At 34.9% G+C, this 144,179-nt stretch overlaps 1 protein-coding gene across 1 annotated transcript; it reads left to right on the top strand.

Annotated features, from left to right (window-relative positions):
* Positions 1 to 29,527: 29,527 nt before the first annotated feature.
* Positions 29,528 to 87,047, top strand: LOC149544486 (peroxisomal nicotinamide adenine dinucleotide carrier-like). The gene is made up of 11 exons (XM_089795146.1): positions 29,528 to 30,407; positions 50,385 to 50,501; positions 50,773 to 50,847; positions 75,948 to 76,078; positions 76,218 to 76,272; positions 76,414 to 76,557; positions 85,846 to 85,914; positions 86,035 to 86,142; positions 86,246 to 86,314; positions 86,409 to 86,463; positions 86,600 to 87,047. Exons 1-11 carry the CDS (start codon positions 30,327 to 30,329, stop codon positions 86,776 to 86,778), a joined length of 1,083 nt encoding a protein of 360 aa, XP_089651272.1. The 5' UTR covers positions 29,528 to 30,326; the 3' UTR covers positions 86,779 to 87,047.
* Positions 87,048 to 144,179: the final 57,132 nt, after the last annotated feature.

Raw genomic sequence — 144,179 nt, 5'->3', positions numbered from 1 at the left:
GAAACATAAATAAAAAATAAAATTTACACAATTTCTAAAACGTGAATATGAATTATTAAATTCTTTAGTTCAAACATAAATTTTATCTATTTTAAATTATGATTACAACATGTATTTATATTCTCTATCTTCATGTCTAGTTATTTCCATGTATGTAGATGAGGTTAATGTGTTGTTAATTGGTGTTTAGTTATTTCCATATCTTCATTTTTTTTTAAGTTTGAATTTTTTTATTTTATTTTGAATTATTTTTTTATAAAAAGATTAAATTTTTCTTTCTTAATAATTTAATTATATAATACATTTATTAATAAATATATAGCTATATAGTTAACTTTATGTTGTACTATTTTACTAATTTTAAGCTAAGTATTGGATGTGAACAATTTTTTTTGAAATATTAAAAACTAAATTTAGAATACTGAAAAAAATTAAATGGTAACTAATAAAAAGTCTTAATGAAAAAATTTTAATTTACGACATCTATAAAAATTAAATAAAACATAAATCTTTTTATATAAAATATTGTTAAATTTTTATTTATTTATTGGATACTTTATTTCATCGTGTTTATTGTAATAGGAAAATTGTATAAAATTTTAATGTTATTATAATATTAACACATACAATTAATATAAAGATAAAGCAAATTAAATACTTTATTTATTGGTAAATGACCAAAGCCTTTATATTATATTAGATCAATAAATAAGAAGTTACAAATTACTTCCTTCAAACGGACACTGGTAGGAAAGAACGGGGAAATAAAACCTCCAGTCTTGCCTGGGATCAAAGTCCTATATTATACATATATAAAAGGGGCATACCCTAGTATGTATGAAGCTCTAATAATCATGTTTGTACATGATGTTAAGACAATTTATTACATAGAGAGTACTAGTGAAAAGGAAAATTGAGTGCTAGAGAAGGCAAGGTTCCAACAAAGGCATCAATAGTCCAGCCATAATGAAATGCTCTACCAAGCATCTACATGACAAAAAAACAACTAATTTCCAATAAGGGATTAGATAAATAAAACCTCCAGTCTTGCCTGGGACCGAAGTCCTATATTGTACAAATATAAAAGGGGCATACCCCAGTATGTATGTTTATTGCATTAAAATGTAATATATGGAATAAACGCTAAGCAACTAACATCTATTCCTACATGATCATGCAAACCTAAAAATATGCAAGATGAACATGTAACTAAGAATGACATAAAATAACAAATATATTAAACTATTGAAAATAACACCAAAGCAAACCTCACAAAATCACCAGGTGGAGATGATTTCACATTATGGGATGTGGTTGCTCACAATTCTTGCAGCATAACAATGAGGTAGATGGTAGATTATGAAATGAGGAGAGGGCTCTCCTTTTATAGGAAAAGAGATGCAATAGACGGCTGAGATTCAATGCAAGATGAAGGGCTAGGATCTCTCAGGATCGATGAGGTGGAAGTGAAGTAGACTCCAAGTGGATTAGGGTTTTTGACCATTCAAAGGGGGAAAGATGCTCACACATGTGTGAGAAACCTTTGATGTGATGGGTTAATGACAGGTGAAAGAGAGTTGGAGGATCAAGGTTTCTCACACATGTGTGAGACACCTTTGATTCACATGTGAAGGGGGACAAATGTGTAAGTGTGTAAGTCACATGTCACATGTGACTAGGGTTTGCTAATCCTTTGATTAAGATTGTACAAATGATTAGTGATGTGATTATATGAAGAACTAGGATTAATTAGTGGATAAGTGGATTGACCTAGGTTAGAAGGATGGGTTAGGTTAGGAAAGTGAGGTTGGGTGAGGGTTAAAGTTAGGAGCCATGTGCTCAAATAGGATTAAATGTAATATTTAATTCCAAGTGGGATTAGGAAAGGGATTAATTAAGTAAATGAAGTACATAATTAAAGGGAATGGGTTAGGATTTAAATAAACCCTAGTTTATTTAAATCAAGGAACGACTAGGATTTAAACAAACCTTAGTTTATTTAAATTAAGGAAAGGTGAACATAATTAAATAAATGTAAAATTTATTTAATTAAAGGTAGGGTAATTAAATAAATAATAAATATCTATTTAATTGGCTAGGAATTGGTATTTGGACAATTTTAGGTGTCTATAGTATGAAGCTCTAATAATCATGTTAAGACAATTTATTACATAGAGAGTACTAGTGAAAAGGAAAACTGGGTGCTAGAGAAGGCAAGGTTCCAACAAAGGCATCGATAGTCCAGCCATGATGAAATGCTCTACCAAGCATTTGCATGACCAAAAAACAACTAACTTCCAATAGGGGATTAGATACCAATATCCATGTGAAAAGGGAAAAGAGGAAAGGATAAGTACCAAACAACAAACTGTTAAACTCTTCATAACAAAGCTATTAAGAAGTGATTCCAATTCATTCCTAGTTTTAGTTAACCACACCTCAAAATACATATTCAAAGTTAAAGCAATAAGTATTAATAGTTAAATTCTAAACATTCACTCTATAAAATGCTAGGCATTTATCGTAAGTATACTAAACATTGATAAGTAATAAGTATCCTAAGCTATTCTGAGATTTATTAGAAGATTTTTATGTTATACTTTTAAATGTTTTATACTTAGGATGTATTTGGTATTTAGAATCCCCACTAAGCTTAACTGAAGAACCATCTTGGTAAAATTAACTCAATTAAAAGGCTAAGATACTCATTATACCATTTTCTAATTATCATATAATGTGACTATGAAAGGAGAAATACTAAACTTTCAAAAAATACTATTTTCCAACTAGAAATCATTCATATAGCCAAATTGACGACTACTGTGCTTAATGCAAAATGAAGCCCAGACTTAAACTAGAGAGATGAAGGGGAAGGAAAGAACATTAATCTCTGGTCTGCATTCAAAACACAAGCATACAAACCCAGGTTTATATATAGTTCCTCACAACTATAGAGCATCTTATTACTTTAACTTGGCCTCCTTTATGATTAATTGCTGAGAAAAAACCATAGAACTAGAATGTCAATGCTCCTCAATAATAACTAAACCATTTGTTCATTAATAAAACCATTTGTACATTTATTTACCATTTGTTCTTTAAACCATATGTATTATCCATAATCATAGGATCCTAGCTCATACCCCAAATGCCTGAATATGTAATTACATTCACGCCAAATTTAGGCTACCTTTACACTAGCCATATATCCTTATACTATATTAGCTATACTTATAAGGAGCCCAGATACAATAGAGGTTGTATCTAAGTGGGGAAATAAAAGGAAATACCAAAAAGAGCCTCTCCTAGGGCCATAGCTAATTCTATACTGTTAATTTGATAAAATTAAACTTGAACCTAAAAGGATTGTCATAAACATAGCAAGCCAAAAACCTGGGTCACCACAAGGCTTTTTTAACGTTGAGCCTCCTCTTCTGTCTTCTAGCAAACCATGACTATGTCCTTAGCTCTGTCTGCATCATCTGTTATTGACCTTGGTGGAAACTCTGCTAGACTTCATAAGATTTGGTAGTGTGAATTCCAATCTACCCAGATCATCAAAATTGGTATTCAACTCGACATTGGCTTTAAACACTCGAAGAAAGTTGATCAACCAGTCCTTGTTAGGGTCTTCATGAACTCCTCTTCATCTCAGCAAGAAATTAATACTGACCTCCATTTTTGGCCATGCATTGAAGAATTTTATATTATCTCTAATGCACATAAATAACCTCCTAGCAACATTGACAAGTTGAAGCTCCTATGGTTCATATGCCATGCAGACCTTAGGGAGTGGGATACACAGTTTCTCATCCATACTCATGACTACATTTTCCAGACCCACAATCTAGGTGATGTCAACGATGCTATAGCATAACCTAACTATTTCCCCTTTCTCGACATTAGCCCTAGCCAGGCAACCTATAAATGAGCTTATGATAGAGCTATTGGTTTTTCTGGTATAAACACAATTAAATGCCCTCTCCCCAATAGCCCAAGTGATAACAAGCCTAGTAAGATCATCTACTGGATTTAGGATCCTATTCCACCTCTACTATTTCACAGACCCTCTAAATGCCATTGTCCTCACTTCCAAAGCATGAAAGAGGGCAATTGAAGACTCCATGCTAACAAAGTAACTATAGGGATTGCAAAGTAAGAAGAACCATTATTAGTTTTAGGAATTTGTGTCGTAAATAACAGATGGTGACATTCAGGGTGTTAAGCATTGATTACTTTCAGCTCACATGCATGAAGTAAATTATTAAAGGACACTAAAAGGATTAAACCTAATATTTAATGATTATTTCCTAGATATCTCATGAATATAAATAGAGCTTCTCGCTATGGATGTATTTCTAATAATTGCTTCTTATAATGATGCTAGATTGATTCTCTAAATTGTCATTTACTCTAATCCTAAGTATTTAAATTGTCTTAATTTTAACCTGCTATGTGTATAAAGTCTTCTCCCTCCATTCCTTGATTCACCAACTTATCAACATCTAAATTACCTTCGCGATAAATGTAGTGCCTGCCCCTAGTTTACATTTTGCTATTATTGTCAAACTCTTTTAGGCCAATTTATGCTTGATGATTAGTACCATCATCTTTCAGATTATCAGATATTGTTTCACACTTGGTTGATTTTATGCTGAGACTACTTGGTACTATTTACATCATGTATGTATGATTATACCTTGATGATGATTATTACAGTGATTTCAATTATTTGATGATGATTAGTTAGATGGATTATTATGCGTGTTTTCTTATGGATAGTTACCCCATACTACATGTGTATGGTGTGCGTGTATGTTTTCTTTATGTATGACAATTCTAATGGGGTCAAGGAAGGGAGTCGTAGTCACCTGCTAGTCGGGATCTACACAATGCACCACTTCCTGCCATTGCTTGTTTACTTTAGAATATTGTGTTTGTACATGCATGGATTTTTATGTAGATTGCAGGTACCAGGTATTGACTTCCCTGAATTGCCAGGATGAGCGTACCTTATCACATTATCTCAATGGTAAGAGAGAGGAGATAAATTCTTGAGTCCAAATCTTAACCTGTAAACCCATTTGTCCAAGAAAATTAGGACAAGTATCTAAGGTGATTACCTTCCAAATGCGTCGTATGATGTAAGTTCATGATTATAACCCTTTAGTTTGATCTTGTATATGGTATTTTATGATGGGTTTTCGTATTTTCGTCCGATAGGTCTTTGGTGATTTTTCTATTAATTAAGTCTAATTAAAGGATTAATTAATGATTTAATTTAATGAAAAGTTATTATGTTAATGTCGATATTTAATTATATTTAATTAACTGAGAAATTAAATAAATAAAAAGAATTAAATTTAAAGATAAAATTATAAGTTTAATTTTAGAATGTGATAATATTATTTAATTTAATAATAATATATTTAGGAGTCCATTTTTAAATAAATGCTAAATATCATTATTACTTAAGTTAATAAATATTTTATCAATTAACGTTTTGAAAATAAATTAAAAAGTGAAAAAAGATATTAATTTATTAAAGAGTTTTAATATTGCATTAAGTATGCATAAGATTAAAATTTAATAAATTAATTAAAAAGAGAAGTCAATTGAATTTAAATAAAGATATTTAATATTGCAATAAGTGTACATGAAAACATAAAATAAAAGATAATAAAGAGTAAAGAGTGTGGTCAAGGAGTTTTCTTCAATTAATCGCACAGTCAATGCCCCGAATTTAGGAGAGAACTCCTTATCAACAATTAAGGGTTCATTTTCGAAGGATTGCGAATTTGGGAGAAGAATTTTTGGAAGAGAGAAGGTTTTGAGAGGAGATATTTCTCTCACAAATCTTTTTGTGCGTTGCATTGTTAGCATCAGAATCTAGGTAGATTCTTGTGATTAATTCACACAGTTAAATACGTTATTTCTATTCTTGTCTTCTTCGTGTCTAGGAAATGGTTATCTAAATAATTCTTTGTGACGAGTGTTTCAATATTGTGAGTTTCTGGTATGCATGTTAATTCTTCTGTATACGTAATGATTGAAATATCTTTGAATCCTCGTCCAGTAATTTTGGCAAGTTAGATTTAAACTAGGAAGGGTTTTGAAATTTAAAAAGAAAAATTTAAAGAAAAAATTCGACTGGTTGGTTGTATTTTCCCTATCAGATTAATGCTAGAACCATATATATATATATATATAACCAAGGAAGTTATTTGCTTTCTTTAAAATTTATATATTTATAAAACAAATTTATCATAACCAATTTTTAAAAAATATATATAATAAAATATTGAAGGGGAGGCCGGGCCACCAAACCCCCAGCTCCCTCCTTAACTTTTATGGCAGCATTTAACGTGTTGCGTTGACCGCAGTAAGGACTACGACAACAGTAGCAGTACTTATTGCTACTACAGCCACAGGCCCACTATGGTCAACAGCCTGTTTAAAGGAGCCGCATGGCTATTAAAAAGCCAATAGGCTTTCCAAATATACGTTGTTCTTTGTTTTATTAAATAATGTATTATTATTATTTAATAATAATTATTAATAAGTTTTTTATATTAATTTTATTATTATTTAATAATGTTTATTAATAAATTTTAATTATTAATTTAATTACTAAATGAATTTAATTAATAAGTAATAATAAGTATTAATATTTAATAATTAATAAGAAATTTAGTGGAATCTTAAATTTATTTAATTATTATTAATAAATTTGATTTTAATGAAATTGTAAATTATTTTATTTAAAATCAATGAATATTATTTTAATATTTTAAATAAATCATTTCCCTTAAGTCATTTGGAACAATGAACTTGAAATTGAATTAGGGTAACTATGCATGTTATTCAAATATAAGAATGGGGTAAATTGTAAATCGTAGGTACTTAAAACGTACATTGAAACGAAAACTGAAACCTTACATTTAAATCAACAATATGTTTTCAAAATCAAACCAAACTATGAAACCTACACTTTGTTATATGTATGTTGTCTATGTTTTGGGTTTGGGTTGACTAGAGTGTTGACCAATTTTAGGACGTCTACCAGAGGCTTGAAAGTTTTGTGATTGTGATATTATGCTAAATTGTTCTTGATGTTTTTAAACTCAACCATGGTAATGTGTTGGTATGCTCTTTGATGAGTTTGATTATATTGTTGGTTATTTCTTTCAATGTCATTGTGGGATAGTGAGATGAATGCTATGATACATTTGACTTAACCATTTTGAGTCTTCAATCAATATTTTTGGGATACTTTCTAGTTGCTCGTAGAGAACTGACGGGTTATTGTTATTTATCTTTTGATACTTTCCAGTCACTTGTTTAGGACTGAGGTGATTTTATATGATTATTTGATTTGTGATTTCATGAGCTTAGGGTAGGTTATCTATATGTAATGTTGGGAAGTGGCTTGCAATAGAGGTCAGGGCCCTAAGTGGCTATCAAAGTAACCCATTGTAAGTTGTTTAATAAGTGGAAACACTACACTAAATGAGAGTAAAATGAACCTAATAAGAGTCTTCGTATGTTCTCACCCATGCCTCGAGTGCTAGTATAGACTAGGATGGGAGTAGAGAGAACGCTTGGTTGCGACAATGCATCATTAGTATGACTTGTCAGTACAAGAGGATACTAGTGCCGCATAGGATCATTAGGGGATCAGGGTCTTGAGAGACTGCCAGGGTAACTCTAGCATTGATTCGTGCGATGAAACTTTCTTGCTTATATAGTAGATTCCCTACGTGTCTTTGTATGCCTTTGGGTCTAGATGTCAATTTATCTTGGAACCTTTGAGTTAGATTACTTTTAGGGTTTCCTAGAATTAGAGAGTACTTTTGATATTTGGATTGATATCATGTTTGGGATTTGAGACTATCTCCTTAGCGCGGTGGGAGTGGGCTTTTTTGGGTTACCACGCGGTCAGGTGGTAGTGCTTTTTACTCTTACCATTGAGATTCGTCCATTGATACTGTGGCTGAAGTTTCTTGTTTGCTTTTCCTTTCAATCTATCTTTGGGCATTATGATGGATGATTTTATTTATTGTATTGTACTTTGTTTCATGGATCCGAGAGGGATGATGTAATCTATTTTTATAATTGTATATTCTTTTAGCCTTTCATCCCCTGTGACATGTACAGTGGATGATTGTGCATTCCAAATTTTATTGCTAAGTGGCATTCAGAACAAATGTATATTATTTAAATGAACTTGGACTTATAATTATTCTTTCATGTGGATGTGGTATTTTATTAAACTTAGTATTAATTAAATTTAAATGTGACTCAATGTCTTGGGATCCTTAAGGAATGTAATCTGTTATGTTTGCTTATGTATGATTGTATGTTATTGCTTTCGTTACGTTATGATTGATGTGTATGTTATTCTTTCTTTAAAAAAAATATTTGGCAAACTTAGTAAAACTTTAGGTTAATTCTTTTGGATCCCTTGGCGGGGCATTAGAATAAATATGTTGAATTATAATCTCCTCAAATTGATCTATAAGGCTTAGTACACTTTCCACTTTAGAATTTAAAATTCAATTTGGTATCTGTCGTTTTTTGACTGCATTTAAGATAATTTGTGAGTCTCCTTCAATGAATAATTTTGTAATCTTCATCTTTATACTTAATTTTAAACCTTCTTTTAATGCTTCTAGTTCAACTATGTTATTAGTTACAATGCCTAATGGTTTAGCTCATTTTAATAGCTAATCTTCGTTTTCTAATTTTACTATGCATCCCAATCCTACTTTTCCTCATATTCCCATCCCATTCTAAGAATGTCCCTTCGATTTTAGATGTATTCCTAAGATGACAATTCATAACTTCTGTGATGGCTGCCTCAACTTTGTTAAGAAATGATGTCTTGCTAAACTCTATATTTTGAAATATTCATCTTTTTCTTTCCTTCCATATTTCCCACATTATGATTGCCGGTGTGAGATTCCATAATTTATCATATATGTTAGCCTTATTCTTAATAGGCCACCTCCTAAGAAATCCCTGAATATCCTGGGGGAGAGGAGATGTCCAATTTAGCTTATTCTTAACCCAATACTAGCAATGAGCAAAGAAGCACTCAAATAAAATATGCTCCATATTTTTAGAATTATTTTTGCATAGACTACATCTAGACGATCTTTCAAATCCCATTTTAGTGAATCTATCAGCTGTTAGAATCCTATTTTGGATTGGGGCCTAGAGGAAGATACCTACCTTAGGTAGGCAAGCTAATTAATTATAAGATTTTATCCAAGCTTAACTTTGTATATTCCATCTTTAGATGCTCCCCATATGAGTTTATCTTCTCGATTATTATGGATCATCAGTCTTTCCTTGAGGATATTTTCAAGGATAGTTTTATCTATTATTAGTATATTTACATTATCCAAAGATTTCCATGCCCAAGTCTTTGTCTCATCAATCCTTACCACGGTTTTGGCATCTGAAACCTTGGGTCCTCATAGGTTAATTAAGTCATTAATGTTGTTGCTAGATATTCCTGAGTTAATGATCGAAAACTGACCATCCCATGGATCTTCCTAGAATAATGCCTCGTGTCCTCTACCTAAATCCCAATTTAGATATTGGTTGACCAAAGGCCTGTACTTCATCATAAAATTCCAATTTTCTGAACCACCTGGTGGATTTCTAATTCTAAAAAGAGAGGAAGGATCTAGTGGATTTAGATATTTGTTATAAAGAATTTTTGCCCATTTCTTATCTTTTTCCTTGTACAGATGCCATACTAATTTTGCTCCTAATGCCTCATTTTGCTAGCTGAGATTTTTTATGCCCAAACCACCTTGATTCTTTGGTCGGCATGTCTTATCCCATTTTATTAGTGCTTGTTTCTTTTTCTCTTTTGTTCCACTCTAGAAAAAAATTCTAAGTTTCCCTTCCATTTTTTTATTAATAGTAGCAGGTAGAGGAAGACAAGACACTGGATAAGTGTGGATAGCTAACATAATGGATTTAATTTTAGTTACTCTCCCTGCTTTAGTCAACCATTTTCCTCTCCAAGACTCTGTTTGTTTTTTGATTCTTTCTAGGATGTTGTCCCATCCTTTTTTGTTCGTAACCCCCTTTTCTAAGTATTTTCCTGAGTATTTACATGGAAAGTTACTCCTTTTATATCCCATTTGATTGCATATATAGTATTCCATGTCCCTTATAATAGTAGTGGTTTAAATTAAACCTCGCCTCGTATATCTGCGTTCACCTGCCCTATTATTCTATGAGCTATGGGTGGCCCTACTATCTATAGGCCTTACCCTCGGGCGGGCACAAATGGCTATGGATTTGTATCTGCATCTCCCACCCCACCACACCCCCCCCCCCCCAAATCCCCCAATCAAAATAATGGGTTACCCATTAGAATAGTAGGGGGCAGAAAAAATAATATTGGGGAGGGGGGGGGGGGCATGGTGAATAGTAGGCGCACTTTGCAGGCACGTGTCTCTTTTTGGGGCTTCCTGTGGCATAGTACAGGCCATTAAATGCGTCAAATGTATGTGAGTGGAATACTACATGCACTTTTCAAGCCCTCCACTTTTTCTTAGATCACTAAATTTGCTTTTTCACAATGTGTTTTTGTCATTTGCATTAGAAAAACACACATAACATATCTCCTACATGTTTGTCTTACCATGTAACAAGGCACAAGTTTTATCTAATATATGGCAAGGCACAATTTTCATCTGGTAGATGGTATAGAACATTCTTTTCTCCATTCACTCATTGTGTGGTTAGTTTTTATATTGTGCTAATGATTTTATTGAAAGATATGGGGCTATGTTGATGCTAGATATAACACATTTCAAAACTCCTTTTGTCTAAGTTTCATAATCTTCTTTTTTCTATTTTTTGCTATTGCACATCTTATTTTCTTAAAGTGCCTTTGACATATTCAATGAAAACTCTACCCTATTGTGATGCTGACATTTTTCATTAGTAAGTTTTTTATCTTGCATTATCGTTATTTTGTAGATAAGTTTTCTTTTAACCATTTTGGGAAAGATTGTATATAATGTCTATCTATTTTCTAAGTGGGTTCACTAAATGTCTTTTGTCATGCAGGATATGCATTTTTAGGTAAAAGTGTTAAGACTTGAGAGAGATTACTACCCGACTTGGATGCCACTAAATGTCTAGTCGTTTCCCTTACCTCTCACTCAAACCATGAATATCTTGTCTAATCTAATATAATTTAGTGTGCATATTTGATTAGATCATGTTCTATCTTCCAAAATCCTTATGCGTTACACTTAGAAAGGATAAAAATATATTTATAGTTATGTTATTTCTAGTGATGTGTCCTATGTTGACTTGTCTAGATTGATATGTCATGTTTTTTAGTTGCATTAGAATTATAAACTATACATGAAGCAATGTAAAGAAAATTAGTACAAACTTTTGCAACAGTACAAACCCTGTTGGGCTATATTTCTTCTAATGGAATTGTTGGCATTCACAATTCATATTGTGTCACTCCCAATGAATCATCCAACTAGGTATTGCTTTTGAAAATAATTTCCATGATGTTATCTTCAATTTTTATATAGGAATTAGGCTTGTAGATTATATTGGCGATATTCAATGTATATGCCATACATTCAGCTTCCATATTTTTCAAGTATGTCCACTAAACCATTGCAACTCTTCTTCTTTGACATGCTATGCATTAACAATGAATAAATCTATGAAATGGCCAATTTTCTTTGTCTATGATTGGTATTTACTATTTTGTCTATCAGATCTCTTGTGGTGTCTATGCTTCCATAGTCATGTGCATTATCTACCCATGCTTTTCAACTATAGTATCTGACATAATTATCCCATTTATATTGTGTTTTCATGAATGTTCAAATTTTGTTAACAAAAATCCGTTTCATCTTCACATATGTAAAATACATTTACTTTTCTAGGATAGTATATATGATTTTTTTCTATCAATTGCATTCTTTTGACGTGCTAAAGAGGAAGGCTTTTGAGTCACACTCATTTCATCTCTTAGGCATGCTATTTAGATTAGGTTGAGCTCAATGTTGGATCCCTATAAAGTAATTTTAGGGAAACTAATTAGCTGGGATGAGAAAATGCATATTTCTTTGGATTGTACAAGCAGAAGTTGTTGTAGTTACCTGTAATGTATGAATATGGTCATTCTTATATGAATACAAAGGTATTGTAGTTACAGAGGGTACTTAATCTTCATTATTGGTAGTAATTTATAGGCATTTTTTTTGTATTAGCAGTTCTTTGTACAAGTAATGATATGCAATACATCACTTCCAATGTGATGAAATCGTGATATCAAGTAAGCTGAGGATTTTTCGTGATACCTTTTAACTTTAACTATGCTAGTGTTGTTGAAATTTGGTTGTGCATTTTTCAAATAGAACACATGATTCATGGACTAGGAATATGCCAAAAATAGTATAGTATGCAAACTATGGATATAATGATGTGATTCTCTTCTTTTTGGCTAGTATGGAAGAAGTTATATAGTAGAATATGATTTTTAGCAGAGGGTTCAACATTACAAGTTGTCTTGGTGCACAAACATGAGAGGCTATTTTGATAATGTTTGAGTACATAGTAAAAGAAAATGCTTTCTTCTACAACTTTTCTTTGACATTGAATAACATATACCATGCTGACACCAACCAACTATTTTTATTAACATTTCAATTATGTTTGCAGTATGGACTTCTTTTCAATCCTATGATAAGTTACGTGTTGATTTGAGGAGATTAACAACTAGATTAAGGAAAACCCTAGCGATGATAAGACCAACCATGATCATATTTATCTTATATTATTAGTAGTGAAGGATCTATTTCATGCATGTATAGATTTATCCAAATTTTGATCTCCCAATGTTCTTCTCTTTTCATTAAAGAGCTTCAGTTTTGATTTTCACATTTTCTAGTTGGCAAGATAGATCAATTACAATTAATACTTTCAAGATCAATAATGTTGAATTCAAGCCATCAAATACGTAGGTGAACTTTCAAGTAGATTATCGTTACGGTTTGAGAGTGTTCATACTAAGCCTCAACTTGAAACATTGAAAACATAGAAATTGATTGCTCTTAGAATGGAGAGTATCGTCTAGCTTCTACATCAAACTGACTATGATGAAAGTTGTGTCTGTGACTATGCATTTGGTTTCAACTATCATTCTTTCCTTAGGTATTCTAATTTTGTAACATTCATTCTTAGTAAAAAATATTTACACTTTATCATTATTCATTTTGTTCCCCTAACTTCAAGGTGTATGTTGTGCGAAGGGTGATATTATTCTATTGCTATAAATCTTCATGTAGGTTTGTGCAGTTGCAAATAGGTACATTGTTCATTACTCCCCCCTTTGGAAACTTTAATCACTCGAAAAAAATAATAATTTGTTTTCAATGGAAGCAAGCTTCAAGATCAAATATGTATTGACCTTTGCACTCTGACATTCTTACATATTTATAGATTACATACCCCATTATTGAAATAGATCACTATGAAAAACTTAATCCTCAAAAAGCTCACCAAATTGCCATGTAAAAAATGCGGATTCCAAAATTGAATCAAAGTCAATAAATAATAGGCTTCTCCCCCATTCTTTCATATTTCTTGTGTTTCACTATAAAATAATAGAAAGAATTCAAGTCAGATTCACTCAATCAAAAGCTTGATAATGTTTTGATTTTGTACCATGATTGTGTCTAAGAAAAATGTAAGCGTGCCTTTGAAATACAACTTTAACTTTTCAAAATTATAAGAAGGTGAAATATTTTGTGAAATATTCTATCGTGTTTCCATTAGAAAATGGAAATAGTTATAAACTTTTTAGACTTTAAGAATTAGAAGAGTTGTGGCAACACAATAAGTATTTTGATTTCACATTTGAAGAATATTAATAGAGCTTATCCAGAAAGATTGCAAGAAAATGTATTTGCTTCCAAGGTCAACAACATGTCTCCAATATTTAAAATTAGTTGTCATTGCACTTAATCTTAACAGTTCCTATAAATAGCTAAGCATCTTGTCTTGTTCTTAAAGTTCCCTAATACTGCTATAAGTTTAGATTTAACAGATTATGATATGTTATCTTCACTTCCCACTAATTTTTGATAATTTAATAGCTTTAAGAAATATAAATCTTGACCTGTGCCAAAAGGTTGACCTATTGCCTAATTTGTTTTCACAAATTAAAAAGTCTAATAATTATAAATATGAAGTGTTGAAGTTGATGATAGATCAATCCCACAACTCCCAATAATCACTACATGCAAACACCTGTCACAAAAAGAGAGAAGCAAAACTATGGAGACTGGAATTCATAGATCCATAGAGGACACATTATTGATGAGAAAAAAGATAAATTTCTATTAATAAAAAGGTGTTTTTATTTACAAAGAGATTGATCCTTATAAAGGAGATCAAAACCCTAAAAGGCCTAACCTAGGTTGCATGATAATAATTAATAAAATAATTAATTATTATATGCCTAAAGTTTAGCTTAAGTAAAATAGAGTTAATAAGAAAACACCTCGTTACTCTAACACCCCAACTTAAGATAAACTTAGGGAGTAGCTAAAAACCTAGAAACTACTACTAAAAGTAAATTTGGGTCTCGACAATAAGGCCTCATGAGGTACCCAAACACAACCTCTATAAAGAGGAGAAATAGAAAAAACCACATGGAAAAAACCCTATTCTAAGAAGAGATGGAAATAATGTTGAAAGAATTAGTGAAGGACTACATATGCCTCCAAACTAGAGAATGAACTCCAAAAGATAGGAACAAAGAAGATGATCATGAAGAACACCATTGAAGCATGTAGAAGCTTCAAATCTCTGTTGAAAAGTAATTGCTGATCTGAAGAACCTCCATTGAAATAGAACTTGACTAGGTAGAGAAAACTATAATCTCCATGAGTGTCATTAGAAGACACTACTCAAATCAGGAAGCACACAAAGACAAACAACTAAACTTGAAGATACAGATGAAATGAAACACCAAATCCTAAAGAGTTGATCAATTGTATATGGAAGGCTACATCCAAAGTAGGAACAAAAAGAAAAATGTCTATATGGTAAATGCTCCATCTCACTGAAACACATAGGTACCCAACCACTACATCCGCCTAGTACATAAGAACAAATAATGAATACATAGCTCACTCCATCAAACCAAGAAAGCATAAGAACCAAGAGAAGAACCTACCCTAATGTAGACAAGGGTGAGGTGACAAACAACTAGAAAAGTGGGCCAATAGAACTATATATCAAGGAACAATGATCAAGATGCATAAAAGAATACATATCTATGTACTGAGGTTGTGAATCTTAGACATGTCATGAGGCTAATGTTACATAAGGGAAAAATTACTGGACAAAAGGAGATGGCAAAAAAAGGAAAAACATTAACCCCCCACAACACTTCAATTAGAGTAGCACATGTACAATACGGCACAAGATATGATGAATCCCAAGAATATACTAATCTATATGAGTGTCCTCAAATGACAATTCTTGAATCAAAAGGTAAAACAAGGCAAATAACTACAACTAAAATACATAAGGAAATACGACACTTTATCTTAGTATGTTTGCAAGAATGCATACAAATGGTGTCTACAAAGACCAAAAGAGACATCAAGTTGATAAATAGATAATACAACCCATGTTGAATTATCTAAGGTAATGAAATTGATCCCCAAACCTAAAATAACCAAGATATCCACCAGAATGCAAAAATGTACAAAATCAAATAGAATGTGCATGGATTAGAATATGGAAAAACAACCACCATCACTGGAAAGAGTACATAAATATCTTTCCAACAATATAAAGAATTCCCAAATCGAAGATCAAATGCTCAAGATATGTCTCCGAGAGTGTAAAATAGAACTCCTAACTTTGACAACAAAAAAGCCATTAAAAAAACATCAAAATTAAAAATCACATATATTATCATGATGGGTTCGAAACCAACTTTCCCACAATATCTCGTTTGTGAACAATGGAGTTCAGATGAGCAAGATATGGCAAAAAAACCACAAATAAGTCCAAATTGAGCCAACATAGCTTGCAACATATGCTGATGCAATATTCTCATCAGCAGCCAAATTTGACGGTCAAACAGTCATCGAGGCAAAAAAAAAAAAGATAGAAAATTATCCTTTGCTTGGAAAAAATCCATGTCCATTGGGAAAAAAAGTCAGCATTGGAAAAAAATTTGGTGGCAAAACATTCCACATCTGCCAAAAAAAAACACATGGCAATAGCAAAAAACTATTGTTTGAAAAAACTCCAAAAAACTACCAATGAGGCACAAATCGTCGGTGGGAAAATGAAATCACTGGTGAAGTGGTATACATCCAAACCATCAATGGGGCCGATCTATGTGACAATGTGGAGAACATAGCCTAAGGCATCTTTCCACGTGGCTCACATGTGCAAATGTGGATGACGCAATGAGGACATAAGAACATTAAAAACACTGAACAAAAGAGCCCATGCAAAGGTTGAGATGAGGGTTTACCTCTATTAGTGTCTAGAAATAGTGGCACTTGTTAGAGATAAAAGGTTTTCCAGGTAATGCGCAGGCCAAAATTTGTTGTCCATGCAAGCGAGTAGGCACAAATTGCATTGGGGGCCAAAATAACTGGTGGTTGGGTGCTAAGAAATGGTAGGTCGTCGCATTAGAAATGGGTTTGACAAAGAGCTCTTGCAATTTACAATGTTGATTTTGGGGAATAAAAATTGTTCAAGCAAAAACATGTGAATCCCATAAAAATACATCCTCCAAGCTAAATTTGACACAATATGGACATAAGGCCCCGCAATTGGTGTGCAGGTGTAGATGGGCCACTCGGGTGGTAACAAAAAATTGCTACTTGGTGGTGTGAATAGAAAGGCATATAATAGAGAAGGATTGACAAGAAAAAGTTTACCTCTGCCAAGCATGTCTGACATATATTTTGAGTAGGCCTGTGCGTCCTTCCAAGTAGTATGAACCTTGGCATGTACTTTTCAATAAAGTGCTCTAAAAAGAAAAAAAATACTTCTAACATTTTTTTTGTTAAAAATGAAGGATTTGAACAATATGCAATACAAATCCACAAAATCCAAAGAACACCTACATGCAAGAACCTATCACAGAGAAGAAAAACCAAAGAAGAGGTAAGGGTTTTGCTTTGAAAATATGAGAACTATATTATTAGACTAAAAAGATAAGATATAATTACAAAAGATCAATCCTTATAGAAGGAGATCGAAAACCTAAAAAGGAAACCCTAAAAGGTAAATGAAATTTAATAATTACTAATTAATTATTAAATGGAAATACAAGGTGCATAAAGTGAAATCTTAAGAAGGGAGTAAAGCTAATTTAATAAATGAAATGAAATTAACCTTTTACTCTAACATCTCCCCTTAAGATGAACAACAATGCAACTACAAATAATGTAGAAAAAGTAGGGAAACTACAATGCAATGCTGAAAGAAAACTTGGGTCTCAACAACAAGGCCTAATGAGATACCCAATCATAATCAGATCTTATGAAATAGAGAAATAGAGAAAACTTAGCAGGAAAAACCCTACTCCAAAAAGAGATAGAAAAGGAAGCACAAATGAAACATCTCAAGAGAATCTCTCAAGACCATAAGTACAATAAAAGCCCCCATGATAGAAGCTTGAGACTCCATAGCCCCCTAGAATGACATAAATCCTGTGTTAATGAACATACCAATTTGGCTCCAATATGAAGGAAACAAAGGCAATGGAAGAGGATGACAAAAACTATGTATGTAAGGTGTAGCTAGAAGTCCTAGCTAATGCTTAAAGGAGAAAGCATGAGAATCCTAAAATAGATTCTCTAATGGAGGTGGGATAATAGGTGTGTTGAAACTATCATCTAAGAGGAGATGTGTGTCTTCTAATATATCCTCAACAACTGCAGTAGGTGGCTCGATGACTAGAGCTGCAATAGTAGGCAATGTTGAAGAGTAATCATGTGTAAGAGATGAAATCTGAATAGGAGGTGGAGGTGTAGAAGTCACAACACTGGTCTCAAGAACAACACATAAGTTCAAGTAGCCAGACTTCACCTCAGTTGTCTCTTGTGAAGAAGGAGAGTAAGTCTCTGATAATGGAGATGGTGGACCAAAATTTGAGAAGGAATATAGGCAAGAAGCATGATCAATAGTTCTTGTAGAAACAATATTATCTGTTTCACTATCTCTGATGTGCACTGAATCTTGTGCAAAATCAATTGTCTTCCCTGTCCCATTGCGTGTAATCTAATAAATAGAGAGAAGGTTAGAGGAAAAAGATGGAACACAAAGTACATCATGAAATGCACCATAATCAATGTAAATAGAACATTTACCACATACAATCATATCAGTGTTGTTCCCCATCAAAATGTGTCGAGTAGGAAAAGCCTCAAAAGAAGAGAACAAATCCTAAGAAGATTCCATATGGTGTGAAGCACCTAAATCTAGTAACCATCTAGAAGAATGTGGAGTAGTAGTTGCACATTGTGCATGATCGTTTCCTATATCTTTACCATCTAACTGAAATGATGACGATGAAGATGATCTGTGAGAAGTAGAAGGAATATCAATGTTGCTCTTCCAAAGGAGAGCAGTCAAATCTGAAACCTATTTGGCATGGCCATCTAATTTTTTCTCATAGCAATGTGTCTCATCATGATTAGGCTTATTACAATAAGCACACTTCAATCTTTCTAGATTTTTTTTACCCCCATTAGGAGGAGGTGACCTTGATGAACTCTGAGTGCTAGAATCAATTTGAGATCCTATAGAATGAGAATTTTGTGTCTTCTCCATCATCCTTGAAGATGACTAAGCTACTAATGCATAAGTCTATGAGCTTGTGAGAAAATCCAGCTAAGAGAGCTTAGCTTTCTCTTGAGTCAAATGATCATAAAAAACCTCAAAGGATGGCATGATAAATCTATTACCCAAAGCATCTTTGGTGGAATAGAAGGTAGAAGGAAAAATCTAAAAGTTTCCACAAAGCTTCAAAAAAATTAGGTAAATGCACTTAATATTAGTCTTGGTCTTCCTATAACCTTGCAATAAGATCTATGTTGATTGAAATTCATCAAGAAGTCCTCCATGGAAGGAAAAGAGTTTGGTACAAGAGAGGTAAGCTCTACCTCAATCTAAAGTGCCCTGAACTCATTTACTATACCAAACAAGCCTTCACGCTTGGTCCACATAGCTAGAGGGGTATTGCACCCATCAAGATAGAACTATAGACTATCGGATACATATAAAGCAATCAATCCTATTGAATCATCCATCTTGTTCCTATATTGCATGACCTCAAAAGGCCTTTGTAAATTTGGCCGTACTACATCTAAACAAGACCATAACCCTTTTGATTGGAGAAGCCATGTCATCAAGGTCTTCCATGTGTGATAGTTATGAGGAGTTAGAAGTTATAGACAAGAAGAAGTCTTGACCACTGTTTTAGAAGGTGTTGGATTATTTTTGAAAAAAGTTTTAGTTTACTAATGTAAATAATAGAAACAACAATACAAAACATCCCCCACAATGCAAAAAACCAAACCTCAATTGCTAGTAGGAATGCGTAAACAAGAAGAGAGAGAAAAAAAAGATTTAGTTTAAGAATCACATGTACCTTTTAGAAATAATGATGGAAATAATAGAGAATCTAGATAGGGCTTGAGAAGAGTTGTGCGACACTTCTTTCAGATTGAAAAATGGAGCTAAAACAAGCAAGTTATGCCCCCTGAAAGATAGAAAGCATTATCTAACTTCAAGCAGAAAATTAGGACCAAATGCCTTAGGATCCGTGCCAAAATAAATTGATTTTCATGCAAAAGTATCTCGATTTGTGTACCAAAAAAATATTGATTTGTGTACTGAAAAATCTTGATTTGTGTACCAAAAAATCTCATTTTGCATACCAAAAATCTTGATTTGCATGCCCAAAAGCTCGATCTTCAAATTAAAAAAATTGATTTGCATGCTAAAAATCAGAAAATTTCTATCTCGAGAAACATGTCAAATCTAGAAGCAATATTATTTTGCCTTAGATTCCAACTATGTTCAAATTGGACAAATTTTATATGAATTTGGGGGGTTTTGATGCCTTCTGAATCCAACTGTAAGGTCTGTTTGGCCTCAAAGTGCTCCAAAAATTAGAGACCCCCCTATTTTCCCATAAAATACTAGAAAAATGCTAGATCTGTTCTATCAGCCCCTATTCTTCATTTTCTCCAAATATTGAACAAGCAACAACCAATTTGGCTTTGATACCATGAAGGATTTGAACATTATGCAATACAAATCCATAAAACTCAAAGAACACCTACATGCAAGAACCTATCACAAAGAAGAAAAAACAAAGAAGAGGCAAGGGTTTTACTTTGAAAATATGAGAGCTATATTATCAGACTGAAAAGATAAGATATAATTACAAAAGATCAATCCTTGTAGAAGGATATTGAAAACCTAAAAGGGAAACCCTGAAAGGTAAATGACATTTAATAATTACTAATTAATTATTAAATGAAAATGCAAGGTGCATAAAGTGAAATCTTAAGAAGGAAATAAAGGTAATTTAATAAATGAAATTTAATTAACCTTTTACTCTAACAAAAAAAACCATGCAATTTTAAATAAATAAATAAATACTGTGTTCTTTTTGGTTTAAAAAACATTGATATTTTTTTTGGAAAAAACACCACTGCTTCTAGGTGATTTGTTTTTGCCTTATATTTCAACAACGTCCAAATGGGACAAATTTTATATAGAAATGAGGGTTTTTGGACACTCTGAGCTCAACCGTGATATCCGTTTGGGCTCAAAGTGATCTGAAGTAAAGCTCCTCCTCCCTAATCGAATAAAAAAACCTCTATAAAAACTAGATCTAAAAAATAACTTGAAAACTCTCATGAAGAGAATAGGGGTATGAAAGTCTACAGCTCTGATACCATGTTGAAGTTGATGAATGATCAACCCCATAGCTCCCAAGAATCACTGCATGCAAAGACCTGTTGCAAAAAGAAAGAAGCAAAACTATGGAGGTTGGATTTCATAGATCAGTAGAGGAGACATTCTTGATGAGCAAAAAGATAAATTGTTATTAATCAAAAAGTATTGTTATTTACAAAGAGATCAATCCTTATAAAGGAGATCAAAACCCTAAAAGGTCTAACCTAGTATTAAGCACTCATTTTGCATGATGCTTAATGACAGAAATCCTTTCGAATTTCTCTCTTAAAAAGTTGATCAATGACCAACTCCAAGGTTTCGAATGGTTGTTTTTCAATCAGCTAAGTAACTTAGTTGAAGATATATGTGAATGTTCACAAGGAGGCCTTTGCTAGTACCATACCAACCAATGTACACAACTCTACTGAAATATAACCACAAAGGAGGATACATTTTTGTATTTTCTATTTTATGATGAATGCAATTTATCAATGCAACTATATGAATTCCTATTTTAACAGTGTTTAAAAAGAAAATAACAAAGATAGAGTGATGAGAGATTTGAAGAAAATTATTGAAAGAGAAATTCCTTATAGACACAAGCCAAAGTAGCAACATGTCTGCAAATAAAATTATCAAAAGGATCTAATAGGAAACCAATGAAATTAGGAGAAACACTTCCTCAAATCCATTGATGTAATTGTCAATGGGAACTTTGAATAATAACCGAAATATGTTTCACATTTCATCAAATCATGAGGCCACAGAAAGTGCACTCACATGAGACAAAATGCTATGCAAGAACAATAATTATCTTTTCTCCAATTTGTCACAACAACAAAATTTGTTAACGCAAGGAAAACACCAAAACTATAAGATCACATAATCATAACAACATAATAAAACCATTAGCTCCATTATTATTCATGAACATGCATTCACAAAAATAACACACTGCCACAAGATTTACTATGCTCATAATGAGAGCACCAATAACATATATTATTGCATTAAAATAACGACTTGGAGTACATATTACATCCATGTATTTAAAAGAATTCCTCTCCTCCCTCTGTGTTAGGAATGAGAGCTCTTTTAATACAACTCATGCTAAAAAACTAATAAAATAAAGCTATTTATTGACAAACTGACTCTCTAAATGGTGCTAAGTAGGTCTCTACCCTTGTTTATATCAATTAATGGGTGCATGAGCCTTTACATGACTTAAAACAATAAGAAGAAGAAGATAAGAAGATAGAAGCCATAAAATTATTTGGGAGTCACTAACAACTCTAAAAATGGAAGCTCAACCTTCTCTAGGTGTTTGTGAGAGTTGAATAGCTGTCAAAATGCATTTTTGATGCATGAAATGCTCAAAAATAGCAACTGGCAGTTAATTGTCGGCGCACTACTTCAAAAATTATCGATGCATCTTTGAAAAGCACACCTAGGTGAAGCACACTTTCAAAAAGTGCACCTTGGTGAGGCACACCTTCAAAAAGTGCACCTTGGTGATAGGACCCAAAAATCCAAAAAATATTCTAAGTGTCAAAACTTGATTTCCAACATCTGGGTTTTCTTCCCCTTTATACCAAATGATGTATGGATGCTTGATTTTGAATTTCTCTATTATTTCTACCACTTCTCTAGCCTTTGTTAAATCTAATGAATCATACTTATTTCTAACTACTTTTCAGTAGTTGCTCACTTTTATTCTTGTATCTACAAAATCCTCAAGCTTATAATCTAGTTCTAACAATGCTTCTTCAGTTTTAAATGCTTGTCTAACATCATCTTTTGACAAAGAATTTTCAAATGTATATCTGAATTATTGAACTATAGTTTGCACTAAGGAAAGCTTGGTCTTCGACTCATCTTCAAAAATATCAAGGCTAGCGATGTTGTAGTATTTATCCGCTTCCAAAAATTACTCTTGAGCCTTATTCTTAATCTGTTGAATAACTGCATGTAACCCTTCTATGAATTTATTCCTTGAAGATATCTTTTCTATCCAATCATCTAATTTATCTAACTCCACTACTGAGTATATCTCTATCAGCATCCGATACCTTTGCCCTTTTATAGATTTGAGTGCTTGCAAATCATTGGCCTAGGTACACACTTCATTCATCAGCCCAAAATCTTGGTTTATAATAGTAACGAATTTGTTGAAATTGGTCTGGATGTTGTGCAAAAGGTTTGAAATTTTCCTGTATTATTTGCACTCGCCTTTCCTCAAAACAATGATGCCATTTTTACCATGCATTCAAAAATGAATCCATTTGTGGTCATGCCTACTTCCTTTCTAATGTAGCTCCAAGAGTGATCTCAATATTAGCCAAGTCTATCAACCCCACTACCTCATTTAGGTATCCCCTCAATAGCTCATTTTAATTCTGCAACATTATAAGCTCTGACTCATCCTTATCCAAGTGTGAAAATACTTGTTTGAGTCTCGTGGTAATCAAGACCTTTGAAATATCCACCGTAGGCTTTCCCAATATGACCTTCTGTTAGGATTAACCACAAACAAAAATAATAATTACATGCAAATATAGCTAATATTAGAAAATAATAAATTGCACAGAAGAGAACACAAGACACCAAGATTTAACATGGTTCACCCAATCCCTAGGCTTCATCCACCAAACAATGAGTACAATATTATTACGATCCAATTCTTACAACCTGATTACAATCCAGAATCCCTTATAGATCAATACCGTCACAAGAAGCAATTTTCACATCATACCATACAAAATCCCTAACCCCAAGCCTTTTTAATACAAGATTTTTTTCTGCTTTAGGGTTATAACTAATTACAATACGTCAGCATAAAATTATCGATAAAATAGGGCCCCAAAAAAATTGAATTATGAAGTATTTCACCACAAACTAACACCTTCATCTGATAATCCTTAGGAGTCGATTTTTTGGTGTTGGCATGGCCAAGTGGAATGGTGATGTGTGTCAGAAGGTCCTGATCTTGATTCTTCATTATGAAGGCAAGTATTCTAGCATCACCCTTAGGTGGCTCAGGTTTCTAGATCGCCTTTATTAATTCTATCATTCCCTCCTCTTCCATCAATTCCATTTGCCTCTCTTGTCTGAACATAACCTCCTTCTTCAACCATGATGATGTTGTCCCCATTGGTGACATGTATTGTGCTAAAGAATTTGATTCTACAATAGGCTCCTTTCCCTTATCACTCCTCTCCATAGTCTTCTCATGTCAAGGAAGATCTTCATAGAGAGCTTCTCTGTCATGTTGGGCTAAGGACCTAGCCTCTATATCTTGAGGAACTTGTTGCCTTTCTTCTGCTATCTATCCTTCCTCGGATACTTCATTGGCATGCAACTACACATATCCTCCTTTCTTTGCATTTTGACTCTTTGGTTCCGCTTCAATCATCAAAGGAGGTGGAGCCACTGATCCTTGATCCACTACCATAGTTGTGTTATGTGTTGGTGGAGGAGGAATGCCCAGAGGTCCTTGAGGCAGAGGAGGTAATTGATTCCAATCCTCTCCTAATGGCTCATTTCTGGGAGTGTCTCCTATTTTCTCCCCTACTATCTTAGTGCCTATAGGAATAAAATCAAAATTTGAGAAGTAAAAAATGTCTGCTCCCTCACCCTCCATTTTTGCAATCCATTTCTATTACTCATCTTTGGAGGTCTCAACCTAGATGGGCTCCCTAGAGATAGATGGAGGTGTCTAAGTTGAGCTTCTGCTCCTCTCTTCTTTGGCCGCAGTAGTCGAGTGAGTCCTTTTATTTAAAGGAACAAACTCAATTTATTTCCCTTCCTCCTCATCTTCTACCTCAACAATAGTTTTTGGCACCTGTGGTGAGGGAGAGCTCTTCTTCTTTAGTCGTCGCCTTTTCACACCTACCACTGTCATCTCTATTCGGGCTCTTTTGGGTACCAATGGGGAGGCTTCTTCTGCTGAGGCTCAGGGTGGTGGAACTTCTTCCTACTTTGGTTGCACCTGTTCATGCTCATGTGGAGCTTGCTCTAGCTCTTGTTGAGCTCCTTCTTCCTGAGCAACCAATTTTGCTTGAGCTTGTCACTTGCTCTCTTGTCCTAGGGGCTCCTTTTTTCTTCTTACACTTGTCCTTTTTTTCCTCAAAGTACTTAATCTCTCTCTGGCCTCACTAGTGATTTGGCAAGGTAGGTTGATATTGTAACCTTCGTTCCTTTTCCTTTCTTTGTTTTAGTTGTGTCTTGAAGAGGTAGGTCTTGAGGAATTGGATCCATCTGAAAAGGCTTCCTGATCCATTCTCTGGTTAGCTCGACTACATGTTAGCCCCGGTGATTGATATCATCATTTTCTTCATGCCTAATTTTGACATTCATAATGGGCCTTTCATAAATCTTGTCCCAATTGTACAAGGGATCTAGTATCTCAGGAACATCCTTGTCCCATTCTTTGAGCTTAATATCCATATTCAACACTTCCTCTATGAGCTGTAGACTCATCCTACAATAGTCCCCAATATAGATATCATAGTCATCCACTGCATTTATCTAGTGGTCGTCAAGGGCTTCTTTAGGTACAAATTTCTTCCCCACTAGGTGCTGCATCATAATGATGTTGTATAAATATGGGCGAGGTGCCTGATAATCTTCGAGAGGATATTGTTCCCATTTTGAATTGAATGTAGCAATATCTTGCTTTTTCTTCACCTTGAAGGCTCCAATAGTGATTGGCTACACCCACAATCTTTTTATGTTATTTCCTCACTCTGTCATATGTAGAGGCAAGTTATCAATCCATCTCTAGTAATATCAACCTATCTGATGGATATCGTAGGAGCTTCTTTGAGCACAAGAGAACACCAATTACCTAGAGATAGGTGAAGGTCTTAAATTGTATATCATATACTCCTACCTGCGTTATTTGAGCTACAACCTCTACTGACATTCTCTTTGCATAACCCCCCTTGATGAACTTGATGATGATGAATATGAAACCATCATTGACCACCCTATATTCCACATTTTGTAGTGGGAGCTTCTTCTTTACTAGCTGTGGATATACTACATAGGGCCAAGAATTTACATCCTACATGCTTCCCTTCCTATATAATCCCAAATAATTCGTAGTTCTTGTTGTTAAGAGATACACCATATATGAAGTCATATCAAAATGGGGGTCACTCTTCACTGAGATCAATTGCTCATCTAGATTATCAATGAGAATTGTGGCCCAATCAATAGGCATCTTGACTGTTCTAATGGTTTCAATGAAATGTACCGTCCATGTCTCCAAGTGACTCGTTGTGGGAAGACCCATGGCTCTAATCAAGAGAACTATTGAGTAGCCAATATCATCGATCATATATCCACGTGTCATATCCACCTTTACCACTCTTCGATCCAAGGGTGTCTTGTTAGCAAGGTACTTTTATTGTACCATGTCCTTGGCCTTTACTTCATTTTCCCTATACCACCTATCTGTACCTTCATAAGAGATCTGAAGATATTGATATGTCTGTGGAAGGTGGAAGACCTTTTTGATGTTTTGTGGCCTAAGAATTAGGACTATCTCTCCTGTTACACTCTTGATGACCTTCTCCTTAGGTACATAATGTTGGGCCAATGTCATGATCAACTTAGATGATTGAATTGATGTTGGGTGAGAAGCAACATTCACTAATCCACTTTGTATCATAGGCGACATCATAGATGACCTCTCTTTAGGTTTGTTGCATAGGGTGAGGAAGACGTTCCAGTCAATTTGGTGTCTTGGATCTTAGTGTGCTTATCCTAGAATTGGGACTTCTTCAGTGCTCCCTGGCATTTGAAAGCTATGGGATTTGGTGCTATCTTTGCCACTATGGAGGATGATGATGATGCCATTGTACCTGCACAAAAGAAAGAAATGTCAGTATCCTGATGTTAGAAAACTATAATGACTCTTAGACGAGACCCAAATTGATGAGAAGTTGAGCAAAAATAGACAAAAAAAATCAAAAACCCTAAAGAGCCTAATATGCACACTGGCGCACTTGCACAAGGTGCACAAGTACACTTTGATTTTGCACTTAGAAAAAAATATGCACACTTGTGTACATGTACATTTGTGCAACTGCACACATGCAGATTTGTCCTTATCTTTAAAGGAGGGGGTTGGCGATTTGTTTCGCGCATTGGAACACCTATTGAGGGTGTGCAAATGCGCATGTGCACATCCTTAGTACTTTATGTTTGCCTTTTGTGGAGGTGCAGATGTGTAGAGGAGCGTAGTAGCATAGTCGACAGGGTTGCGAAGGTGCGGCAACAATAGATGAGTATATGACAAGTGAAAAGGAAGGGGAGGGGGGTAGGGTTTATATAGGCCCCAGGTTGGCCTTATTCCACACTTCTATGGGTGCATACATGCACAAGTGCGTATCCTCATAGAGAGGTGAGTACACATGCGCAAGTGTGCATGTGCACACTTTATGCACTTAGAAGCCTGAATTTGATTTCTAGGTTGCATGATAATAATTAATAAAAGAATTGATTATTATATGCATAAAGTTTAACTTGAGTAAAATAGAATTAATAAGAAAACACCTTATTAATCTAACATGAAGAAATATGAATTGTCGAGGATATTATGCGTGCACGCACGCACGCACGCACGCATGCACGCGCCCACACACACACACACACACACACACACACACACACACACAGACACACACAGACACACACACACACACACACACACACACACACACACATAGTTAAAGGTGTTGCATGGTACATTTAAAAGTTCTAATGTTTTCATTATGTAAAATTTAACCTTTACTACTGCTAGATTTTGAATTTCTACTTTTCTAATATTTTTTAGGGCATACATTAGCTACAATGTAGCAACCATTAGAGAGAATCATATCACATATAAAGAGGTAGTGTCATTCCATCTTCCTATTGATTTCATTATGAATATGAAGACTTGCCACCTGAAAAAAGAAGAAGAAGAGATGATAGTTGAGTCTAAATTATTTTTTGTATGGATCTGTCTGTATCTGTTAAGATTCAATGCCACTTCCAAAAGAAAGCCTTCAGAGAAAACAAAAGGCAACTTCCCTCCACATCTACAGGGCCAAATTATCACATTGGGTCTCACCATTATCTTGATTTAGATGTGAATTCATTCTCATCTTTGCTTCAAATAACATTGATGCAAAGCTTGAATTGAGTATCAGGTCTCAGTATGATCTTCGTCAATTATAATATTTCTACCAATCCATGCTCTCTTAGAAAAAATAAATTTGCATATCCTCTTTTAATGCTATTTATTCCTCTCTTCCTACATTAAGGCAGGGACTCAAGCTCTATGAAGCCATTGTTTTATTAAGATTTTTATTTGTAATGGTAATAAGGCCATTATTTTGTTCTCTTTCTATTTATAATAGTTCAAAGTGTATTAATCACATATTAGGTAGTCTTTACAAATTCTTTTTTGACATTAACTCCATTGAGGCTTTTTTAATCTTGCCATTTTTTAATTTGTAAAATTCATTTTACTTTTCTTTTAATACCTTTTTATTATATTTTTTTTTTATACACACAAAATAATAAAATATTAATGACTCTTAATATATTGCTAGAGTTAGTGATTTAAATAAATTTTAAGAATCAAAATTTGAAGTGCAAAATTTCAATACCATACAAATCAAGTGCCACTTAGTGGCTTCTACTTGTGGTAATTAATTATTGAAAAGTTATAACATAAGTATTATCTAATCTTTATATTAATTAAAATTATGGGAAATAATCATCACAATTGTTAATTATTCTTTAAAATTAAGATATAATGGATTATTTATTATTGTAATATTTTTTAATAGTAATTAATTATTTAAAAAATTATACTTAGAAAAATATTTAATTAAAACTTTAATTATAAAATAAACAAGTGCCACATAGTGACCAGTATAATTTTTAAACTATTTTTTATTTAAATCGATTTTACTAAAAAATATTATCATATGTTTTATTTAGAAAAAAGATATATTTGATAAGAAAATTTATAATAAATAAATATGAATATATTCAATATAATAATTTAAAAAATATGTTTCTAAAAATAAATAATTTTTTTAATTTGAATTTTTTTAAAAATGTGACTTTATAAAATTTATGATCATTTTGAAATGAAAAAATTAAGTATTATAATTGATAAAAATTAATTATCAAAATTAACTAAATGAGCACTCCCCTCTAACCTAGGAAAAGACCCACACGGCACACTCTATGAAATGTTAATAATTATAAGCCCCAACTTAAAAACGCCCACAATATTTACTTTCATAAATGGTGTTTTTATTTGACCTCCCGAAAAGGAAAAAACAGGCAGATGACGAGGTACTCTTGGTAAAAAGCATCTGAGCATGCGTTGTTCAATAGAGTGGGCAAAGCAATAAAAAAAACCACCTAATGATATAACGTTTAAATAGACACGTCATGCTTCTAAATCTGACTAAATTACAAAAGCAAAACTAAGGAGGCTTTTGTTATGTCAGGTAAATGCCATAAAACAATATATTCTGCCGTGGATATTCCTTTCTTCCTTTCCCTCCCAATTCTTACGCTTTTTTATTATTATATTTGATATATTTTACATAAAAAAATTCCGTTGTTGCTTAGTATTTTAGCATTCAAAGACAATCTGCTCAGAGAAGTTCAGGGATTCAAATCAAATTTTCTCCTAAGACGGATTACTGATGAACGAAAAGTTTATTTAACAGGAGACACATAATTTTACATCAAACTTATGATGATCACTGGTGATTTCTGTCTGAATTCTGTTTGAGTAGGTGATCTGATGTTTTCCGCTACTCTTTATCAAAGGTTTTTGTCACAATCTCGATCACAAGTTCTCGTACATTGTTTCTTCTCGTATCTGGTGTTCCTGGTAGTACCCGATACTTATTTCTCAGTGATTTAGCGGGAACAGGGATTTGGCCGAAGGCTTGGGCTGATCGAGATTCATTTCATCATGGTCCCTGTTGTTTGATATAGTGAATTGAGTGGGTCAGTTAGTCGATGGAATTTTAGAGTCATTATACTGCGATCGCTTACGGGTCAACTCATAGGGTGCGTTTGATCGGCAATCACCGACGCGCTGGTGTCAGTCGACGGAAAAGTTGAAATTTCTGGCAATTGGCGCGTATCAATTGGCACTCGGATAGGCAGTTTGCCATGCAATGCATAGCCGTAGGCGATCTTGAAATAGTAAAATTCAGAAGGGTCGGAGTAACGAATTCCGGAAAAGATTACCTTCAGAATTCTCGTATGTTCTGGTAGTTGACAGAATGTCTGAGGCATTAATTAATGGCTTGTCTGGCGCTGCAGGAGGGATTGTGGCGCAGTTGATCACATATCCTTTGCAAACGGTAAGTCACTTCTACTTATTTCATTTTATTTTCCATCCGTTGCCATTTTCATTTTTCGGTTTTGAGGAATAATATTTTTTCTCCAATGAGGGCCATAGTAAAGATCCGTTGAGGCCATAAAATTATTAAAGGTTGTATCAATGAGAGCATTAGCAGCAGAATAACATCTAATAGTATTACAAATTAAAATTCTTCAGACTAAATTACACAGGAAAGGAGAAACCTGAAGGATGCATTCTCAACTATACAGTTTGGGAGAAAGTATATAAAGGTAACATAAAATCCAAAATTGTGTTCCATCAGTCCTTCGAGAGACAAAGAAATCAAATACTATCCATTCAGCAATCCCGTGCAGATTTATATCGCTTTACATGGAATTCATCAACCTTGGTACAGGGGCCAGCAAGCCCTTCCATTTACTTGGTGAAGGTGCCCTGAAGTGTCTCATGGCTCACGTGGTGTGTGTCTGCTATATCACACTGAAAAATGTTGGGAATATACCGCCATGTCGAGGTTTCAAAACTGCCATTCCATGTTTAATGATTGCAGGCGACTAGTCCTAGCTCTCTCCTTTTTGGGTAGATTGTAAGAGCAATTATCTTCTTCGTTGATTTAACCCTGTCCATCAAAACCTGAACAGTAAGTTCACTTCATTCCTGCCATCGATTGTTACACTTAGGACCCTTATGTGTTAAATTTTTATCTTTCTTATTACACTTCAACTATCATAGCCTAGTTGGTAGATGATATTGCAGTGTGTGGGTTTATTGCACATGCATTTCCTGAGGTGGTAATATTATAAATTTTTTAGTTTAACTTCAAATTATATATATGGATCTGTCCCAGGTGGGTTGTGCCTTAAAAGCCACTTTTTGTGATGCTTATATATTGATATCATCTAAAAGAGAATATCAACTTGGAATCATGTTCTTTATTGGAGTTATACTTTCAAGGAGGTTGTCCCCTTGAAGATAGCTGTTGTTCTATATTCATGAATACAATCATATTTCAAGCTATTTTCCAAGCACTGTTCCATTTTGTGTTTGATAATATCTTGTAGATGGGTTTCTGGCAAAAGGTAGTGGAGCACTTTCCAGGCCTGCATTTTGCAGCAAGAAAATTCTAGTGACTTTTTACAACTGTATGTTGTATGCTTTCACCTCAACCTTATGGGATCTTAGTGATTAGAAAATGGTGGCATAGTAGTACTACACATTTTTTTCTTCTAACAGTGATCTGGGTTTGAAACCCTATGTCCAAAGTTCTAAAATATTGTAGAGAGCTATCATTCTTGGCTGAGCACATTTCTACATGTGAAGTGAGACTGGAGATGCCTCACAATACCTAGGCTTCATATAGCGTATGTGCATGGACTTGAAGTTCCATATACTTTTGGGTAGACCCTTTATGTTTAGAAGAATCTTCACCTTAGGAAGCTATGAATCATCTCAAATGGTTAGCTTTAATTCGTTGCTCTCTTTGTATTTCGGAGATGGGACAGCATGGCTACAAAATGGGCAAATCATTTTGTAGTTAGACCTTTGAAATATCCTCCTTCAACATCAGTTATGAATACATTGGAACATATTTGGTCATATATTGATAGATCTGAGCAGATTCACACAAGTTTGTACATTGATATAGTGGGTTAATGTGTTACAACATCAAGAACAGAAGTATAATGCCAACTTGGTCTCAAGTGTTCGTCTTATACAGTAAACCAGTTTTTGATTTCTGGGGCAAAAATCTCACATGCCAGGAGGAATTTGACAGTTCTGGCACATTTATTTCAAATTATTTTCAACAATTTACATTTTTCCCAAATTGATGCTCTCTTCATGTTGATCAATTTGGTATGATATTCCTATAATCCTTTGATAGCCTCTAGTGAAGTATATGGCTGGTGTTTGCAAAATGCAAGATCCTCAAGATCTTGCTTTGGAAAGGTGGGATGAGAAAAACAAACACATACATTTAACACAGTTCCATTGTAGTTCAGGACTTGTCCAAGTTAGATGAAATTGATGATCTTGACAACTGATTAATTGGTTTTATTGCTAATATGCCTTCATGAGCTATCATTTGCAACATAGTGGACAGTCATTTATAGGACAAAGCTCTAACACCGGACAAATTACTCCTCCAAACCAGCAAAAATCTTGGTAGGGTCAAAGTATGCTTGAATTGGACTTCATACTTTTTATGGCGATGATACTACAAGTTGGTTGTACAGAGAAGATAAGTATTTTTGCAGTCAATCACATTCTTAGGACCCAAAAGTTCCTCATAGCTTCATTGAGCCTAGAGCATGACGCTGTTCAATGGTATCAATGATAGGGAAAAACATATGGGTCATCCCATGGATTCAATTTTGTGAGTGCCTACTTGCTTGAGTTGGCTTGACTGAGTACAAGGGATTTTATAGGGGTATTGACTAAATTATGAAAAACTCATTCTGTCTGTGACTGCATATGTAATCTGAAAATTTGGTAAATTAAACAAGTGGGCTCGATGATAATTTCTTCAAAAGTTTAGTGGCCTGGAAGAAAATATCCGTGTAGATTTAAAACCATCATATTGATGGAAGCCCTTGGATTGCCTAAATAAGTTGAGGATAAATTAGTTGCTCAACTCCATCCTTGTAAATCTTTGCAATTCAGCAATCAATAGACATTTTTATTAACTTTGCTTCAAGGCAACAACCCAACACCAAGTTTGGGCACTTTGATTACCATCCATCAAGTGCCTAAGTCATGAGGAATTGGTCACTTCCTGAATAAATGGATTGTGCTACAGTTTAGATTAGAAATATCAGTATGTCTTGGGTTAGAAATGTGTGAAAAAAAAAAAACTCTTTATCTCTTATATGTTGAGGTATTTTCATTGTCTGACATATTGGACACTATAGAAGACAGTGCTACTGAGGAATAATTCAAAGACACAGGTCCACTTGATGATTCAAACTTGAAATTTTTGTGCATGCTTTAGCTTGAATGATCACACTCGAAACAATGAAGGTGATGGGCTACTTTAAATGGTATTTCTTAACCATATTCATTGATTTTGGCAACACACATTGACCCTCAGTTAGCCATATAGGCAACTTGTTATGTGCATCCTTGCAACAACTTTGAGGTGATGATAGCAAATGGAGGCACATTGGTTTGTAAATATATGTTGCAATAAGGGTGTAGTGGAGGATTACACTCAACAATCTTTGCAAACACCCCAAGGACATGACAACCATACCCACCCAAATTATTAGTTCAGATTGACAGGGAAGTTAGTTAAAACGGATCTAAGGAGTTGTTGCTGAACTTTGTTGTGCAAATGACAATAATGACCGACTTAATTGAATCTTCATACTTGCAAATATTTCCTGAAAAACATTCACAAAAGTTTGTATCACATAAAGGGGTTTTATCTTATTGCTTACAAGATTGTGCCCTCCAGTTAATTCTACGAAGTTGGCAACTAAACATTTGCTCATTATCAGTATCTATGCAGAAAATTGAAATTGAGAAGATGATCCAAGAATTGCTTGATGTTAGGGTCATTTGGCTAAGTGCTAGCCCTTATTCCTCCATGGTGCTCTTGGTTTGTGAAAACGATGGCCCATTGTGATTGTGTGGATTTTTGTTAGCTTAATAAAATTGCTCTATCAAGGACTCTTCTTCTAACCTTGTCATTGCTGTTGTCGATAAAATGTATAGTGTAGCCGACGGGTAGAGTAGTATCTGAATGGGTGCATGATGCTTGAGTCACTCCTTTGGAAAGGTATATGTACATGTCCAAGATGGACTTTGGAATCATCATTGTAATCATTGTGATCATTGTAGTCATTGTATCCGATTGTAGTCATTAAGTGCATATATGAATAAAGTATCTATTCTGCGTTGAATCGTGTTATACATGTGTTGAACTTCTTACCCTATATGGTAAACATTTGGCGCTGTTGCCAAACGGACCTGGAACGAAGGAATGATATGAAGATTAATGCCGAATTTGCTTAACAAGGATATGAACAAGGTGAAAGATAAGGATAAACTACGTACAACACAAGAAATTTTAATTTTAGCACAGTAGGTAGAGATTTGAGCAAATTGCCGAGGGGCACTGAAGGGGTGAAGAGGCACAGATAGAGGGAGTGCACTCACCTAGTAGGCTGAGGAGTGCTGAGGAATTGCTAGAGGAGACTCGACAACGCTTAAATTTGGTGGAGAAAACAAGGGAGGAGTTCCTTAACCTGTATATGCCGAGGGGAGAGTGTCCGAATGGAAGGGAAGCAACTTGCACGGCTCAGAGTGCCGAGGGAGCACAAGCATGGAGTGATCTCTTCGTTCCTGATACACTAGACGAATGGATATAGGTGGAGAATAGAACATCACTTGAAGACCTTTCACTAGACAACGCGGTTGTTGGAAACAAGAATGTTATATAGAATAGCGCGAGAGTGTAGAACAGCGCGGGAGCTTAGAACAACACGGGAGCATGGAAGCTTAGAATAGCGCGGGTATACAAGTACCTCAGAATCAAAGGAAGCTTAAATTTGGTGGAGAAAACAAGGGAGGAGTTCCTTAACCTGTATATGCCGAGGGGAGAGTGTCCGAATGGAAGGGAAGCAACTTGCACGGCTCAGAGTGCCGAGGGAGCACAAGCATGGAGTGATCTCTTCGTTCCTGATACACTAGACGAATGGATATAGGTGGAGAATAGAACATCACTTGAAGACCTTTCACTAGACAACGCGGTTGTTGGAAACAAGAATGTTATATAGAATAGCGCGAGAGTGTAGAACAGCGCGGGAGCTTAGAACAACACGGGAGCATGGAAGCTTAGAATAGCGCGGGTATACAAGTACCTCAGAATCAAAGGAAAGTAATGATGGCAGGTCCAAAAGAAAAATTACCCAAGTTTCATGGTGATGGTACAAAGACCCTATCCGACATTGTAAAACTTGTGAAACCATATGGACGGAAAATGGCGTGAGGAATGAAGATGATTGGGTTAGATAGTTCCTAGAGACCTTGTGGGGTGTGGCGATAGATTGGTTTTCCAATACCAGTCCTCAAAAACTCAATACATGGGAGAATGTTAAAAAAAAATTTATAGCAGAATTCAGATTGCTTCGAGATGACAATGAAATAGTGGCCGAGATATATAGTACTAAACAAGGAAAGAATGAAACAGTCCGGGCCTATGCTAGACGACTGAAAGAACTGGTTGGAAAGTGGAAAGTCAACCAATGGATGGTTTGAGAAAATGGTGGTTTGTGGAGGGGCTATGGCCGGCTCTGAAAAAGAAGATGAAGATTGTACCACCATCGTCGTACACCGACATGTATACTCGTGCAATGGATTTAGAAAGTGAACAAAAGACAAGTAAGAAGAAAAAGCATAAATCCTCTGATTCAAATGATTCATCCTCGGAAAGTAGCAGTAGTGATGAAGAATCAAACAAGAAGGTGAAAGCATTGCAGAAAGACATGCTTCAGATGATGAAAGAGTTCAAGAATTTGAAAAAGAATCTAGACGCAGTGAAGGGAGAACTGTGGTGCACAGACTGCAAAGAGGATGGCCATACAAAGGGTTCATGCCCGAAGAAGCAGTTTTGTGACATATGCTAGGTAGCGGGGCATTCCCTGAAGGAGTACCCATTTAACATGAAAGCAAAAGCACACGAGCAGGTGTTACTAACGCAAGAAGCATCCAACAATAGCAATGATGCAGCTTCGGGTGGATATCGCAATAATAATAGATGTGGAAGGGGTGGAAACAATAACAATAACAACGGAGGTCGAAGTAGAATATAGTACGATACGAGCGGACGATTGATGATACAGTGCCGAGCATGCAATCTTTGGGGTCACTTTGCGAGGGACTGTACTACAAAGGAGACGCCACAACTACTGTGCAGATGGTGTGGTCCAGGGGACCATGAGAATTCAAAATATCCAAAGCAAGGCGTAAATCTATTAAGTATTGAAACATGTGATGAGAAGGTATTGCCGATCACACGGGAATAGGCGAGGAAAGCAAAATACCCAAATGCGGAAGAAGAGAGGTTACAAAAAGCCTGAACAGAGGTAGAAAAGCAAATGAAAGTAGAGAAGTCACAAGTAAAGGACACTGTCGAAATATCAAAAAAAAACTTGGCGGAACAAAACATGGTAAAATAGATAATGCAAATAGAAGTGCCGATTAAACTAAATGACCTTTTGCTCACGATGCCACAGTTGCGTTCAGCTATTATAAATATGACATCATCCCCGAGAGTGACGAAGGAAGCAAAAGATAATAAGGAAACAATGGCGGCAGCAACAGACCCAATGTTGTTGGCACTTACGACAAGTAGACACCCGATAGTGGTGGAGATGGGCATTCTGGGTACTGTGCTGACAGATACAATAGTAGATGGAGGATCAGGGGTGAACGTGTTGTCAGAAGATATTTTGAAAAAGCTTGGACAACCAACACTATGGCCACCTACTTTCCAGTTACTCAAAGCAGATCAGCATGGGATAAAGCCGTTGGGAACTTTGATGGCACAGCCAGTAAGAATTGGGGCACAACCCTTTTTATTGGATTTTGTGGTCGTCCCACTGAAGAGAAGAGGGTATGACGCCATCCTGGGACGGGGGTGGTTGGTACAAGCCAAGGTAAAGCATGATTGGAAAAGGAACACCTTGTCCATGGAGAAAGGAGGTAGGAGATTTATAATTGATTTGTATACACAAATGGTAGGAGAAGAAGCAACGTCGTCGGACTCAGAAGGCGAAGGCGAGAGTGACGATGAAGGGAAAAAGAGGATGGAACTAGATGAAGACGGGGTGTTGAGATTAGAAGACGGGGTGTTGAGATTAGAAGAAGGGTCAATTGATGATGACCTAGATTCGGTAAACGGATTGCTACACTAGCAAATGGAAGATTACGAGGTTTTTCCAAGCTGCAACGTTTTCAGCATCGAGGAAGAAAAAGCAAGCAATGAGTTCCCGAAGGAGTACAGTGAATTGAAGGAGGGAGAAGCGCAGGTGGATGAAACACCGGCCCATACGTTTAGTAAAGATAAACGATGAAGTATGAAGAGCCTACGGTGAAAACAATAAACTTGGGTGATGAGGAAAATCCAAAGAACATTCTTGTAGGAGATGATTGGAACCTAGTGTTGAACGCGGCAGCATTCAGAATATTCATGCAGTACGAAGATGTTTTTGCTTGGACGTATAAGGACTTAAAAGGAGTACCGCTAGAGCTATGTGTCCATCAGATACCATTAATCGAAGGTGCGGTACTTGTGCAGAAGTGGCTGTACCGAATGAATAAGAACTATGCAGTGTGGGCCGTGGAAGTTGCACAAAACAGGTGGAAGGTATGGCATCAAAAGCGTTTAAAATTAAATAACTTTCAACTTGGCTAGTTAGTATTGAAGTATAACGGACGGAATGAAATTAGACTTGGGAAGTTCAAAGTTAAATGGGTCGGACCATACAAAATATGGGAAGTGGGATATAATGGGGCAATTAAGCTAGGGACACTGGACGGAAGAGAAATAACAGATGTAGTAAATGGATCGAAGTTAAAAGTATACCATGAAAGAAATGATCCCCCGCCGACAAACAACTGAGGAAGAAATAATGATAGTGAATAATTTATATATGTAAATAATTTATAATAAGTAATAAAATATTGAAGTTGAACATAGTTTTATAAGTACGGAATAATAAACTATAGTTTTAAAGTGTGAAGTAACAAAGCGATAAAACATGAAGGAACGCAACCTGTCGTACAACCTTAAAAGGAGGTAATATGCAAACAAATTCATAATTGGAAGAAGTTAAAGACCGTACGACCTTGTGGCTCAGAAAACATAAGAGAAAGCTGTACGGCTAGAGGCACAACATAGAAGAAGGTGATAATGTGAAGCCTGTACGACCAACAGCAGGAAGAGGAATTAAGATTGTACGGCCAGGTAAAATCACTAGTCATAAAATATCTCGTATGCCAAAGAAGATAGGAGGAAATAATGAATTGAGGACCGTACTGAAGACCAATACATTTTGAGAAGAAACCGTATGGCTAAGTACAGAGACAGTGTGAAGGAGACCATACAGTCAGCAGGGAATAGGCTGTGTAAGTTGCCGTATGGCCAGTGGATAGTAGAGCAATTCCTAGAGATAGTGAAATCTCCATACGGCTAGAGGAAGGCATAAGGAAGTGGAATTGAAGACCGTACAGCCAGTCAACCATCTAAAGGAAGACCGTACGGACAAAGAACAACAAAAACTATAGACCGTATAGTGACACCGTATGACCAGTAGAGCAGCATACCGAAAATACAATTCATAAGTGTTGGAACCTGTATAAAGCCGTACAGATGGAGGTATTTAAAACATGTGGAAAGACAATTGTATGGAGAAGATAAAAGACCGTATGTTAGTAGCTAAGTAGAAAGTAGAAGCCGAATGACAATTAAAGAACCAAGGAGGGCCGTATGACGTACGGTAGGAGAGTGCAAAGCTATAAAACTTGAGAACCGTATGGATGCAGTACTTTGAGACAAGAAGAAAAGGAGTAAGAGTCGTGTAGCAGTAGAGCAAGACAAATTTAGGGTGAAAGATTCGTACGGACAGGAGAAGAAATTTGTATCAGGTGAATGATGCAGAGGATGTAGCCGTGCAGCAAAAAGAAATAGAGGAAGGAGCAAAAAAAAAAAAAAAAAAAAACGACAAATAAAAAATGTTTAGAATGAATAACGCATGATGCCAAAGGGAAGGGAAAGACATAAGCAGTAGTAAAACATTAGTGGTTGCCAGAAGAGTGTGGGCTTAGAAGAAAATCACAGAAATAGTGTGTTCCATGTAGTTTTGTGTGGGTTTGAGAGTACTAATTTGGTCTTGGCGGCAGGGGCGCTGTCCCTCGATCCCATTCTGTATCGCAACAGTATTGTGTTAGTAGAGGCTACAAATGCAACGTATTTTGGAGACCAGTTGGTGGAGGCACGTGGTGAATGTGAAAGTGGTGTGACAGAAACAGATTTATCTTGTTGTAGTTAGTTAGTTAATTTATTCCATTTTGTTAATCTCTCTTAGATATTTTGTAATTGTCGTCCGGAGACGACTCTTTCTTTTGGGGGGATGATGTTGTCAGTAAAATGTATAGTGTAGCCGACGAGTAGAGTAGTATCCGAACGGGCGCGTGACACTTGACTCACCCTTTCGAAAAGGTATATGTACACATCTGAGATGGACTTTGGAATCATCATTGTAATCATTGTGATCATTGTAGTCATTGTATTCGATTGTAATCATTAAGTGCATATATGAATAAAATATCTGTTCTGCGTTGAATTGTGTTATACATGTGTTGAACTTCTTACCCTGTACGGTAAACAATTGTTGAATTGCTAGATGAGTTGCATGAGTGTATTTTTTTTTCAAGCTTTTATCCCTTTGTACAAGATTGGAATTGAGAAGATGATTCAAGAATTGCTTGACGTTTGGTTCATTTGGCTAAGTGCTAGCTCTTGTTCCTCAATGTTTCTCTTGATGTGTGTAGAAGATGGTTCATTGCCCGTGTTCCATAACCTTTTCATTTACGAGTGTAATGTCCCCATTTTTAGCAAGTTCTTCAATTGGCTTGGTCAGTTCATCATCGCAACCCTCGTGAGCTGACAGTGGGATTTGAGGATCTCGATTGTGGAGTTATTAGGTTTTATAGTGACCTATGGCGAGTTTAAACTCTGTAGTGAGGGACTTACTATATATAGTAAGTCAACAGTTGGTTCCAATGAGCTTAGTTGAGTTAGAGGACTTGAGTGATGCTCTCAGTTTTCATTTCGGGCTTTTGGTTTGGGCTCCAAGAATCTTGGAGGGAGCGTCCATTTTTAGTAAGTGATCCCGTCAAGTCCATAATTTGTTCTTCTTCATCAAGATCACTCCTGTGTTGTCAGATCTCGATTCTGATGCTTCTTTAGTCATTTTCGCAAGACGGGTGAATTATAATTATTATTCAACTAAGTATGTTGAGGTTGCTAATTTTGTTGGTATTGTTTGTTGGCCACCTTAGTGTCATAGCTCATTGGAACTGGGTTGAAAACTTTTAAATCTGGGAACAAGAAACAATGGCCTCGCATGTAAAAATTTCATGACATGGTTGACAAGGTCGTTTTTGGGAGCCAAAAAAATAATAATAAATTATATTATATGACATGTTATCAAATGATGTTGTGTTGAGGAAGCTTCTTAAGTGAAGTTGCATCTGAGAAACTTTGTGCTGATGGGGGTTACAAATATATGAGCTCATTTTGATGGAAAAGCATCGAAATATCTATTTGCTTGTTGCTTGTGAAGAGTATGGAAAGACTTAAGCTTCATTAGAAGAGATTGATAGAGAGACAGTCGGATCTAGTGACAATTGATAGGGCAGCGAGGTATATGGTTTCCACTTTTAGTAGACCGACATCGAGGATGCAAGGAAGAAGGCTTGAGTTCTCTCCGATTGGCATTTAGGAGGCAAATGTACCTGTGTTTAGCACGACACCCATGAGGCCTATCCGTATGGACTTTCCAGATAGAGTCATGTGAATGTGTTAGTGCCATTGGTGGACAGCAACACCGAGCTTCAACAGGTTGAGGATTCTAGAGTTGTTGCTGTGGTTGATTCAGTTGTTACCTCTGATTGTTTAGACTCTCTCGAGGGGATTGTCATTGGAGATTTATATGTCAGTTGTTGTAGTGTTGCTCCAAAGCTGGAGGCAACTGCTTCCTCAAGTTGGACCGATGCATGTATGGACCCACCCTGCTATTATGTTGGTGATTTGGGTCTTACAGTGGAGTCAGTGGGTGTTGGATCATGCTCTAGCATTATTGATTCACAACTTGTCATTGAGTCATGTATACAAAGTCAGGAAATGGCAGTTAAGTATCTGTTAGGATCTTTGGATACAAAGAGTATGGACACCTCTAATGATTTTTTGGATGATGCTATGAGCTGCACTAGGTATGATATTCCTACTGGGTATGATATCTCTTGCTAGATATTAGGTCATGACTTTGAGGGGGTTTTGGATGGGTCCCAGGTATAGGATTTATAGGGACTTTCTGTTGAGAGGGAAGTAGAGTCATGCGAAGAGTGCGATACTGCGTAGGCTTCTGCTTCTTCAGTGGAGGTGTCAGTTGAGGTACCGAGTAGTGCAAGGATGGTAGCACACATGCGGTGAGCGATCTTGTGGAGAGCAACTCTGATTCAATTTTCTATCATTGTGCAGTTACTGAGACAAAGAGCTTGTATAGGAGTCAGGGGTTATAGAGGCATCATGTGGCCAGTCAGCTGAAGGTGTGTGATGGTGACATCTCCTCAACTTTTGAACACTATGATGCGATTCATTAGATATTAGCCACTTATGGTTGGGGTGCTCCTATGTCAGATGAGCATGGTGATAGTAGTATTTCCCTAGTGGAGGTTCATGTGCTTCGAGAGACTGTCAGGATCTTGAAGTATAATTGTTCGCAATTAGTTGTGGACATGGATTACCTTCTTGAGTGGGGAGCACCTGTTATGAGACATTGTTAGGGAAAGAGGAGGAGGTGGTTGAGCTCACCCATGAGCTAGAGGTGACTATGGACTCACTATAGAATACCCAGTTGGATTTCCACGAGTCACAGTTACAGTTGGATGAGGTGACCTTGGAGTTGGAGCATGTTCTGTCCGCACTAGCCATAGATCTAGTTCAGCTTCAGATAGTGGTGGTTGGTGGTGAGTTTGCTTTCACGGTTGGGGATGAGGGACTTGATGACGTGATAGTCACATTCGTTCAACATATTTGTGCAGTAGGTACAGAGGAGGTGAGAGCATTAGTGGAGATGAGCTCTCATGATGATTTGCTTCCTTCTGCTGGAAGTAAATCTATTGTATATCTTACAACTGGTAGCATTGGACAGTTGACAACGCCATGTTTTCAAATGGATCAGCTGTGAATCATGGGGGAGCAGGTTGGTGCCTCCACATATAATTTATATTACACTGAGTTGTTCATGGAGTATTTACTTGAAGGTTTGGATTTGTGGGAAGATTCATACCATAGTTATGGTACTCGGACTTGCCTCTAACTTGGAAAGTCAAAATCTGACTTGGACTCGGACTCAGCTAGGACTTGGTAAGGACTCAGAAAATCGAAAAACCCATGAAATTCAAAGATTTTTAAGGATTTAATGATTTTTTCATGCATCAAATAGTCAATTAACATCAAATACACAATAATTGAGATAAATAGAAGCTACTTAATAGTGTTAACACTCATATACAATTTTGCATAGATCACGTAAGTATAACAGTGAATTTCTGAAGGAAAAAAACTGAATAACATAATATAAAGTTGGAGATTTAAGATTTAAGATTCAATCCTTAATAAATTCCTGACATACCACAACATCATTTTCATAATTAATATACATTGAAAAAAAAACACCTTCCAAAAATCTCATCTTTTTAAATTTAAAAAAAAAATTTAAAATTAATTAATTTTTTTTTGGGAGAGTCCTCGGCTCGGGACTCGGTGAGACCACGTGGACTCAGCCGAGTCAGAGTCTAGAGGCCATTTGCCTCGAAAAGGCTGCCTCAGCCTCGGACTCGCAAAGTCCCGGAACACTGATTCATACAGAGTATTTGTGGGTACACTCATTCGGGGCTCTCGTGGTATACATCGATTGCTGAGGAAGATTGTAGAGACCTTGGCTACAATGCTTCTTAACATGGATTTTGAGGTTGGGTTTGTTGAGAGGGTTGCTAGTCGTTCAGAGTTAGAGATTGGAGTTGTCTCTTCACTCCCAATTTGATAATGATGAGCCCCTGATAGAGACTAAGAATTTTTATTGACATTACACTGTGAGGAGTGCTTATCACTTCTCTTTCGACCCACAGGTAGAGGATTTGGTTTCAGGTCGGTGTGGGTTAGCTCCAGTTTCATACCATCAATTGTGGGATGGGTTAGCATCATCTTCTGTAGATGTGATCGACAATTGCAAGTTAGACCACTTGTAGTATCAACACACTCGAGACAACTTAGTAGAGGTTGGAGTTAGTCGTAGTGTTTTAGGTATCTATGGTTGTTACCAACTTGATAGTGCACTTGGGTGTGAGTGTTAGTTTGATGGGGACTCAGGTGTTGACAGAGTCGGTGTTTTAGTTGGGTTGAGTTTTGATGAGTTGTTTCCTCCTGCAACACCTAGAGTTGGTTTTTAGATGATTCTGTCATTGATATCAGTTATTTAGGCGTTGGTGCTACAGGAGTTGCTTGTACACAGTAGGGATAGTACACAGTTCTACCCTTGGGATCTAGGTGGATTGTGATGTTCATTTTGTTTTGGGATTGCTTGGGGGCAAGCAATCTTAGGGAGGGAGGACTGTAGTGTTCTTATTTTTAGCAGGTTCTTGCAGTTGGCTTGGTCAGTTCATCATTGCGACCCTCATGAGCTGATAGTGGGATTTGAGGTTCTCAGTTGCAGAGTTATTAGGCTTTCCAATGACCTATGGTGAGTTTTGACTTTGTTTTGAGAGACATACTATTTTATATTAAGCTAGCAATCGGTTCCAATGAGCTCAATTGAGTTAGACGAGTTGAGTGATGCTCTTAGTTTTCATTTCAAGCTTCTAGTTTGGGCTCCAAGAATCTTTGAGGGAGCGTCTGTTTTTAGTAAGTCACCCCGTTAAGTCCATTCATCGTTTTTCCTCACTAGGATTACTCCTCTATTGTTAGGTTTCAATTTTGATCCTTCTTCAATCATTTTCGCAAGACAAGTGAATTATTATTGTTATTCAACTAAATGTGCTGAGGTTGTTTTTGTTGGTATTGTTTGTTCGCCACCTTAGTGTTAGAGCTCATTGGAATCAGGTTGAAAAGTTTTAAATTTTGGGCACAAGAAACAATGGCCTTGCGTGTAAGAATTTCATGATATGGTTGAAAAGGTCATTTTTGGGAGCCAAAAAGAAATTAATAAATTATATTATATGACATGTTATAAAATGATATGTTGAGGAAGCTTTTTAAGTAAAGTTGCATTCGGGAAACTTTTTGCCAATGGGGGTTATGAATATGAGTTCATTTTGATGGAAAATAGCGAAATATCTATTTGCTTGTTGCCTATGATGAGTTTCTAAGTTTCTTGATTTCTAAACCCTTTTTGAGGTACAAGGGTCTGATTTTCTGAGAGGTGTATTGCATCTCCTGCTGAGGTATAGTATATTTGAATAAGAGTTTGATAGCCTTGAATTTGGTGAGTCTCCTATATGTTCTTTACTGTTGCTAAGGAGACGTTGTTTGGCTGCAAGGGATTGCGAGTTTTAATTACCAATATACTTGCAAATCTGAAGAAATTCGATCTGCAGTTCTGAAGGTTATTATTAATATTACTGGGCATAATTGGGCTGCTGTTTCCTTACTGGGAAGTGATTTGAGATTGTTAGAGGCTTGCCTTTGCATCCTTGAGGCCTGCGTTTACTTTTTTGAATGCTTGTGGTCATCACATTAGAGGCCTGCAAGTACTTGTTTGTGGCCTGCGATTGACTGTGAGAAGCCTGTGATCATCCAATTGGGGTCTGCGATCAATATTGTGTGCTTGTGAACCTGATTTGTGTTGGAAACTTGGTCAACGCTCTCCTCGGGATTCGTGACAAGGGCTTAATTGCCTCCTGTCTACTATAAGTTGAGTGGTTGTATTGGGCATTGACAGATCGGTCTCTTGGTGCAATGTTAACCCCACTCCAACAATTTTGAGACTAACATTTGGAATACTGGTTGTCAATGCTTGTTTGTGGTCTAAGCAACAGCTGCATTTTGCTAAAAGGTGGTGAACATTTGCTACAAGGCTTCCATCTAGGCTTGGGAGATTTGCCTTTGGATGTGAACAGGTTCCAATATTATGTAATTTGTTTATTTTGGCAGCCTGGGTTTGGTCATTTTAAATTTGCAAGTAAATTGTTAATTTCACTAGTGGTGTGAGTAAATACATTTTACTTAAGTACTCTGCATATTGTAGAATTTACCTATTCTTTTAGTATTATTGGCATTACCATTAAATTATCTAAGTCACGTTTAGCTCTATCAAATTCAGAAACACATATATTGAAAGACTGCAAGGAAAGAGTATTATAAATTTTCGAGGAACCTTACCATCATTCAGTTTAGAGGTGGCTTGCCAAGTGTTTGACGAAATGTCAAATAACTGATTTATAAGGAAATTGATGTTTGTCGGAGTTGCAACCAATCTAGGTTATTACAATGAGCTATTAGATGAATCTTCTCCAAGCTAAATTAACGACTTTGCTAACATTAAATGACAAATTCTCTTATAGGATGATCATATCTCTAAAGCAACTTTTAGCACTTGTGTAGTTTTTGAGTCAAACTCATTGACCCTTGTTTCATGAGTAGCGGTTTACACAAACCCATCTCTTATGACAATGAATGAAACACTTAACACACATTGGATCTAGGTGATGCTAACAAAGGTGAAGCATCGGGACTTCCCAGGAGGTCATGCATCCTAGTAGTACTCCAGCTCGAGTGCGCTTAGCTACAGGAGGAAGCCCACTCTACTTGCAACCCCATTTGCAAAACCTTCACCAAGTGTTGTGCCTTATGAACCATTCATTAGAAAGCCCCTTAAGCTCATCAGTTGATAAGTAGGAAATATTTTCCACTACATATCAACTTGCTGCCGATTGACTTGCTGTGGAAAATAACTCCTACTTATCAACCTTTTGCACACACGAGGATGGTTATGAATTTTTGATGATGTTAATTGGCCTTACAAATGCATCATCAACCTTTAGATGTTTGATGAATTAAATTGTTTTGCTATTGCTTTGGAAATTTATGTAGGTCTTATTTGAGGACATTTTCGTCTACAACAAGATGCGGGGAAAACATTTTGATGACTTGGAACATCTTGCAAATACTATTAATTAGTTCTTTGCAAAAGGCTCTAGTGTTCTCATGGTACAATGGAGGGAGTGGAGTATCCCAACCATATCGTCTTAGTCAAGGTTGATTCCAAGGAAATTGAGAACATGCAAAATTGGCCCAAACTGTAGATCTTAAAAGTCTTTTAGAGTTTTTAGGTCTCAGTTATATCTGTGAGTTTGGTCAAATCTATGGTAAAATTAAAGCTATTCTAATGAAAATGTTAGTAAAAACTGCATTCCTGGGGTTTTCAATGTCCTTGTGCGTCGCAAACTTGCCATTTTACAACAACAATACTTGCCTTGCTAGATGTTGCAAAATCATGTAATGGAAATTGATGCCTTGGAGGTTGGGAGTTTCGCAATATTAATGAAAGAAGGTAGACCTTGATCATTCACTAGCAAGGTATGCGTGGGTATAAAATTGGTAAAATTTACCAATGAGAAGGAAATGTTAGCAGTTCTTCATGTTGTGAATCATAGGTGACTGTATTATTAGAGTGACATTTCTACATCGAGAGAGACTGTTATAGCCTTAAGTATTTCTTGGAACATTTAGTCCATTTTCCAGAATGAAATGGTCACCAAATTATTAAACTATGATAATGAAATTATTTACAAAAGTTGAAGGAGAATATGGTGTCTGCCCTATCTTAGAAATTTGACAACTAGGGACATTATGTTCTTAATCTTTTATCAACTTTAAATTTGTTTCAGGATGCTCAATGACAGTGGCAATAGGATGCACATGTTCAACAACTTATTCACCAACTAATAACTGATCCCATAACTGACATTAGCTACATATTGAATAGCCAATGTATGTTACAAAGGGTGAATTATAATTTTTGTGAATTTTGATCTTTGGGATAAATTGATACCATATTTTCTATTTGAGCTTTTCTCAAAGAAGGTTTCCTCCTTGAATATATACATCATTGAAGCTATTTTCCAAGCATCAGTTTCTCTTTTGCACAAAAATGTTCCAGTTAGGTGATAATTTGTAGGTAAGTTTATATCATCCGTTCTGCTTTGCGCCATACTTCACAAAAATCCCAGTTTTGTAAATAAGGAAAATCCATGATTAGTAACAATATTAGCATGCATATAAATAGTAAATTTGGATTCAACTTTAGAAGCAATACTAGCAGGGTTTGGGTGACCAGGGAAAAGCTTGTGTATTTGCATCAGTTCTGGATCATCCTCTTAAGCCATCTGACTTCTTTTTCTTGTCTCTACGAGCTTCAGTTTTATCTCCCAAGAATTAATAAGTTCCACTGGAGACAAACTTAGTTGCATTGGCCTTTGTTTATACTGTGGCAGCTTTGGTGAAGTCTTTGTTCCTAGTTTGGATTGTCATATCGGCTGAGAAGTACTGCCATTTAATGCCATCTGATTCAAATTCAATATCAGTCTCAGCAATAACCTTGCCTTTCTTTCATTTGCTTAAGAAATAAGCTCTGGGTCATATTAAAGCTTCCGTCTCCCCTCCTATTCCTTCATTTTCTTGTCAGCAGAGGAACTTGTTCTTTAGCAACCAGAGGATGACTTGCCATTGTAATAGTTTAGTTTTGGCCAGGGTATAGTAAAGTAAAATGCAGAAAGTGAAAGCAAGACCAGAAACATTTAAAGAGTCAAGGGAAATGTGTTCAAACTCAGGAAGCTAAAACGATCATCTGTAGAACTGAGATGTTTTCAGCATTCAGTGGAGAATGAGGCACAACTCAAAGCTGAGATGGGGAAAATCAGATATGCAGTCAAATGAAAGGCCCTAGTAAAAATGACGTATAAGGGAACGTGAGTGGCAAAATAATCAGCAATTGCCCTTTACCTTTCCTGTTGCTAGGGTAAAATAATTTACATAGAGACTTTAAACGTGAAATTGCATAAGCGGCAATTAATTAAATTTCTTCCTATATATTACCACTTTCCTTATGGATCAATTCTCTTTAAGCAGTTTTAGAATACAGGAATATAACGATGATGATCCTCATTGGCACTTTTCTATCTGGCATGTTGGAAATTGGTTAGTCTAAATGATCTGCCGCAGCACTATGCTCGCATGTGGAACGGGAAACTTTGAAATTCAGAAATGAACTTCCAGGGGAAATGCATATTTCCTTAACCCATCCTTGAAGGTGTTGATTGTTTGGGGAGAGATGGAAGCCCCATTTTGTAAAGGACACTAGGAACATGGAGTTGGTTTCCACCTAAGCATGATGTGGGATGTTAGGAATTAGCTCACCATAGACATTTGTGGATCCTAATAGCTTAGACGATGTCATTGGAGTAATTATAGAATCCAATCAAACATTGCATTATCATATGACCATTTATGATCCTGAGAACAACCCTCACCCTATTAGGACTTGAATTGCTTTTGAAGTCCCATTGAAGTTCAATGTCACTCATCTCTGCTCAGGTGGGGACTAGTTACTTCCATTTTGTAAGAAAGAAAAGTTATGTGGAATCGCTTCCTATGCTAACCTTGAGAGGACGATTATGCAAATTTCAACTTAACTATTAATAAGTTTTCAAGAGACAACTAAGAGCATAAATGAAACAATAATGTACGCATAACACGATCATTATCATGGAGAAACCCTTAGGGAGGAAAACCTCACATTGTAAGACTTTCATAATGTATTATCAAATCAATAGGAGATTACTACACACTTGCAATGCAATTCCTTACAAGAGTATCACCTCAACTCAAGCTTGGAGGAACTTTACAAGCATCCTTTTAGCACTTGGTCTTGCAAACAAAGCTCAATGCTTAAACTCTTCCCCAAGCCCTTCTTTTATGGGCTTCCCACAACCTGGAAACCACTTGTGGTTTTACAATACCATGTGCAAAACCTCCTTGAAACGTGTTTCACAGCCTTGACTTGTGTTGCCCAAGATCGGCATGACCAGGTTAAAAATAGTCTCTCACGTCCAAAGTCTTATCCCCAATTTTTTACCTGTACAGTTGTCATAAACTGTGTCATATAATCTCTAAAAAGGGACCTCCTATATTGTACTATGGGCAGGGCATCTTTTGACAGCTAATTTTGGCTTTTCCAAGGCACTGACATGTAGATAACTGCCAACTATATTTTTGGAATCATCTAGAAAATATTGCAAGGTTGAGACGCATGTTTCTCGACACATTTCTGCTTAGTTGGGCGCTAGTTACCTTCTAAATTGACGTTTTAGAAAAGTTAAAACCCCATGTCGGGAAGATTGTAACTCTAATTACACCAATGTTTAAATTTTATATTCTTATTTTATTTTTTGCAAATTAATTTGTTTTGTGGCTAGTTATTTTGGTAAGTCTTATGCAATTTTACATCACATATTCTACAAATGTGCCTCATATCCTTAATGTCACAACCTTCAGTGGGCTTATGGCTGATCTTATCTCTGTGGTATGGATTTGAACTGGTTCACCTTCTTAGGAACGTGCCTCATTACATACTATAATTCATGGATCAAGTTGAGTTTTTCTTATATTTGACAATTAGCATCTATGTTTTGAATACCCATTACACTGGTTTGTATAAGGTGGTCCATAGTTTGCAAACCCGGACTCGGAGAGTACTCGGCAAGCCCAAAAATTTTAACTTGGTGAAAACCCGGAGAAAACTCAACAAAAGCTTGGCAACATAGAAAGAACTAAATATTAAAATCCCTTAAAGAAACATATTTTATTTGTAAAAATCAATAACAAAATGCATTAAATTAGAAATTGACATCTTGAAAGAGAAAATGCATGGTTTTGTAGCAAAAACAGCATGTGAATTACACATTCTAACCAACATTTTGCTTGCATCGACATTTTTGCCCCTAAATTTTTGTGTCTATAAAAATGCAAGAGTTAAACTTGAGGCTACTTGCCCAACAAAAAAAATGGAGAGCACTCGGCAACTTGGGGAGTACTTGGAGAGTTTGCAAACTATGTGGTGGTCCATATTTTAATTTCATATTCTTATTATTACATTCTTTTCTCTAAATTACGTACTCTGCAATTGATGATCAGGTCAATACAAGACAGCATACTGAGAGGAAACTGAAAAAAGCTTCAGCTGAAGATTTACAGAATATATCTGAAAAGAAGCTGCAACAGCACAATGGAACCCTGCATCAAATGTGCCAGGTTATGATCCCTCTTTAATCTTGTTTCTAGAGCTCATATTGCTAGAAATAATGAATGGATAAAAAAATATTTATTCGGCATTTTTTTTTGGTTAGACGTATCAGGGTGCAAGTGAATATGTAATGGAGTGACCTTTATATTATTTATGTTCTTGAGCATTATGTGATATGCATAATAGTTAAACTAGAAACTATTGTATGTTTCATATTGGAGAAATGTGGTCACTTGACACAACATTTGAGTGTTGGTTCATCCATAATATCTTGTGCAGGTTATTAGGGATGAAGGTTGGTATAGATTGTATGGTGGGCTTATGCCTTCTTTGGTGGGTACAGCAGCATCTCAGGTACTTGAAAATCTTCTCTGCAAATTTTAATTGGTTAAATGTTTAAAGTAGATGTGAAGAACAAGAAATATGGACTTGATTTCTACGGGCGCTGCAGCAAACTTATTTATGGTGGTGACTTGTTTAGTTCCATTAATCTACACAGTATGGTATTCGTCTATATGTGGGCCGCCATGGTATTGCACAGGTTATCGTTGCTACACAAAGGAAGCTGGTTTTTATTTCTCCTTTGTGGTTGGTGACAGAGGATGTAGTAGAAACATTTCCTAGCGATCCATCTCTTGCAGGGAAGTAGTGGAGAGGGGGAAGCCCTTTCCGTATCTAGCAGAGGGCTCTTGGCATTTGTCTTCTCGTTGTCCCTTGTGCTTGATGGAGGACTTCAGGCCATATCATGTAATCAATCACCTGAAGCTCAAACAAATGAATTTTATTTCCGCAGCTAATTTAAATCAACTCAACAAAGAATTAGTGATATATAAATTATGTTGGATTATTACTTTGTACCTGGTGCACAAGGTGTTGAAACCCAAAACTTGGGTGCACTACAACATAAGAACCAAAGCAATTAATCATTAAACATAAAAGCAGAAAACAGAAAATTAAAACATATTTTAAAATATAAAATTTTAAAATTGTGAGGTTGTCATATTTTTTTTTGATTCATAATTGGAGTTGAAATAAATTAGTGTATAATCTCATTTTGTAATATAATGAAGAATCAATGTATCTTACATTTTATCGGCCTCAAAGCCATATCCAAAGATTCCACTGAAGACATTTTTCTTACTATTAACCATTTCAAGCGGAAACATGCTAGATTATAATCTTATTACATAACTTAGTAGAAAATCAATATATGCCACACAGTTATGTGCAGCATATGAGTACTTCGAAAAGCCTAGAAGCAGCATAAAAGTGCTCATGAAATGTGAGATGAGGAAATGATACCAACAACAATTAAAATATGATTTGCAAACTTGAACAGGGATTACATGGTATGCAGGCATCCTGGTATCATGAAATGTAGCAAGACTATGGTAATTTTCAAATTTGAAATCCTGTAATTGCAAATGCAAAATTTGAAGGCACCAAGCTAAGCACAGCATGGACTATCATTCTAGATAATTAAGGCTAGAACAGTGGTTAACTTCTATCCCTGGTACATTAGATACATGAAGTAATAATAGAGATGGCAGTGTGTGCAATGTCCCCAGTTTACCAGTATTGATGTTTCCCTCTAGATTACTGTACTATTGAGTAGGGTTCAGACATATCTTTGTAACTTTGTGAGAATTCCTGCAAGCAAGTTAGGAAAATACTACAATCATGATTTATAAGTAAACATATACATTCATTGGAAATAAATATATACTTATTAGATTTGCAGGATTCTTAAATCAGTTTTGAGATGTCACAACACTGAATAAGGTAAGGTATAATAATTTGGATAGGTGCCCAAGTGACCACCAACCTCAGGCCCAAGGTAGATGTACCATCCTGGTTGGCCTCATGTGGCCCCTTGCCATACAAATGAGGTGGCGTACCCAGCATGGTGTCCTATCATCATTTTCCTCACTTCTATTGCTTCTACCTTGCCCCCAATGATTCAACATTTGAAGATATTGGTCTACTATGGTAAAGAATTAAAGATGTATGCAGCAGGATGCTCGGAAAGTCCATCTTCCTAAGTCTAAAGGCAGTCCCCTTGTCCTTCTTTGGCCCCGTGGGACTCCTTAATCCAACATGAGGTGGCGTGCTTAGAGGATGACCTCATCACCATTTGTTAAGCATGGGTCTAATTTATCTATTCCTAGGCATATATCCTAAATTGCCGATTCGGAAGCGGATGTGGGATGTGGGAATTTTGTTTTGGATGCAAGATGCATTTGGAAACGTCTATATATATATATGCAAAAAATTTAAGAAACTTAATAAGTACGAGAACTTAGAGTTATAAACTTAGAAATATACAAACATACATCATTTGATAGTATAGGATGATACTTCACCATTGATTAAGATTCAAGATATTTCATATGTCAATTAAATAGTTCAAACTTTAGATTAAAACTTCATAGGCACAAATCTTCACATTGAAATTTACTGAAGTTCTAGACTCCAAACTACAAAATAAGAAACATAGCTCATGATTCAATGTTCACTAATCAGAATCATAGGGCCGTTTTAGGGTTTGCACAAAAAAATATACATTAAAATTTACAAATAAGCACGTCTTTTTGGATTTTAAGTGAAAAAAACATTTTTTTCCCCTTTCATTTGGCTTTAGCTAGTGTATGCACCTAGAAGCGTTGGGGTGCCCTGTGGGTGCCACCTGCATGCCACCCATAGGCACCTCGAACGAATGCCTAAAACAGGCATCTGTTTGCATTCGGGTGCTTGTGGGTGGCATGCGGGTACAGGCATCTGTCCGCACCTCGGTGCGTGTGGGTGGCATCCACAGGGCACCCATTTGCCTCTAGGTATTTGTGCGCATCCGCATTGGCATCCACTGCTCATGCACAAGTGTCAGTATCTGAGCTTATATCATATATTTGACCTGTTCATTTATAATGATGTACTACATAAATAACCATTATATGTTTAGTAATGTTAGTCTAGAAGATAATGCTATGTATACTAATATATGCTTATACTAGAATCACATATACAATTATATATATATATATATATATATATATATATATATATATATATATATATATATATATATATATATATATATAAACTACTCCCTCTTGAGTTGTTGATAATCTATAGTGATATCCCTGTATTTGCTATGATACTTCCTTTTTGGCTGTTTGATATTCCACAATCATTCCATGTCCATTTTCATTGACTCTGTCTTCCCTATATGTTATTTCTTCTATCGTTTGGCTGAGTCGTGTCTCTTCAACCATAACGAGACAATCACACCTTTTCATATTAATCAATTAATAATTATTTATAATATCCACTATTTTCTCTTATTCTCTAATCTCGTCATATTATTGTTGTCACATATTAACAACTGAGTCATCGATCATGGTATTTCTATCCACCACATTGTTGGTGTCACAGACACATGATTGTCTATAAAATATTTTGTTTATACTTCATTTAGATGCCATTGATTCTTGTTCATACTTCCTTATTCATTGATCAAGTGAATCGCTGGAAGTGATAGGGGAAGGCATACTGCGATCTGTATAATATAGGGTTATGACACTGCACACCAGATATAGGAATAAAATATATCTTTATTCGCTCATGATTTCATTACAGAGAAGAAGACTATAGATGGTTAGCCAAGGATTACTATTCATTCAACTATACACTACTACCTTCCTTGGCAATACACAACATGTTTTAAGGACCTGATGATTGACAAGAGAGACACAACCATTAACCAACACACACTTCCAACTACCCGAGTGACAACCAATGGACAATTAATACATTGATGACAATTAATTACATTGACGGAGACCCACTTTTATCAACCATAACAATAGGTATTGTACACCAACTACATTATCCCCCATGAAAGAAAAAGTCCTTTGGACGACAAGTATGCATAAGGTAATTTATGAGAAGACTATTGGCAAAAGTATGGACATTGACTTGTACTTGGCAAACTCAACCTTGTACTGTACTTAAAAAATCAAATGTGGATCTTGTGGGCAATGTCCCCAACGGAGTCAAGGGGCAACACCCTTGTAATGTCCCCATTTTTAGTTGGTTCTTGCAGTTGGCCAAGTCAGTTCACCATAGCGATCCTCATGAGCTGACAAGGCGTTTTGGGGGTCTCAGTTATGAATTTACTATTTTTAGTAAGTGTATTTTTAGTAGTTGCTATTCTTGGTAGTGCAGTGGGTGTTTTGTCAGTTGGTCGTCACCTGCAGTTGATCAGGCTAATAATTGCATGAGCTCTTATTTATTTATTATTCATTGAGTTGTATTATTATAATAATGTTTATATTATAATAATAATGACTTTAAGTGATATTTCTAAAAAGCAAGTTGGTAAGTTTCTAATGTTGAGTTATTTTGAAAAACTTCCACGATTTTCCAAGTGAAGTTTTATGGAAACTTCTGCCAACGAGAGCTTATAAATGAGGGCCCATTTCATTGGGAAAAGCACTCTTGAAGATATATTTTCTTTTGTTGCCTTTGTGGCTTTTTCTGAGTTTGATATTTTGTGGCCCTTGCTGAAGTATAAGGGTTGTAAATTTTGAGAATTGCATTTGCAATTTAGCTGCTGAGGTATAGTTAAGTTTGCTCAACTTCTCTACTGTTCATCACTATAGCTGAGAAGTATTTTTATTCCACTGCTGGAGTATAGTGGATTTGTTATTTATTAGGAGCTTAATGCTGGAGATTGTCTGAAAATTGTGGGATCCATTGGAATTGTTATACCAATCAGTGTTTGCATTATTAGAGTTTGACCTGGGCATTTGTGATTCGTGATTATTACCTGGGAAGGCAGTGTTTGGATGTTACAAGCACTAGTCATCATTCCAAAGCCTGAGGCATAAATTAGTTGCTGGACATCACTGCTACAGGACCCACATTTCATTTCTAGAGGTCAGATTTCTATTTCCAGGGACTGTGGATTAGTTATAGGGCTGCGTCTGCATATGGGGAGGATTTAGAGGCCTTTACTAAGGTCTGCGATCAAGATTTAGGGCCCAAAATCCACTGTTATGAGCCTGCAGTTATCTAATAAATTGGCATGTCTGCAATTATAATTGTCAATCAAGCTGAAAATTCTGATACAACCAGCATTGGGCAATTGGGTGTACAAACAGGCACTCATTTGGAGCTGTCAGGTTCCTCTATTTTATCTTTTTAATTTGCAAACTGTAGTTATTTGGCTTGATCAATAAAGTATGACAAATCAAGTTGAGATGGAAGTGACGGGTCATATTCAATTTTAAACTATTGGTTTTAATTAGTGCAAAATTTGAGAATTACAGTAGTCCTGTTAATAATCAGTTTTCTCCAGTGCATTTATTCATCATAGTTGTCAAGGCAGGATTGTTCATACTACATCTTTAATTGGGCAAGATCTATTTGCAATGTGATCAAGACTTTGGCATTATATAAATTATATAGTATCATTAGCTTGCCTGCGAAGTGTTCGTTAAAATGACAACCTTCTGAATGGTTAAGGAAATTGATGTTGATAAAATTAATTTGGTTAAGCCATAACTAGACCGGGGTTATTCCAGTGGTATCAAAGCGGTTTCTTGCTAGCTTGTAGGAATTGGGCTCGGTTTTTATTTTGTTCGGTGTTGACTTCGAAGATTTTTAGATTCGATTCCTAGAGTGATCAACACTTTAATTTCTCCAGCTATGGACACCGACAGACATAATACTGACAATTCTAGAAGTCGGTAGAGTAATGAGGAAGTTAGCATAAAAATGAATGCCTTGCCGGAGAGTATGGAGAAACTTAAGCTTCATCAACAGAGGCTGGTAGAGAGTTTGGCGGATCCAGCGACAGCTGAGAGAGCAACGAGGTATATGGTTTCTGCCTTTAGGAGGCCGACATCGAGGTTGCAGGGAAGGAAGCTTGAGTTTTCCCTGACAGGTGTCCATGATGCTGATGTTCCTTCATTTAGTACAACACCTGCTAGTCTTATCTGCAGTATTGATGATGGACTAGTTACATAGGGACATGTGGATGTTCCCGTGTTGGATAGCAGTATTGAACTTCAGTAGGTTGAGGCTCCCAAAGTAGTCACTATCGTTAGTTTAGAGGCAGTTGATGATGTAGTTGTCACTGACTTGTTAGACTCACTGGAGGAGGGAGTTGTTATTGGCGACTTATATGTCAGCTACTGTAGTGTTGCTCAAGTACAGGAGGTAGTTGCTTCCTTAGATGAGTCCTAGGATCGATGTTTTCATGATCTTACGTTTGAGGTGGAAGTTGAGACATGCGAGGAGTTTGATATTGCGAGGGCTTCCATTTCTTTGAATGAGGATTTGCACAAGGATGATGGCACACGTATGAGTGATCTTGTGGTGGGCGGTTCTGATTCAGTTTCCTATCACAGTGCAATTAGTGAGACAAAGAGATTGCATAGGAGTTAGGGGTTACAAAGACATCATGTGACCAGTCAATTGAAGGTGAGTGATAGTGACATTTCTTCAGCTCTTGGGCATCATGATGTTGTTCGTCAGATGATAGCTACATTTGGTTGGGGTGCTCCTATGTCTGATGAGCGCGGTGATAGTACTCTTTCTCTAGTAGAGGTTCATGCACTTTGAGAGGCTGTCAGGATCTTAAAGCATAATTACTCGCAGCTAGTTGCTGATTGGGATTACCGTCTGGAGTGGGGTAGCACCTGTCATGAGACATTGTTAGAGAAAGAGGAGGAGGTGGTGGAGCTCACCCAAGAGCTTGAGGTGACTGTGGACTCTCTTCAGTGTACTCAATGGGCCTTCAAGAGTCACAGTCACGATTGGATGAGGTGATCGTGGAGTTGGAGCATGTTCGGACCACACTAGCCCCAGATCCAGTGCAATTGCATATTGATTTTTGAGTTTGACTCAAAAATCACACAGTTAAATCCTGATAGCAATATCACAATTTGACTAGCTATGGAAATTATCTCCTACTTACCATATTGTGGTTGCTGGTGTGTTTGCTTCTACGGTTGGGGATGATGGACATGACGATGTGGCCAACACATCTGTCCAGGATATGGGTCCAATAGGTACGGATGATATGAGAGTATCAAGGGAATCAAACTCTCATGCTGATTTGCTTCCTTGTACTAGAAGCGAATATATTTCTTCATCTCATACAACTGATAGCATTGGATAGTTGGCAATGCCACATTTTCAGAGGGATGAGCTGTGGGTCGCAGGGGAGCAGGTGGATGCTTCCACATATAATTTCTACTGCATAGAATCCTTCATGGAGTATCTATTCGAGAGTTTGGATGTGAGGGAGGATTCATATAGAGTATTTGAGGGTACTCTCATTCGAGGCTCTCATGCTATGCAGAGGTTGGTGGGAAAGATTGTAGAGACTCTGTCTGCTATGCTTCCCCAAAGGGATTTTAAGGCTGGGTTTGCTGAGAGGGTTGCCTAGGATCTTGCCCGACCAATAGTTTGAAGTCAGAGATTAGAGCCATCTCCTGATTCCCAGTTTGATGATGATGAGCCCTTGACAGAGATTGAGAGTTTTTATCAGCATTACATTGTGAGGAGTGCTCATCATTTTTCTTTTGACCACAGGTAGAGGACTTGGTTTCATGTCGGTGTCGGTTGGCTCTAGTTAAATGCCATCCATTAAGGGACGGGTTAGCACCATTTTTTGCAGATGGGATTGACAGCCGCTTGCAATATCTACATAGCTCGAACATTTTGGCAGAGGTTGGAGTTGGTGTTAGTGATTCAGGTACCTGTAATTGTTACCATCTCCACAATGCAGTTGGGTGTGATTATCAGTTTGATGGGAACTTAGGTGTGGACAGAGTTGGTATTTCAGTTGTGTTGAGTTTTGATGGGTTTTTGCCTTCATCAGCACCTCGAGTCAATTTTCAAATGATTCTGATGTTGATGTCTGTTATTTGGGTGTTGGTGCTATAGGAATTGCTTGTACATAGCTCTACCTTTGGGATCCAGGTGGATTGTGTGTTCATTTTGCTCTGAGATTGCTTGGGGACAAGCAATCTTAGGTAGGGAGGACTGCAATATCCCCATTTTTAATAGGTTCCTGCAGTTGGCCAAGTTAGTTCACCATAGCAACCCTCGTGAGTTGACAAGGCGTTTTGGGGATCTCAGTTAGGGATTTACTATTTTAGTAAGTCTATTTTTAGTAGTTGCCATTCTTGGCAGTGCAGTGGGTGGCTTGGTAGTTGGTTGTCACCTGACTCACCTGCAGTTGATCAGGCTAATAATTGCACGAGCTCTTATTTAATTATTATTCATTGAGTTGCATTATTATAATAATGTTTATATTATTATAATAATGACTTTAAGTGATTATCTAAAAAGCAAGTTGGAAAGTTTCTAGTATTGAGTTCTTGTGGGAAACTTCCACGATTTCTAAAGTGGAGTTTTCTGGAAATTTTTGCCAACGAGAGCTTATAAATGAGAGCTCATTTCATTGGGAAAAGCACGCTTGAAGATATATTTTCTTTTGTTGCTTTTGTGGCTTTTTTTGAGTCTGATATTTTGTGGCCCTTGCTGAACTATAAGGGTTGTAAATTTTGAGAATTGCATTTGCAATTTAGCTGCTGAGGCATAGTTAAGTTTGCCCAACTTCTCTATTGTTCATCACTGTAGCTGAGAAGTATTTTTATTCCACTGCTGGAGTATACTGGATTTGTTATTTACTAGGAATTCGTCCTACTGTTGTTGCTATGGCTAAGGAGGAGCTTAATTCTGGAGATTGTCTGAAAATGGTGGGATCCATTGGAATTGTTATACCAATCAGTGTTTGCATTATTAGAGTTTGACCTGGGCATTTGTGACTGCTGATTATTACCCGGGAAGGCAGCGTTTGGATGTTACAAGCACCAGTCATCGTTCCAAAGGCTGAGGCATAAATTAGTTGCTGGACGTCACTGCTACAGGACCCACGTTTCATTTCTAGAGATCAGATTTCTATTTCCAGGGACTGCAGATTATTTACAGGGCTGCGTCTGCATATTAGGAGGATTTAGAGGCCTTTACTAAGGTCTGCGATCAAGATTTAGGGCCCAAAATTCACTGTTATGAGCCTGCAGTTATCTAATAAATTGGCATGTCTGCAATTATAATTGTCAATCAAGCTGAAAATTCTGATACAACCAGTGTTGGGCCATTGGGTGTACAAACAGGCACTCATCTGGAGCTGTCAGGTTCCTCTATTTTATGTTTTAATTTGCAAACTGTAGTTATTTGGCTTGATCAATAAAGTATGACAAATCCAGTTGAGATGGAAGTGACGGGTCATATTCAATTATAAACTATTGGTTTTAATTAATACAGAATTTCAGAATTACAGTAGTCCTGTTAATAATCAGTTTTCTCCAGTGCATTCATTCATCATAGTTGTCAAGGCGGGATTTTCATACTACATCTTTAATTGGGCAAGATCTATTTGCAATGTGATCAAGACTTTGGCATTATATAAATTATATAGTATCAATTAGCTTGCCTGCCAAGTTTTCATTAAAATGACAACCTTATGAATGGGTAAGGAAATGGATGTTGATAAAATTAATTCAGTTAAGCCATAACCAGACCGGGGTTATTATAGGGTGGTCTAAGAGTAATGCACAATGCTCCTTGTGGGGGCGAGGGGTAGCGCCCCTTGCGACGTTTGGAGGCAATGCCCCTAGCAAGGTTGAGAGGTTGTGCCTTTCAAGAGATCCTGGGACCTCCAAGACAAAATTAACACCTTCAGAACCATACAAAACTCCATGTTGCACATCATTGTTTTGTGACTTTTTACGGTGACAAGTAATATGTTGAAGAAGCTAGAAAATACAGATTTCATATAGTGCCACACTGCCGCCAAGCAATTCACATAGTGTACCACACTATATTGTTTGATGTGAAGCTCCCAACACCATGTTTAAAAACCAAATTTGTCCCTATACTGCTTGATGTGAAGCTCTCAAACATCGTTCATGAAAATCAAACTTGTCCTCTATACCTCGTACAATAAAGCTGATGGATATGAAGCTAAGGGATTTCATACATCGTATGAGAAGAACAATACTAGTGCAAATTTAGGCCTTAATATAGTTTGGGCATTGACATAATACTCCATACTACATGATCAATATGCAAATCTGCACAACAAAAGTTGCTCGTACGTCATGTGTAACTAGTAATGTATGATTTGCAAAAGAAAATGGGTAGAAAAGCTTTGATTTTGAATGATATGCTTCTAGGTGGGAATCTGGTGTACAATGATGTTCTCGTTTGTGTGCTACAATAGGAAAGATCAATGATTGAACTCGTATGGCACTATCTTGAACCATAACACTATCAACAACCTTTAGGAAAGATCGATGATTGAACTAGTATGGCACTAGTAGTAATTGACTTTTGCCGAGCAGTGGTGAGCCTTCTCAATGATAGTCTAAAGTGTCAAGACATGGTCCATAGTTTGAAAATTAGTACAAAAACCCGCGTGCCCCTTAGCTTGGTAGTGTCAACAATTAAGCTCACTAGATAGTATATTGTTCAACACAGTGGCATAGAGTTTGGAAAACGTGTGCCCAACCATGATGGTCTTGTAGTTGTTGAGGTCCAAAACCGATCCAGTCTCATGGATTGGATAAATAATGTCGTGTCCAAGAATTAGGAAAGGCAGTACAAACCACTCTGTTAAAGAGTGTAGTGAGAAGGGTGCCCATGATGTTAATACCAAGCTTGAAGAGCTCCACTTGGAACCCTTCCTCATTCTTTGTCTTGCTACCGTTCATGTATCTTACTGCCTTGTTGATATTGGAGAATGTAAGGAGGTGACAATGTGGTGGGGGGGGTGAGGTGGAGGGTGGGTTAGCTGGGGATCTCATAGAGAGAGGAAGTGTGGGAAATTAGGGAGTTGTGGTCCAGAGTGGGGGGGGGGGGGGGGAGGCGAGGAAAAAAGGTACGCTAGAAGAGTTTCAGAGACTGCAGAAGAGAGGCATTGAGGGATCTACATTGCATCGTGATGAACATTTGCTTTTATGGCGAAGAAGACTGCGGTAGTCGGTTTTCAACTGGATAAGTGTAGGGGAGATGGTGGAGATTGCCAAGTGAACCAAGTTGTGAAAGGATTTGTAGTACTTGTGAAATTGCTAATTCACAGGGCAAGTATTCCTACATGTGATTGCGGAAAAGGGAGGAAGTATGGTGGGGGATGCAGAGGAGGGCGACTGTCCGCAATGTGGTAGCCAGTGAATCAAACATGGAGGGAGCATCTCCAGAATCGAACGAATCTGAGGGGAGGAGCTTTCTGAGGTGATGGACGAAGAGGTGGTGATTGCTCTCGGCAAAGTAAAAGGAGGTGTGGGTGGAGGGGGCTAACTCAGGGAGGGGGTGAGGGGCGGGTGGAAGGAGGGAGGAGAGCCTGAAGGAGAGGTTGAGGAGGGCGTGATTAGCTAGAGGAAGGTGAGAGATGGTGAAGTGATGGATGGAGGGGATGAGGGAAGCAAAGGAAAGAGCGTAGTCAACCACACTCACATAGATGGTGAAGTGATGGATGGAGGGGATGAAGGAAGCAAAGGAAAGAGCGTAGTCAATCACACTTACACTATTGTAGTGAGGCCAAGAGGTGAAAAGACCATAACTAAGAAAGCATGAGAGATCGTTTAGGATCACTAGGTCATAAGTCTCACAAAACTGTAGCAGATGGCGGTCATATCTAGTGATGAGACCTTGGGAATTCTTTAAAAATAAATGCAAGCCTAGTGTATCTGGATCCAACTTCGTCTTACAAACCGAGTTGGACCCCCTATCATGGAGGGGCATCTAGTGGTCCCTGGTTTTGTTGATGTCAGTTTTGTACCACTACATAACATATAGGAATTGAATACTTGATATGGAATATCAAACACTCAACCCTCTTTTGAAAAGTAAATACTCATGAAGAACATGAGAAAAACTCCAAGGTTCCTTACACCTGTGGATACTAACTCAGTTATATTAATGTGATTTGTTGGTTAATCACGTAGGCGGGCTTATATTGTTCATTTAAGGATGTCGAACTCTCGTTGTGATGGTGATGATATCTAGCTTCGCAATGTATTCTTGCGCCAAATGATGTTGATGGTGATGATGATGAAGGGTATGGCTGCCAATGATGCTTCTCCTTTTCTAACTTTCTTCTTAAATGAACTCCAACTACTAAACTACTTGCTGCTTTACCTCTTCTCCTATGAATGGAAAGATTAACAAATGAACGGGGATCAAATCTGATGAAAACTTACCAGCCGCTCTACCTCCATAGATGCAACGATTCAAGGGAAAAAGACTAGATTACCACACAAGGCTTCCTAACCAGCCGCTAGGATGCTAGTGGCTCACTTTATAGATCCCTATCAAAAATCGACTAATATCACCATACAACTATCCATCTACTCTTACTCTTAACAACTTTCTTGAAATAAAATATACTTTGACAACTTCAATGAAATTTAACTCTAACTATTGGAAGAAACAATGCAATAACACCAAGTGTTCTTAATCACCATGCAAGACACAACAATGATAAAGAAGCAATTTTGGTATTATCTAAGCAACAATTTTCTTCAACCCTTTACGAATGAGAGCAAATGGCCTTATATAGAGGCCAAAATTACAACCAACGGTAGAGATTAAGAGGCAAAATTAACGATCCATATTAGATCCCAGAAACCCTAATTAGGGTTGCCACCCCATCGGCCAATGAGAAGATGCCACCTCATCAATGGACCAATGAAAAAAAAGGAAAAGTGGCAACCGATAAGAAGGCACCAAAACGGTAGCTAATCAGAATTAGACACCTATCCTACCCAAGAAGAAGGAGAATTTGCCACTTGGGCTTACATCAAATGATCCTCTAATATAATTCTACCCTTTTCTTTCATCTTTTTAGCCAAGGCAATGAACTTGGCTAGCCTAGCATTGACTTTCTTCATGGGAGGGCAAGGCATGTGCTTCATCTCGAGCTCAACCGAATTCATCATGTTGCTCGCTGCTTGCAGTGTCTTCTAATGATCCTTCTCATACTCTCGCATATCCAATAAAAGCATTGAGAGAGGCAAGGGTGCCCAAATGCTTCTTCTTGATGGCAACCTTCCCCAACTCATCCAATCTTGATCCAAATTCTGTCTCAATGACGTTCTCCTCTTTGGTATCTTCAAAATCAAGTGCAGTCCCAACATTGCTCATAATGGTTGAAATGGAAGTGTCAACGCTTGGGCTGTGTTGTGCAATCTCATTCTGTATCTCTTCAAGTATCCTCAATCTGATAGTCAAGGCATCAAACCAAGACTCCACCGCACTCATCCCTCCTTCATCTACCAACTTGGTTCTCTCCAAATATCTCTCTAAATAGCTCAATAAATGACTATAGCCTGGGAATGGCTAAGTCCTTGATTGGAAGGAAATTCTTCCACTCCCCTTCAAATGTTCTAAATTTGTCTCTAATAGCCACTAGTGAATTGAATGTTGAGATAAAGAAAGGCAAGAAATTTCTTCCATCTTGAATTATAACATTGGTCCAATCTTTGACTTCGCGTAGCTGAGCCGATATCTCTTCTATGTTGCTCCTGCTATCTTGCAGAAGGGCTGCCTGGTGCAACTGTTGGATAGGCTGGCAATCTCTCCAATACTTGTTCTCGGCCTCCAACTTTACAATCCTCTCATTTGCCTTCCTCAATCTTTCTCTAATTGAAACCATGCCTTCCTGGATCTCCTCACACTCCATCTCATCTGTGATTCTTCCCAAGTTATGCTCTACTATTTCATACTCCTGGGCTACAGTCTCATCCACTGCCTTGCTAACCTTTGGTATAACAATCTGAACTTTTCGGTGACCCTCATCATTGCCCCGGATTACCTTTGCCACTGTTTTTGCAATTTGTTTCTGTTTCTCGCTATCTTACTAACCCTGGAATATCTTCAACTATTTGGATAGTCACCACCTCGCCTCTTGGCATAAGTATTTGCCTTAACCATAGTGGTTCAGTGCATCTCCCCAAATTTGGATTCGGTTCGACTAACAAAGCATCACCAACGGCCTCGGGCGCTTGGCTTATTTCCTCAATATCAATTGGCCTATCCTCTTTTTCACTAGTGACTGTCACATCATCTCCATGTTGGTTCTCCGAGAGGGGAGAGTACTTGGTACTGTCACTGTGACCACTTGATTTTGAATCAGAGCTCACCTCTACCGCGACCCCTTGTCCACTTTTATTATCCCCTTGGCTTTTAGCCTCAATTATGCTCTCCCTAGACGGTGCTGCATTCCATCTCTTTGTTGGAGGTTCCCGATGTTCTTTACTTTTCTCAACCTCCAAATTTCTCTTCTTGCCCTTAACTACTCTTGGTTGCTGGCTATTGCCTTCACCTTTTTGTTCGACTAACTCCACTAGACCTTTCTCCGGTTTCATCTTCTCATAAGTAAGGCGTACCTTGTGACTTTGTAATTGCCTTAATTTCTCATTGTACCATGACTCAGTGTGTAGATCAACTGTCATTGTAACTGCCTCTAAGGAAGGATCCTGATGATCATCCCAATCCATTGGACCCAACTCTGTTCCATCCACTATATCATAATCTTCTCTTAGCACATTTTCATCATCTTCCAGCTGATCAGGAATATCAAGGCGTCTCCATCTGATTGCCCTCATCATGTCCATTGACAATCTTGAGAAAGCTAGCTTTCTCACATGAAAGTCATCCTATGCATTGGCCTAAAAATCTTATATAGGAGGAATATGTTTGAATGTGTTTTTGCGAGATGCGTTGATAAGACCATTAGGATCGAATCTTTGTCTTGCTCTATACCATCCTAGATGATACTGTTCTAACTCTTTCTCCGCAGCTGCAAAGGCGACAGGATTGGGGCAAGTATCATTGCCTATTCCAAATGAGAAGGTAATCCTTGTCTCATCCTTAAGTTTCATCATCTTGTCATAATGCTCAAGTTTCCTAGCCAACTCCATCAAAACTATCTTGTCGGGTGGGTACCTTGGAAGTCTCTTGGGACAAACTATACTTCTTGCTACTCTAATATATGTAAATTGCGGAAATTGGGTGAACCAACTCCCATACTTCCTAACTTTTAATTCTACTTTCGTTGAGAGCCTTCTAGTAGGTGTCCCTTGTAATATCCTTACTGTCTTCATGGCAAAGGCGTCATAAAACATCTTATAATTTTTGGTGTTGTGCAAATGAAGTTGTGGATAGTACTCATGCACCAAACATTGCCCCAACCCATTGCCAATCACTCCTAAGGCCTTAAGTCCAGGATTTTCATATAGTCTCGCAATTAGATAGAAAAGATAGGATCCCATATAGAATTGCTTTTGATTTTGCATTGTCCTAAGTTGCAACTCTAGATTTTCACTTATGATTCTAGCCCAATCAAATTTTCTCTTTTTATTTTCAATTTCATCAATAAAGTGGTTCATCTAGTTCTCGAATTGCATACCTTGAGCCACGCCCATGATTCAGCTGAGAAGCACAATTAGATTGCTGTACTCTGGTGTGAAAACTGACTTGGTGAGCTTTGACGACTTGGTGACTCCCTTATTGCCTTCATGTAACCAATTTTGCTTTAGATGAATGAAGTAGGCCTCCTGGTTACTGTGAAAGAACATGGTTGTTTGATCCATCGTTACCACCGTCATGCCTTTATACTGGGGAATATTGAATACCTCTTCAACTACTTGTCCGTTGATGTTAGCCAACACTTTCTTCCCTTTATCAAAAATGATGGACTTTGTCACAATATCAAATCGGGATGCACATTCCATTACCAATTCTGGGTAAGGCAAGGGAGGACGGAAAGCCGCCATGTTTACAATTCCGCTCTTGTAGATCTTCTTTGCCATGGGGGATTGTCCTTCCTTCAATCTATCCTTCAACTGTACCATGTTCATTGTGCCGATATTGGTATCATTTATTCGCGTCACTTTCGAGAAGAAGATGGTCTTAGGCATCATGTCTTCCTTGTCTTCTTTGGTATTCGTTTCCTTTGGGTTCTTGCTTGCACTAACATCTACCATCCTAAACATTTATTTCTGCCCCTTTGTTCTAAATGATATGGACTACACTTATCAATCTCCAAACTTCTTTCTATCAATGAAATCTAGCTTATTTCCGCCTCTCCAAATTCTATCTCTACACTTATCAATCTCCAAACTTCTATCCTAGGGATGAGACTACCACTTATTTTTGCCTCTTTGTTACCTTAGGATGGACTACACGTATCAATCTCCAAACTTCAATCCTAGGGTGGTCTAGCTTATTTCTGTCTCCAAGTGTCTTATCATGAAATCTACACTTATATCTACCAACTTCAGCCTATCAATGGAAATGATGAAGCGGTGGATGAATAGTGCAAGAAGAAGATAAGGGAAATGAACCAAACAAGAACAAGGAATAAAATCCGCCTTTAAAACCAATCTTCACCTCTAAAAATGAATGAGAATGTTACCTTAAATCTGCCTTTACCAATAATCGGGTCTCTTCAAGTTCAGATCAGATCTCGAAAATTTCAATCCTCCTTCAAAATATAATGCCCTAGCAAATGAATTGCTTGCAAAATCTGCTCATGCCACCGAATTTTGATCTTGCCAAAATCGGTCAAAATGAAGGAAATCGCAGCCCTAGGGCAGAAAAATCTGCTCTAAATCAGAATTTCGGTTCTCCAAATTCACCCACAATTGCCAAAATTCATACCTTAAATCACTTTGCCTCTTCACCAAATAAAATCGCCATAGCTGAAGAAGAAACCATTGCCCTAGGAGGAAAAATCAGACCTCAAAATCACTGCCAATCTTGCAAAAATCAGGCTTTCCCTCCCAAATTCGACCTAGGACAGAAATCACCCAACTTGCAAAAATTGGATCTGCTTCTCCAAAAATCACCTTAGCTGGAAATTCGCCTCTTTAGAAGAAAATCGCTCAATCTTGCAAGAGGAGGTGGAAAGAATGAATGAGGAAATAAGAGGGGGGAAGCCCCCTTCTTATACCAAACTTTTACCTCCTTGAATAGGGCCGACCTTCTTAGAGGGAAACAAAATTTAAGTTTGTCCCCCAATTAATGGCCTAGATTTAAATGAAACATTAAATTGACTTAGCCCCATAGTGAAATTGGCCCATTTAATTGCTAGTTTGATACGAATTTGCAAAATAGAAACAAGGTAAGCCTAGGAGATGTCAACATTTTCATTTAACAATGATTTGGTAATTAAAATATCATTAAAATTAAATCTAGCAAGCTAAAATTGATTTTCAATTCCAAATTACCAATTTCCTTTAACCTTTCTAAAATCTTCTAGGCAAAATTTCATCCAAATTAATGCGATTTTGCATTTCAATTCAATTTCAAATTTTTAACAAAATAAATCCTTTTCCTGGTAGTCAAAATTCAAACTCCAATTTCAATTTCACTATAAAAAATTTCCTTATCACCAAAAAAATTCAAGATTTTCCAAAACGACTAAATCTAACAAATTCATTTTGAAAATGCTCAAGCTTATACAATTATTTCAAATCTTCAAAAAATCCATTTAAGTCCAAAATTGCAAATTTATCCTGCTAGATATCGTTTTAACCATCGAAAAAAGTTGTTGAATTATGTTTGGCCTAAGGACAAAATTACATGTTTCGGAAGATTATGTTTTGCATTGGGTGAAAACAAATCAAATGAAACCCCTGGCACAAAGGCGTCCAAGGTGTAAAATTGTAAATTAAAAAAAAACCTCTGGACAACTCCAAATTCGCTAAGGCAACCAAACAAATTCCCAACAATCTGTGAAAATTGCCAAGGCTTGCCCAAAAACGGGGGTCAAAAAATTTTGGGGTGATGACGTGAAAATGTCACAACAGGTCTGTGCATTGAAGTCTCTTAGAATTATGATGTCGCCCAAGGCAGAAAATTTGGTGATGTGCCCATGGAGGTGCTTGAAAGGATTGTCAATGTTGGAATTCTGAATTGCATAGTATGAGAAATCCAATGGGGAATAACACATCACGATGAAGATGTCTCTAAAATGTGATGTCACTCGACTAATGCAGATCCACATGAACTTGGCTGAAATGTCAGAGTGGGCCACCAAGACTGTGCTGAAAATGTTGTCCTTGACCAAATAAGTAACTCCACGAGATCCCTTGATCCTGTTGGATCATCTAACCTCATCCCTGAATGTAGACAACCACTGATAATTGGAGACACCCAGAAGAAGACAAACAAGGCTCTCACGTGTCTCTGTAACAAGAAGAATATCGACAAACCCTAGCGTATCCTGAAAGAGACTTGCCATTCCAACATTGGACGAGCAAGGAACTAGAGTGAAGTTCCATTACATTCAACTGCCTTTGTGACCGTCATTTGGCCTTGGTATCTGACCTCGATTCCCACCCAGGAGGAGGGGAATTCCAAATAACAGCTATGAGGTTCTTGATAGCGACCCACTTCCCGTTGCACCTAGCCTCAACTACTAGTCCCCAGGAATGTCTCAACTCTGTCACCTATGATCTAGTGAGATCCTTGTCAAGAAAGATCTTAGTGAGAAGAGGAAAGAGCTTCCTCCTCTCCCTACGAACCCACAAACGGTCAACAAGTGTGAGAAACCTGAGATTGAGAGTTCTATCTTGTCCAAGCTAGGCCATGTGGAGTGTAATATTTGTAATACTTAGTTGATCACTGAGAAAAGAGGAACTTGTAGTGAAAGGATCCATAGAGGAGGGAGGAAGGACCCAAACCCAAAGGTTGAGTTCCCAAGCTCGCCTAACACGCTTACTAGCCAAATTGGCTTGGACAAGCTCCTCAACCCCCAAAAGTGGACCCAAACTGGAGTTGCTGCAAATACAGGCCCAAGATTTTAATTGCTACTTGGTTTCGGATTTAAGAGAGGATTGTTTGCTAACTAAATCGGACTGCTGATCTTGAAGCTCTTGAACTTGTGCCTTGCCGACATCAATCAGCTGTCTAAGGTCGGTAGAGGCACTGTCAAGAGTAGAGGAGAGGTCCACAACCTGTAACTTTGATACTATTATTAAGTGGAACTTAAAAATTTTAAATACTATTATTAACGAACCAAAAGAAAAGAAATGTTCAATCCTGTACTATTGACTCACACAATCAACCTATATCCATTGGTTTGTCATTTCACACAAAGCTTGTTAATGCAGGCAATTTTCAGCAATTGTGCAAGTGAGCTTCTCTGGATTGGATATACTTCATAGTCCTAAAATGATTTTTCTAGGTTTTGACTTGTGAAAAATATGAAAATAGAAGGATATTTACCTCTTCAATAGTGAGCATTGTCATCCTTGGCCATTCCATAATTCACAGATTCAGTAAGTACTTGCCAAAATTTTTCTCCCCTGAGTTTTTCTAACTTTAACTCATTTAGTTTTTTTTGGGTGATTTTTTGATAGAACTAACCAAACAATAGAGTTTGATGGCTCAACTTGCACCACGCCAGCAACTCCTCGAAAATACAAAATAAATAACATAGATCGACCACTCAGAAAATGTTCTTTGGCTTTATAGGCATTGTTTTTTGCTTTCCAATGTTGTATGGAATTGGTGTGTGCTGCCTCTAGACCCGACTGGGGGTGCTATCCCTAGACCCCTTGCAAGGGGCATTGCCTCTGACCTTGTTATCACAAATAGGCATGCTGTCTTCATTTGCCAAAGAGGTTGGCACAAAAATTTATTAAATGTTTGAACGGGTCAGGGGAAAATAAGACATGATATATTTGTTTAAATGCATGCCCTCAAGCAAATCTTAAATGGATTTATTTCTAGTTGATTAGGGGTCTGATGAGATATTCATTAGCCATCACTATAAAGCTGCTCTATAGACACAATCAAGTCATCACAGCACCTCTCCATGATCAATTCTTTTTCATGTCTTAATTCAACTGCCCCATAGAACTTTAAAGTTTTGAAGCTACCACTCTCCAGTTTCGTAAATGAATTTTAGCCATTTCCATCTAATCCTAAACTCTCCATTTCTACAATTTGTATGAGATTATTCATGTCACCATCTATCCTATTCCATGCATCTTGTTTTTGCCACTGCAATGAACCTTGAAGCACTAGAATCTTAAACATTGTTATAAATCAGCTCCAGGGTAGAACTAAAAGTTAGCTGAATGTATAATCCTTTAAAGTGCCTAGTTTATGATAGGGAACACATTGGAAAATAACAAAGAATCAACATGAAAAGAAGATTCACTCCCGTTACCAGTTCTTCCCAAGCCATTCCTTTGCAATATGAAGAACTTGCCCATGCCTCATAAGCGATGCCTCAGGCTTATCCTTTGGCTGTGTTTTCCCTTAAAAATCTCTTATTAGAATTTAATCTTAATGAAAAAGATAATAAACCACCCAAAACTTCTCTAAATCAGCTTTGTAGCCGTTCACACCAGGCATCACTCTGCATCCTTTATCTTGCAATCTTGCTCCAACGTGGGTATTGTAACACTAAACATCCCCCCACTCCCCTTATTTGGGGCTGTATTTAAAACCTGTTAATTTCCACCCCAAATCATCTCTCCCTGCCCTTGTGACCTGCTTATGGCTTTTGTTGTTGTTTCAATTCATGTACCTTTACCAACTGCCATCACACCAAACTATGGCTTGTTTAAAAACCCTTTCACACACACAGCTGAACCTGCAACGAAGGTTGATCCAAATGTTTTTGCTATCCTTAGAGAAATTATTAGATTCATCTGCAATTAGAGCCACTACCTGTGTGGAGCTCATACACACAACCCATTTATGGAAATGAGCTAGCTTTCCCTCATCCATATTGTGAAAAAGCAATAGAAGGGGATGCATTGGATGGACAACTACATTGATTCACTCAAATATTAATCATGGATAGCAATGAATATACTCACTTAGCAATCGACTCCTTGTTGCCAGAAAATGCATGGTACTAGATGGTAGAGATTATCCAAGACTGGGCTGAATTCTCAGCTCTACAAAATGTCATAATAAATGAGGAGAGAACTCAAACGTGGGAGGTTTGCATGGACCTAATTGGGAAGCAGCGTCTGGTTGGCCTTCCATGAAAGTTATTCAAGTAGAAGATGAATATTTCAGGGAAGAAATATTTGCTCTGAACTTTGCATATTGCTAATCACAAACTCTATGATGTTATCCGCAACTACCAAACAGAAGAATTGTAGTAATTATCTGTGGTGTCTCTACAACTTCTTTTGCAACTTGGCCAGTAGAATTAGAGTGAAATAGGCATCTTCAGCTGATTTAAGGTTGACAAGATTAAAAATCAGCCTCTTAGAAAATTCTCTTCAGTAGGAATTTCCTTTTATTAAAAAAAAGAGATGCAAAGATGTATCTTATGTTTCCATGCTTGTTGCAAGGGTGAGTTATGGAAGAATTGATGTTGGCTTTTCGATATTTCCATGCCCATGTTTGAGGATGTCATATAGGTTAGAACCCTCAACAATGGGACTAGTGAGGCCTCTTGCCTCCCACCATTGATTTTTCAATTTATTATTGATATGGAAGGCCATTGTTGGCATGTCTTGTCCTATGGAGGTTGGGCCAGTCTTATAAGGTGTCATCTGGACTCAAGTTTGATATATATTCACTATGGCATTGACCACTCTCTTGTCCTCATTGAAGAGGAGAGATGGAAGGTTGGTTCAGAGACATGTTTTTGTGAAGTGCCTCTATATGCCTGCATGTGAACTTTGGCACAACTGATTGTTTTCTTGTTGACATATGTGTTGGAATGCATTAGCTTTGAGTTGGAGTGCTTTGGTTCTTGTGGCACATCTTGATGTTTGTACCAGAGTGGAGTATATGCACCTTGTTTAGGTCATTTAATTGATTATTGAGGATGTGGGGGCATTTATGATATTCACAGTGAGAGCTTAAAGTTTGGAGAACCAAGCCAATAAGTAATGCGAAGGATGCAGAGGAGACAACTCATGCACCAACAGTGTGCGTATTGCATTGCACTATGGGCTATGGCACTTGAAATAAACATAGAAACAAAAAGATTTCCGTGATTGCATTTTTCAGACTTCTGGTGTAATATCCCGTAGCCGGCTATATCCTTAACAAACACCAATTTACTTAGCTAATTAAGAGTTTGACATTTCGTCAAACATTTGGCAGACAAACTGTTAACACTCTAAAAAATATTAGTCACCATATCAGAAGATGCACAACTACTCACGAATTATAGTTGTTTTTGGCCCATCATATTTTGCCAAAATAAATACCAAACCACAGTATGCAGTTCTGAAATAATGATCAGCTTGTGATCAAAACTATTCTTGCAAATATTATGCCATGGAATAAGATTCACAAGAGTTGAGCAAAAACCAAATTGTAACAATAACAAGTTTCTCAAATATCATCACATTGTTTACTGCACAATAAGCAATTATTATTTAATTCAGATTGTGAACCTGATAATGATCTCACGATGGGTGTCCAGCTACACTATCAATTGCAGCCTCCAAAGCATATGTACGTTCCTAGATGAATTCACTGACTTTTCTCACCAAAATATCGAATGGTAGCTATGGCATAGTTGAAAAACTCGGTTTCACTGAAATCTCGGCTAGCTCAAAATTTTAGAAAATCTCGGAATCACCAAAAACTCGGCAAAAAAATCAGCAATAAATCGGTACTTTTATCAAACATTTGAAAATATATAATTTTTACAGATATTTATTAATAAATAATTATGAAGACTATAAATAAATATATTTGTTCTCTATAATGAATTTATAATTTATAAACACTATAAACTTATAAATGCCATTAATAAACAATGCATATGCATATTAGCATTAAGAATAAATATAAAGTATTATAATTTATTAGATATACAGTTACTAATTTATACTAATTTATATCTCTCTATAATGAATTTATAAATTATTAATATACAATATTATGTATTAATATATAGTATTATATCTCTATATTATACAGTATTATAAATTTACAAAACCAGTTAAAACAAGTTAAAAATTGTATATTATAAACTTATCTATAAACTCATGATCATCAATTCATAACTTATATAAATTTACAACTCATAGCTCTATAAAAATATATATAGTGATGTTAACAGGAGCATAATAGTGATGCCTGTATGAGGAGATTTGACTACCATGCATTGACTTTCCAAGTTATTCATTGGGGATGAAATTTGGAATACTTAGACAAATTCACATTAAATTTCCAAATATGTTTTCTGTAACCTATTCAAGAGCAAAACCATTATGTGTATCCTACAATCAACAATCCATGTGATGGCATCTTTGAGGCATATAATCAAAATAGTTCCTACGTCTGAATCTGTGCTTCTATGTTTTCTTAGCAGTCTGAATTTGTGTGCCTTAATAGTCCTCAGTAATTGTACCTTTCCTCAGCAGCCATCGCAGCCCTTTTATTAGCTGTCGCAGCCTACGGGAAAATAAAAAAACTGTAAACATTATTGTTTTTCAAGTTGACTTAATTTGCAGTTTTTTGACCCAAAAATCATAAAAAATGTGATTTTTTCATCCCAAATGCAGTACAATTTTTTCAAAATATCATCAGCAATTTATTTGGCGATTATATCGGTTAGTAGTTTTGCTCGTAATATCTTGTGATATTAGCGATATATCACAGTTTTTTTAAAGTATGAGCTATGGTATTGAAATTGCAGACCTTCACGATTAATCACAGGCCTAAATAATGGCCATTTGCAGCTAACTGGCCCTGCAAAATGAAACACATGACTTCTATTTCAGATCGCAGTTTCTCCCAACTTCAACATAGGCTTCCTAGATGCCCAAGTATTAGAAATGCAGACCCTGCTAGCTGATCCCAGACCTTATAAAATGTTCACCAGTGTAGAAATATGTTGAGGCTGCTACAGGAAGAATGAACTGGCAGCCCCAAACAAAGTGCAGAAAACCTCAGCAGTGAATTCAAATACCTCTCAACCACAAACCCTCGCCAACATTCAGATAAGTTCTACAAATGCCAATCTCCAAAGATACAAAATGGACAGTAAGAGATATGCAACAACACAATTGCTAACCCTCAGCTAGATGCACAATAATTTCAGTATAATTAACAAGATTATTCTTCTCCCTAGATACAAAAGATACAGTAGGAGAATGTTGGTCAATTGTATACTTCAGCACAATAGCCATGAACTTCTCAGACTTAACCCTTATATATCAGCAAGGGTATATAATTCAAAACTCAGGAAAAAATCACAAAGGCACAAAAAGAAGATATATACTCAAGCGTGCTTTTTCCAATGCAATGAGCTCTCATTTATAATCTTCCGTTGGCCAAAGTTTCTTAAATAACTCCACTTCAAAAATTGTGGAAGTTTCCAAAAGAACTCAACACTAAAAACTTTCCAACACGCTTTTTAGAAATATCTTTTAATGTCATTATTATAATAATATAAACATTATTATAATAATGCAACTCAATGATTAATAAATAAATAAGAGCTCATGCAATTATTACTTTATTAACTGCAGGTGACGACCAACTGCTGAAGTCACTCACTGCACTGCCAAAAATAGACCTACTAAAAATAGTAAATCTACAGCTGGGACCCCCAAAACACCCTGTTAGCTCATGAGGGTCACTATGATGAGCTAACTCCATCAACCTCGTAGACCTGCCAAAAATGGGGACATTACATCTGGAAGTTGAATATTACTTCTAGGGGTTGGAGCATCTTGCTGTGTTTGATGATTCAAAGAGTTAGTTTCTATACACTTACAGTTTAGTTCTGGTTTGAGGAGTGTCCAATGGACCAAACATGACATTGGACATTGTCCAATGGATCATAATCTACACCAATTTCCTTCATAAAAATGATTTGATTCTTGTTGCATGTGTTCCCTTATTATGAAGCATATACATTTCTTGCTTCTTGTGGAATGGGTTCATGAGAGGAAAATCATTCTTGATTATGGCTTGTTGTGTTGCACTTGTATTGGAACTTCTTGATTCTTGGTTTGACACTCTACATTGAGTATGGTAGTTTCAGAGCTGCTGGAGCATTGCTCGATCCTCACACTTCTTGGATTACATATGTGACACTTATTTTTCTTTATGGGAATACTATGTTGTTTTTATCTTTGCATCCATAGGTTATCTATTATGACATGCTAGACGGCTACTGGTACTGTCACATTGAAGCTTCAAAATATAGATGTGCGATATTCAGCAAGTTATAATACAATTTCCTCTTTCTATTCCCATATATTTAGTGTAAACAGTCAATGAAATGATCTTTACAACAGATTGATATAGTAAGTCTTTATTCAAAGTCAAATGTAGGGATTGGCATTTTCTTGAGCTTGGATTGGATGAATTCGTGGACAGTCAATTATGTGTGATGTTTAACATGTATTAGTTGTATTATCATGCAGGGCATCTACTATTATTTTTATCAGATCTTTAGAAGCAAGGCAGAGAAAATTGCTCTTGACCGAAGAAAAAATGGCAGAGGTGATGGATCAGTTGGAATGCTTTCTTCTCTTCTTGTTGCAGCATTTTCTGGGTGTGTATTTCAGTTCGTATAGCTAATAGGATATGGTGCCCAAAACGTGTATTTTAAATTTTTGATCATAATTTTTATTGTCGTGACAGGTTTAAATGTGGAAAAAACAATAGATTTATTATACTGTTTTACTTTACAGGTGTTTGAATGTATTGTTTACAAATCCAATATGGGTGGTTGTCACACGCATGCAGGTAGGGAACAGGAATTTGTTCTGTTTTAATCTGTTATTTTCTTAAATTTTAATTGATCTCATAACATATGCTTATTTTTAATGGTCAAAATGCCAAACAAATTTGTCCTTTCATTGGTTTGTGGATTTGTAATCCTTACAGACACATTCAAAAGTACAAAAGAGACATTTGCGTGCAAAGGATGAGAATTCTACACAACTGATTACCGAGCTTCCAGCAACTTCTACAACTGATATATTTGTCCCACAGTTGACAGAAGTTCATCATTTTGGAACAGCACATGCGGTATAATTCATCTTTTACATTTAGCAATTGTATAATGATTTAAGTAGATAAAGTGAGGTTAACATGTACCATCTCCCATTTCTTGGTTGTCTTGTAGACAGACTAACCATTGTCAACTTATAGTTAGCTTTCAGGATGATGTTATAAAATTCTTTACTGAATTGTCATTTTATTTGTTTTTACCCTTAAGGTGTATAGGCTAGATTTAATAGTTGGCTAGATTCACTATAGATCCAAATATCCCAAAGATACGTTTAAAATATTTTAGTTTAACTGATTTTTATGGTTGGAGCTAAGTTGCTAGTATGGGATGGGGTTTGCAGTTGGCTAATGTATTTTTTTCCAGGTTTGGTATGACTATATATGACCCATAATTAATCAAAAACAAAGGAAAAGAAGGATTTAACACACGGTAAATAGTGATAAAGATAATTGATAACGGATTGTCAGATGTGAAATCAAAACAAATTATAATCAATAATCTTCATCTTTCACTTCCTTGAGAACATCAAAGCCATCATTAGTTTGAGTCACAAGCAACTAGACTGCCACTCCAAGTAATCAACTACTATGTAGAAGCCCCTTCATCCTCCAAAGAAACTATCTCAAGCTGTGCAGTAGATGCATCCAAGTCAGGATATTCAGGGGTTACATTTTAATTTTCTTTTTTACATCTTTGTTGTTGTGTAATGTCCCCATTTTTGACCAGCATCAGAGTTTTTGAGACTATCCTATTATTGTGAGCCTCGTAGGCTAATTATTGTGAATAGAGGGTCTTTTGAGGCAGTGGCTTGGCTTGGGAGGTCTTGTCTTCTTCACAATTTAGTAAGCTACAAGTTGGTCTTCGTTTGTCTCAGATTGGACTTCATTTGGGCTTGGCTTTGTGTAGTTACTATTTATGGTAAATCAGGTGTTGATTGAGATGGACCCTTTCTATTTTTGGAAAGTGCATTTGGTCACATGGAGAAATAATAGGTGTAACTCCTATTTCAGACGACATATTTAAATGATGAGTATTTTGGAAGTTATTATATTTTTAGTGCCCAAATTATTAAAAAAATATTAAATGACTTATTATAAAGTTATAATTTAACTTTATAATTTCACTTAAGTTGAGGGTTGAGTCATCATTGAAGGGGGCCATTTATTTAATTGATTATATGCCTAGCCAAGTATTAAATGATACTAAAAGAGTTGTGTAGGAAAGTTTCAAGCGCTGAGTTCTTTGGGGAAACTTTTGCAGTTCTGAAGTTGAGTTGTTTTGAGAAACTTTTGTCAACAACGGATTATAAATATAAGCTCATTTCATTGGAAAAAACACGCTTGAACGTTTATTTGCTTTTGTTGTATTTGTGGCTTTTTCTGAGGTTTCGAATTTAGTTGCCCTTGCTGAAGTATAAGGGTTTGGAGCTGAGTAGTGCTTGTTAATTCACAGCTGAGGTATTGTGAATTAGTTTTCTGAGAATTGTTTGAATCACTGCTGAAGTATAGTGATTGGGTTACTTATTTGAATCTCCTTTTGTCATTATCTGTTGCTGGGAGCCATTATTGTTTAAGTGTTGATTATCACCTGCATAAGAGGAATTCGACTTGCAAATTCGTTGGGCTCTGGTATTACTAAAGTATTTGCATTTAGAGGAAATTGTCCTTACTAAGGCATATCTGAGAATTTATTGGAGTGGTCTGTTTGGAGACTGATATTCATTACAAATACCTGCATTTTCTGGATTGGGAATTTCCTTGGTGTTTAGGAGAGCTGCCACCACTGGATAGGGCAGCGTTTGGCATCACAGTTGGCTGCCTTCAACGCCTGTAGCAGCGTTTTGATCCAAACTTGTGATCACAAGGAAGTGTGCAATCATTGTTTGGGGTGCCTGCAATCATAGTAAGGGGATCCGTGTCTACCTATATTTAGCCTGTGATTGCCTGTGAAGGCCCTGCAAATAGTAATAAGAGCCTGCAAACTGTAAAAAGAACCTGCATTTTATGTTGGAAGGCCTGCGATCTTCACAGATGGGGCCTGCAATATAAATCTAGAGGCCTATGTTAGAGTTAGAGAATCTGATTTGATCTGAAGTAAGCTGTCAAGCCAAGGGAAACTTCATTGTGCAACCAGGTTCTTATTTAATAAAAATAATTTTCAGTTCTTCCTTTGCAAATTTGATTGCACAGTTGGCACTTGATCTCAATGTATTTATGTTTAGCATTTAGTTTCAGCATTTACATTTGAATGCATTTAATCATTTATATCAAAAAACACAAAGTGCAAATACATTGCAAAACATCATTGTGTGCCAAGTGTTTGACGAAATGTCAAACAATTGAAAAAGTAAACAATTGGTGTCGTTGAGGTGATCAACCGGACAGGATTATTACATGTTGACTTGCTTATTTGACAGTATATGCGAGTTGGAATGCACATAGACCAACTATTCTACTTTTTGTTTTAGCATACTAGTTGCATTTAGCGAAATAAATAAAGGGTTATGTACTCCAGTTCTGCTTTGTCAAAAGACGAATTTGTTACTTGTTGAAATCGGTGACAAAGTCAATACAATATGTGTAATTATAAAATATAGTAAATACTCGCAAACTAATAGTAAGAATAATAGAATATCAAACAGTAAAAATATTCTTATCTATGATTGAACCTTGATTTCAGGAGCTTGCGAGTACATAAAAACTTGCTCTTTGAGCCAATTGAGGTATGACCCTGTTTGAGTGTTTCCTAGCACTTCCCTTGATGTTTGCTAAGATAGTGATTCATCAACATTATGAAATTTTCAATCTCATCCACAACAATAGCCCCCATATTTGGATATGGGATTTTTTTTCGAAATTTGAGCCTAATGCCAATCAACTTTTATGTCACTATGCGGTGCCACTGTTTTTGGCAAGTAAAGAATCTTCATGTGGTAATATGTGGGAGACAATGCAAGGGTATGGTCATCTTGTTCCAACAATCAACAATGGTTATTTTCAATGGTATAGTTGTCTTGTTCCAAGAATCAACAATCAGTCTTTGCACCCTTTTGGAAAATGCTTCTGTTGGATATTTCCCCTTGGTTGCTACTATGTGCTATATTTTTCAATTGTGGAGTTCATGCCATGATATATTTCTCTTAAACATGGCTGAGCTATTTTAGCAAACTCAATCACTCTCATAATGGGCTTGGTGAAACTTAAGATATAATCCACACAAGCCCCGTGTCCATTATTTAGGATTAGTGATTTAACCCTTTGAGGTCTCTTAATTTGAGGATTAGTGATTTGACCCTTTGAGCTCTCTTAATTTGACTATCTCCACACACCCCAAAGGTTGCTAATTACCATGGTGCTAAATTCTTTTCACACCACTGTGAGTTTTCTGGTGATGATTTTGTGGTGTAAATTTAGTCCCAACAACCTAATATTATGTCAAAAGGAATATGTTAAAATTTTAAAAAGTAGATGATGTCGTATAGTTAATTTTTATTCTAAATCAGAGGTAAATTTTAAAAAAATGGAGTTTTCACAAACTTTCCTTAAACATGGAGAAGATCCTGAATATGGCTCATGACATATAATGGTTTCTCAGAAACATACGAATCTCCTAGTCCTTGTTGTCTATTTCTTTTACACTTTTTTGTGCGAATCTGCCTACACCAATTCAAGGGCGTGGATGATGCATGCTGTTAAAAAATCTGCACTTGTATGTTTCCTTGACTACTAAGCATAAGAACTAGGAATCTTGTGAAATGTTCAATCATGTCTTTGCAATCTTTCACCACTCAAAAGACTCTTCTTTTGCTCATGAAAACAAAAAAATAAGCTTGGACAAATTAGAATGAAAGATAGGTTTTTTTTGGTTTTGTTTTTGTGTTATGTTTTAAACTTTTAAGCAATGCATTTAATTTTTAGGTTATTCAATTTTTTGAGTTAAAGGGTTTTTGATTTTAAAAAGTTCTCTATCTTATTTTAATAAGTTGGTTTTCTGCAGCTTTTGTCTGCAGATACCTGAGGGTAGTTCACCCAGGGTGCTTATTATGCCTTGTTCTAGGATTTTCTTATTTTCACTTTAAATAAATTAGCTCACAATAGGGTTCGCCAACATTATTTTATTCTTATACTATAATTTTGGCATATGCTTCAAATTTCAAATTTCTAATATTATTTGTAAATCTAATCTTATTTTTGAATATCTGCTGTAATTTTTCTTATAATTTACAGCTCCTTCCTTTGTGCAAATGTCTTAAAATTTCTTGCTAAAGTTATGGTGAATTGATGGTGTTGTTATGCTATGCAAAGGAGATGAAAGCTTCTTATATAGATTTACAAAGACATTATTTCTAAAAGAAACAATCATGAATTAAAGATGAAAATAGAAACTACCTAATAAGCTAAAGACTAACTAAGATGACCATTAAAGAAACATTATAATATTCTATTGCCCTCCCTCAATGGTTATCGTCTAACTATTGACTTTTGGTTACAAATTTTGCAAGACATTCTGCTATTGTTGAGACCCTCCTTTAATCCACAGAATGTCGATGACCAAGAGTAGCCAAAATCCATCTAGAAAAGAATAGAGAAGGATCTCCCTTTCTTCAGAATGCTTTGCGGCAAGAGCCAAGAGCCTGCCACTGACTTTGCCACTTAGATGAGTTTGACACTAACCCTCCCAAAATCAACAGAACATCTGACCAGAAATCATCACAAAAATATCGAACTTGACAGGAGACAAACGTTGAGAACAACTGGCACGATTTTGAAGAAAAATTAGCACTCTTGAAACTTTGTAGATGAGTATGATGCCCCAAAACAGATTGCAAAAAACCATGATTTTCTAGGAGAAAAATAAAAAAAACTAGATACGATTTTTGATGTGAATAATCAATCAAAACTAGATAACAAAATACGAGACATGGATCAACATACAAAGCATTGTGTTTGAGGAAAAGACAATAAAACCCAATAGATAATTTTTGAGGAAAAAATTATAAACCCAATAAATAATTTTTGAAAAAAAAACCATAAACCCAAAAGAGAATTTTAAAGGAAAAAAATATGAAAACTCATAAAAAAATTTCTAAGGGGAGAAATTATGGAAACTTTGCATTGGTACGTGTGTTCCAAATGCAATATCCTCATATATATATATTGAGAATAGGCCATGAATAGACATGTCTCTTCATTAGTCAAATAGTTAATAATAATAATAAATTCAATCTCATATATATATATATATATATATCATTTTTTTTTTCTCATATAACAATGACCTTATATCTTAATATAAAGAACACATATAAATTATATCTCATATATAAATATAGGTTTATCCGACTGAAGCTATCAAACATCAACACACATCCAATATCAAGAGTATTGCACCAAGTACTCAAAAGGTTTTGATATCATATCTGATATCAAGACTATTGGCCTCCCAGAATATCAATGATATTCACCAAGTATTCAAAAGGTTTTGATATCACATGTGATATCAAGAGTATTGGCCCCCCAAAATGTTGAGTTGCAAGACATTCACCATATACTCAATTTGTTTGATCTCATAATACAAGTTATTGTAAGAATGTCACCTTACAATAGTTTTTGCAAATACAAGTGACATCATTTGGAAGTTGTCACTTCCTCATGATGTACACATGGGGTAGGCCTATTAGAATCATAGTCACGTGCATGGACTTTTGAACTCTCTCTGGATATCAATCATTTGAGCTCCTCATCCAATGCCTGCTTCTGATGGAATTTTAGACTCCCTCTTTTTCCTGCAAGAACATTCTTGGAGGAAAAGATCAAGACAAATAGCTCGTTTAATGCTAATAAGAATATTAACATTAGTTAAGATATTAGTAATTCAATACATACTTATTACTAACAATAACATAAATAACTCTTTATTTTATATTTTCAATAATTGAAATAAGATAACATAATACATCTTACCTTTCATACTCTCATAATGAATCTCTTTTTGTATATATATATATATATATATATATATATATAAAACTTTATATCGGGAAACGTACCTTGATTATACCTTTCGATACTTACATGTATGTTAGTGACTTCTTAATATCATTTACTTCCCACTGAGTTAGCGGTGAGACCCAAGTACATGCCACGCGATCGAGTAGAGGAAGGATCTTCTATAATTCTGTTGCCTGTAATGTATTTTGTCCAAAGCCGCTACTTGGATGGGTCTATTACCTCTTTGCTACCTTTGATGGTCTTATACATATTCAAATTGTACAGTTCCATGCTTTGCCAAGTGGGATGCTCTTTAATAACTTCCTCATCACTGAAATGACTTGTTTCTTTGTCTACATTTAACTTGGAAACAAGCTTTGTTGAGCCACTTGCAAAATATTTTCAAAGCATTCAGGCAAGAAAAGTAACCAAACAATAAAAAATCATCGAAATTCCGTAGACCTTTCCTCTTGACCATAATATTTCTGCATTTTGTATGCCCAAATATGGATCAGGACTGTCTTCTAAAATGGAAGTGTTAAATCCAAAAGCATTCTTCTTGCTTTAGATGAGACCCCACATCTTTTCTGTTATCAGTCAAGTAAAAGACCAACATCATCAAGCAGATAATTGACATTGTAGACTCTTAAACTTACTAGGCAAATTTCTCAACTCTTCTATTCTATATTGATAGAAGTCTGCATACTAAAATTGAATGCTAATATGTCAACCATTAATGTCAGATTTGATGTGATAAGTTTCCAAATTCGTATTTTTACTCAATTTGAAGTAGGCCTTCATAATGTCATCAAGGATATGTTTTAAATGGTTGCTCAAAATATTGAGCAATCAAATCCAATCCAATCCAGAGACGAAAACATCAATCTCATTAACTGTGAAATGATTAAAATCTAATGTCCTTATTTCAAAAGGGCATCCAAAATAAATTATATTCACATCATCACTAGTTTAAATAAAAAATGTTTCCAACGATACATTGAACATGTGTTATCATCTAATTTTTTATAAATTGCTGTAGTCGGATACAAACATGCATCACAATCTCTACTTGTTTACTGTTTTTTTAGATCTTCTATATTAATGACTAGGTGGTATACACAGATTACATATTGTCGCTAAAATGATGTGAGATACCTCTCGTCAAATTATGTATTGTCACTGTATATTTTCAAACCCTTTTCGGTGATCTGTTTTCAGTTTCATAGTCTCATTTCCATTTATAGGGATATTGACTCTTTCGAAGATTTACATCGCAGAGTCCAATGTTTGTTCATATCTTTTATCCAAAGTAATGAGTCTCGAAACTCGACTTTGACTCAGCAAGGACAATTCGACTTGTGACTCGGCTCAGACTTGGTGAGCCAGAGTCGATAAATAGAAATACCTTATAGAAATATAAAATATTTGATGACTTGGCAGGTCAAGGTCACCGGTCATTTTGACCTAGTAGGGGTAACCCGACTTGCCGACCCGGGTGACTTGTGACGAGTCTTGTTATTGTGCTTTTATCACAGACATGAAATCTTTCTATTATGTATTTGATCGCTCAATTAGATTTGCAGTTTGGCTCTGATATCATGTTGGATTTTTTGGATCTTAAGCATTGCATTATTAGGTATGTGTTCCAAATGCAACATCCTCATATATATATATATATATATATATATATATATATATATATATATATATATATATATATATATTGAGAATAGGCCATGAATAGACACGTCCCTTCATGGGACATGTCTATTAATTAATAAGATAATTAATAATAATTCATATATATCTATAATTTTTTCTCAAATAACAATGACCTGATATCTCAATATAAAGAACACACATATATAAATTATATTTCATATATAGTTATATATAGGTTTATCCGACTGAAGCTATCAAACATCAACAAAACAACACATGCAAGTACATGCAACCTTAAAAAATCAAAGACTTTTGCTCAAGCCAAAAAATCGTGCAATCAAAACCCTCGACTAGGCTCATGATTCTCAGCAAAAATCTTTGAAGACAAACCGCAAATTTCATTAAATACCTCCAACATTTTTCCTTTAAAAAAACAAAAAAACAATTTTTGGACTTTTTTTTTCAAATCAAAAGAGGCTCAAATTTTTCTTTAAAAAATTGCCAAGGTTTACTAAATCCCATCAGCCTGCTCTGATACATGTTATGGTAAATTGATGCTGTTGTATTAAACAAAGGAGATTAATGCTCCTTGCATTTTACAAAGATGATGTTTCTAAAAGAAGCAATTGCGAACTAAAAATGGAATATAAAAACTACCTAATAAACTAAAGACTCACTAAGATGATCATTAAAGATAAACTAAGATGACCATTAAAGAAATATTATAATATTCTAATAAAAGTTGGGGGCTTTAATCCACTAACTTGATGAAGAAATTAAAGGTTTTAGTCCTTGAACTTTTGATCCACGAGGGGTTTTGTCTTCAAGATTGCTGAGTCATTGATTCATACATTATGAAAGAAAAAAATTAAAATAAATATATTCCACCGAACTGCTTTTCTTTCTCCTTGATTTCTCCTCTCATACTCTCATGATTTGTTTAATGGTTTTCAAAATTTTGACAGAGCAAACAAAATTAAGGATGATTTAATAAACAAAATAATACGCTTCTCTTCTTGATTACTTTTTTGTGTAATTTATTTACTTATATATAGGATTTGTATATCTTATATTAATGGCCTAAGGAAACTAACTATAACGACCTAGTAAAGATGCAAGTTGTTAAGCACTCATAATCCCAACCAATTGACAAACAATTATAATATGACACACTAGCCTAAAGCAATGATGTAATATTCCCAACATTATCCCTCCACAAGCCTAACCTGTTTTTTATTTCAGTTTTATAATATTAGTTATCTTTCGTTGAGCCTTGAGGGAATCATGAGAGAAAGAAAAGAACCACTGCAGAAAATAAAAAGGTGTACAAGGAGGTGGCATTACAGTGCTGCCTGGACAACTTGCATATGCCACAGGTAGGCCTTTGGCATACCTGGGCCATACCTGGGATCCATCTGAACGTGAAAACGTCTTTTACAGGTATGGTGGCCTGCTGGGGGAGTACCCACCAACTTACAGTTGGAGCTTTTACTTTGGCTCGATTAGATTCTTAGAATATGTTTGACAAATATGATTCAAAATAGAATCCTGGATTAATAGTAGAAATTTGAAAAGTCTCAAATGAGTTGCCTTCAATAAATGCTGTTTATGATTTGTATGTAATTCTATATTGAGATTGTATTTATTTTTTAGGTACAAGAGGTTTATGATGAAGCAGGAGTTATGGGATTCTGGAAAGGAGTAATGCCAACTCTTATAATGGTCAGTTCCAAATTTGTTTTAGTAGACAAAATGGCTTCTTACTAATGGGCTTCCATATATGTTTTGTGTGACTATCTATAAAAGGGTTGTGCAATAAGTCCTTTTTTAATGCCTGAATAGGTGAGCAATCCATCCATTCAGTTTATGCTTTATGAGACTTTATTAAAGCGCCTTAGAGCCAAACGTGCACTGAACAAGCCAGGCTTCCAAAGCATAAGTGCTGTAGAGGTATTGATTTTCTCTATAATAATTATTTGCTTGAATTCTTCAAGAAATAGTATATAATAATTAGTTTAGTATATGATGACAAATTGTTGTTGCATTCAAGTAGATTTTCTTACTTGGAGCACTTGCAAAACTTGGTGCGACTGTCATAACATATCCTCTATTAGTTGTAAAGGTAAGATTTTTTGCTTTTATTGCCTTGAATTGCATTGCAATTATGTGGGGCATTTGATACATGTTCTCAATTCTCTCTTGCATCTCTTTTTCAGTCTAGGCTTCAGACAAAACAGCAAACCGGTAGTGATAATGTACATCAATATACAGGTTTGCATTTATCACCTCCTTTTGTTTTGGTTACAATATTTGAACACATACATTTTAATTGAGAGGGTTATATGAATGGGAAAAATGATAAAGTTGGTCACATCATATATTCTGAGTGCATAGATTATCATGCCAGGTACTTTGGATGCCATTGCAAAGGTGATTCAACATGAAGGGTTGTCTGGGCTTTATAAGGGCATGAGCACGAAGATAGTTCAAAGTGTACTTGCAGCTGCAATACTTTTTATGATTAAAGAGGAGATAGTAGAGGGTATCCGTAAACTGGTATCAAGGAACCAAAAATTGATTAAATAGGGAAGAATCAAACCATTTTTGGTTATCTATTTGAGTAAGATTTGCAAAATGAATAAAATCTTTTCAACATTTAATGTGGACAACATGTATGCTTTCCACAATTTAAATCATAATTTATTGAATGTAGGTTAAGTAGTCTATTGGATGAAGGGTTCAGGTTTATTTAACCATTTAATAGTGTACATGCCATTATTTGCTCTTGCAGCAAAACAAATAAAACATTTTTACATTTTGTTTATCATACAATAATTATATAATATGTCTGTTTAGCCTCTTGCCAGTTAAACTAAACTACTAATTAAATTGAAGTTATTTTGTATAATTTAAAGCTGATATAATTATTTGTGTTTGTCCTTCCATACTAATTACCTCTTACGTCTAGTATGAGATCCGGGATCCCTCATCAGTTGTTTCTCTAATCATGGGTGAGATAGTTCACTAGCAATTGCTGAAAACATTGATGCAGTTGATTGAGGAATTCTTAACAATATTCTCTTATAATTGCTTCAATGCCTATATTTTGCTTTTAATTTTCTATGCAGCCTACATACTGCCTACTTATGTTAATAGAATGGTGAAGGAGCACCGAGCATATGATTAATCAGCTCCAACCAAAAACATATTTCACTTTGCTTTGTTCAATTTTGGCTTGGTTTGTTTTGATGGGCATCTCTCTTTTAAACTCAAAGCTCTGCAATGTATGCAAGCATTGCTGAGTTCGTGGTCTGTTTATTTGAAAGAATTGAAGTTCCAGTATAATTTGGATTTGTTGAAATGAAAGCCAACCTCCTCCAGCCTGCGAAACTGGGATCTTTGGAAGTCGGTATGAACATCCATCAAAACATAACAAATTGATATAATGACTGCTGCCTGCAAAGAACAGAAGCAAAGATGTGGCACGCTAATTATATGCCATAGTGCCTCAAAATAATGTCATCTCATGTAATGTAATGATTGCCAAATTCAACAAATAAATTTGGGTTTCTGTCAGACGTAACTGCAGAAGCCTTGACAGACATGTATGCAGAGTGTGGAAGCATTGATACAGCACATGGATCATTTTCATAATGCCTCAAGTAACTGTTGTCCCATGGAACTTAACATTGAGTCTAATGGCTATATAAACTTTCAAAGCAGCCGAATCATCAGGTGTCATGCTAGAATTTCATAAACTTTAGCAGCATCAAATTACAAGGCTGTGCTTTGACAAAATGGTCAAGAAAGGAGTTAAAAAAAAGTTAAATGCCTTGTCGTTTACGAAGAGGGAAGATAAAAAAAAATGGTGGAAGATAAAGGAAGCAGAAAAGGCAGGGGATTCAAGAGAGCAGTGAAGGAATAAAGAGTTAGGTGTGGGCTGCATAGAGAAGGGAAGGAGGAGACAGTAAAGCATGGGCTTGTAATGTCACCATTTTGAGCAAGCATCAGAGTCAATGGATTTAGCCTATCATTGGGTCTTTGTAGGTTAATACTGGTGATTAGAGGATATTGTTTTGGAGTTATTTGGCTCATTACAGGATGATTGTGAGTATCTATCCAAACCCTTCATATATTTTTAAGCTAGGTTGTTCAATAGGTTTTGGATTTGTTTTGAGGGACTTACTATTATAATAAGTCTATGGATGTTTCTAGTGATCTCAGATGATTTAGAGGAGTTATATGATGAATTTAGATGTTATTTCTGACTTCTGAATTGGGCTCCAAGATTCTTGTAGGGAGTGTCTATTTTTAGAAAGTCACTAAGTTGGGATCATTTATCATGTCGTCATCATGATCACTTTTTGTGCAGTCAGATTTCACTTCCAGTGTGGTTGGACCATTTTCCCAAAGTCAAATGCATTATTGGTTATCATTTAATTATGTGCGCTAAGGTTGCAATAACTATTGAAATTGTTTAATAGGACCTTAGTGTTACACCTTGTTAGAACTAGGACAAGAAGTTTTAAATCACGGACCACATGAAACAAGGACCTTGTGTGTTAGAATATCATTAAATTATGAAAAACGTCATTTTGGAGCAATGGGGGAGTTTAAATTAATAAAGTGACTTTATTATATGTCAACTTCAAATTACAACTTAAAGTTGCTCTTGGGGGGAAATATAATGAAATATTATATCTCAATCTTTGCAACCAAAGAGGCCACATATGTAAGTGAGGTGTGTGCTGGAAGATTCAAATTGAAACTGAATTAGCATTTGAGAATTATAAATGCATTCAATGTTAAAAAAAGAACCATTGTATGTTGCATTTGATATTTGATGGATTTGTGTAGTGAGAAAATTGCAGGGGTTTGAAGAAATCCTCCCTGCAAGAATTGGTAATTCTTGTTTGTATTTGATGCACTCTCAGCCAGCATTCAGTTGGTGAATTGTGTCCATTGTTTTGGCCAGCATTTGATGCACGTTACTGGTTATCATTCTTCATTGCATGGCTGCGATATGCATTTCAAGGTTTTACAACTTGCATTGGGTTGTCATATTTGTCTACATCAGCCAACACCAACTTAAGGCTACCATTTCATTCCAAAGGATGTCGTTTCATCCTAGTTGGGAAACATTAATTCTCGAGTGCTTGCATTGGGGTTCGACTCGTTTTGACATTGACAAAAGCCAATGTTCAGCATATTTCTTCCACGACAAAGCTAAAGATTTCAATGTGAATTCTAGTGCCTCAATTCAGCCTCCAGGTTCATTGTACATATTGAATTTAATAAGTGTAATTCCAGATTTCCTTTTTAGCTTTTGTATTGGTGATCATATTGTATATATGGAATAAATAAGATGAATGTTCATAGTTGAATTCCCTTTTAATTTTCTTGCTTTACAATTGTTATATCTCAAAAAATTTCAAAAAAGAATATATATCAACAATATAAAATTTTCTTGGCAAAACTTTCCAAAAAAAAAAAAAATCAATTCGACAACATAGAGCTAGCATGGCTCGTTACTATGGTATTCGAGTTTGTGTGAAAGTGTTTGACAAAATGTCAAACCAATAGAGTTCAAGTTAGAATTGGTTGGGGTTCTTATAATGGTATCAAAGCCAACAGGGTTCTCTACAATGGTATGAGAGCTAGCATGACTCTTTACAATGTTGTTTGAGTGATTTCCTACGACCTCCTATTGGGTGTTGGGGATTTTGTTTCATTGATCACACAGTTGATATTTAAGTGATCAACATTCTTGCAATTGTTTCAATTGTGGAAATAATCAAGAGATTACTTAAACAGGGAAATCCAAAGAAGGGTACACCACTAGATTTAATGGGTGACACGAGGAAAACAATGCTTAGCACGTTTGAGGAATATAACACTTTTCCTCAATATGTTAAGAAACATTTATCCTTTACCATTTTATGGGCCTTCATCCAATGCTATATGGTATGATTGGTTATGGGAAGAAACAATATCACATGATAGCTTATGACTTATTTGTGAGAAGGGTTGGTTCACGCGATGAGAGGAAAATGGTCTCTGGTGGTAGGAAGGTGAGAATTGAAGAGGAAGTGGACTTTAGTAGCATCCAAGAAGTTGTTTTCAGCATGGATAACAATTATGATTTTTATGACAGTAGAGTTAATATTGAGCCTACTTATGAGATAACAACCCTTCTAGGTGTGTAAGATGGTTGTATGGAGTCTAATTGTGTAGATGCTTAGGATTTGAGTGTTCCACAATAAGTCTGACTTTTCATATAAGACCGTAGAGAATGAATGTGAAATTTTATTGGTTGGTGATAGGTCCTAGGATCAGGTTTTAGATGGACATGTGACTACCTTGTTAGAAGTTAATGAAGATATTGTTATATCATCAACTTCTACATTACTAGTTGAGCCATCTGTTGAGGTGTTTAGTAGTATGCTTGTGGTTGTGTGCACTAATGATAACACACATACTTTTGCTGATTAGAAGGTGAGTGATGTAGAGACAACGTCATGTTATAGTACAAATCAAGACAGTGGTGAGGTTCATTTTGTGGACAATCCCATGTTCAAAATCGATGCATCATTGTCTTATGACAATCATTTTTTTGGAGATTGATGTTGATCACTCACTTGAGTGGAGTTGGGCACAATTTACACCATTCGCAAACATAATTCAATTTCGTTCGTAGCAGTTGGTGATATTCCTTTGTTCATATATTTTGATAAAGACGTGGTTACATCCATTGCTATTAGAAGTGTTGTTGATACACTTGGAATGAGTGCATTTGTTGAGAGCAATGAAGAACCACATATTGCACTAGGTTATCCTATGGTTACATCCACTACAGGTGTTGGCGATGAGCTCAATGACGATGGTTATGTTTGGTACTATGACAGTCAGCGCTAGGAAGAGCATTAATTACGACTTCTTAGATCTACACACAAAGAATTTGATGATGCATTAGTGTGGATTGATTTTGAGGTTGTACCATCCTTTGAGGGATGAGTATTTGCCATCTGTAGTAGATGGGATCAGTGGTTGCAAGTTGGATTACTTGTAGTGTCATCACATCCATGGGAGCCTTGTAGAAAATGGAGATGGTGCTATTAATAATGCTACTTTTAGATGTTTAATCTCCATGGTACAAATGAATGTGCCTTCAATGTGCTTGGGTTGTTAGTGCTCACATGGTTAGCATTGCAGTTTGGTTGGGTCTCATTGATTGACTTCACCACTTTGGGCTTGGTGAAGTTGAGTACTGAGCTGAGCAACATATGTTAGAGGATGTTCTTCTTGGTAGACTTCCGTTCAATGTTTGATATCCTTCTAGTGCATTAAGATTTTAGACAAGGCCTGTAGAGGAGTTTTGGGATGTGTACATGATGTTGAGTACATATGATTTTACTTTTGACTCTCATGTGCATGATGTTTTAAGAGCACAATTTAGTTGTGCATGTGTTAGAAGTATGTATGCCAACTCACTTTGCGCAGCTTGGGAAAGCAAAACTTTATAAGCTTCCCAGGTTGCTTTCCTTTGAGATGCTCACTCTTGCGACATGTATAGTTAGATTTGCTTCAGTTTGACAGGGTTAGCTAGTTGTATTGGTGATGATGTTAGAGGAGTTGGTTAGTGATCATAGAGACATTATTCGATCTTATCTATGGAATCTAGGTGGACCGATGTGTTATTTGTTTATGAGATTGCTTGGGGACAAGCAATTTAAGGGAGGGCAGATTGTAGTGTCCCCATTTTTAGAAAGCATTAGAGTTAATCGATTTATCTATCACTAGGTCCTTGCAAACTAATACTAGTGATTAAAGGACCTTGTTGTGGAGTTATTTAGCTCACAAGAGGACGATTGTGAGTGTGTATCTCTCCAAACCCTCCATATATTCTAGTTGTTTAGTGGGTTTTTACTCTATTTTGAGGGACTTACTATTTATAGTAAGTCAATGGATGTTTCCAGTGAGCTTAGATGATTTAGAGGAGTTATATGATGCTTTTAGATGCTATTTCTGACTTTTGGATTGGGCTCCAAGATTGTTGGAGGGAGTATTTATTTTTAGAAAGTCACCCAATTAGGACCATTCATTATATTTCATCATCACAACCACTCCTACGCGGTCAGATTTCACTTTCGGTGTGGTTGGGCCATATTTGCAAAGTTAGATGCATTATTGGTTATAATTTAATTATGTGTGCCAAGGTTGCTATTTCTATTGAAATTGTTTAATGAACACCTTAGTGTTATAGCTCATTGGAATCATGATGAGAAGTTTTAAATCATGGGCACACAAAACAAGGACCTTGCATATTAGAATAATATTATATTAATGAAAAGGTCATTTTGGAGCAATAGGGTAGTTTACATTATTAAAGTGACTTTATTATATGTCAACTTTCAATTATAACTTAACGTTACTCTTGGAGGGAAACTTTGCAACCAAAGAGGCACATATGTAAGTTATGCGACAGGTGTGTTGGAAGATTCAAACTCAATTTGAATTTGAGAATTCTAAATGAATTGAGTGCAAAAAAAAAGAACCATTCTTAAATGTTGCACTTGATATTCAATGAGTTTGTGTGTGAGGAAATTTGAAGGGTTTCAAGGAATTATCCTCACAATAATTGATAATTCTTGTTGGTATTTTATGCACTTTGAGCCAACACTCAGTTGATGAATTGTGTCCATTGTTTTGGCCAACATTTAATGCACTTTGCTAGTTACTGTTCAACATTGCGCTGTGATTTACATTTCAAGGTTTTATAATTTGCATTGGGCTGTCATAGTTGTTTACAACAACCAACACATACTTTTTAGGCTTCCATTTCATTCCCAAGGCTACAGTTTCATTGTAGTTGGGCATCACTAATTCTCAAGGGCCAATGTTGGGGTTTGGCTTGTGGTGATCATATTATATATATGGAATTAATAAGATGAATGTTCATAGTTGAATTCCCTTTAGTTTTCTTGCTTTACAATTGTTATATCTTATACAATTTCAAAAAATCATATATATTAAAAACACAATTTATTTTGCAAAACTTTCAATTTTTTTTTTTGGAAAATAATAATAATTCTACAACATAGAGTCCAATAGGGCTCCTTATAGGACTGTAAGAAAGATAGGATTAAGGAAAGAACGAGTAGTTGGAGTTGATGCAGTATGGAATGCAGATTTTAGATGAATGTGAAACATAGTAAGAAGTCTCACACTTGTTTCGAACTCAACAAGCTAGTTTCGGGCTTGGACTCAGACTCAGTGGCCAAACTCGACAAATTGAAAAACCTAAGAAATTCAAAGATTTTTTAGGATTTAAATTCTTTTCTTCACACATCATTTAATCAACACCAAAGATACAATAATTGAGATAAATAGAAGCTACCTTGCACACATTCATAGTTTTACATTGATCACATAAGTATAAAGGAAATTTATGAAGGAAATAAGTTAGACTAAAATTATATAGAAGATGTAGGTTATTTATTATTATCATGTTAGTATTGTATGTTGAAAACCGTTGGTATTATCTCACTTGAAGTGGACTACGAGGTTGCTCTCTCGAAGTGGCATATTATTATCAAGTGTTTATAGTGTATTTTATATTATATTCTTCTACCATGCAAGTTATTTCATAATAGTTTTGCTTAAATTTTTTGTTCTTAGTAGATCATAAAGAACATTATGAATTTTTGGAATGATATCAAATATATAATTTTCTTAAATATCGTCATGTTTTAACTTTGTCAAATGATTGGTTTAACGGAATTTATTTTTCAAGCTTTCACAACCTTAAAACTGTTCTTTTATTGCTTCAGAGATGTCTAATTCTTTAAAAGGAAAGCATTTTATTTGTTCCAATGCTTTCAAATTTGAAATTTTTGTTTTAAAATTTTTACACCTAGTTCCAAGACTTTGTGATATGACATTACCTTTTTTGCAAATTTTTAGTAAAATTGTATTTGTAATCCACTTTATAGAAAATTGTTATGTTCTATACCTCCTACATGTAAGACATATTTTAATAATCCATGTTGATTTGCCCTATTGGGGAATTACCTTTGGAAATATTTGGAACTTGCTACTGCAATATGATCATATTAGGCAAACAAAATAATAAACAAAATTTTAAAATGTTTATTTTTCACTTTATGGCTCTTCTGGCCTTGACAAAGTCCTAGCTGATGCAGTGGTAGATCAAACAAATGCTACAGGAACTCACATGGTTGAAAATGCTATAGGAAGTTAATGAAATGTTTTATGTGTGTTCTCAATTTCAATGTTTGTAATAAAATCCTATGTGTGGTGGCATAAATGGAGTAGTAATTTGATGAACTCTCTAGGTATAGCCACTTAGGACAATGTGTGTTTGTTTTTAGTGAGTCAGTTTTCTTTAAGTCAGAGTTTTGTGTGTTCAATAATTAAGCCAACTAAGCATTGGACAACTATAGGAAGTTGGCGGTAGTTTTGGATTCCTCATGATTTGTAAAATGACTCTCTGTTCTTGATTTTTGATGACGTTTCGTCTTCCTACATCAAAGAGAAGAAAGTATTGAAAAAGGCAAAATTTTGAATGTAATGAAGGTTATCGAATGCAGAAAAGAGGAATAGAAAGTTTGAAGTTTCCATTTTTTTTGATGATTTTTGAGTTGGATGAGTGATTTCTGTTTTCTTTCTAGAATCTAGGAGTCTACATTCTGAGAATACATTGATGTTCTAATTCTCGCATAACAATACACAATTTGTTTTATTTTGAATCCCATCTAAGTTTTTGGGTTTTGGATTTCATTACAGAGTAGTTGATTTACTATATTGGTGAATGTGATTATATACTGTTTTGAGGGTCATAATATTCCATGGGAGTCTTTTAGACTCTTTGTGATCTATTTTCTAGGATCGCAAAGGAGTTACGTATTATATGTTTTGGTTTTTCTTTTGTTTCCTTGTTTCTTTTATTCTTGCTCATAGCTGCACGGAATCCGGCCTCTAAATTGGGCAAATGTGGTCATCTATTCACCGATATCGTAACAAACGGTTTTTCATATCGAAAACAAAGACTGTTTAAACAAAGAATTTCCAACATTCATAAATAGACAATTGAAAAATCCTTTTCATATGACATTAACTGTTTTTAACAATTAACTAAATCAACCATAACCATATCAATGTTTATCTGAAATTAACTAATTTAATGATTAACTGAAGATAACTGCATCCATAATCATATGAAATAACTAGATAAACGATTAACTAAACATATCTGTATTCATGATCAACTAAAACAACTAATTTAACGATAAACTAAAATAGCTAATTTAATGGTCAACTGAAAATAAGTACATTTATGATCAATTGAAATAATAAGATCAACTATCCTTTCTTCATACAAGTAAGTAATGCTTAACAAGGAAAGAAGTAAAGAACAGACAAGATTCTTCCAGAGGATCTTTAGCTGGTTGTGCAAGCCTCAGCTTTGGTGAGAGGAGAAGCATTGGCATAGGCTTAACCTCCCAACCTCGGACCATACTTATCCTCACACATTCTATTAAGTTAGAAAGGTCCTCCCTACCTCGGGATTGACTTGGGATGTTCTTAGTCCAGCCACCTGAGCATCCTAGTGTTTAGAATGTCCACACAGTTATGAAACATATATGCTTGCATAATTGGTGCTATTGACATCAAGTGATCATTAGATGACAACCATGCCTTAAACTACCTTGGCCAAAGATTTTGGATGGGTTCATTGACCCGATCACCACTGCTTGACTTGACAACAAGTTTCATTTTCAGGGATGAACATGACCTATTAAGTTTATTTCCTTTAAGATATTCATGTCTAACTTCTCTTCTTCTTTCTTGCAGATTTATTCCACCTCTTCACCTTACTTGGCTACATAGCTTGTGAGTCTCGGGTGTTTGGAATTTCCTAAGCAATCTGCTTTATGTATAGATTCACTGCTTAGTATGCTTATTACAACTGTGACCAGAAAGATTATGTTCTTGAGATTATTTGGAAAATATCATTGGTTAGTATATTTCATTCCAAATTTTATTGTACTTGGAAAAACACTTACATAAGGGTTGTATCTAATTTATTATGAAAGTTAAAAGAAGAGGACTATTAACAAAGGACATGGAGTATGTAGCAAAAACTCATATTGTATCTTGAAAAGAAAAAGTTTTGTGAGCCTAATTGGCTGTTATGAAAAACAATAAAATGATGTTGAAATAACATTACATGACTTGATGTATATTCTGAATATGTTTGAAACCTTGCAACTGAATTGGAAATCTGCCCTCCTTTAGACGCTGTAGACGTATCAAATGTAGAATACTTATTTCTCAATGGCTGAGTACATACAACATAGTTGTTGCTTGTAAATGGACGTTTAGACTAGAAAGAAAAATAAATATTTCAGCACACGGGATTGTGTGAAAGTGTTAGGAAGATGTAGTGAGGAAAGGTAGTCGGTTGTGTGGAATTGAATATGCCTGACTCTTCTCACGACTCCCATTTAAAAGAGAAAGCCGTGACTTCTTGGCTTCCACCGTTTTTAAAAAGATTATATGTCAATTCAAATTGCCAATTATTAAACCGATTGAAAAGAGAAGGAAAAAAAAAGAAAAGGTTGGAAGAAAGAGTTGGAAAGAATTATAATTCAATTATTATTATAATATATATTTACATACGTTCATGTAAGTATATCAATGGGGTGACATCATTTTATTAAGTTATTATAATATAATGGTGCCATTTCATTATATATATATATATATATATATATATACAATCCCTTGAGGTATGTTTTTATATTTTAATTAAATTATTTTATGCTTAGATTATTTTCTTAATAGCTCATGCGGGTCCCACAAATGTATCAAATGTTCAAGTTGTTGTGTCCTTTCCAAAAAAGTTTAAGGTCATACCTCTCAATGCTGATGACTGAACTAAGCGAGCATCTCATTCTGATGATCCTGTTTAGCAATGCTTCCACCCTCTTCATCTTCTCCTACAATCACCCATGAAAACACTTTCGCCATAATAACAATTCTATAATAATTTCATATAAACATTTTAAAAGACTTTAAATTATTAATCATAATTTCAAATGAAGCAACTGTTAATCATCTAATAACAGTTAATGGTTAATGACCATCTTCATTGCTAGTTAATACAACATATATAAATAACTACCTATTTCACATGATCATGAAAAAAAAAAATTCGTTAAATCCAACGGTTATGAACAAGTTTTAAAATTAGGTCAAAATTTTGGGATGTAATAGATATGTTAATCACATGATTGTTTTGATCTAATGATAAGTATTGATCGAAATCATGGAGTATTAGTTTCAATTTATATACAAAAATGCTATAGTTAATGTTCGATTGTGATCTCGAGTTTAAATAACGAACACAGAAGGGTGGTGTGGATTTGAAGCATAATTTATTATTGTTTGGTAGGTATAGTGTAATTGGTTGGATATTTTGTTCGAAAATGTACAAGAAATTTGTATATCTCAAATCGAATAAGAGGGTGGTCGATATATATTAAATGGATGCAAGGAACCATAGGTTGCTATAGGAGGTTAAGGAAGTTCTTGTTGCATGTGAGTTTATAAATTGTTATTAAGGCTGTCAGTTGCATAACAATCTGAGACAAGTTAGAATTGATCTTGGAAGGTGTATGTGCCCCTTGAAGCAACTTAGTCGAGTGATTGATTTCCTCCTAATTTTTCCAAGGTGAGGCTCCGCATCATTTTTGGTATTAGAGCTAAAGAGTTTGCAGATTGTGTGAAGTTACATGTTGTACATTCCTGATCAAGATTCTTCAGTAGGGTCAAACAAGATGGCAACCAATGCAGAGTTAGTTAAGAAGGTTGAGGAGCAAGAAGAAATCCCTTAGAAAGAGAATAGAGAAATGAAGGGGATATTGGTAGAATTACCCAGTAAGTTGGAACACATGAAGAATGTGGTTGAGAAGAAATAAATGAAAGTAGAAGAAGAAGGGGAGGAGAAAGAAGTGCCAGATGATGATGAGGATGAAGTATCTGAGACTGAGAAACCATTTTTTAAAGATTTGAAGGCCTTGGGAGGAAAATCCACTGAGTTACCTATGTTTACGGGAAAGATGGATGGTGTATTAGTGTTGGAATGGATTGAAGCTCTAGAGAATCACTTTGAATGTGAGAAGATTTCAGAATCACAAGTCAAGTTGGCTAAGTCTAGAATGAAGGGAGCAACCCTTACATGGTGGAATTTTGTGTAAGAAGAGAGAGTAAAGGAAGAGGAGAAAAATTTGTTCATGGAAGAAGATGGTGTCTATGATAAGAGAGACATATCTCCCTAAAGACTATGAGGCATAGTTACATCAGAAAAGGCAGAATCTCAGACAAAGAAATACAGATATTTGCACTTGTATAGAGGAATTTCAAAAGTTGAGTCTAAGATCAAAATTTGTAGAACCTGAGAGTATCAAGGTAGCAAGATACCAAAATGGTTTAAGGATGAACATACAAGAGGAGTTGCAATTGTTGAGTCCCAACATAGTAACTAAGTGTTATCAACTAACTTTGAAGGTGGAGGAGAAAATCAAGAGGAGACGAGAGTAACAATAGAGGTAGGGGAAGACAACCATTCAGAGGAAGAGGCACATTTAGAGGAAGAAGCCCAAATTTTCAGCCACAAACAGAGACATATAATGAAGTGAACAGGTTTGATAATTTCAAAGGAAGTTTCAGAGGTAGAAGGCCAAATTTTAGAGGAAGATCACCAGGAAGAATGAATGGAACAATAAGATGTTACAATTGTAATCAAGAAGGTCACATGGCACATAAATGTCCAGCAAAGGCAAGTTCTAGTACTCATGGAGAAAGGAGAATACACCTTACACAATAAGCTGATTTACAAGATGATTTAGAAACTTATGATTATCTAGAAAGGGGGGAAGTGCTTATGATGAGAAGGAAATTTTTGAAGATGCCTATAAAAGTGGAACCACCATAGAGGAAGTCTATTTTCAAAAGTACTTGTAAGTCTGGAGGAAAGGTTTGCAAGGTATTGGTAGACTCTGGTTCTACAGAGAATTTCGTAGCTCTTGAAATGGTGGAAAAGTTAAAGTTACCAAGAACACCGCATCCGTATCCTTACAAAGTGTCTTGGCTGAATAAAGGACAATAGACTATAGTGGAAGAGCAAGCTTGGGTTGAATTTAAGATTGGAGCATACAAAGACAAATTATTGTTTGATAATATGGATGCATGCCATTTGCTTTTTGGTAGACCATAGAAATATGATCTCAAGGCAACATGATGGAGTGAAGAATACATACACCATTACAAAGAATGGAAGGTCATTGAATTGATACCTATAGCTAAACCAAGTCAAGAAGAAACAAAAGCTACAGAAGCTAAGATCATGGTAATGGGTAAGAAAGAATTTTCGAAAGAAGTGAAAGGAAAGAAGTGTCCACTCTTTGCATTAATTCCAGTACTCAAGGATAAAGTATAGAATGATGCTGAAAATCATATTGAGGAAGAAAAATCAGAAATGGAACATTCAAACTTGAAGGTGGAAGTGATAGAAAAGAAGAAACAAAAGGTAGCAGAAGAAGTTAAACCAATTTTGGACAAGTACAAGGAAATCATAGCTGATGGAATACCAAGAAGTCTCTCACCTATGAGAGAAATAAGTCATTGCATTGATCTCATACTAGGTTCAACATAACCCAACAAGGCTGCATACAAGCTAACACCACAACAGAATGAAGAAATGGCAAGACAAATTGAAGAGTTACTTGAAACTGGTTTGATTGGTAACAGTCTAAGCCCATGTGCAATACCTGCAATCCTAGCACCAAAGAAAGAAGGAACATGGGGACTATGCATAGATTCAGGAGCATTGAACAAGATCACTATAAGGTACATATTTCCAATGCCTAGAATAGAAGATTTACTTGATTGTTTGGGTAAGGCAAGATATTTCTTGAAAATTGATTTAAAAAGTGGATATCATCAAGTAAGAATTAAGCCAGGAGATGAATGGAAAAAAAAATTCAGGACAAATGAGGGAATATATGAATGGAAGGTAATGCCATTTGGATTGTCTAACTCTCCTAGTACATTTATGAGACTTATGAATGAAGTTCTCAAAGATTTTACAGGAAAGTTAGTGATAGTATATCTAGATGACATTTTATTTTTCAGCGACACAAAAGAGGAGCATTTGAAGCATATAGATTTGGTATTGAGGAGGCACCAAGAAGAAAAGTTGATGATTAATTTGGAGAACTATAGTTTTATGTAAGAGGAGCTGACATACCTTGGATTTGTAATCTCAAAGGGAACACTCAAGATGGATCAAGATAAGATAAGTGCAATTCTTTCATGGCCAATTCCTAAAACTGTTGTAGCGGTTAGAAGTTTTCATGGTTTAGCACTTTCTACATAAAGTTCATTAGAAATTTCAGTTTGATTTGTGCATCTATTTTGAATACGATAGAAGGAGGGCAAAAATGTAAATTTGTTTAGACAACAGAAGCTAGTGAAGCTTTTGAGCTTCTTAAGAAGAAAGTAGCCCAACAACCAGTCCTTGCATTTCTTGATTTTAGTAAAGTCTTTCAAATTGAATGTGATGAAAGAAACATAGAAATAAGAGGTGTACTTAGTCAAGAGGTTAGACCTATAGCCTTCTTTAGTGAGAAACTCAATGAAGCTAAACATAAATATTCTTCATATGATTTAGAAATGTATGCCCTTGACCAATCCCTTAAGAAATGGAGACACTATTTGCTGCCCAAAGAATTCATTGTATACAGAGATAACCAAGCCCTTAGTTTCATAAATAGTCAAGAGAAATTGAATCATAGGCATATGAAATGGGTAGAGACATTGCAAGCATTGACGTTTTCTATTAAGCACCAAAAGGGAGTTGCAAATAAGGTTTCTGATGCATTAAGTAGAAGGGCTTTGACTACCTCTCAAATTTAGTTGGAAACTATAGGAGTTTCAAATCTAAAAGACAGGTATGTTAATGATACTGATTTTAAAGAGATTTATCAGTCATGCACTAATCTGGATGATAGATACAATTGTGAGTATGCTAATTTCCTGATTCAAGAAGGATTATCATTCAAAGGAGGACAACTTTGCATACCAAAATGTTCAGTGAGAGATAACTTCATACAAGAGAAACATAGTGGAGCATTGTCCAATCACTTTGGACTAGATAAGACTTTGGAGTTGGTTTGTAGAAATTATTTTTGGCCAAAGTTAGAGAAAGATGTGAGAAATTTTCTGGAAAAATGCACCATTTGTTAGAAAAGAAAAGGTAAAAGTACAAATGCCAGATTATATCAGCCCCTACCTATTCCTTCAAGACCATGGGAAAGTATCAATATGGATTTCATTATGGGATTACCAAGAACTCAAAAAGGGTATGATAGTGTTTTTGTTGTTGTGGATAGGTTTAGTGAAATGGCACATATCTTACCATGTAAATCCACCAAAGATGCACCATACGTTGCAGATTTATTCTTCAAAGAGATAGTTCAAATTCATGGATTACCATTGAATATTGTTTTAGATAGAGATGATAGATTTGTAGGTCATTTTTGGAGGACCCTTTGGAAGAAACTTGGCACAAATTTATCTTTTTCATCTGCATATCACCCACAAACTGATGGGCAAATAGAAGTTGTCAACAAATCTTTGGGAAATTTGTTAAGATGTCTTACAAAACATGGAGAAAATGGGATTCTATATTGCTCAAGCTAAATTCTCATACAATGATACAATGAATAGAAGTACAGGAAAATCTCCATTTCAGATTGTGTATGGTACATACCCAAGAGGAATTCTTGAGCTGAGAGAACTTCCAAACACTTTTTTAAGTAGTTGACATGGTGAAGAATTTGTTGAAGCTATTAAAGAGGTTCAAGATCAAGTCAAGTTGCAACTACATAATCCAAATTAGAAATACAAAGAAATTGCTAATTAGAAAAGAAGAGAAGTATAGTTTAATGTCGATGATTTCGTATGGGCATATTTGAAGAAAGAAAGATGACCTCAAACAAAGCATACAAAGTTATTACCTAAGAAGGTTGGTCCTTGTCAAATTTTGGAAAAGAATGGACACAACGCATACAAGATTCAGTTACCTACAGAAATTGGTATTTCACCCATATTTAATGTTTGTGATCTCACACCATACAAAGGTTCTGAAACACAATTGACACATGAAGATTTAGTAAAAATAGATTTGCAACAAGCATCTAAACCAACACCACTTCAATTGGGGAAGATACATGATACAAAGGTAAAGAAGACTTGAAGGAGACAATACACTGAGTATTTAGTCAAATGGAAGAACAAACTAGTGACATAACCTATTTGGATGGATGAAAAACAAATCAACAAGTATGGTTCATCATTACAACATCTCATCTCAAGTGGACTTGAGATTCATTCTACAGGGGAGTATGTTGTAGTGGAAGATCAGAAAAATGCTACATGAACTCACATGGTTGAAAATGCTATAGGAAGTTAATGAAATTTTTTATGTGTATTTTCAATTTCAATGTTTGTAATAAAGTCCTATGTGTGGTGGCATAAATGGAGTAGTAATTTGATGAACTCTCCAGGCATAGCCACTGAGGACAATGTGTGTTTGTTTTTAGTGAGTTAGTTTTCTTTAAGTCAAAGTTTTGTGTGTTTAATAATTAAGCCAACTAAACATTGGACAACTACAGGAAGTTGGCGGTGGTTTTAGATTCCTCATGATTTGTAAAATGACTCTCTATTCTTGATTTTTGACGACATTTCATCTTTCTACATCAAAGAGAGGAAAGCATTGAAAAAGATAGATCTTTGAATGTAATAAAGGTTATTGAATGCAAAAAAGAGGAATAGAAAGTTTGAAGTTTTTGTTTTTTTTGATGATTTTCAAGTTGGATGAATGATTTTTGTTTTCTTTCTAGAATTCGATAGTCTACATTATGAGAATACGTTGATGTTCTAATTCCGGCATTACAATACATAGTTTGTTTTATTTTGAATCCCATCTAAGTTTTTGAGTTTTGTATTTCATTATAGAGTAGTCAATTTATTGTATTGGTGAATGTGATTATATATTTTTTTGAAGGTCGTAATATTCCATGGGAGTCTTTTAGACTCTTTGTGATTTTTTTCTGGGATCGCAGAGGAGCTACGTATAATATGTTTTGGTTTTTCTTTTGTTTCCTTGTTTCTTTTATTCCTAACCATAGCCGCACGAAATCCGTCCTCTAAATTGGGTGAATGTGGTCATCTATTCACCGATATGTTAATCACATGATTGTTGTGATATAATGATAAGTATTGATCGAAATCATGGAGTTGCAGTTTCAATTTATATGCGAAAATGCTACAGTTAATGTTTGATTATGATCCCAAGTTTAAATAGCGAATATAGAAGGGTGGTGTGGATTTGAAGCATATTTTATTATTGTTTGGTAAGAAGAGTGTAATTGATTGGATGTTCTATTTGAAAATGTACAATACATTTGTATATATCTCAAATAGAATAAGAGGGTGGTCAATATATATTAAATGGATGCAACGAACCATAGGTTCCTATAGAAGGTTAAGGAAGTTACTGTCGTATGTGAGTTTATAAATTGTTATTAAGGCTGTCAATTGCATAACAATATGACACAAGTTAGAACCGATCTTGGAAGGTGTATGTGCCCCTTGAAGCAACTTAGTTGAGTGATTGATTTCCTCCTAAGTTTTTGAAGGTGAGGCTCTACATCACTAGCCACGTGACTCACTGAGTTAGGAGAGTCCATATACTCTCCAAGTCTTGGTACTATTCTATGGGATTCAACTGAGTTAGAGTCTAGATGACAAAAAAATCTAGATCCCTGACTTGGCTCAGGACTCATAGAGGTCTGTAACACTAATGTGAACAATAGAGAATTTGTAGAGAGAAGCCATTGATTGGTCACATCTATAAATTTAATTTTTGATTTGATATGAATGAAATTTATTTATTATTTGTATTGGTGTTTTAAGTTGTAGTTGGAGGAGAGGTTTTGTCTAGCATCAAATGGTATTAGAGCCACTGGTTTTGAGTGTGTGGACTAGTTTCCGACCATGAGGTAGTCTACACCAGGACCCATGGGTAAAGATGAGATTTTTGCAAACCGACGACTTATTGTGAGACAGTTTGCACTTGAGTGGTGAAGTGGTTGTGGGGAGTGATGGGCTGAAGGAATGTCAAGAGTCCATGGATTTTTATGATTTTTTATGTGATATTTCCTGAATATACTGCTATGGTTAGAACTTATATAGAAGAATGGGATTATATATGTATGATCTATGGATGTGCATGCATTTTTTCTTTCTTACTTTTAGTGGGTAGGTTCTTGTAGCTATGCATTGTGAGAAAGGATTGATATACATATTGAATGTCTATAATGGATTAATGAAGTAAAATTGTGTTGTAAATTATTGCATGTGTACTAATTTGTTGCAGGAATAAGTCAAAGGAAGGAGTGCATGTAGAGGCATTAATAGTATAGTTATATGGTTACTTGATATTTATGAGTTGCTGAAGATCAGGTCAGCCTAACTTCCAACTACTACAGAAATCTAGAAGTAATTATGTCATGTATTTAAGATTCATTCTGTTGAAGATGTGTACCATGATGTAATAGTTGCATTGCTAAGTTCTTGATGTTGAAGCTAGATCTTAGGAAGTTAGTTTTTTGTAGTTGCTTTAAATAAGTTGTTGAATAAGGTTTTGGAGTTAGTTCAACAGAGTTTGTAATTGCAATAGCATTTCTCTTTCAGATATAGACTATCATTCCCAGTTTGTACTATTCTATGAGTTGATATCAATACAAGCTATTACTATTGTATGTTAATATTTGAAGTTTATAAATCTAGCTATTCACCTATCCAAGGGGGCCCACTTGGTAAGTGAACCTAGTTGGTAGAATCAGTTTCTCTTGTAATAGGACTAAGTAAGATCTCTATTGTTCCTACAACTAGTTGTTGTTCCTACAACATAGACAAACAATGTAGAGTTCTATTTATATTTCATTTCTGTCATTTAGCTAAGGTTTCTTACATTCACATATAGTTTAAGTGTTCATGTTCTCAATTTCATAGGATATAAAATAACAGTTAAGGAGGTTTAAAGTATATACTTTGCGGGCAACATTTCAAGTTTACATCCCTACTTGATTAAGTAAATGTGTCTAATGGATAGTTTTGGATGCTATCATGGATGTACAATCCATATGCACAAAGCTTAGTTTCCAATTCAATCATTTTACCAAGCAGGGAGCTCAAAAGGATCATTGTGAGTGCGTGAAGTCCCAAATAACTGAGAGCATGGAGCTATAGAGAAAAGTGAGTGTATGATGAAATATTGTAACAATTGAAAATATGAGTCAGAGGAAGAGGATAAGATGAGTTGTGAGGAGGCCTATGTTAATTGCATTTGTGGAACCAAATTGGTATAGTTATGGAATGTGGAGATTCTCGTTGAAGATAAAGAGTTGCAACCATAAGGAAAAGGATGCGAGAGCAACCCACACAAGAGGAGTGAATAGAAGAAAAAATGGTCGTGGAAGACGATATGTTGGTGAATGAATGACCTTTTGAGGATGTGGATGTAGTAGATAAGATTGAGACTATTGTAGTGGAAGAGGAAGATTTGTGAAGATAATTTTCTACAATAGAACACAAGCGGATGGAAGATCTTACAGGTATGAAGGCGGACATGACAAGGAAGGAGGTAAAAATAAAAGTTGTAAATGATAAAGATGTGAACAAAGATTAATAACATTAAAAAAATCTCTATCTTGCGTGGTATATCTCACCTTATTAATACTCATGCCAAGCCTTTGACATAATGTGTACAAGAGTTAGGATGTACTTCTCCTTCCACAACTATTGAACATTCTATTCCTATTTTCACTTCTATTGCTAGCATTCCTACATATGTGCCACCTCTCATGACAAATTATACACAAGTTTCTAATCCTCTAAGTGTTGGTCTTCCTAAGCTTTCACTTCCCTCAAGTGTTCCTCGAGTAAAAGCACAAACCTGTGTCATCTATTATAAAGAAACAAGTAATCAAAATGTGATAGTTCAACATTAATGACAAAAAAAATGGTATTTGTGTTTAGAATTTGAAGATTATGTAAACTAATGAAATGTGTAGAACTGGATGAATTTTATGCTTATAATATTTATAATTTTTTTGAGTAAGAATTTATCCATTTTCTTTAATTTTGAAGTCCCTTTTTTAACTGTTAAAAATATAGGGCATCGTTCCCGTCAAACAAGTATATGCAAATCATCTTTTCTTGTTTTGATTTGAAAATATCTTATATATGACATGTATAGCTAGGCATCAAAAAAAGAAATAAAAATTTTTATGCTTATTTTCTTTGTTATAAGTACTCAAGCTCGACCTTATTAGAATCCAATAGTTTTTTCCTCCCGTCAAAAATTCCCTATCAAATCTACACCTTCTTGAAAAAAAATTACATATTCGTGAAGAGGACTCTCTCCTCCTGAGATAAATATAATATAATTTTTTTTTGATATGATTTAATATTTTTTTTCCTTTTTTGAGGGAGTACTTTTTGAAATGTTGAAATATCAACTTATGCTATTTTTAAATTATAACATATTATAACCAATCAAGATGCCCATAAATTTATATAATAATGATTCTGAGATCTATAAAAGGGTATTTTTAGGTTTTGAAAAAATTGAGTTTCGATAGAGAAATGAGATTTGACCAAAATAGGTTTTGGTATCCTAAATGATGACACAGATCTGTGCTTTTACCCCCTCCTACTTCTACACCTTCTTCATTACCTTCATACAATGTCATTCCTTTCACATAGTCCAATCCTCTTCTCATTCCTTCTAATCCTCCACCAAAATCCTTACATTTTCATTCCACTTCTTACAAATTTCTTAGTACATCCAATATGTTTATGCCTACTACTACGTCTTCTATTCCCACCATTAGTAGCTTGGTTCAATCTATCATTGCTTTGCAAGAAGTGGCTCAATTCACTCAATATAATCATAACATCCCTACATGTGATATTGCTAATCACCTTTCTTTAGACATCCTTTTTGCTATTATCCCTCAACATGTTGAGATGCCTCTTCCCGAGACCTATAATAGAAAGGGTGATGCAATGATTAATGATAGGACTTTCCAAACTATATGGAGTGATTTTTCTCATGACTATAGGCTCATGGCTAAGTGTTTCATAGATACTTTTAGGGAAAAATATTTTCAATGGTATTTCTCTTTACCCCCTTATTCTATTGATTCCTTTCAGACCCTTGCTAATGCTTTCATTTGACAATTTCAACACAATATAGGTCCTCAAATTTTTTTGACTAATTTAATGCATTATAAGTAGAATGTTAAAGAAAAAATTAGTGACTTTATTGGTATATTTTAACACTTGTATTCTCAAATTTCTTATCTTGTGCTTGATCATGATATTCAACATATTTTTATTTCTAATTTGCAAAAAAAACATTAGAGATAAGATTCTTCTTATTGAGTATACTTCCTTTTCCCATCTTTGTGCAATATTTCACGATTATTAGTTACAAGTGAGTCATCTTGAGAGATCTACTCCAATGGCTTGTGTTATACTTGATACCTGTTCATCAAAACAAGTTCTCTAAGCCTAACAACTATATCAAAATTCACAATTCAACCAACATAGTTGATGATCAAGTGGCTACTACATCCAAAGGTATGATTACATTTTCCTCTATATATCATCCTAATTGTAAATACACTCCTTTGTTCGAATATTTACATGTGGTTATGACAAAGTTGATTAATGCTAACATTCATAAACTTCCTCCTATTTGTCCTATTGTCACTAGAAAAAAAATACCAAGTCATTTGATCACAATGTTTTTGTCAATACATTTTTCATCCCAATCATGATACTCAAAAATATTATTCTTTGAAAAATGTTATTCATGTTCTTATTGATTTGAATGCTATGCTTTTTTATGCTAAGGTTAAATTGTACGATAAAACCCTTAGTACCTCCTAATTAGAATTGCAAATCCACACCAATCCCTTGCCTTCAAATGCAAAAAATGTCATTAGTCAACCTTCTCCAATTATTAACATTAGTTATGATGACAAGGTAGAAGAAGTTAATCATGTTGAGTCTCAACCTCAACCTCCAATTTTACCTTTGCACGAACCTACATCTACGCCTCCTATCAATTTTGATCATACATATATGCTTAAATCACATAATGGTCCTCTTTGCATTAATGCTAGGGTTGCCCATATTGCCATGGTGTTTTTATTTATCCCATTTCCTCTGTGCATGTTATCATTGAAGAACATCTATTTAATATATGATTGCATAAGGATACCTATGATGCATCTAATGTTTGGATTCAAACTTGTAATGCTTTTTTTAATTTTCCCCATGGCTCTATCTATCATCTTGTGTCTCTTTCTTATAAGGTTTTTTTACTACCTTTATTATCATTCTAACCATTGATTGATTAGAAGTTTATCTTGGTATCCTATGGTTCTCTTCTATGCAAGATGAGCTTCTCCTATTCACAAGTGCTTACATTTTCCCCATAAAGGAGATATTGTCACCATTAAACAAGTGCTTACATTTTCCCCATAAAGGAGATATTGTCAACATTAATCATTCTCTTTATAAACCCTTCCATCCTTGAGATTGGGCTAAGATAGATGTCTATTGCTCATCTCTTCCTACAATACCCCCTAAATGTCTCGATCTCATCTTTATAAATCCTATCGAGAGTATAAGTTAAAAAAGATTGTTGAGCTTAGCCTTCCTAAGGTTTATCCTCCTACAATTGTCTGACCCACCCCATCGATTCCTCCACCTATAATTCCTCAACTCGTAGATGTTACCTCTTCAGAACATATGACCTCTGATCCTAATACTTCAAGTTTATCTCACAAAAATATTTGTAACCAACATACTCATCAACATTGTAAGATCCGTCAAGCTATAGACAAGGATCATGTTCTTTCTGTAGAGCTATAAAACTAGTGCTTAAAGGAATATAATGAAGAATCAAAACATTCAAAACAATAGATTTAACTCACATATATGATTAGACAAAAGAGAATTAAAATACCAAAGTATCCTAAGAACGTGCAAACCTCTTAAACCAAGCAATCTTCGCTTTGATGCGTAGATGTGTTCGTAAGATGTGATGTGTGCTCAATGATGTTGCTCAATCTTCAATGGAGGATATGATTCAAAATGGATTTTGTGATTATGATGGTATTTTGATAGTCCTTAGTCTCTCAAAATAGCATTATAACATTAGCATAGAAGTGGATGATATTTGTGAAGGGAGAGGGTTTCATTTATAGGCCAAGGGTAGTGAGATGGAGGTGTTAGGATAAACCACAGACATAAATAAAAATTACATGTAAATATAACCAATAACAGAAAATAATAGATCACACATAAATGAACACAAGGCACCAAGATTTAACGTGGTTCACCTAATCCCTGGGCTATGTCCACCAAAACAACAGGTTCGATCTTGATTACAATCCGGTGATTACAACTTGATTACAATCCGTAATCCCTTACAGCTCAATACCGCCACAAGAACCAATTTCGCATCACAACATAATGAAAAATACCCAACCCTAAACCTTTTTATACAAGTATTAAACCGCTTTAGGGTTATAACATGTCAGCTACCATGTCGGCCACGACCCAAATTTTTTTTAATATAGTATTTTCCTGATTAGTCACCATAATCTAACAATCTCCCACTTGGGGACTGATCAGGCTCCACACTAAACAACAATCTCCCACTTGGAGACTGATCCTGTACCAATACCACTACCACATGGGGCTCCCACTGGATCAAACCACCTTGGACTCTGCTGTTCTTTTATTCATGTTCAGTTTGAAAGACCAACCGAAGCTAAAGAGGAGTTCAACTTCTCCCGTGTTACAACCTTTGTCAACATATCTACTGGATTGTCATTGGTATGTATCTTCTCTAGCTTTAATTGTCCATCCTCCAAAACTGACCGAATGAAATGGTACCACAACTGTATGTGTTTGGTCTTAGAATGCAGAGCTGAATTCTATGGAAGATGAATGGCACTTTGACTATCAGTGAACAAATAATTATCCTTCTGAGGATGTCCCAATTCTTCCAAGAAGAACTGAAGCCATATCATCTCCTTGGCTACCTCTGTAGTGGATAGAGCATTAATCTTCTGTAACCTAGAAACCCAACTCACGGCTGCCCCACCAACAGTAAAGACATAACTTGTAGTACTCCGCCTGGTATCAATATCCCCAGCCAAATCTGATTCAACATAGCCCTGTAAATCAGTAGTAGAGCCCCCAAAGTGTAACTACTTATTGGATGTTCCTCTCAAATATCTGAGAATCCACTTGATAGCATTCCAATGCTCAAATTTTGGATGACTCATATACCTGCTAACGACTCCCACTGCATGTGCAATATCTGGCCTAGTGCATACCATAGCATATATCAAGCTTCCTATAGCTAAAGCATAGGGTACCTTGGACATCTTATCCTCCTCTTCCTGTGTCTTGGGACACATCTCCTTAGTCAATTTCAAATGACCAGGTAAAGATGTGCTGACAGATTTAGCATTCTCCATAGAGAAACGTTGCAACACCTTCTCAACATAATCAACTTGAGATAGCGTCAATATTCTGTTCTTCCTATCTCTGCAAATCTTCATACCAAGGATTTTTTTTGCTGCCCCCAAATCCTTCATAGCAAATGCATGTGCTAACTGGTGTTTTAGCCCCTTAATATGATCCATGTTAGACCTAGCTACAAGCATATCATCAACATATAAACATAAAATAATGTAGCTATCATCATCCAACCTCTTAAAATAAACACACTAATCTGAATGACACCTGTTATATTCATGCTCATGCATAAAACTGTCAAATTTCAGATACCATTGCCGAGGTGCTTGCTTCAAGCCATATAAACTTTTCTTCAATTTGCACACTAATTTCTCCTTACCTTTGACCTCAAAACCCTGTGGCTGAGCCATATATATTTCTTCATCCAAATCACCATGAAGAAAGGCTGTTTTAACATCTAGCTACTCTAAATGCAAATTTTTAGTAGCCACAAGACTTAAAATAGTACGAATAGAAGTCATTTTAACAATAGGAGAAAATATCTCATCAAAATCAATTCCTTTTTTCTGTGCAAATCCTTTTACAACTAACCTGACCTTAAATCTTTTCTTACCTCCTTCTTCTTCTTTCAACCTATAAACCCACTTATTCTATAAAGCCTTTTTACCTGCAAGCAACTTGCACAAATCCCATGTCTTATTTTTCAGCAAAGAGTCCATTTCATCTTTCATTGCAAACTCCCACTGAATCTTAGTATCCACTTGCACAACTTCATCATAACTTTTAGGTTCACCAGCATTAGTAAGTAAAATAGAATACAAAGAGGGAGAACACCTTTGTGGAGGTCTAATTTGCCTCGTTGACCGTCTAACATTCACTGGTGTGTGTGGTATTTGTTATTGTAGTTGTTGCACATCATGAGGAATGGCTAGAACATTAGCTTTTGGAGTATCATCCAACACTACATAATCATCTTCTTTCTTCTCATGTTGCTGCAACAGATCTTTGTACAACACTTTCTCATTGAATATGACATCCTGACTTCTAACAATTTTAAGATTTTCAAAATCCCAAAGCCTATAACCAAATTCATTAATGCCATATCCAAAAAAGACACATTTTTTTGATTTAGCTTCTAGCTTGGTTCTATTTTTAGAGTCTATATGAGTAAAAGCTTCACAACCGAAGGTCTTGAGAAAATAATAATTCACCTTCTTACCAGTCCATGCTTCCTCTAGAATAACATAGCCCAAAGGAGTAGAGGGACCTCTATTAATCAAATATACTATAGTATTGACAACCTCCACCCACATGTGTAAGGGCAACCCAGCATGCAACCTCATGCTCCTTGCGCGCTCCATTATAGTCCTGTTCATGTGTTCAGCCACTCCATTTTCCTATGGAGTCCTTGGAAATTTTTTTTGCCTACGAATACCATTAGTGGAGCAATAATTTTCAAATTCATGATTGCAATACTCACCACCATTATCAGATCTGAGACATTTTAATTTCTTACCAGTCTCATTTTCAACCAAGCATTTCCATTTCTTAAAAGTTTGAAATACATCAGATTTCTGTCTAAAGAAATAAACCCATACTTTTCTAGTTGCATCATCAATAAATGTAACATAATAATGAGAGCCACCAAGGGAAGATACCTGAGCTGGTCCCCATACATCTGTATGCACAAGCTCTAATTTCTCCTTTTTGTTTTCCTTCCCAGTCTTTACAAAACTCACTCTCTTTTGTTTTCCATACACACAACTTTCACAAAAATCCATATTAACACATTTCAAACCTGGTAAAACTTTCTTTGAATGAAGTACTTTCATACCTTTCTCACTCATGTGCCCAAGTCTATTGTGCTACAATGCTGTATCAGAATCTACAATAGCTATTTGTTCTCCTTGCTCAACTGCAACAATTGTTCCTGAACATTCATTTTTCTCTGAAACAATCAAAGTAGTAGGAACAATATGACTTGTACAAAGATATAAGGTACCTCCTTTCACACCTTTTTCTACTACAAGGGAACCTTTTGAAACCTTCCAATTTTTATCATTAAAAGTAACTAAACAATCCTCATCACCGAGTTGCCCTACTGAAATTAAATTTCTACTCAGCCTTGGAATATGTCTTACCTCATGTAGTAGCCAATGATTCCCATTCTGCAACTTAATCTTAATTTTTCCCTTTCCAACAATCTAATAGGGTTCATTATCCCCCAAATAAAAAAGCCCAAAATCCCCTTGGACATAATCAATGAAATAACCTCTATGAGGTGTAGCATGAAATGAAGCACCAGAATCTAAAACCCATGAATCATCAACACTCTCTAAAGACAGAAGCAAAGCATCCTCTTCAGATTTTTTACTTACCATATTTGCCTCCTTGTCTCCATCTGATTTATCTCCTTCATTTTTCTTTCGATTCCAACAATCTTTCTTTTTGTGCCCTAGTTTCCCACAGTACCAGCAATCATTTGGTCCTCTCGATTGAGACCTCCTCCCCTTTGACTTTCCTCTTGATTTTCCATGATTTCTAGAGTTACTTCCTCTTTCAGTCGTTCTGCCCCTACTTTGTGCATTCAAAGCACTTCCTGATGTAGATCCACTTAAGGATTTCCTACGAGTTTCCTCACTCAAAAAAACACTGATCACATCATCATATTTTAGGGTACTAGATCCAGAAACAAAATTACTCACCACCATTACCAAGCCATTCTAGCTTTCAGGCAAAGAACACAAAATCAAGAGAGGCCTAATTTCTTCATCAAAATTGATACCCACAGAAGATAACTGACTAGTAATAGTATTAAACTTATTTAAATGATCTGCAACAGATCCACCTTCTAACATTTTCATATTAAATAAACGCTTCATGAGAAATACCTTGTTTGAAGCAGAGGGCTTTTCATACAGTGTTGCTAGGGTTTTTATTAAATCTTTTGTCATCTTTGCTTTTGTAATATTAAATAACTGAATGCTTCCAAGTGCCTTTCTATCCAAAAGATCCCATTCAGCCTCTGACATAGTTCCCTGATTCTGGCTTTGCCTTCCAACGGCTTCCATAAATCCTTCTAATATAGATAGTCTTCCATTTGCATCTTCCATAACTGGAAGTTCTGCCCATTAAACCTGTCAACCCTCAACTTACCCTCATTTTCCATTGCTCCCACTCAACCATGAGACTCCCACTTAATCGTGAGAGTTTCCTACAGAGGATAACTGAAAGAAAACCTCGCTCTGATACCACTTGTTAGGATAAAGCGCGGACAAAAATAAAAACTACATGCAAATATAACCAATAACAGAAAATAATAGATCACACAGAAATGAACACAAGGCACCAAGATTTAATGTGGTTCACCAAATCCCTAGGCTATGTCCACCAAAACAACAAGTCCGATCTTATTACAATCCAGTGATTACAACTTGATTACAATCCGTAATCCCTTACAACTCAATACCGCCGTAAGAACCAATTTTGCATCACAACATAATGAAAAATACCCAACCCTAAACCCTTTTATACAAGTATTAAATTACTTTAGGGTTATAACTGTATATGAGCAATGTTAGTATGCTAATAGAAACCAAATTTAAATAAAGCTTCTACAAACTAAACAAAATTCATAAACTTCAAGATAGACTAAGATGAACTCTCAATTGAGAATATGAGCCATTAATGGGCTCTCTCAATGAGAAGCTCTCTTGTTGAGTAGCTTTGTCTAAATAGATAGGATGTATGCTCAAGCTTATTCTTCAAAAAGGGCTTCAAATGGAGTTGGAATTTGGGTGTGAGTGTATGGTTTTGATGTAAAATGGCTTCTCAAAATGGCATTATGACTTTACTTCATATATTGTGTTATTTTTCAAAGGGGAAGGATCCAATTTATAGGCAAGAGGCTTGAGGGATTGAGGTCTAAGATGCAAGGATGGGAAAAAGCTCATGGAGGGCTTAGATTGCATGAGAGGAGAGCACATGGATTGTGCTTCCTTACAACCAATCAAGGAGTGACACATGTCACATGGTGAGAGGATGGAGGAAAGGGGAAGGATGAGTCAACAAAGGAGGCTCAAGGGATAAAATCTTCATAAAGACCCTTCATAAGTGCTTTGTAAGAACATTGATGACTCTGTGAGCTTTATAAAGTTTTGTGGTTGAAGATATTTTGAGGGAGATGAGAGCAATTTTGACTTGGGCTTGATTAGGAAGGTTTTAAGCTTGTTTAGGCTTGTGCAAATGATTAGAGGATGGATTAGGATGGTTTAGGATTAGCTTAGGGATAGGCAAGTGGATGGCATTTAATGAGGGTGGGTGAAGGAGGAGATATTTGTTAACTTTGGCTCTGGTTAGTAAGTTTTAACCCATGTTTAGGGAATGTGACAAGGTTAGGAGGGGATTATGATTAGGTTTAAAGACATCTTCTAAAAGAGTCTAGACTTTGGATGAGGATAAAGACTTTCTAGAATAGTCTAGAATTTCCTAGGATGAGGATGAAGACTTTCTAGAAGAGTCTAGAACTTCTTAGGATGAGGATAAATTAGATTTTTAGAAAATAAATAAAGTTTTATTTATTTCAAGGGTTTGGGTTGAGGAGATATTTATTAAAATATTTTTAATAAACATGAGGATTAATATTTAATCTTGATTAAATATTTTGAGTTGGGATTAGGGGTAGGAAATGATGAGATTAGCCTTTAATCGAAATTAAAGAAGGATTAGAAGATTTTGGAAGAGGTTATTGGTCTTAAGGAAATTGGCCAACTTTTGGGAAAAAAACAAATTAATTATTTATTTTGGGGTTTTTGGTCAATTTATTAATTAAATAATTAATAAATAAGGAAATAATGTTTAAATAAGATTTAAACATTTTTGGGAGGGATTTCTTAATTAAATATTTTTAATTAAGATAAAGGGATTTAATGGCATAAAAATAAATAAATAAATTAATAAATGATGATGTCATCAGGAATTTTTTAGAAAATAAAAATACTTTATTTTCTAAAAGTTTTTTAGGTGTCTACAATAACATGTTGGCCATATGTCGACCATAATATATCAGCTACCATGTCGGCCACGGGCCAAATTTTTTTTTCGAATGCCCTGAACCCCACTATTTATGAAGTATGTACAGTACTTTCCTGATCAGTCACCATAATCTAACAGGAGGGTTAGGATGCAAAGAAGGGGAATTGGTTGAGGGCTAGGAAGCAAGGAGAAGAGGGCACATGGATTGTGCTTCTTCAAAGCCTTAGCCTTGTGACAGGTGTCACATAGGGATTGGATAGGGAAGATGGTCAAGATAGGTTGTTAGAGGAAGTTATGAAGGAAGAAAAGGGGGGATGCGTGTGGAAAATAGGTGTAAAAAGTCTTTAAAGAGCCTTTAAGGCTCTTGAATAGGAATGCAAGACTTTAAGGGTGGAACTTTGACTTTGGTTTGGTTTAAGACTTTCTTAACCCTTGGTTAAAGTCGTGCACATGCTTAAGGAAGGTAGTAGCCTTAGCTTAGGATGAGATTAAGAGGCAAGTGGTTTGAGTAGGTCAAGTCTTTATTTGAATATATTAAAAGAGGATGTTAAGTCTTTGTTTGAATATTAAAATGGAGGGTAAAGTCTTTGTTTATATATTAAAATGGTTGGTGGGTGGAAGTTTTGACTTTCAAATGGAGGATGAAGTCTTTGCTTTGAAGATTAAAATGGTTGGTGGGTGGAAGTTTTGACTTTAAAATGGAGGATGAAGTCTTTGTTTGTATATTAAAATGGGAGGTGGGTGGAAGTCTTGACTTTGGCTTGGGTTAGGAATTCTTAATCTAGGATTAAGGTTGTGCACATGGTTAGAGTGAGGATTTAGGGGGCAAGTGGCTTAGATTTGATGGGATGGGTTAATTAGGTGGCTAAGTGAAATTAGTATGTGTGAATGGGTTGGATTAGCGATTAGGATAGGATTTAGGGAGGCTTTTAGGTTTTTAGATATTTTATTAAATGATTTATTTAATAAAATAGGGATATAGAATTAAATTGAATAGATTTGAGGATTTATTCAATTTAATAGAGGAATAGGGATTTAACTAATAAATTGATTTTGGGTGATCTTTTAATTTTATCAATTGGACTATAGTTAATTAAATTAACTAATTAACTAGGGGATGACAATAGATTAATTAAATATTAAATACTTAATTAATGATGCCTTAGAAAATGACTAAATAGGATTACTTAAGTGATGTAATCAGATTTAGGTGTCTACACTTTCTTCTAAAAATGCTTCTTCATCTCAACCATTTCCTTCCTTTGATCAACCCATACTCGAGTGTGTAGAGGACATTAATCATAATACTATGCAAATTGATAAACATGATAGTTCTATTCATATTTTAGATTATATTAATCTTGATATGGAAGATACACTTGATGATGATTCTAATGCAAATGTTAGTGGTGATGAATATAAAAAATTAATATGGATTATGAGTTTTGTAATATGCTTTCTATGTAGCTAACTCTCACTTCTACTAACTAATATAATGATTCCTACTAGACATTAGTACATTTGGGTTCCATTTTCGACCTAAATTTTCAACAAGAGACCAATTTGGCTTGTCAAATTCACTTTTTTTTAGTATGATCCCGAAAATGTTAAAATTTTGATGATACTTGAAATGTTTGTTGAAATTTTGATGCAAGTTAAGTTTTTTTCCATAGTTTCAATGACACTTAAGTACTTTTGTCAAAATTTTAATGTTGTTAGGATACAAAGAAAAGAAAAGAAAAGTGAAAGTTCATTTTATTTTGATGCAAAAAATTGCGGGTGTGCAGGAGGGTTGAAGGGGAACCACTTTTGATCAACACTGTTGAAGGTAAATTTTGTTTGATTGTGTTAGTAAATTTTGTTTGATAGAACCAATGCATAGAATAAATATTCTTATGTTTGAATGAACTTGATTCGTGGACATTACAACTGATCATACTCTCTCAAATTTTCCTTGCGACCATTTGTGTCGTATCCCTCCATCTTGATCACTTTCTTCTTCAACTACATATGGTAGATGGAGATCACCATATTCTCCCCCAGACTTCCTGCTATGCAGATCTCAGACAATCAACTGTGTTACATAATAATCTCAAAAAGGCAAAAAAAGTCATATTCAAAACTACAAGGCACTCAATTCTTCATCAGCTCCATCATAGAGAGCAAAGTCCCTTGAGGATGCCACATAAGGAGAATCACAAAAAAGCTAAAACATAGAGGAGGTGTTGGGTGATGCGACGTGCTCCCCTACCCACAGGTGGTTAATTATGTGGTGTTCCATGTTCACTAATAGTCATGGCTTTTGGTGCAATGACAAATGGGCCCTACAATTGGTATCAGAGCATGGTTTTGGCCTGGTCATGGGTTCAAATCTCCCCGGTGCCTTCCTGACCTGCGTAAGCAACTAGTATGCGTGTCGAGGGGGAGATTTTTGGGTGATGCGACATGCTCCCCTACCCACAGATGGTTAATTATGTGGTGTTCCATATTCACTAACAGTCATGGATTTTGGTGCAACGATAAATGGGCCCTACAATTGGTATCAAAGTCTGGTTTTGGCCTGGTCATGGGTTCAAATCTCCTTGGTGTCTTCCTGACCCGTGTAAGCATCTGGTATGCGCGTCGAGGGGGAGATTGTTGGGTGATGCGATGCGCTTCCCTGCCCACAGGTGGTTAATTATGTGGTGTTCCATGTTCACTAACAATCATGGCTTTTGGTGTAATGACAAATGGGCCCTACAAGAGGAATCCCCAACCCAGTCAGATTCCCCTCGATTCAACCATTCCCCATAAAATTGAAGGGATGTGAGCAATTCTCACACCAAAATCACTCCCCCACTTTGTATCTAGCCAAAAAAAATTCCATTAGGAAGTTCCCTAATCCTCGATCTCAATGGTGACAATCGAAATCCACAACCCTCAGGCAATATTTTAAACACATCCCATGTTAACATTGTAGGAATAAATACTTTCACTACAAAAACTAGGGCTTTAGCCAACTCTTTCAAACTATTGACTCATTGGAATGGAGAGGTTACAACTAATCTAGTAAAATGGTGGAATGAAGCATTCCTAGACTAGTTAAGTATATCTCACACTGCATGTGCTTTTTTCTATATAGAATGTCCCATGGAAGCCCTTAGATGTTATTTTATTAAGGAAGCAAGAATTATATTTGATGACTTTCCCATTCAGTTCATGGAATTTCCCCCCAACTTCAACCCACATGAAACACAAATGCGAAGAAGGATGACATGGTATAACTTGGGACCTCTCCTAGATGCTTTGGTCAACCTCAGAAATCTACAATACATCAAAACTACTTTGGATCATTCATGGGTTTTGAGAAACCTACCCTCCCTCAAGAAGATGTTATTTCAAGAAGATGTTTATTCATCTTGATTATTCTCAAGTATCATTTAATTCAAATTAAATATGATTAGTAACTGAGTCTAATCAAGTGCTTGAGTCTAATTTTCCATTGGAAACTTTTTGAAGTACACAAAAGGTGTTTTTTGACCAAATTCATGCATTTTTATGTTTATTAGGAGTCTTCTATGTTTTGACATGCATTTGTAGGCATTTGAAGGCATTTAGAGTGAGAATCAATAAAAGTTGTAAAATTGACAATTTTTTTGTCAACAATTTTTGTTGTTGAGCAACTTTTGCATTTTTTTGGGAAGGCAAAAGTTGGTTAGCAACAAAAATTGTTGCATGACAATTTTTTTGTCAAATTTGCAACTTTTATTGATTCTTAGTTTGAATCCCTTCAAATGCCTACAAATGCATGTCAAAACATAGAAGAATCCTAATAAACATAAAAATGCACGATTTTGGTCAAACCCTAATATTGACCAATGTTGACTGATCGAGATTTTGACCAATAGCTATGATTGAGACATTGTAATTGTTCAATGCTACTTTCATTCTCCTCCATTTGTAGTTAACATTCTTGGTATATAAATGAGTTCTTTAAAGTTTAAACACATTGCAATAAAAGTCATTTATGTTCTCTCAATCAAATAATCAAAGCATGTAATAAGAAAGCTTTTTAAGAAAGTTTAGATGCATAATTTCATCATCTAAAGACATTCTTAATGATACTGTACAATCAATCTAAATAGGCTTTAATTGTATCCTTAGCACAATGTACTCATGATTAAGAGCTCTTCGCTACCTATGGAATATATTGAATGTTTAATGATTGATGCCTTTGTAGATGTCTATTTCATTCTCATCTATAACCCATCTCTTAGCCCTTGTTAGGCCTATTTTCCCATATTGGTAACCTTGAACATTTTGACGCATTTTTTTATTCGAACTTCATTCAAATGGCTCTAACGGCGATGGTTACTTTGGATTGCTTTTGTAAAATGATAGGGATCAATCACTCTCCCCATAAATTTTTTGAAAGCACCATCATTGCACATAATCTAGCCTTTAATCGATATATCAAAGAATGTGTGGTGAGTCATGTGTTTCTTCTCAAACCCAATTGCATTTTAAAGGAGATTGCACTTAGATGTTGACAATGTTATCAAGCAACATTGAAAACTTTTTTCATTTTGCAACGAATTACATCCAAACCATTTCAAACCTCATACAATAGGTGCAATATGACTTGAAAATGGTCCCAACACCTAAGAACACCAAATTCTACCCTTACCCCCTTGACCAATTTTACCATGATGGATTATATATGCAACTTAGGCCAATGGTTTTATAATTTGGGGCATTATTACATATCACTTGTTCCACAAATCTATATTTTGGATTAATCTGTTTCGTTTGTCTTGGTTTCAGACAATACAGAAGGATGCCCTAGTTCAATATGCAATCTCAATTGATATTCATAGGACATCAGGTGGAGTTGAAAAATGCAACATGTTTTCTTTTTTGATACAAGTCATTAATGTAAACATGTTCCACTTTTTTAGCTTCGCCTATTGTCCATGCATATGGAATGTTGTTGCACATGCATTCTCAATTCAGAGTGGTTGAATCTTATTTTGGATGGGAGGGAGAGAAACCAAAGACATATGGATGCTTAAGTGGCTACAAACAATGATTCTTCACTATTTACATTTTATCGCTGAGTTCCTTTTTTTGACTATTGCTACATTCTACATTTTGATGTTATTAAAAGTAATGTTTTGTTTCCTTTGTTGAAATGTGTCATGCCTTCATTCACTAAAATTGATCTCTACTAATTGCAACTATATTGGTAACATGCCGATCTTTGTCTTCTTAAATTTTTTGTTATAATGCTAATTGATCATAATCTTGTTGTATCTGGTTACAGGGTACCGAGCAACAAAACTGATAAACTTAAGTTGGAGTGCTGAAGTTTGACAATATTGATACTCTAGGTTTGTTACTACACTAACAATCCCTTTTTTAAATTTATGATCTGATTAACACATTAGTGGTTTTAATTTCCCTATTAAAAGCATTTTAGTTGTAACTTATTTTTGTATCATGTCATTAGTGTCTCTCACAGGCATTATTGTAGATGGGGATGCTCCAACTTTGAAGTCTCCAACATAATTGGATTGCTTTTTTAAAATGATAGGGATTAATCACTCTCCCCATACAATTTTTGAAAGCACCATCATTGCACGTAACCCTATCTTTAATTGATATATCGAAGAATGTGTGGTAAGTCATGTGTTGCTTCTTAGAATGTTTTTCTTCATTTACTCTTTCTTAGCAATCTTAGTTTTCTTTGGTAAAAGAAAAATCATTGGGTGAATAGACACTTGATTACTAACAATGAAGTTCCATTTTCTATAATTTATCAAGTGTAATTAAAAAATAACATATCAAACTGTTTAGTTATCAACTACCAGGTACCTAGCTGCATTCATCAAACAAAATAAAACACTAACACGAACCATGGAAATTAACCTAGGCTAGCTTATGTGGTAAATGTATTGTATGTTGATTTTGCCCCTTAACTTCTAGCTCAGTACTCCACTTCATGAATTCCATTAGATCTTTGTCTCTCTCTGTCTCTCTCTATCTTTGTCTCTCTGTCTCTCTGTCTCTCTCTTCATAGAATGGAGCCTTAAAGGTATTGGGGGTGTGTTGGCAGCTCCAATAGTTTCTAGGGTCTTCTCCTTGTGGGAATGGTCACACGAGTCTTAACAAGGGCCAGGTTGGAAGAAGCTGCCACAACATGCTTTTTCATGAAGGCCCAAGAAATCAAGGATTATGGTGGACTTTTATAAGAATGTCCTCAGAGAGATGCATTGAGAGAGTCCTTCTTTGAAAGTTTGTCATTGATTTAAATTTTTTTATGGCTATCATCGAAATTGCGACGGCTACAAGTTGATATTTCGACGATGCCTGCCGTCGATGGCATGAAAAACTCATCGATAACAATCTCCTAATCATTGCTATTTTGATGAGGCTTTCCATTGAGGGCATGGCAAGCTTTTCGATAATAATTTCCTAAATGTCAAATTTTAGACAAGAACTGTTATCGATAACAATTTTGTAATTGTCAAAGTTTCAATGTTTCCTACTACTAGTCTGATGCCACCCCATGATAGAGATTGGGATCATTTTCGATGTGGCTATCTATTGATATATTGAAAATCATGGATTACATCATAATTTTGATGAAATTATAGTGATGCTATTTTTTGACCATTGTCCATCGAAAGATTGACCAACTCTCATCGAAAAATAGGTCCAAAGTTACTAGTGAGAGTCCTTGGTTGGATCTGATGGTAGTTCCTACTGTGTTGGATGTTGTTCCTCTTGCAAGTTTCCCACCTTTCCATAATATTATAGACTAAGATAGGGAGGCACATGACATGCTTGATGTGGACTTCTTTAGCATGATAGTCTTTGTGTGTTTATGTTGTGTTTTCCCGTGTTGTTCTCTTTGTTATATGTTTAATTTATATTTATTTAGACAATTCTTTTTGTTCAATTAGCACAAGATGATAAAGTAATTAAAAATTTCATACATTCTTGTATTTGTACCTTTGTTCTTTTATAATTTGTTACATGTTATGTTGTATATGTGCTATAGTTCGTACACATGCCATTGTGTATTCTTCTTGGATGCTTGCGACATGGGAGTATTGATTCCTTTTGGTCTTAGTGTTGTTGGACCTAAAAGTCTCTTCTTCATACATCTCACATGCCTTTTCCTCCATTGTGTTGTAGTTTTACTTCCTTTGGAGAATGATGATATTTCATACTTGATATAATATTAAATATTATCATATGATCATACTTACCTCAAAGTTAGTAGATCCCATTGTATTATCTCTTTTTTCATGTGTTGATTCCCCTTAAATTGTTCTCTATTGGGGGCATTCATAGTGGAAATATTATTTGTGGATGCATGCATTCTTCCATTAAAGTTATTGCTCCCATTAAGGCACTTGCATTCACTTTAACATGGGGGCATACACTCCATACGCATTGCACACATGCGCGTTAACAAATTTTTTTCCTTTATTGAACCACTGATAGTTCACGGGGGCTTACTTATGCTCTTTTGGATCTCTCTTTAGAATATTGACAGTTTAGGAGGCTCGGTCCTTCTTTGGATTATTAATAGTATGGGATGCCTAATCATTTTTTGATCCTTCTTTTGACTATTGACAGTCTGGGAAGCCTAATCGTGTTTCCAATCCCTTAAGGACACACACACCCTTATTCTTGGGTCATCTTTTTGATTTTTTCTTCTTAGGACATAGAGCTCTCTTGAGGGTGAAATCTTTGATGGGTTGACTAGTCCGCTACAAACACTTGCTAGACCATTCAACATCATCATTTGTTGCAACACATATGTTATGATCCATGCTCGGCATATATATAATACAAAATATAAAACATATATGAATTGTTCTAACTTATACATTCCTTTGAATAGATAACTAAATTCTTGATATGAATTGATATATTGACAAATAGCATTTGTTATTAGATAAATTATATAAATAAATAATGTTAATTATAATAATATGTTAAGTAATTAAATATCATAAAATTAAATAACTATTCTAAAATGTAAATTTATAAATAATAAAATATTAAAGTCTCTAAAGAAATTAAGTTATAATTTTTTATTTCTAATATTAAATAAATCTATATGTAATTTCAAAAAATAACAACTTAGATAATCTAATATTAAATTAAAATAATTTATTTATTTAATTGTCTAAAGATCTTTATTCGAACACAAAGATAATGAAATTTAATATTGAAATGTTATTGCAAAACTAAATACATTGTTTGTAAGAGAATAACAATTACATGTAAAACAACTACAAATTACCATACGAGGTCCCTAAATTACTTAAAAACTATATCAAGATTATTGCTGATCATATACATCTCTTCATCAAGAGACACCATCTTAATATATATAAATATTGTAAGTAATAGAAGGGATAATAATTAATAAAAGAGAAAAAGAAATAATTATAATGCTAAGAATAATAGGAGAGTAAATTACTCAATGAGAAATAAAGAAAAGAATAATAAGAGAAAACAAGGAAGAAATGAAGGAGGAAATGTAAGAGGAAATCAAGGAGAAAAAATAGAGGAAAAAATATAAAATAAATATTAGCCAAGGTTGAACAATTAGCAAATGTGAAGACATTAAAGAATTTCCCTTACTAAAAGGTATGTAAAGTTGATTTCTTTTATATTCATGTTATTAAAATATAATTTTTTTATGAATATGATTAATATAAAATAAGATATTTATTTATGAATTAATTTGGTCATATCAAATATTTTGATATGATTATATGATAAATTCATTGTATATAATATGGAATGATTCATGCATAATGGTTATTAATAATAATTAATTAAATAAATAAATATAATAATAAGATATCTACATATGTATACATGTAGGTATCTAAATATATAAATAATTTAATAATTAGATATATTATAGTTGTAATAATGCTTATCCAACTTAATTATTTAATCTCTTACTAACTAAGCAGATAGGGAGTTTATGGGAGGAGTGACAGAGTAGTTCAATCACAGTGAGGATAAGATTCCTAAAAGGGGATTTGTTGATCAGGAAGCCTCTTGGAGACTATTTTTGCACCTCAATCATGGTAATTCTACCATCTATCTTAGGATTAGGGATTAGGAAAAGAGTAAGAAATTAAGAATTAAGTATGCATTATAAGTTAATAATTATTTCTTCTATATATGATGATGATAAAGAGTTTAAGTTCTCTTAGAATGAAATAAACATAATCTAAACCCTAATTGAGAATTTTGAGATAAATTAAGTAGGACTCTATTAGGGATCATTACGACATACCTTTCTTTCTTTGTGTAGTTCACAACAAGAAAAAAAACTTTTTGGGCGAGTTGGTTACACTTTCTTGTCAATGACATCTCTCTTATTTTGGCTTTGGATATTTTCATGACCCAAGTCTCTTGGGGGCTTGATGGTTTCTTCATCTCCTTATAAGCCATGATAAGATTGACTCTTTCTTTTGATCTACTTTACTATGAGTTTGAGACAACTCATACTCCCATTGAAGTGGGGGCCAAATGTACCATCTTAAAATAGATACATTCATTATTTAAGAGCTTTTAGTTCCTATTATTTATCAACCTTGTGGACCATGAATGGATTTGAGATCAATCACTCTTTTCTTCTATTTTACCCTCTATTTTCTAATTTCACCGATGTAACCTAGGAGACCTTATGGTTGACTCCTTGTAATCCAACCCTAGAACATTTCAAAAAATTTGACCTCTTCTAGAATATGTCAAGTTTCCATGTTGACCTATTTTGGAACATGGTGATTTTTTCCCTAAGGATTTTGGATCTTAGGCCTAGTTTTATCTGAGGGTTTTAAATTTAATTATCGGGTGTTCTTGTCAAATTGCTTTATTTTCACACCCAAACATGAGTATAAAATGAAGCCTAAGCACCCCATTTTCACATAAAGAGACATAAAGAAATCAAGTTACGTCACATATCCAAAATACATCAAGCATTCAAGTATTCAATCACTCAGGCAATGAGATTTTCACTAAGCATTCAAGTATCCTTTGTGAGGATTTCTTCTGCAAGTTCTAGAACTTTTTTGGCCACTAAGTGAGGAGACCTAAATTGATACATTCATCATCTTGTTCTTCATTGATGGAAATTTACATCCATGACTCCATGATGTGGTTTTGGTAGATCCATTATATTTATGGAGATCTCCTACATCCATTATTGCAAGTTTAACATCTACAACATTCAAACATTATAAATCCTTATTATTAAGGGTTTCCATGTGCAAGGTGAATATTTATATTTATATTTATTTCGTTCACACATTTACATTTCAATTTCAAGGTTGATTCCTCATTCTAGGGCTTGTCCAAGGTAAGCCCTTATCCACCCAAAAACAAAAACAAGAATTTATCTATGTATGAGTTGATTAGCTGAATTACAATTACAGATCTGGAAAACATTCACCAAAATATTTTTGAAGGAGTTGGGTCAAAGTATCTATAGGATCCTAGGACCATGGTGACATTTTCACTCTCTTGTAAAACAAATGGACATTCCTGACATCTTCCTGAGACCTTACCAAAATAGTATCTTTTGAGTTTTTGGCTTTGATCATGAATTTGCAGATAGAAGTTCCCTCATAGTTTTAGGTCTACGAATTTAGAGTGAAAAAATTACATTCCTCTAGACACATTTCATGGTGAGTACTTTATCAATAATTTTATCTTTTGGTCTAGACCTATTTTCATATATTAATTGGGTTGATTGCTTACATATAACACCTAGACCCATCTTACACTTCTCATTTAATTAATTAAATCAATTGCACTTTTACATTTACACTTCTATAATTAAATCTACATTACATGAAAGAGGATTTACTTGTGTACTTCCTTGATGTGGTTTGAGTTTCACATTAGCATCCCTTTATCTCCTTGGTTTTTGTTAATCTAATTTGGATTGTATTAATAGTTATGTTTGGAAGCCCCTCTTTCTCCTATATTAAATTCCTTAGTGTAAAAGGGGATAATTAATGAATTGGTCTCATCTAATTAACATTGTTAAACTCATGGCATCAATTTCCCCCCTAAACACTAGTGATCGATGAAGATGTGTCATGAAGTTTATAGAAGAAGGGTTTGTTTGGTGAAATGTATTTATTTGTTCTTCATGAATTCAAATGTAAAGATAATTATGGGATTATGTGGTATGGGAAAATTTTTGTGTGCATCAAAAAGTGTGTCTAGGTGCATGGTATGTGACCAACATGTTTGAAATTCAAATTGAATTGTGTTAGGGAAAGTTTACAATGGTTAAAGGCTTTAGGGTTTGATGAACATTATATATTTGATGAAAGTGAAATAATTGCATGTTGATCATGTAGAAGCCATTCAAATGTGAAGGTGTGATCAAGCCAAGATGTATCTAAGTATGAGGTGAACTAATTATGCAAATGAGTTGTTGTTTTAACAACTCATTATACCTATTGTTCCCTAATAGTTACAACAATATAATTCCTTAATAGAGTGGATATTAATAGGTCCTTCATTATAAAACCTTCAATAGTGTGGAACTTTAGCTACTATTCTAAGTCCTCTAATAAGGCTACTCTTAATAGGGTAAAATCTCCTAACATGGTGTACTTTAGAAGAGTGCACAATTTTTGGTTATTAATTCACCCAATTCTCGTAATATGGTCCCTTAGAACTAAAAATAATAATAAAAATCACAAATCTCATTGATTATGATGAACATACACAACTAAAATGTTAGAGGACTAGAAATCACAGGAAAGAAACATCTAGTTATAAAATGGTGCAACTCTCAGAGGAAAAAAAAACATTATCCATTTTCAATAAATTATGGTAGTAGGATTCCAAGCTTCTACCGACCTAAAATTCATTTGGAATCAAGATTTATTCTTGTTTTCTAACCATGAAAAGGGAAAAGGTGGAGTTGTCACTCTTGTTGGGCCTCATATGGGTGATAAAATTGATGATAATGGGTTTTACCTTGTCAGAGGGGACAATGGGTAACCTTTCTTATTAATGGCAACATAGTTGGACTTTTGCAATATCCATGCATCTAATGACTATAGAGATAGAGGAAAATCATGGGGTTGGTTTTATGCTAACCAAGGTAAACTTCAAGCAACCTCCCTCTAGAAAGAGATATAAAATTATTGGTGAATCTTACATTATTTTGAAAATAATAATAATTTTTATTATTTAGTTGGAGAATCTTGCATTAGTTAAATAATTTTAAAACAAAATTTTATAAAAAGGAGGCAATTCTATTTTTTTTAAGAACTAAATTATTAGCTAAATTTTTCTAAAATTAGCCAATTAGCGAATACTAACCACTAAAAAAAACCTTGATGCTAACCTCCTTAGAGTCCAATGGATGTTTATTGGAGATTTGAACATGGTGGAACATAAAAAATACAAATGTGGAGGACATATTAGAATTGAAAGGGTAATTAATATTACTTTTAGTCAAATTTTAAAAGGAAATTCAATCTGGCAGATCCAATTGAAGGCAGAAAGAAAGATACCAAGGAAATTTGGCTCACTTGGTGTAATAATCAGACTAGTAATAGAGGGTCTACTATAGACTTGATAGGATGTATGTAGAAACTTCAAGTTATTCCTATTCACAATCAATTGATCATCCCCTTGTTAGTTTTCTTCTTGTAAGTATCTCTAATCATTCCAGTATTTCTACCAATATTATCTTCTTTAATATTGATGCTTCCTCCCCCATTATTAGAAATAAAAACTCCTTCAAGGTTAATGTTTGTTTACTAGAAGATGAAGACACCATGGATGCCATCATATGTGTAACTCTCTTAATAAAATTCTATAGCCATAATTGTAGACTTGGAGAAAAATAAGATCATCTCATTGAAGTGTGGAGATCTATGTTACAAGTTGTTGGTAAAAAATAATGCCATTGAAATATCCAAAGAGGAAAATAATCTTCAAACCAACCTTATTACTATTGAGAAGAGTATTTAGGATGAATTTGATAAGGACCTGGAAAAAAATTTGAACAAGACCTAGGAAGATTTAAGAAAAGTTCAAAACTACAAAATCCTAGGTCATAAAATAAGAGGCAAAGTGAATTATCTCAAAGAAGGAGACATGGGTTCCAAATATTTCTTTAATCTAATTGGATCTAAATAAAAGAGAAATAATTGAGGAAATCCAGAGGGAAAGTGGAATATTCTATAATCAAGAAGATATAATGAAGTCCTTCTTCAATTTTAATTTTTTTTTGCCCCTAAACAAAGTATGATTAGTGACAAGGCTCTTGAAAAATGTCTCCAAATTATCCCTAACAAGATCACAAAAGAATAAGAAAATACCCTAGAAAAATAATAAGTATTGATGAAATTGAAGAATCCATCAAACCAATGATGAATGAGAAATCTCGAAGATTTGACAGGTTAGAGAGATCATATTTCCACAATCCATTAGAATTTTTGGTAAGGTTTATGGATTATATTTTGTTTAATTTTTTACCATCAACATTTCGAATGACACTTTGTGATTCATCATCAAGATGAGAGAGAAAGAGCTACAAAAAAAGTGTGATTTGACAAGTTACTAACAAAGTTCTATAAATGAGATCTAGAGTGGATTAGTGAGAAATTTTTGGAATTATATGAAGATTCTTTTGATCAAGGCTCTTTGGGAGAGAAGATTAACAAGGGAGTGGTCTAAGTAATCCCTAAAACAACCCATAACACTTTTGACCTTTTCTTATAAAAGTTTGGTTAAGGTATTTTAAAGAAGATCAACTTCTATTTGGAATAGGGTTGTCCCAATCACTCAAAATGGGTTTATTAGAGGGAGTTAGAGAACCCGATCACAAGTTGAGAAGGTATGAATTAGGAAAAGATTCAAGACAAGAGGTGGGCATGATCATTCTTGATTTTGAAAAGGCTTATGATAGGGTAGAATGACCTTTTTTATCGACATGTTGAATGCATTTGGTTTCCCACAATATTTTTGTAAATGGATTTCCATACTTTTAAAGAATTTCTCCATAGTCATTGAAGTTAATGGTGAGATATCAACACCTATCAAGTTAAAAATATCAATTAAGAAAGGATATCCTATAACTCCTACATTATTTTTAATTAATTCTAATGCTTTGTATTACATTCTTAGAGCCTCACAACTGAGTATCCAAATAAGGGTCTTAGACTACTAAATGAGGAAGATCTTATAAATATGCAATTTGCAAATGATACAATACTCTATGTAGAGTTATTTGAAGATTTTTTTGACAATACTATTGACATACTATAATTTTTTTGTTTGGCATCAGGTGGAAAAATTTCCCTACACAAATCAACTATCATGGGGGGTCCTAAGTGGACAAAAAACATGGGATGGCCTTGGGTTGGACCTACAATAGTTACTAGGTATTTGGGCATCCCATTTTCTATAGAAACCTCTATCGAGGACATGTGGGATTGGCTCTTCTCCAAAATTGAAAAGAAACATATTAAATGGAAAAATCACCTCTTATCATTGACTACTAGATTCCAAATTGTGAAAAAAATCTTATCTTCTCATGCTATTTATTACTCTTCTACTTGTCTTTTCTATAGCTACCAAACTAATAATGTTGAAAGAATCCTTAGAGATTTATTATGGTTTGAAGGCATAGGAAGAAAAAATAGACATTATATTAAGTAGGAGTGGTGATGTAGACTAGTTTAAGATAGTGGACTTAGGTTGGAAGACCCGAAAGCTCATGGTGTTGCTTTGGTATCCAAATGGATACTTAATACACTGCAAAGTAATGAACCCCAAGAAATTTCTAATAAGAAATAATATAAGAGAATCTCTATCTCCAAATCTAAAAGATGGAATGAAATACTCATTTATGATATTTTTTTATTGATTTTGATGTTAAAGTCTTTGGTTTCAACATTTTTGTATCTCTTTGGAAAGCTTGGTCTTAGGCAAAGAAGGTTATTTTCTCCAAAAATGCTATTGGAGGCATCCCTTCATATTATATACTTGATCATTCATTATGGTGGGGTGTCTATTTGAATGATAAGCCTCTTGACCTCACATAATCTTGCTCTGCTAAACATTGGGTTGTCCTAGGGATTGTCTATGTTGGGGAATTATTATTGATAATCAATTACGGTCTTCAAAAGAAATTATTTGTAAGTTTAATATCTCTCATACTTAGAAAAAAAACATACACTTTGATCAACAAAGTTGTATATTACTAGTTCCTAGGAAGATCTATAATAGTAATATATTTATGTAGTAGGTAAAATGGATAAATGGTGAGTTCTTTAAGGAAGCATCTACTAAAATGATTTATAATATTCTTAAAAAGGATGCTAATATTTTGGACAAGATTAATTAGGACTGGAGTCTTGACTGACCAAGTTCTAGATGACATTTTTACTTTGGTTTCTTTCCTGGCACTCACATATTGAACCAAAGAAATTGTGTTTTAGGTGGATTCTTATCATTAAAAATTTTTATCTTGGTTTTATTTTATCTTTTTTTGCTATTGAAAATGTATTTATTTCTCTTTTTGGATGCACTAAGTATTTTCAACATCTTTTCTGTGATTACAATTTTACTAAAAGGGTTTGGTCTATTTTCCTTGGTTAGCCTATATTTTGGAATAACAAGCTAGGAATGTCTTTGCATGAAATCCTCATTGGTTTTGTGGATGCTTTTGATATTAAACTTAACAAATTTTGGTCTATTCTTTCTAATGAGTCTTATAGTATCTTTGGAAGGGGAGGGATGAAGAAATTTTCTAGGGTGTAGCAAAAGAAATCTTATCGAGTTCAATTTTAAACTCACTCATTTTAACATAATGTTTAAGGCGTCATCTATTTTTGACATTCCCAAGGACATATTCATGATTCTTGTTTGAGAGGGCAGAATGGTTATATATAAAGAAGTCACCCAATCTTCTCATTACTTTGATATTTATAATGACATGTTGAACTAAGAAGAGTTAGTTGCACTCTAAAGAAATTTAAAATAGACAAAGGAATCGATATTTCTCAAGAGAACAAAAAGATCCATGAAGAAAGAGAAATGAATGCAGCTCTAGCTAAGAGGATCCAATAAGTACCATGGTTGGAGTTGAACCCCTTATTTGAGCTTTTGACTATGATAAGGCTAGAGCCAATAACAACATCATAGGAGATTGAGATTAATTACTATATTTCTAATCTTTTTGTAAAATGCTTTAAAGTCTAAATGTTCTATAACGATCAAACTAAATACAAAGACTTTGTATATATTTTTGTGGGGTGATGATAATTATGTATAGGAACCTTCATGGTACTCATAGGTAGGGGGTTCTTTTTGGTATTACTGGTTATACTGCATTGGTCAGAGATCATGATGTTTGTTTTGTTTGTTTTAAACTCCATTTTACTCATAAGTTAAATGCTTAGTTTTAAGAAATTAACTCAAATATTAAAATCACCAAAAAATATCATTAAATTTTGACATACCATTTATGATCTGCACATGCACAAAGTTAGTGTGTGTGGGTCTTGGGTCCTTTCCCCTAACACAACCATTTCAAAGGGAAACACATAATCAAGTATTGATGAAATATGGAAAATGGTCTTCATCCATTAAAAATTATTTTGGAGTCCTCATGGCACATGACATTTCATCAATATTGATTGAGGGAAGTGTTAGAAACAATTGATGCTAATGAATGAAGTGATGCTAATGAGGAACAAGGTCAGGTAATTGAGCTATGAGTTGTATGTAGAAGAGTTAGATTAGTTGTTACATTGTCATTGATGTCAAGCTAATTGAAAATACGGATTCATGTAAATTGCAAATCATATAAGGATGTGGCTTTGAATAGATAAATGGATGGTAAAGTTAGAAGATGAAATAATAAGTGTTGTTGAGTATGTCAACTTAATTGGGCAATTGATGAATTGGTCTATGACAATATAATATTGATTTTATTATTTTACATGATTTTATGAAGTGTTGAGATGATGTATAAGTAAGTTATTTTGGTCGGTAAGAAAGGAAAGAATTTGTGTAGTGAAAGGTTAAGAAAATAGTGAGTTGCACCAAGCTATAAAAGATAGTTGATTACAAAAGAGGAAAAAATGTTAAGTAAGCTTGAGATAAATGTTAACTGAGTAGGAGATGTTACCAAGAAAGGATGGTTATTGAGTGAGAAAAATGTTAACCAAGTGTAGTGATAACTGAGTGATGGAGGTGTTTGGTGAAGCAAGAACACAATGCACTAAAGAAGAACTATTTTTGAAAAATTGATTAAGGGATGACATCAAGCAAAGATCTAGACTATTGTAGAAGATTACGAGATAAGGACAAAGACAATTAGCAAGATCAATGGATGAAATTGACAAGGTAAGATTGTATGTTGAAGATTTAAGACATGTTTTGAGATCCAAGAAAAGTTCAAGTTCCAAGATGACGATACAACTAGCATGATCCATAATTTTTTTTTACCTAGCATCCAATGCATTAAACCTGAGTTGGTAATAGATCATGTAGATGAGAGGAGATCATGGAAACCCTACTGAATGTGATTAAGTGGAAAAAATAAATCTATCTAAGGAATAAGCAAGAAGGTTAAAGGTATTGATTAAGTGTTGGTCAAGTTGCTGAATGAGTTGATAATGTAACAGTACAAAAGGGCATATCAAGTAGATTCAAAGTGTGAAGACAAGTGGATTGATGGAGTTATTGTGATGACCAATTAGTAAAGGAAAGATTTGGGTGAAATTGAGAACTGAACAAGAAAAGGTAGTTGCAAATTTATTGGATGATTTCACTGTTACTTTCTAACCATTGTAGCAAAAAATATCTTAACCGAGTGGACTTAATAGTCCTATTTATAAACCCTTTTGTAAGGTGTCATTCTAGTGAATATTCTAAGTCCTTTAGATAGGCCACTTTTTTAAGGGTGATAAGGTCTAGATGATTTTTGGTGTAAATCTCCTAACAAGGTCACATCTAGCAAATGTGTATGTAACATTTGACAGGGTTGGCTCTTGACCGAGCTCACTTGTGAAGAGTGAACTATTTTTGGGTGACAAGTTCCAAGTGGTTTGTAACTTACTCGGGTTTTTGCATTAAAAATATTGGTTTCACTTTGTGCATGGATGTTTTACATGTTATTTGATGTTTGCATATGAAAACTATTTATTACTATTGTAATTTGATTGAATAAAGCTAATATTTATACCAAATGAATTTGGTAATAAGTTTATGTTGTTACAAGTATTGCGAATTGTTTAAAGGGACAGAATATAACTAATTCATCCCTCCTCTCATTTATCTAATAGGAAAGTAATAGAAGGAGATGAAAGCTATATCTAAGGCAAATACATTTTTCAGGAAAAAATTAGTATCGGCCTCCCATAAATTGTATGGCATTGAAAGCTTTTAACACCTTTATATAATTGCAGGACCATTTACAATTTGAGTTGGTCTAGTGGTGGATAATTTATGCTCCTGAAAAAGAGGTTCCAAGTTCAAACACCATAAGGGGGTAGATTATGCACGTACCATTTTCAGCACTCTTGCAAGGAGTCCCTTGCCTATGCACATGCCCTGATCATATACTACCCTTCCTCAAACTTGCAATTGATACAAACTATTAAATGACCCTTTTTTCATTTCCTTGGAATTAAGCTATTCTTTATATATCCTTTTGGGCTTATAATTTGTCCTCTTCATGCGTGCAAGGAGATATTTGACCATTAGTTTATTTTTTAATGTTTTTTCTTGACATAATTGACATTAAAATGGGAAAATTATAATGAGTTTTATCAAAATTTTAATAAAATTTTTTGTATATTGAGTGTTTCTTTTAATTATTTAAAATTTGAGTTAAGTTGTAAAAATAAGAGGTTTGAGGGAAAAAATCTGGTTGGTTTTATTCTTAAATTTTTAAAAACTATTAATGTTATTATGAAATTAACAAAATATTTTATTCATAAGATAAGTTATAAAAGGAGTTGCAAAGAAAAAAAAGTAATGATTTTTCATATTTTCTTTTTGCTTCTAAAATATTTTTCCTAACTTTTAGGGACACAAATCTTTTATAATTATTAGTTTGAAAATGAAAATTCTCTTAATTGAATTGGATGATTTCATTTTGAAGTCACAAATGTGTTTCCAAGTGAAGGTTTTTTTGTTTGTGTTCGAATTAGTAAAATTTGTCAAAATCAAGTCTCTAAAATTGCCCCCAAAACTCTATCCTTGATCGTTAGCCCTCTGCAGTTTTGTTTCCTATTAACTTTTTTTTTAATTAACCTTTGCTTCTTAAATAATCCACATCTTTTAAGTTGGTATCGTCAAGTTCTACCCCAATGTGATAGGTCTTCATAATATTATCCACTGTAGATTGTTTGTCAAAGTGGTTTTTTAGCCTTTATTATATGATTATCAATGAGATTTATGTACATTGTTGGGTGTATTTTTAGGTCTCAACAATCCATCAATAGGGGTGTGGTTGTATGTACGTTTGAAGAGTTTATCGTGGAACCCTGTGTATATTGTTGGGAGCTCTTCTAAGGGCACCGACTATCCAACTTAAATATCATACAACATATAGTTTAAATTAGAGATGACCATCTATAAAGGAAACACCATTATCATAAAATAGTGCACATGAAACAACTAATTTATGAGTATACAATATAAAATTTAAACATATTATTATCAATACTTAATTTATATCAAATTTCAAAAATAAATCTTTTTAAATATATAATATTAAATTTTTAAAATATATATTCTAGAAAATGTTTAATAATGCCATTATGTAAATTATAAAAATAGTTATATAAAAAAATAAAAGTAAGTTTCTAATAAATAATTTTATTTTTAAATAACACATTTAAATATTGTTAATAATAGATTATATGTTTATTTAAGATAAATAAAAAAAATAAAATTAAAAAATGCTATATATATAATTTAAAAAACAATTACTTGGTAGAGTTGAAAACAGCCACATTCTCTTTATAATGTTTTTATTATTATCTATATATATTTTTAAAAAATTAAATAATAATAATATTAAAAATTTCAGATAATTTATGTTTTTAAAAATGAAATTGCTCATTTTCTATTCTGTTCTACTAATCGCTTACATATAACATGGATTTTGTTTTTCAAATTCAACTTTAAATCCACACTTTCATCGAGACTTAATAATTTGCAAATCAAGTCTTTTGTTAGTGGGACAAATGCAGACGCATCTACAAAGAAAAATGATTTTCTATCTGAATTCTAGTTCTTATCAATTCTAAATTGACAAACACATTGAGAACGACCAGTTTGATCAAATTTGATTAAATCTTTATTAGCATTCCTAGACTCCTTTCTATGCTTCTTAAGTTTTAGCTGAGAGGGGACTCTTGAAAAACCAGCTATATCTTTTTGGTGGGTTCTCATAAAACAATTGAATTATGAATGCAAGCTCAACATTCTTCTCTACATTTTTAATCGTCAGAATTACTGAACTCTAGAATGTAATTGACTAATTTCTTTGAGAAGAGACTCAATTAAAATATCAACACAAGCTTAGGCACTTACCCTTTAATGTTACTTCACCATCTCTAAAACTTCCTAAGTATCAAGATTCTTCAACACTGAATACTTTCACAAACTTTCTCTCGCCTTTCCATGGATGTATTGAATCTTTAACGCTACAATTGAATGTTAAATCTGTCTTATTACTCATCAAGTTTCAGTCACCAATGTTCACTCATGTGGAAGCTATTAATGTCAATGGAGTTGTGCACATCTTTGAATTTCCACCACTGGATCCGAAGAATCAACGACCATCGCCGGAGTTCAGATATTCCTACAAATATGGCCGAGATCATTGGATCGTTGAAGTTTGAAAGAGCTCCCCATGCTATACCTATATCCTATCAATCATTTGAAAGAGCTCCCAAATTCCAATGATATGAATGAGTCTCCATGATGAGCTTTTGCTCCATTCCTGATTACATATTGGATATATATAAATATGCCCAGAGAGATGATGGAAATTGAGCCCGTGTTCTTGGATGAAGAGGAACCCCCTTTTTTAGTAAGGTTCTTTGAAGAGTATTTTGAATAGACCTATCATTTAGTGTGCCAATTTATGGGCATGGATGCAAATAATTCAAATGATTGTTGATTTTCAATCATGATGCAAAGCCATTTGACTATGCATGGTATTTTGATGTAGAGATGAATAAGAGTTTGAATTTAATAGAAGGGATACTCGTTGAAAAACATATTTTGACTGTTGATTTTCATTATGAGAGCCATTTGACTATGCATTGTACTTTGATGCAGAGATGAATAGGAGTTTGACTTTAATCAGAAGGAATTACTCATTGAAAATGCATCTCATTTTAAATGAGGGATGGGAGAATAACATATGTTGACTGTTGATTTTCAATCATGAAGTAAAGTCATTTGACTATGCATTGTGCACTTTGATTAGAAGGGATTAATTGTTGTAAATGCATCTTATTTTATATAAGGGATGGGAGAAGAACATATGGAAAGAGCTTTTAGACATAAGATATGAAGGTAACAATGAGCATGTGCATCATATTCAAATTTAGATTGTTATACAAAATAACAAAGGTAACCAATCACACTACTTGAGTTTTGAACAATTCTTTGTAAAACAAGTATATAGGGAGCTAGGTCACCTTTGAAATTATAGTTTGTCACTTGTATTTAAGAGGTTTTTGAGGCCCCCAACAAAGAGATTAGAGTAAATATTGACCACAATTGGGGAGGTTGGTACACATTTTAAGATTATATCAAAAATCAAGTTTACGACTTTCATAAAGCCCCTTATTTGGTACCTAGAACTTAAATAGACAATTGCTTTTGCAGATATTCTTAGATGGATGGTAGGGTCTAATTTTATGCATTTTTAAGTCTCATAATAAACATTTTTTCTTTCACGTTGCATTGGACTTTGGACATTTTAAGGTTATACTTTTAAGGTATATTCTCTCATTGATAAAAGATCATTAGTATTATAATTTACTCATTCACAATACAAAGAAGTGGTTTCATCCTAAAGGTTTAAAAAATGATAGCAAATTAGCTTAAAATTCTAGTAGGTAGCTCCATATAGGTTATTTCAATGATGATTTAATAAGAAATTAAGGAGAAGATTATGTTGGTAGGAAGATTGATATGTGCAAAACAATTATAGAAGCAAAAAGGTGGAGAATAGACCACACTCCCTCATACAGATCCAACAAAAGAAAATTAAGACAACTATCTAATATGTATTAGAGTTAGTATGTGGTGTGCCTTCATATATATTTAGGAGGAGAGGGGAACCATATCATGAATAAGATGCTAGAAAAATGGAAGAAGAGGTTGAGCCTTGTATTACTCATATCTCCTCATCTCATTCTTCAAAAAATGTTTTCTTAATTAATGTTCTTGATTCAGATGAGGAATGAGGTGACAAAAATGATAGGTTTGATAAAATTGACATTAAAATAATAGTATAAAAGTACACTCCTCCTAAGGAAAATAATGTAAATAAAGTCAAGCCATCATATCAATTATTTGATGATGTAAGGCACCTTGCTAGAAAGTGTTTTTTTAATAATCTAAAAAACAATTCTTTAGAGTCAAAATTATTTACTTTGGAATATAAGGGTTTGAAAAATGAAAGAAAGAATCAAGAAGATTAATTTTGTGATGCATCTATAGGTATACAAGGAGCTACAAGATAACGTAGATCAAGAAATAAAGGACACGAGCCTTGAAAATGGAAGACAATTGCTCTAAGAAGTACAAGTCATGTTTCTAACTAGATGGGATCTCAATTACCTTCAACAATTTGAGATAAGTCAAAATATGATGGTAAAGTTGATAGTACATGTTGTAGGTAAGATTTTCACATGATCAACATATTCCTGGATGTACAATTTCCTGTGAGCAATGAAGATGGACTTCCCCTGAGAGTAGCAGGAGGCGATGTGGTCTAGGTACTAAAATATTGATCCTTTCTTAATGATTTTAGATGTTAATGGGGAATTTAGATGTTGGGGGGGGGGGAGAGGGAGGGGGCGACAAATGAGCTTCCACCTTCACATGGTTGGCCTTGATTAGTAGAGAATATTAAACTATTTTCAAAACTAAGTGAAGCTCAATAATAACCCATGATTGTATGACAACTAATTGTGTGAATCTCTTGGTTTTACGCAATGCAGAAGGACACCATAGTTCAATATGCAATATCAATTCATATGCATATGATATTAGGTGGAGTTGAAAAATGCAATAGGTTTGCATTTTCATTAGAGGTCTTTAATTAGGTATTTTAAGTTATAGACCATTACGAACATTGTTCATGATGATGGTTTATAATTTTAAAAACTTAATAGACCTATTAAATAAATGTAATCATGCCACATTTTTTCAGCTCTACCTATTGCCCACGCATAAAGAATGCAGTTGCATGTGCATTACCGATTTAGAGTGACAAAATATTATTTTGGATGTGATGGAAAAATGACATGCACTAGAGGATGGGAAAGTGATGTCACTTTTGCAGGTTTGGAACCTTTTTTTGTACTTTAAACATTGATCATTTTAAAAATATTTTAGATGTTAACGGGGAATTTGGATGTTAGGGGGAGGGGGGTGGAGCAACTTCCACCTTCACATGGTTGGCCCTAATTAGTAGAGAATATTAAACTATTCTTGAAACCAAGTGAAACTCAATATTAACCTATGACTGCATCATAGCTATTCAACATTTGTTACCAATTTTTTTATTAATACAACATGACATCACAATTTTGATGAATGGATGTTGATACCATAACATTCCTACCACATGCCCATCCCAATTGCGATGGAGGGTTTCAATGGCTTGCTGTGGGACCCATAGCATTTCTGTTGCATGGATGTCACAATTGCGACAGTGTCTTCGACAGATTTCCATTGCAATGCTTACGATGAAAATGAATAATTTTATAGAAAGATAACATAATTTACGACACCTGTAGGCATCAAAATTGCGATGGTAACCTACGCCTATTTGACAAGAGCCAATTCTGATTGATGTCGATTGGACGACGAGTTACTATCGTAATTGCGACGGCCTGCCATTGTAATTCAAGCCCAAATGTAGTAGTTTCCTCTCAGTTCTCTATATTTGGTGGAAAATCATATGAAAGGTAAAATTCCAGTTAATGGGGAAACTTAAAAGATATTCATACATTGAAGCTCAATGGTAATCATTTGACATGAGTTATTCACTCATACATTTCAATATGCTAATCTTTGCAAGTATTGGATTTGAGAAATAATAATTTGGAATGGACCACCCTCTAGTGGATTGGTAATACAGAAAAAATACATGTGTTGGTGTAAAGATCTAATCATTTCCATGAGAGTGTCCCATGCCAGGTAATTAGGTTTCAAAATCTTCAAATTCTTGATCTTCTTCCAATCACTTGTTAGGGACTATTCCAAGCAATCTTACAAACTTGCTTGCAATGGTCAATGCAAACCTTACATAATAAACTGTTTCAAAAAAATACATTTCATATGGTATGTATGAAAATCATATTCCAATTTCCTAGAAAGATTGGGATGCTGAGTTTGTGAAAGTTCATTTCATTGTTAGATACTTTGATCTCCCAAAAAAAAACTTATCAGGTCTCATTCCTTCCAAAATAGTATCTCTTCCAAGAATAATCTTAGTGGCCAAATTCTAAAAACCTTGGGACTTCTTACTAAATACATTGAATGACAACATTCCATTAAAAGCTCTCCTGATAAGTTATTTGTAGTTTTTGAATCCATCTTTCAACTGGCTTGATGGGAAAGTACCCCATATAGGGAAGTTTCTAACCTTTGGGGAGTTGTCCTACCTAGGAAATACAAATATAAGTGGAATTTCATTCACCAATATAATAGTCTACAATAAATCATTTGGCCATGAGAACTGGAGAAAGGTTGAGACATGTGGTGACATAGAGAGTTTAGATGCTGAAATGATAGTGTGGACAACTGGACTTAGGTTGAGTTATATTTTAGGATTTTCTATTGGGATTGGAATATTGGCATTTAACAAGAGAGTAAGGAAAAGAGCCTTGAATTTTTATGATGTTGTAATTTTAGTTGTTGGTCAGTGTATATGAGGGAATATATGAAAGTAGATAGCATTCTACACAAGAATTTGTTAGATAAAGTTTATATTTCTTTAATCTACTATTTCCATTACACAACCATAAGTCTAAGGAGAGCTTTAAATTGTTGGTGTGTAAGCATTTCAAAATGTAATATGTACATATGTGTTTACTTGAATTTAATAATTCTAATACAAAGTATTTTTTTCTGTTTCCTAATTGTAAGAAATAAATAATTTTGAAATTGTTTATGGGCTCATTTAGTTAATGTGTAAAATGTACAAGTTAGAAATAAAATTCTAAAATTTTATGGAACAAGTAACTATTAAATCTTGTTTTAGTTTCTAAATGTATTATTAGTTTTCATTTTAAGATTTAATAATTATTTATTATTATAAATCATTAAATTCTTATCAGTAATAATTAATAGATAGTTCAATTCATTTTTTCTATTTCAATATTTAAATCTTTTATTTTATGACTGACATTTCTAGAACAATTGGGCATGTACACAAAGATGTGAAACCAAAAGGGGGGTTTATGATGCCCACTTTTTTCTTCTTCTAAAATTAGTAATTTCTAAAGTTCGATGAGAAATTGAAGATAGTTAGACTCAAAATTTCAAGATACAACAAAAACAAAAGTGATAGTCCTCCAAATCTAGTTTATAAACTACTATTTTGTGTTAAATGGTGGAGTTTAAAGCCCTAAAAAAGAGACAACACACAAAGTGATGATTTTTTTCAACAAAAAATATAACAGTGTCAAGTGTGCTCCCCCTATTAAAATACTAACTTTTTTTTGAAAATATTTAATCACTCTGGTCAGAATTTACTTAACACTACGTAGTTTATCTCAATTTTTTTGGCTAATTTTTAAAGGTATATCTAGTTTTTTAATGAATTTTGTAAGTAAAAAATCCTAAAAAATGTGAAATATTTGTATTCTTCTCCTAGAAACAATTGAAAACTACTTAAAAATCAAAACAAATTTTAAGGTGCGTTGAATGAAGTTTAGTTTCTAAAAACTTAACTTGTTGCAAAATTTTATGAACGGGCCAAAATCCAACCCCCAAATACTACACATTGGTTTGTGACAGAAAATGGACATACATTTAAAATAAACTATAATTAAAAGGCACAAAATAGTCTAAATTCAAAATAAATTATCATCTTAGATAGATGACATAGTGATTTATAATATCATGCAACTTGATTTCAGACCTATTTTGGTAAGTTTTTTGTAAAACATGTCTAAGACCTATTGGAACCACCAAGCCTTTGGGTTGGATCTCAAAGGACAGTACAAGCCTTAGGTTTGGTGAATTCCAATTCATTAAGAAGCACATTCATCCTATAGTACAATCACACTATATCTATGTGCACTATACAAATAATAGGGTGATCATGCTATAGAGTATCATGCTATAGGGTGTACAGACAACTTAAAGAATTTTTCAAAAGTGAGAGAGATGGAGAAGGGAGGTGAGAGGGAAATAGAGAGCAAGGGAGAGGGATTGGAAGAGAGGGAGTGAGAGAAGGAGATATGAAGAGAGAGAAATGGATAATGGATAACATAAGGAGAGAGAGAGAGAGAGAGAGAGAGAGAGAGAGAGAGAGAGAGAGAGAGAGAGAGAGAGAGAGAGAGAGATGATTGTTAGAAACTAAAGTCCACCAAGATAACCGATAGGGGGGGGGGGGGTGTGAATTGTTATGTAATTCTGAACATATTTATTAATTTTGAAACATGTAAACAATAGATGAAACAACCATAGGAAGATCACCATGCACAATAACACCATATATGTTAACTAGAATAACCCTTTATCAGAGGGAAAACCCTAGTTGGAATGATGCCCACAAGGTGATGTACTAATATAAAAGTTCCTTGTGAAAAGATAGACTTTGTTAGGATCCAATTAAATATAATCAATACATATGAATCCTTGGTTGGAGATTTTGAATCCCTATTAGGATATTCCAAACTTTTAAGAGCTGTGCCAACCCTATTAGGAGTTGACACGAGGACAACTGAACCCATTATCCAAATAGCCTCAAAAATAGTCTTGACTAGATAATCTTTTGGATCAACATATCCAAGAACTTTGAACTGACTAAATAGAAAATCCTTTGTCAATACAGTTCATTTAAATATCACTTTACATCCTCAACTTTAATCTATGCTCTGATCAAATAAAAATTTGTGTCAAAGTTCACATAGCCAACAAAAGGATCTCACTGATGATTATAACCAAGGAACAAATAATTCCTTTATACCAAGTCCTAAATAAAATATTGAGTCGGCCTTGAGACTTTCCCAATTTCAAATTATAATATAGGACAACCTTAAGATATTATATTGCTCGTTACATTACAATTATACTCTTTTTCAACGATATTTTCAATAGTTAGCTCATAGAAAACATCTTCCAAATAGACTTTTCCAAACCTCATAGAATGAACATCTATTTTTTTCCATCTAGAATATAGCATCTTCAACATTTCTCTGACCTTCCTCTTAGATTGCTTAACCAGATTAAATTTATGTTAAAAGATATAATCAATTTACGAATAACCACTTTTCTCTCTCTGAAAGATACCTTAAAAAATATCTCATAACTTTATCATCTTTTGATATTTATGTCTGTGCACTTAACTGTAGAATCTATAAACATCTTCGAACATATGTCTAAGAGCGCACATCCCAACTCATTGACCATTGACTGTGCCAAACAATTATTCCTATGTAACTCTGGTAATCTTTATAGAATAAGGTATATATTGACATCAATGACAAACACTGTCATGAATGCAACACATAAAATTTGAATCATGTTTCTACCACTTCTATGATACCCCCCCAATAGAAATATAATCAACATTCATGCTAATAATCTCCCCCTTTGGCATTAATGGAAACATAGATGAAAAATATACAAGTACCATGAATACAAAATATATTTCTTCCTCATCTTCCTTTAGTCCCCCATTAATGTTGCTCATGAATGTAAACATGCATCTCAGTCTTAGACAATGCATTCTT

Source organism: Cupressus sempervirens, chromosome 8 (genome assembly GCF_028749045.1).
Source record: "Cupressus sempervirens isolate cs-2001-9-10 chromosome 8, ASM2874904v1, whole genome shotgun sequence".
In the NCBI taxonomy this organism is placed as follows: Eukaryota; Viridiplantae; Streptophyta; class Pinopsida; order Cupressales; family Cupressaceae; genus Cupressus; species Cupressus sempervirens.
Note: the sequence above shows the minus strand (reverse complement) of the source record. Positions and strands in the feature narration are given on the sequence as shown.

Bases quoted from the DNA above. Each gene is read 5' to 3' on its own strand.
- LOC149544486 (XM_089795146.1), top strand. From the start codon at position 30,327: ATGTCTGAGGCATTAATTAATGGCTTGTCTGGCGCTGCAGGAGGGATT. The intron at 76,079-76,217 runs GTGTGTATTTCA...TTTACTTTACAG, and splicing joins CTTGTTGCAGCATTTTCTGG to GTGTTTGAATGTATTGTTTA. The intron at 85,915-86,034 runs GTCAGTTCCAAA...ATGCCTGAATAG, and splicing joins TAATGCCAACTCTTATAATG to GTGAGCAATCCATCCATTCA.